At 50.6% G+C, this 144,179-nt stretch overlaps 31 pseudogenes; all 31 read right to left on the bottom strand.

Annotated features, from left to right (window-relative positions):
- Positions 1–22,204: 22,204 nt before the first annotated feature.
- On the bottom strand, positions 22,205–22,417 carry LOC126423666 (U2 spliceosomal RNA; annotated as a pseudogene).
- A 3,270-nt stretch (positions 22,418–25,687) lies between these two features.
- On the bottom strand, positions 25,688–25,900 carry LOC126421273 (U2 spliceosomal RNA; annotated as a pseudogene).
- A 3,265-nt stretch (positions 25,901–29,165) lies between these two features.
- On the bottom strand, positions 29,166–29,377 carry LOC126422912 (U2 spliceosomal RNA; annotated as a pseudogene).
- Positions 29,378–39,060: 9,683 nt separating this feature from the next.
- Positions 39,061–39,272, bottom strand: LOC126421595 (U2 spliceosomal RNA; annotated as a pseudogene).
- Positions 39,273–42,550: 3,278 nt separating this feature from the next.
- On the bottom strand, positions 42,551–42,762 carry LOC126421661 (U2 spliceosomal RNA; annotated as a pseudogene).
- A 3,274-nt stretch (positions 42,763–46,036) lies between these two features.
- On the bottom strand, positions 46,037–46,248 carry LOC126421584 (U2 spliceosomal RNA; annotated as a pseudogene).
- A 3,274-nt stretch (positions 46,249–49,522) lies between these two features.
- Positions 49,523–49,734, bottom strand: LOC126421573 (U2 spliceosomal RNA; annotated as a pseudogene).
- A 3,276-nt stretch (positions 49,735–53,010) lies between these two features.
- LOC126421650 (U2 spliceosomal RNA) lies at positions 53,011–53,222 on the bottom strand (annotated as a pseudogene).
- A 3,273-nt stretch (positions 53,223–56,495) lies between these two features.
- LOC126421783 (U2 spliceosomal RNA) lies at positions 56,496–56,707 on the bottom strand (annotated as a pseudogene).
- Positions 56,708–59,979: 3,272 nt separating this feature from the next.
- Positions 59,980–60,191, bottom strand: LOC126422934 (U2 spliceosomal RNA; annotated as a pseudogene).
- A 3,266-nt stretch (positions 60,192–63,457) lies between these two features.
- LOC126423522 (U2 spliceosomal RNA) lies at positions 63,458–63,669 on the bottom strand (annotated as a pseudogene).
- A 3,274-nt stretch (positions 63,670–66,943) lies between these two features.
- On the bottom strand, positions 66,944–67,155 carry LOC126423511 (U2 spliceosomal RNA; annotated as a pseudogene).
- Positions 67,156–70,434: 3,279 nt separating this feature from the next.
- Positions 70,435–70,646, bottom strand: LOC126421639 (U2 spliceosomal RNA; annotated as a pseudogene).
- Positions 70,647–73,924: 3,278 nt separating this feature from the next.
- On the bottom strand, positions 73,925–74,136 carry LOC126421562 (U2 spliceosomal RNA; annotated as a pseudogene).
- A 3,270-nt stretch (positions 74,137–77,406) lies between these two features.
- On the bottom strand, positions 77,407–77,618 carry LOC126421617 (U2 spliceosomal RNA; annotated as a pseudogene).
- Positions 77,619–80,889: 3,271 nt separating this feature from the next.
- LOC126421606 (U2 spliceosomal RNA) lies at positions 80,890–81,101 on the bottom strand (annotated as a pseudogene).
- A 3,266-nt stretch (positions 81,102–84,367) lies between these two features.
- On the bottom strand, positions 84,368–84,579 carry LOC126422901 (U2 spliceosomal RNA; annotated as a pseudogene).
- Positions 84,580–87,843: 3,264 nt separating this feature from the next.
- LOC126422923 (U2 spliceosomal RNA) lies at positions 87,844–88,055 on the bottom strand (annotated as a pseudogene).
- Positions 88,056–91,332: 3,277 nt separating this feature from the next.
- On the bottom strand, positions 91,333–91,545 carry LOC126422713 (U2 spliceosomal RNA; annotated as a pseudogene).
- A 9,078-nt stretch (positions 91,546–100,623) lies between these two features.
- Positions 100,624–100,836, bottom strand: LOC126421883 (U2 spliceosomal RNA; annotated as a pseudogene).
- Positions 100,837–104,093: 3,257 nt separating this feature from the next.
- LOC126422702 (U2 spliceosomal RNA) lies at positions 104,094–104,306 on the bottom strand (annotated as a pseudogene).
- A 3,274-nt stretch (positions 104,307–107,580) lies between these two features.
- Positions 107,581–107,793, bottom strand: LOC126422690 (U2 spliceosomal RNA; annotated as a pseudogene).
- A 3,268-nt stretch (positions 107,794–111,061) lies between these two features.
- Positions 111,062–111,277, bottom strand: LOC126423733 (U2 spliceosomal RNA; annotated as a pseudogene).
- Positions 111,278–114,564: 3,287 nt separating this feature from the next.
- LOC126422679 (U2 spliceosomal RNA) lies at positions 114,565–114,777 on the bottom strand (annotated as a pseudogene).
- Positions 114,778–118,043: 3,266 nt separating this feature from the next.
- Positions 118,044–118,256, bottom strand: LOC126421905 (U2 spliceosomal RNA; annotated as a pseudogene).
- Positions 118,257–121,528: 3,272 nt separating this feature from the next.
- On the bottom strand, positions 121,529–121,741 carry LOC126422668 (U2 spliceosomal RNA; annotated as a pseudogene).
- Positions 121,742–125,016: 3,275 nt separating this feature from the next.
- LOC126421772 (U2 spliceosomal RNA) lies at positions 125,017–125,229 on the bottom strand (annotated as a pseudogene).
- Positions 125,230–128,503: 3,274 nt separating this feature from the next.
- LOC126423113 (U2 spliceosomal RNA) lies at positions 128,504–128,716 on the bottom strand (annotated as a pseudogene).
- Positions 128,717–136,922: 8,206 nt separating this feature from the next.
- On the bottom strand, positions 136,923–137,135 carry LOC126422746 (U2 spliceosomal RNA; annotated as a pseudogene).
- A 3,270-nt stretch (positions 137,136–140,405) lies between these two features.
- LOC126422657 (U2 spliceosomal RNA) lies at positions 140,406–140,618 on the bottom strand (annotated as a pseudogene).
- A 3,281-nt stretch (positions 140,619–143,899) lies between these two features.
- Positions 143,900–144,112, bottom strand: LOC126422646 (U2 spliceosomal RNA; annotated as a pseudogene).
- Between the last annotated feature and the right edge of the window lie 67 nt (positions 144,113–144,179).

Raw genomic sequence — 144,179 nt, 5'->3', positions numbered from 1 at the left:
AAACCCTGGAGCCCAGAGAGAAGCTCTTTGACGCGGACCGCTATTGTACAACCAGACCGCGGCCGACGTTCGGGCATACGGACGACCGACCGCGGGAACAGGAGGCGATAGTTTGGATGCCCGGGCGAGCTTAGTACATGGGCAGCATAAGCGGCCAGCAAACGTTGGCGTCGGAACCGCAGTGGAGGTACACCTGCCTCCACTAGTACGCTGTCCACAGGGCTGGTGCGGAAAGCACCAGTGGCAAGGCGTATCCCGCTGTGGAGAATCGGGTCCAGCACCCGTAACGCAGATGGGGATGCTGAGCCATAAGCCAGGCTCCCATAATCCAGACGGGACTGGATTAACGCCTGGTAGAGCCGCAACAGTGTAGAGCGGTCGGCGCCCCAGCGGGTGTTGCTCAAGCATCTCAGAGCGTTTAGATGCCGCCAACACGTCTGTTTAAGCTGCCGGATATGAGGCAGCCAAGTCAACCGGGCATCGAAAACCACCCCCAAAAACCTGTGGGTCTCCACCACAGCAAGGAGTTCGTCGGCAAGATAAAGCCGCGGCTCAGGATGGACTGTTCGGCGCCGGCAGAAATGCAGAACGCAGGTCTTGGCTGCCGAAAACTGAAACCCATGCGCTACAGCCCAAGACTGCGCCTTACGGATAGCGCCCTGTAGCTGACGTTCAACAGCTGCAATGCCAGTAGAGCTGTAATAAAGGCAGAAGTCGTCAGCATACAGGGAAGCGGAGACCGAATGTCCCACGGCCGCAGCAAGCCCGTTAATGGCTATTAAAAACAGACAGACACTTAAAACAGAGCCCTGTGGCACACCGTTCTCCTGGGCGTGGGAGGAACTATACGAGGCCGCGACTTGCACGCGGAAGGTACGACACGACAGAAAATTGCGGATAAAAATCGGCAGAGGACCCCGAAGACCCCATCCATGGAGCGTAGAAAGAATGTGATGACGCCACGTCGTATCGTACGCCTTCCGCATGTCGAAAAAGACAGCGACCAGGTGCTGACGGCGGGAAAAGGCAGTACGGATGGCCGACTCCAGGCTCACCAGATTGTCGGCGGCGGAGCGGCCTTTACGGAACCCACCCTGAGATGGAGCCAGAAGGCCCCTAGACTCCAGTACCCAATTCAAGCGCCGGCTCACCATCCGTTCAAGCAACTTGCAAAGAACGTTGGTGAGGCTAATGGGACGGTAGCTGTCCACCTCCAGAGGGTTCTTTCCAGGCTTCAAAACGGGGATGACAATGCCTTCCCGCCATTGCGACGGAAACTCCCCCTCGACCCAAAGACGGTTGTAAAGATCGAGAAGGCGCCGCTGGCAGTCCACTGAAAGGTGTTTCAGCATCTGACAGTGGATGCCATCTGGCCCAGGAGCGGTATCAGGGCAAGCAGCTAGGGCACTGCGAAATTCCCACTCACTGAATGGAGCATTGTAAGATTCCGGGTGGTTGCTGCGAAACGAAAGGCTTCGACGTTCCAGCCGCTCTTTAATGGAGCGGAAGGCCTGGGGGTAATTCGCAGAAGCGGAACTCATAGCAAAATGCTCTGCTAAGCGATTTGCAATGAAGTGGGAGTCGGTACAAACGGCTCCATTCAGTGAGAGCGCAGGGACACTGGCAGGGGTCCGATAGCCGTAGACGCGTCGAATCTTGGCCCAGACCTGCGAGGGAGTAACATGGAGGTGGTGGTGGTGGTCGTTGGATGGTTAAGGGGGACTAAACAGCGAAGGTCATCAGTCCCCCATTCCAAAATCAGGCGAGCCGGAAATCTACGGAGCAGATAAAAACCAAAGGGGAGGAGACGTCCCCCCAGGCGCTAAAAGAACACAAATGCAGCAACGAACACGACAGACAAGAACAGGACAGAGGAACACCAGACAGAAAGAAACAGAAGAAAGGAAGAGGGCCGGAGACTGGTTGACTGACCACGAGATCAAAAAAGGGAAAGAGCCAACCATCTCACGGCCTACCAGAACAGCAACAGACACGAGGACAAAAGACACAGAAAGGGAAAGGCGCAGGACCTCCCTAAATCGAACCATAAAAAGGACTACCACGGATAAAATTTAAAACGTCATCAGCCATGGAGGCATCGTCAGATAAAACCAAAGCCAAAGTGCCCGGGAGATTAAAAGATTGCCGGAGTGTGCGCAGTCGAGGACACTCCAGCAAAATGTGGCCGACCGTCAGCCGGGACCCACACTGACACAAGGGGGGATCCTCCTGACGCAAGAGATGGCCGTGCGTCAGGTACGTATGGCCGATGCGCAGCCGACACAGGACTACCGAGTCCCTGCGAGAAGCCCGCAGGGAGGAACGCCACACATCGGTCGTCTCCTTGACAGCCCGCAGTTTATTCGGGGCTGTCATGCCACGCCACTCAGCAGCCCACATCCCAAGCACCTTACGGCGCAACACCAGCTGCTGGTCGCGAGCCGTAAGGCCGATCTCCAAAGCTGGGGCGTCTATCGCCCCTTTGGCCAGCCTGTCTACACGTTCGTTCCCTGGGATGCCAACATGACCGGGCGTCCAAACCAGGACCACGGAACCACCAGAACGGGCAATGGCGGAAACAGCCTCCTGAATGGAGGACACCAGAGGAGAGGAGGGATAGCAGCGGTCGATGGCCTGAAGGCTGCTCAGGGAGTCACTGCAGATGACAACGGACCTACCTGAGCAGAAACGCATGTGCTCAAGAGCGCGCAAGATGGCCACCAGCTCTGCAGTAAAAATACTGCAGCCAGCCGGCAAGGAGCGTTGCTCAACATGGGCAGCGTGAGCAAAAGCGTAGGCAGTGCGACCATCAACCAGGGAACCATCAGTGTAGACAGTCTCACAGTCCGAAAATGAGGCGAGGAGAGCAAGAAAACGGCGACGGAGGGCCACAGGCGGAACCGAGTCCTTGGGTCCCTGTGCCAAGTCCAGACGGACGGACGGCCGGGACAAACACCAGGGAGGCGTAGGTGTATGGACCCGGAAGGGAGGCAGAAGAGGGAATGACCCCAGTTCTGACAGCAGGGACTGGACACGGACAGCGATGGAAAGCCCAGACCTAGGGCGCCGTTCGGGCAGATGGAGGACCATAGCAGGGAAAAGCAGGCGACGATTGGGATGATCTGGCGAGCAATGAACGTGGATAGCATAGTCGACAAGCAGACGATGGCGGCGAATCCGCAGTGGGGGAACCCCGGCCTCCACCAGTAGACTATCCACGGGGCTGGTGCGAAAAGCGCCAGTGGCAAGCCTAACCCCACAGTGGTGTATGGGGTCTAACAACTTCAACACTGAGGGGGACGCAGACCCATAGGCCAGGCTCCCATAATCAAGCCGGGACTGCACAAGGGCTCTGTACAACCGCAGCAGCGTGCGGCGATCTGCACCCCAAGACGTGTGGCTAAGGCAGCGGAGGGCGTTGAGGTGCCGCCAGCATTTTTGCTTCAGCTGAGTAACATGAGGAACCCATGTGAGCCGGGCATCAAACACGAGTCCCAAGAAGCGGCAAGTGTCCACCACGTCAAGCAGGTGGCCGTCGAGGTAAAGTGCAGGATGAGGGTGGACCGTCCGACGCCTGCAGAAGTGCATTACTCGAGTCTTGGCAGCAGAGAACTGAAAGCCATGAGTCAGTGCCCATGATGCTGCCTTGCGAACGGCGACTTGCAGCCTGCGTTCGGCGACTCCCGTAGTCGTGGAGCTAAATGAGATGCAGAAGTCGTCGGCATACAAAGAAGGAGACACCGACGACCCCACTGCTGCTGCCAGACCATTAATGGCCACTAAAAATAAGGAGACGCTCAACACCGAGCCCTGCGGGACCCCATTTTCCTGTAGATAAGAGGAACTAGAGGTGGCACCGACTTGCACCCGGAAAGAGCGGCGCAATAAAAAGTTTTGAAGAAAAGCTGGGAGCCGACCACGAAGACCCCACCCATGCAACGTGGCGAGGATGTGATGCCTCCATGTGGTGTCATACGCCTTCCGCAGATCGAAAAATACAGCAACAAGATGCTGACGTCGGGCAAAAGCCGTACGGACAGCAGATTCCAGCCGCACCAAATTGTCCACTGCAGACCGGCCCCGACGGAAGCCACCCTGGGATGGAGCGAGGAGACCGCGCGACTCAAGGACCCAACACAAACGCCGCCCCACCATACGTTCGAGCAATTTGCACAAAACGTTGGTGAGGGTAATGGGACGATAGCTGTCCACCGCCAGTGGGTCCGCACCGGGTTTCAAGATGGGGACAATAACGCCCTCCCGCCATTGCGACGGGAACACGCCTTCGCTCCAAATGCGATTAAATATCGCGAGAATGTGTCTCTGGCAGTCCCTGGAGAGATGCTTCAGCATCTGCGCGTGGATGCAGTCTGGGCCTGGTGCTGTATCAGGGCAATCGGCGAGGGCGGCGAGGAATTCCCTCTCGCTGAAAGGTGCATTGTATGTGTCAGAACGACGCGTGCGGAATGAGAACTGCGTCCGCTCGGCTCGCTCCTTTAGAGAGCGAAAGGCGGGGGGATAGGATGCAGTCGCAGAGCTCTGAGCAAAGTGCGCGGCTAGCCGTTCAGCAATGGCGGCAGCGTCCGTGCAGACAGCGCCGTCCAAGGAGAGCCCAGGGACACCCATAGGGGTCTGGGAGCCATAAATCCGCCGGATCCGGGACCACACGTGCGAGGACGAGACACGGGAGCCCAGGGAGGAGACGTACCTCTCCCAGCACTCCTGCTTACGCCGTGCAATAAGACGACGGGCGAAGGCACGGAGCCTCTTAAAGGCGATGAGGGTCTCCAGAGACGGGTGCCGCCTATGACGCTGGAGAGCCCGCCTACGGTCGCGAATAGCCTCAGCAATCTCCGGCGACCACCAGGGGACAGCCTTCCGCCGAGGGGACCCACAGGAATGGGGAATGGCAGATTCGGCGGCAGTAACGATGCCGGTGGTGACCGATTGAACCACCGCATCAATGTCATCGGTAGAGAGAGGCTCAAAAGCGGCAGTGGAGGAGAACAAGTCCCAGTCAGCCTTATTCATAGCCCATCTGCTAGGGCGCCCAGAAGAGTGGCGCTGTGGTAGCGACAAAAAGATCGGAAAATGGTCACTACCACACAGGTCGTCATGCACACTCCATTGGACAGACGGTAAGAGGCTATGGCTACAGATTGAAAGGTCAATGGCGGAGTAGGTGCCATGCGCCACACTGAAGTGTGTGAAGGCACCATCATTTAACAGCGAGAGATCGAGCTGCGACAATAAATGCTCAACGATGGCGCCTCGACCTGTTGCCACTGACCCACCCCACAGAGGGTTATGAGCGTTGAAGTCGCCCAATAGCAAGAAAGGTGGCGGCAATTGGGCGACCAGTGCAGCCAGGACAAGCTGCGAGACATCACCATCCGGTGGAATGTAAAGACTGCAGACGGTAACAGCCTGTGGCGTCCACACGCGTACAGCGACAGCCTCTAAAGGCGTCTGGAGAGGGACAGACTCGCTGTGCAGAGTGTGAAGGACATATATGCAGACGCCACCAGACACCCTTTCATAAGCTGCTCGGTTCTTATAACAACCCCGATAGCCACGGAGGGCGGGGGTTCGCATTGCTGGAAACCAAGTTTCCTGGAGAGCAATGCAGAAGAAAGGGTGAAGGCTGATAAGTTGGCGGAGCTCAGCGAGATGGTGGAAGAAACCGCTGCAGTTCCACTGGAGGATGGTATTGTCCATGGCTGAGAAAGGCGTGACGGGACGGGAAGGCAGATTACGCCGCTGGGTCACCTGCTGCCTCCGATTGAGCACCCGTGCTAGTGTTATCCATGGCGTCTGAGGGACCGGCGAGTTCTAGGTCCTCAGCGGACGCCAGGATCTCCACCTCGTGTGTGTGTGTGTGTGTTTGAGGCTTACGGGCGCTAAACAGCGAGGTCATCAGCGCCCAAACGCATAAAAACAAGAACACATGCAGTGAAGGGACTAAGACGAACAGCGAAAAAGGGGAACAGCGGAAAGACGCAGTTCCAAATCCTCACGTACAGAGGCAAAACAAGAGGAGAAGGAGTGCACTAAAAAAGGAAAGGAAACACAAGGAAGGGAGGACAGAAACCGAAGGGAAACAAGGAGGTATTCGTGACTGGCGGACCTCTTACCTAAAATCTGGGTGAGCCAGTCATCCAGCAGCACATTAAAACCCTCTCCCTAAAATCCGTGGCAACAAATTGGACAGGACACAAAACCGTAAAACCTTCACCACAGACGATGCGTCGTCTTTCAAAATAGAGGGCAAATCCGGTGGCAAAGAAACCACCGCCCTCTGGTCAGAGAACAAAAGACAATCAAGTAAAATGTGGCGGACAGTAATCTGGACGCCACAAGCACTGCAGATTGGGGGATCCTCCCGCCGGAGTAGAAAACCATGTGTGAAGGGACTGTGCCCGATGCGGAGGCGAGTGAGGAGAACCTCATCCCGCCTGCATGACTGGGAGGAAGTACGCCATGGCCGTATGGTGGCCTTCACCAGACGCAGCTTATTTTCACCGACTGCCAGCCACTCCTCTTCCCACTGACGCATAATTCGAAAACGCAGGAGGGAGGTAACAGCATGGAGGGGGACGGCACATTCAACAACGTCAGGGAGGAAACATGCATCTTTGGCAGCCACATCCGCCAGTTCGTTTCCCCTAATACCCACGTGCCCCGGCACCCAGCAGAAGGAAACCTCCTTCCCCTGCCGCTGCAGGTGGAGTAGGGCATCATGGATGTTCTGGACGACCGTATCCGCTGGGTACAAGTGTTGTACGGTCTGAAGGGCACTCAGGGAGTCAGAACAGATGAGGAACTTACGACTGGGGACACATCTCATCTGCTCCAATGCCCGCATGATCGCAAACAATTCGGCATCAAAGATGGTAAACGCCGCAGGAAGCCGTAACTTGACGAGTCGATCAGGGAAAACAACAGCACAACCAACAGAGTCCCCCTGTTTAGAGCCATCCGTAAATACTGGTACATGGTCGGGATGCTGGTTTAAAATATCAGAAAATAAGGCGGTAAAAACAAACGCAGGAGTGCAGCTCCTCCGGTACTCCGACAAGTCTAAAACGACGCTGGGCCTCTGGAGCAACCAGGGAGGCAGGCGAGTAAAACCTTGTCGTTGGGGGGCCACACGCTCCACACCAAGAGACTCAAGCAAATGCTTGGCACGAATCCCAAACGGTCTCGTTGCCCTGGGACGACTGGAAAAGAGACGTTCCATAGGCGGTCGGGCAACGGTAGGGTACGCAGGGGAGGTAGGACAGGCAAGGAATTGACACACCCGTCGCACCATGAGGAGTTTCCGCCGGATGGCGAGCGGCGGTTCCCCTGCCTCAGCACACAGGCTGGGGATGGGACTAGTACGGAAGGCACCAGTGGCCAGCCTGATACCCTCATGGTGTACTGCGTCAAGAATCTTCAGATACGAAGGCCTTGCTGACCCATACACGGTGCAACCATAGTCAAGTCGCGATCGGACGAAAGCCCTATAAAACTGCAGCAGACGCGCCCGATCTGCTCCCCAGGACCGATGGCTGAGACACTTCAAAATATTCAGTGCCTTCAGGGCCCGCACCTTGAGGTCTTTAAGGTGAGGCAACCACGACAACTTTGAATCAAAAGTGAGGCCCAGGAACCGCACAGTGTCGCTAAAAGGAAGAATGGTGTCCCTCAGACGCAATTCAGGGGAGGTAAAAGCACGTCGAGAACGATTAAAATGAACACACACACATTTGTCGGCAGAAAAGGTAAAACCCGTCTTCGCAGTCCATGCCTCTAATCGCTGTATCGTAAGCTGCAACTGTCGACTAGCAGTGACAAGACTGGAGGAAGAACAGAAAACAGCAAAATCGTCCACAAACAAGGAGCATTGGGCAGGACTCCGGATAGTGGACGTGATACTGTTAATGGCGACGGCAAAGAGGGTGACACTTAAAACGCTTCCCTGAGGAACACCATTCTCCTGCACATACAAATCAGATAGCACATTACCAACCCTATAGCGAAAGAGGCGGTGGGAAAGAAAGGACCGAATGAAGATGGGGAGACGGCCACGAAAGCCCCACTCATGGAGTTGATTGAGGATATGGCGGCGCCAAGTAGTGTCATACGCCTTATGAATGTCAAAGAATACACCTAGACAATGCTGGTTACGCAGGAAGGCCTGCTGGATGGCCGCCTCAAGCAGGGTCAAGTTGTCTATAGTAGAACGCCATCTCCGAAAGCCACACTGAGAGGGGCTAAGGAGCTGCCTGGTCTCGAGCAGCCAAACCAGGCGACGATTGACCATGCGTTCCAACGTCTTCCCGACACAGCTCGTCAAGGCGATACTTCGATAACTACTGGGATGCGTTCGGTCCTTCCCTGGTTTGAGGAGGGGTATCAAAATCGCTTCCCTCCACGAGTCAGGGTACGTGCCGGATAACCATATCATATTAAAACAATTCAGGAGAACTTCCTTGGAAGGCAGTAACAAGTGCCGCAGCATGCTATACCGGATTTGATCATGACCAGGCGCAGTATCATGAGCCACAGACAGCGCCGAATCCAGTTCCCACATTGTGAAGGGGCAGTTGTAGGGTTCAGAATTAGGAGACCGGAAGTCCAAGTGACCCCTCTCGATGGCAGTGCGGTAGCGGCAGAAATCTGGATCACAGTTAATAGTGGCGGTAGATTCCGCAAAATGCATGGCCAGTGTCTGGGCAATGTCTCTCGGCGCCGTGAGGAGACTTCCCTGATGCAGCAAGGCCGTGACGGGTAGCTGGCCGAGTTTCCCGGAAATCCTCCTGATGGCTTCCCATACTTTCGTAGAACTAGTGGAGCGGGAGATGGAGTTCAAGAACGATTGCCATGACCGTCGTTTGCTCTCTTTAATCACGCGTCGCGCTTTAGCCCTTGCCACCCGAAAGGTTGCAAGATTGTCAGCCGTGGGACGGCACTTGAAGCGGCGCAGAGCGGCACGGCGGGCTCGGATGGCTGAGCGGCACTCAGGGGTCCACCAAGGGACAGGACGCCTCTTGGGATGACCGGATGACCGTGGGATTGACAATTCAGCAGCATGGGAGATCACAGCTGTAACATGGTCTACCCATTCGTGGACGCTGTCACGGTGTTCCAAAACGGCCAGGTGGCTAAAAAGTGTCCAGTCAGCCCTGCAGAGGTGCCACCGGGGCGGTACCGGAAATGCCATAGCCTCATCCAGGAGGCGAATCCAAAGGGGGAAGTGGTCACTAGAATGGAGGTCAGCATCAACCTCCCATAGAGCAGAATCCGCTAGTGCTGGAGAGCAAAAGGAAAGGTCAATAGCTGACGACGACCCAGAAGCAGTACAGAAATTAGTGGCGGCACCAGAGTTGAGGATGCACAGTTCTTCAGACACCATGAGGCGTTCCAGAATGCGACCCCTGGGGCAAGTAGTCGACGAGCCCCATAAGACATTATAAGCATTGAAGTCCCCCAGAAGAAGAAAGGGGCGGGGAAGTTGGCCAATAAGGTCTGAGAGAGCCTCAGAGTCTATCGCATCCTGAGGAGGTAAGTAAAGTGAACAGACTGTGAGCCTCCGACCCACAAGAAGGTCAACTGCAACTGCTTGCAAGTCTGTAACGAGAGGGAGCTCAGATGAGGGGTGCATGTCACGGACAAAAACCGCAACACCACCCTTTGCCCTTTCCCCCGTCAGATCATCTTTCCGATAGACGGTATAGCCCCGTAAAGAAGGATCATCAGTGGCCCGAAAATGTGTCTCTTGGAGACATAAGCACAAAGGGAACTCACGTACAAGGAGTTGTAGTTCGGCCACATGCGTCCTGAACCCATTCAGGTTCCACTGTAAGATGGGAGCCAGTGATCAGGGTGGCTGAACTTTCACCCTGCCTCTGTGTTTTGGAGGAGAGCCCGTACTGGCCGGAGATTTATTCCTGGGGCGAGAAGAGCGCCCCCGGTCGACATCAATGTCCATCAGCTCCGATGACGACCCACGGGAGATGTCAGACAGTACGATGGTCTCGTCATCGGACCGACCCTGATCAGTCTCCGCAGGTGGCAAAATCTTCACCTTCGGCGTCTTGGTCTTAGGGGGCTTAGAATGCAGAGCCGTGTCAGCAGTTGGAGCTTTACTCGCCGGGGCAGAAGGCGCCATAGGGGAAGAGGCAGGAAGTACCCCAATGTCAGCAACCACGGCCTTGTCCGACGTTGCGGGGAGAGCTGCAGGTTGCAAAACAACCGCAGCAGCACATGTGCACTGGCAAACGCAGGTATTAGTGCTAACACTAGCAACCTCCGTTTGCGTAGCAACAGTGGCCATTGGTACCGGTTTTTTCAGAACGGAAGCGAAAGATGTAGTAAACACAGGAGGTTGCATGGCTTTAAAGAGCTTCTTGGCCTCACCATAGGGTATGCGCTTAGATGTTTTAATCTCCTGTATCTTCCGTTCGTCGAGATAGATGGGGCAGACCAGGCTCCAGACAGGGTGACTCCCAGAGCAATTCACGCACTTCACAGGCGACGAACAATCAGCTCCTTCATGGGCAGGCTGACCACATTTACCGCAAGTGGCTATCCCATTGCACCCCAATGTAGTATGCCCAAAGCGCTGACATTTAAAGCAGCGCATTGGGTTGGGGAAATATGGCCGGACTGGCAAACGTAAGAACCCCGCTTTTACATGCTCTGGAAGTCGCGGGCAACTGAACGTGAGAATAAACGAGTCGGATTTTACTAGGTCCCCATCGACTCGCCTCATAATATTCTGCACATCAACAATACCTTCGGCAGCCCACTCAGATTTCAACTCGTCTGTGGAGATATCCATCAAGTCCCTACATGTCACAACACCCTTACTATAGTTGAGTGTGGAGTGGAGCTCGGTCTCAATAGCGTACTCTCCGAGACAGGGTGCTTTCCGAAGAGAAGCGACTTGACGGGAACTAGAAGTCTCAACTAAGAGAGTACCATTGCGCAGTCGCTTAACAGATTTCAGTGTACTTGCAATTCCTTCAAGACCCTTGTGGATGTAAAAGGGAGAAACCCTCTCAAAGCTACCCTCCTTTCGTTTAATAATCAAAAACACATTCTGATTATCAGCATGTGCTCTGTTACAACAGTCTGATAAATCTCTAGCAGCACCAGGAGCTGGAGGACTCGAAGTCGCTTTTTCGAAGGGGTGTGTTTGCCTACCAGCGGCCCATCCAATCCACTGGTAGGGGGAAATGTAGAAGTCTAAGGGTCCAATGCGGTCCCACGAGCAGCTAGGGAACTAAAGGTCCGCTCAGACAGAGCCCCGCGTGCCTGAGTAAGCCGTATACAACTGGGGTGTGGCAGGTGCCCCAGAGGTTGCCCGCTTGCGACTGTTCCACCTCAACAGCCATGCATCTCATAGGCGCGGAGCACACCGGAAGATTGAGGGGTTTTTTATAGAGGTTTGTTCCATCCTCGCGATCCGGGCGGCCAAGCCAAGATCCCCATTCCCTGAGACACACAACATTCCACCGCCACGCCGCACGGTGGTCGCTGAAGTGTACTCAGAGCTTACGGTGACGGGGGACAGGTGGCGCTTACCAGTCCCCAGCTCAGGAACCCCGGGGTCGCCAAGCCCGTACCCAGCAAATGAATGCTGAGCCCCTGGGGGCCTCCACCTCGTCCTCAGACGCAGAGCTGTAAGGTGGCGGTGGGGTGGCTGCCACCGCGAGTTCCTTGGGCTTAGAGCTCTTCTTCTTTGATTTCTCACGCTGCTCCTTGGGTTGAACTGGCTGGGAGGGCTTCACCGATTCAGTCTCCGGGACTGAGGAGGATCGTGAAGCCTGTCGACCAGCTGATTGCGGGCACTTACGCCACTGGCGGTCGTCAGCCTTCCCACTGGTGGAAACCTGGGAAGGGAGGGACCCGAGGGACCCCTTGCGAGCGTGAGAAGCCGAAGAAGTTGGACACTTCTCCGGCTTAGAAGCAGGGACGGACGTCCCTGATGGGGGGGGATGGTGTTGCCCCCGAGGTAGGTGGCGCAGGAGCAACCCGGTGGGTAGAGCCCCCCACTGGCAAGGGGGCAGGAGGAGTCTTACTGGTTATCGAGCTGGCTGGAAGTCGTGAAACTGATGGGGCGAGCACAGGTGTTGTAGCGGCGGCGTAGGATGACGTCATTCGCACGGGATGTAATCGGTCGTATTTCCGCTTGGCCTCAGTATAAGTCAGTCGGTCCAGGGTCTTATATTCCATGATTTTGCGTTCTTTCTGGAAGATTCTGCAGTCTGGCGAGCAAGGTGAATGGTGTTCCCCGCAGTTGACACAGATGGGAGGCGGGGCACATGGAGTATCGGGATGAGACGAGCGTCCGCAATCTCGACATGTGAGGCTGGAAGTGCAGCGGGAAGACATATGGCCAAACTTCCAGCACTTGAAGCACCGCATCGGGGGAGGAATATAGGGCCTGACGTCACATCGGTAGACCATCACCTTGACCTTTTCCGGTAACGTATCACCCTCGAAGGCCAAGATGAAGGCACCGGTAGCTATCTGATTTTCCTTCGGACCCCGATGAACGCGCCGGACGAAATGTACACCTCTGCGCTCTAAGTTGGCGCGCAGCTCGTCATCAGACTGCAAAAGAAGGTCCTTATGGTAAATAACTCCCTGGACCATATTTAAACTCTTATGCGGTGTGATCGTAACAGCAACATCCCCCAACTTGTCACAAGCAAGTAACCGTCGTGACTGGGCAGAGGATGCCGTTTGGATCAGGACCGATCCAGAGCGCATTTTTGACAAGCCCTCCACCTCCCCAAACTTGTCCTCTAAATGCTCGACGAAGAACTGAGGCTTTGTTGAGAGAAAAGACTCCCCATCAGCTCTCGTACAAACTAAGAATCGGGGCGAATAAGTGCTACTGCCATCCTGAGATTTACGTTCCTCCCACGGCGTGGCCAGAGAGGGGAACGTTTTCGGATTGTACTTTTCAGCATTAAATTGAGCCCGAGAACGCTTAGAGACTGCTGGCGGCTGGCCGCCAGCGAGAGATGATGTACCACGCTTCATTACGGGTCATCCGCCCTGATGCCACCTACTGCGACCAAGGGCCCTCCCCACGGGCGCCACCCAGCCACAGCAAAGACCACCTGGCAGGATGGCCATTGCCGGGAGTCCTGATGCCCCAGGGAGATGGGCATCTACTCCTTGGCATACGTGGGGAGTGAACGGCGCAGGCATCAGTAGAGCGATCCCTGTGTTGTCAGGGGGCTACAACCAAGAGGGTACATGGCGACCCCACCACAACGGACTGGCTACCGTGCTGAATCTTAGGTGCAAAAATGGCCAAGGTCGTCGTCACAGTTAAAAGAAACACTGCAGAGTGCAGCGTGGTAATCGCCCAAGAGATCGAAAACGAGCGGGACACCATTGCAACGACGCGAAAGATGGCTATAGGGCTAATTGCACGAAGGATACAGTGCACCATGTAAGGTGCCCTTCCCCAATTGGCTCGCTCTTCGGAATAATTTAGATAGATGGAGGTCAAACCCGAGAGGGGACCATCACATAAGGCCGAAACGTTTGAGACTCCTTTTAGTCGCGGTGGTGGTGGTGGTTGTTGGATGTTTAAGGGGGACTAAACAGCGAAGGTCATCAGTCCCCCATTCCAAAATCAGGCGAGCCGGAAATCGACGAAGCAGATAAAAACCAAAGGGGGAGGAGACGTCCCCCCAGGCGCTAAAAGCACACAAATCCAGCAACAAACACTACAGACAAGAACAGGACATAGGAACACCAGACAGAAAGAAACAGAAAGAAACAGAAGAAAGGAAGATGGCCGGAGACTGGTTGACTGACCACGAGATCAAAAATGGGAAAGAGTCAACCAGCTCACGGCACACCAGAACAGCAACAGACACAAGGACAATAGACACAGAAAGGGAAAGGCGCAGGACCTCCCTAAATCGAACCATAAAACGGACTACCACGGATAAAATTTAAAACGGTATCAGCCATGGAGGCATCGTCGGATAAAACCAAAGCCAAAGTGCCCGGGAGATTAAAAGATTGCCGGAGTGTGCGCAGTCGAGGACACTCCAGCAAAATGTGGCCGACCGTCAGCCGGGACCCACACCGACACAAGGGGGGATCCTCCTGACGCAACAGATGGCCGTGCGTCAGGTAGGTATGGCCGATGCGCAGCCGACATAGGACTACCGAGTCCCTGCGAGAAGCCCGCAGGGAGGAACGCCACACATCGGTCGTCCCCTTGACAGCCCGTAGTTTTTCCGGGCTGTCATGCCACGCCACTCAGCAGCCCACATGGTTGGTTGGTTGGTTGTTGGATGTTTAAGGGGGACTAAACAGCGAAGGTCATCAGTCCCCCATTCCAAAATCAGGCGAGCCGAAAATCTACAAGCAGATAAAAACCAAAGGGGGGAGGAGACGTCCCCCCAGGCGCCAAAAGCACACAAATTCAGCAACAAACACTACAGACAAGAACAGGACAGAGGAACACCAGACAGAAAGAAACAGAAGAAAGGAAGATGGCCGGAGACTGGTTGACTGACCACGAGATCAAAAAATGGGAAAGAGGCAACCATCTCACGGCACACCAGAACAGCAACAGACACAAGGACAATAGACACAGAAAGGGAAAGGCGCAGGACCTCCCTAAATCGAACCATAAAACGGACTACCACGGATAAAATTTAAAACAGTATCAGCCATGGAGGCATCGTCGGATAAAACCAAAGCCAAAGTGCCCGGGAGATTAAAAGATTGCCGGAGTGTGCGCAGTCGAGGACACTCCAGCAAAATGTGGCCGACCGTCAGCCGGGACCCACACTGACACAAGGGGGGATCCTCCTGACGTAACAGATGGCCGTGCGTCAGGTAGGAATGGCCGATGCGCAGCCGACACAGGACTACCGAGTCCCTGCGAGAAGCCCGCAGGGAGGAACGCCACACATCGGTCGTCCCCTTGACAGCCCGTAGTTTATTCGGGGCTGTCATGCCACGCCACTCAGCAGCCCACATCCCAAGTACCTTACGGCGCAACACCAGCTGCTGGTCGCGAGCCGTAAGGCCGATCTCCAAAGCTGGGGCGTCTATCGCCCCTTTGGCCAACCTGTCAACACGTTCGTTCCCCGGGATGCCAACGTGACCTGGCGTCCAAACAAAAACCACCGAACGACCAGAGTGGGTAATGGTGGAAACAGACTCCCGAATAGAGGACACCAGAGGAGAAGAGGGATAGCAGCGGTCGATGGCCTGGAGGCTGCTCAGGGAGTCACTGCAGATGACGACGGACGCATCTGAGCAGGAACGCATATGCTCAAGAGCTCGCAAGATGGCCACCAGCTCTGCAGTAAAAATACTGCTGCCAGCCGGCAAGGAGCGTTGCTCAACATGGGCAGCGTGAGCAAAAGCGTAGGCAGTGCGACCATCAACCAGGGAACCATCCGTGTAGACAGGCTCACAGCCCGGAAATGAGTCGAGGAGCGCAAGAAAACGGCGACGGAGGGCCACAGGCGGAACCGAGTCCTTGGGTCCCTGTGCCAAGTCCAGACAGATGGACGGCCGGGACAAACACCAGGGAGGCGTAGGTGCATGGACCCGGAAGGGAGGCGGAAGAGGGAATGAACCCAAGTCCGACAGCAGGGACTGAACTCGGACAGCGACGGAAAGCCCAGACCGAGGTCGCCGTTCGGGCAGATGGAGGACCATGGCAGGGAAAAGCAGCCGACGATTGGGATGGCCTGGCGAGCAATGCACGTGGACAGCATAGTCGGCGAGCAGTCGATGGCGGCGAAACCGCAGCGGGGGAACCCCGGCCTCCACCAGTAAACTATCCACGGGGCTCGTACGAAAAGCGCCAGTTGCAAGCCGGACCCCACAGTGGTGTATGGGGTCTAACAACTTCAACACTGAGGGTGACGCAGACCCATAGGCCAGGCTCCCATAATCAAGCCGGGACTGCACAAGGGCTCTGTACAATTGCAGTAGCGTGCAGCGATCTGCACCCCAAGACGTGTGGCTAAGGCAGCGGAGGGCGTTGAGGTGCCGCCAGCATTTTTGCTTCAGCTGAGTAACATGAGGAACCCATGTGAGCCGGGCATCAAACACGAGTCCCAAGAAGCGGCAAGTGTCCACCACGTCAAGCAGGTGGCCGTCGAGGTAAAGTTCAGGATGAGGGTGGACCGTCCGACGCCTGCAGAAGTGCATAACCCGAGTCTTGGCAGCAGAGAACTGAAAACCATGAGCCAGAGCCCATGATGCTGCCTTGCGAACGGCGACTTGCAACCTGCGTTCGGCGACTCCCGTAGTCGTGGAGCTAAATGAGATGCAGAAGTCGTCGGCATACAAAGAAGGAGACACCGACGACCCCACTGCTGCAGCCAGACCATTAATGGCCACTAGAAATAACGAGACGCTCAACACCGAGCCCTGCGGGACCCCATTTTCCTGTATATAAGAGGAACTAGAGGTGGCACCGACTTGCACCCGGAAAGAGCGGCGCAATAAAAAGCTTTGGAGAAAAGCCGGGAGCCGACCACGAAGACCCCACCCATGCAACGTGGCGAGGATGTGATGCCTCCATGTGGTGTCATACGCCTTCCGCAGATCGAAAAATACAGCAACAAGGTGCTGACGTCGGGCAAAAGCCGTACGGACAGCAGATTCCAGCCGCACCAAATTGTCCACTGCAGACCGGCCCCGACGGAAGCCACCCTGGGACGGAGCGAGGAGACCGCGCGACTCAAGGACCCAACACAAACGCCGCCCCACCATACGTTCGAGCAATTTGCACAAAACGTTGGTGAGGGTAATGGGACGATAGCTGTCCACCGCCAGTGGGTCCGCACCGGGCTTCACGATGGGGACAATAAGACCCTCTCGCCATTGCGACGGGAACACGCCCTCGCTCCAAATGCGGTTAAAGATGGTGAGGATGTGTCTCTGGCAGTCCCTGGAGAGATGCTTCAGCATCTGCGCGTGGATGCAGTCCGGTCCTGGTGCTGTATCAGGGCAATCGGCGAGGGCAGCGAGGAGTTCCCTCTCGCTGAAAGGAGCATTGTATGTTTCATAATGACGCGTGTGGAATGAGAACGGCGTCCGCTCGGCTCGCTCCTTTAGAGCGCGAAAGGCGGGGGGATAGGATGCAGTCGCAGAGCTCTGAGCAAAGTGCGCGGCGAGGCGTTCAGCAATGGCGGCAGCGTCCGTGCAGACAGCGTCGTCCAAGGAGAGCCCAGGGACACCCACAGGGGTCTGGGAGCCATAAATCCGCCGGATCCGGGACCACACGTGCGAGGACGAGACACGGGAGCCCAGGGAGGAGACGTACCTCTCCCAGCACTCCTGCTTACGCCGTGCAATAAGTCGACGGGCGAAGGCACGGAGCCTCTTAAAGGCGATGAGGGTCTCCAGAGACGGGTGCCGCCTATGACGCTGGAGAGCCCGCCTACGGTCGCGAATAGCCTCAGCAATCTCCGGCGACCACCAGGGGACAGCCTTCCGCCGAGGGAGGCCAGAGGAACGGGGGATGGTAGCCTCGGCCGCTGAAATGATGGACGTGGTTAAAACACAGACCACCTCGTCAATGTCACCCTGTGGGGGAGACGCAATGGTGACAGCGGAAGTAAAAGCTGGCCAGTCAGCCCTGTGGAGAGCCCAGCGGGGCAAGCGCCCAGAAGAATGACACTGTGGCAGTGACAAATAGATGGGAAAATGGTCACTACCACACAGGTCAGGATGCACCCTCCAGTGGAGGGATGGGACAAGTCCAGGGCTGCAAATAGAGAGATCGATGGCCGAGAACGAGCCGTGGGCCACACTGAAATGCGTGGGAGCACCGGTGTTCAAGAGGCTAAGGTCGAGCTGAGCCAACACATGCTCCACGGCCCGACCACGATCATCGGAGACAGTCCCACCCCATAGAGGGTTGTGGGCATTGAAATCGCCCAGCAGCAAAAAAGGTGGCGGCAGTTGTGCTATCAGAGCAGCCAGGACATGCTGCGCGACAGTACCATCAGGTGGAAGGTAAATACTGCAGACGGTAATGGCCTGGGGCGTCCACACCCGAACAGCGACAGCCTCTAAAGCTGTTTGTAGAGGCACAAACTCGCTGTGAAGAGAGTTCAGGACATAAATACAGACGCCACCAGACACCCTTTCGTAAGTTGCCCGGTTCTTAAAATAACCCCGATAGCCACGGAGGGCGGGGGTTCGCATTGCTGGAAACCAAGTTTCCTGCAGAGCAATGCAAAGGAAAGGATGACGGCTGATAAGGTGGCGGAGCTCAGCTAGATGGTGGAAGAAACCGCTGCAGTTCCACTGGAGGATGTTATTAGCCATGGATGGGAAAGGCGTGAAGGGACTGGGGAGGCAGACTACGCCTCCGGGGCCCCTGCTGCTACAGAGTCACCACCTGGAAAACAGCCATCTACTGCATCCGAGGGACTGGCGAGATCCATGTCCTCAGCGGACGCCAGAACCTCCACCTCATCCTCAGACGCAGAGCTTGTAGGAAGCGGTGGAATGGGTGCCACCGCAATGTCGGTAGCCTTGGGGAGTTTCTTCTTCTGCTGCTTCTCGCGCCGTGCCTTTGGTGGCGCAGGCTGGGAGGGCGCAACTGGGTCGGTCTCAGGGACAGACGATGACCGTGTGTCCCGACGACCAGGGACTGGCGGTTGTTTGAGCCACTTGCGGCCGTCGGCTTTGGAACCGGTCGGAGCGTGCGAAGGAAGGTCCCCAAGGGACCCCTTCCTTACGAGAGGAGCCGAAGAAGTCTTACGCTTCTCCGGCTGGGAAGGGGGGACTGATGTCCCCGATGGTTGGGGGGGTGTTGCTCCCGAAGTAGATGGAGCAGGAGCAACAGGAGGTTTAGTGCCCCCCACCATCAAGGGGGCAGGTGTGGGACTTCGACTCTGGGAGCTGACTGGTGCGGATGGAATTGTAGAAGGAGTGACAGTTGCGGCATATGAAGCTGTCATGCGCACCGGATGAAGTCGATCATATTTTCGCTTCGCCTCAGTGTACGTCAGGCGGTCGAGAGTCTTTATTTCCATGATCTTCCGCTCCTTCTGCAGAATCGGACAGTCTGGCGAGCAAGGCGGATGGTGCGCACCACAGTTCACACAGATTGGAGGCGGCGCACAGGGATGATCTGGATGGGAAGGTCGACCGCAATCGCGACAGACGAGGTCGGACGCACAGCGGGAAGACATGTGGCCGAACTTCCAACACTTGAAGCATCGCATCGGGGGAGGGATATACGGCTTGACATCACAACGGTACACCATCACCTTGACCTTCTCAGGTAACGTGTCACCCTCGAAGGCCAAGATGAAGGCACCGGTGGCAACTTGACGATCCCTCGGACCCCGGTGGACGCGCCGGACGAAATGGACACCTCGGCGCTCCAAGTTGGCGCGCAGCTCGTCGTCGGACTGTAAAAGCAGATCCCTGTGAAAGATAATGCCCTGGACCATGTTCAGACTCTTATGGGGCGTGATAGTGACAGAGACATCCCCCAGCTTAGTACAAGCGAGCAAGGCCCGCGACTGGGCGGAGGATGCCGTTTTTATCAACACCGATCCGGACCGCATCTTGGACAAGCCCTCCACCTCCCCAAACTTGTCCTCTAAATGCTCGACAAAGAACTGAGGCTTCACGGACATAAAAGATTCCCCGTCAGATCTGGTACAGACGAGATATCGGGGCGAGTATCTTTCGCTCTCATTCATAGCCCTTCGTTCCTCCCATGGTGTGGCCAGGGAGGGGAACGATTTGGGGTCATACACGTTAGCCTTGAATTGAGCTTTGGAACGCTTAGAGACTGCTGACGGCTGGCCGCCAGCAAGAGAAGATGTACCACGCTTCATTGCGGGTCATCCGCCCTGATGCCACCTACTCCGACCAAGGGCCCTCCCCACGGGCGCCACCCAGCCACAGCAAAGGCCACCTGGCAGGATGGCCATTGCCGGGAGTCCTGATACCCCAGGGAGATGGGCATCTACTCCTTGGCATACGTGGGGAGTGAACGGCGCAGGCATCAGTAGAGCGATCCCTGTGTTGTCAGGGGGCTACAACCAAGAGGGTACATGGCGACCCCACCACAACGGACTGGCTACCGTGCTGGATCTTAGGTGCAAAAATGGCCAAGGTCGTCGTCACAGTTAAAAGAAACACTGCAGAGTGCAGCGTGGAAATCGCCCAAGAGATCGAAAACGAGCGGGACACCATTGCAACGACGAGAAAGACGGCTATAGGTCTAATTGCACGAAGGATACAGTGCACCATGTAAGGTGCCCTTCCCCAATTGGCTCGCTCTTCGGAAGAATTTAGATAGATGGAGGTCAAACCCGAGAGGGGACCAACACATAAGGCCGAAACGTTTGAGACTCCTTTTAGTCGCCTCTTACGACAGGCAGGACTACCGCGGGCCTATTCTTACCCCCGAACCCGCAGGGGGGCTTTTAGTCGCCTCTTACGACAGGCAGGACTACCGCGGGCCTATTCTTACCCCCGAACCCGCAGGGGGGAATCCGCCTGCACGTGAGTGTTAACATGCGCTGCGGACAGGCAGTCACCTCAAGACCCAAGATACGTTGATCCCCTACAATCCGGAACCATGGGCGCTCGATGGTCAATGATCGTGGTCCTAGTGGCATTAGCACCATTTTGTTGGATTTTAAAATGGCACCGGATGCTCGTTCATAAACGTGGAGCACTCGGCGAACTGAATCGATGTCCCTGGAGTTTGCTACAAACACACCTACACCATCCGCGTATGCCGCACTGCGGAAGGTGACGCCTGGGAAAGGAACACCATCGACCATCCGTCCGATGTCACGCAGCACGGGGTCCAAAGCGATAAAATACACTGACAAGGGACACCCTTGTCGAACTGATCATCTGATGGGAATTGGTCGTGATCTGCAGCCGTTCACAATGATTGTGGAATTTGCTCCATCCAAAAAGTGCCGGATGACTCTTATGAAGTGCTCCCCGAAACCCATCCGCGACATAACGGCCAGCAGGTAAGGATGGGACACCCTATCGAAGGCACCGGCGAAATCTAGGGATCAATTGCAGCCGGGGTTCGAGCGTCGGCGGTGGGTGAGTAAGACAGCATCACGGTATATAGAAGCAGCGGTGAAGGTGGTTCGATTCGAAACGCCAGATGATTGAGTGGGACAAAGTACCTTATTCATTACCTGTTTAAGACGTGAAGCCACACTTCGTGCCACCAACTTATAAACAGTGTTAAGAACGGTGATGGGACGTATGTCTCTAGCCCGACAGTCGCCTGTGACCTTTGGATTAAGGGCAATACGTACAGCTAGAAAATCGGCGGGTAGCTCGCAACCAGCAAAAATCTCCTCGCACATTTTGCAGAAGTGGTCTCCTAACAGGCCGGAAAACCTAGCACTTTAATTAGTGCTGGAATGGCACAATCGAAGGGCGGTATCCTTGCGGAGTACCGCCAGAGATGAAAAACCGCAGTGTCAGGGCCTAAATGCTTGCAGCATGTACGCTCCACATGTGGGGGTCACACACGGTGGTGCGGGCCGATATGGCAACAGGCGACCGTCGAAAACATCGCAAAAGCAAGTGCCGGAGGGAACGACAAAATACGAGAGCACTCGTCAACAGCCCAGTACCACCCTCCATGTCGACGAGTAAACTGCGACTCCTATTTGAACGCCGCTAGCTGCCAGGCCAGTGGAGAAGCCGTGAGGCCGCCCCACAGCAGCGCTAGGCCGGCACGAGCTATACTGGCGCGAGCTACACCTAGCCGAGTGCTTACATCGTCCACCGCCTACTGCATATGTGTGTGTGCGTGTGTACCACGTATTCTGCGTGCGTGCGGCGGCGACGACGACGACGACGACGACGACGTTCGCGAGGAGCTAAGGTTATAACTCCAAAAAATATTATTAAAATTATCTGCGATAGGACCATAAGAGACGCTAACGAGGCATCCGAAGGCACTGTCCTGTGCCACCATAAATTACCAGCCTAGCGTAATGCGGCTGCAAGTGCGGTCCGGCTAACCGCAGAAAAAAAAAAGAATTCTTAAGATAATCTTAAATTAATTAAAAGAAATCGTGGTGTGTAAGCAACTAACTACTGGGCACATCAACAACTACGACAAGTTTTGCTACCAGCGGAATATCTGATCACTGCAGAATGTTAACCCATTTCAGGCTGTGTTTTAATTAATTTTAGGTGGGCCGATACCGACGGTACTGCATAGCCGGGCCAACCTGCGACAGAGGTGGAGCAAGCCCCTAGCACTCCATCATAAGCCAAAAATGAGTTTAATATTCTGGTCGTGCAATGCAGGACGTATCAGATATTAAGCTGATAAGAACAGATACTACACTTTTTTTCCCTCCTACCTCCCCTATAGCCCTACCTTTTCCTCTCCAAAAATGCCGCCATCCTCTAGTGTCGACGCAGCACGTAAAGCAGGGTGTTGTTAGCAGCAAGACTTATTGCCATAAACCGAAAATAAAAGCGGAGGCATACTCTGCTGTGCCTCAGGGGGCGACGACACACTCCTCAGAAACACACTTCCCTCTGCAGGTGTGAGGCAAGTGATGATGTTAAATCTAAATAGAAAGAAATAAATAAGGACAGAAATGAAGGCAATAAAAAAAAACAGCGACGGTAGCACACTCAAACGAAACTGGCGAGATAATCCCATAGCCCATAGAATTAACGAAGTAATAATCCTCTAAGATAGATTATGTGTTTTCCAATTTTCCAATAATTTTTCATACAACGTTCACACAATTTCCATGTTACCAATTTCCATATTATCAGTATCATAGAACAGTCTACTCTAGTGATGCCCAGAAGGCCAATATCAAACCTGGGGTATGGTTAAGTCAAGAGTAGTTTGAAAGTCCGAGTGACAAAGATCCAGTACACTCAGGCAATTCTTATACGAGGTGCCTTACTCGGCCTGGAACACCTTTTGATAACCATGAACCATTGCAACTTTAAGAAATCTTGCAAAAGTAATGGTATATTTCCGGTCACATTCCGCCTGGCGATGCTGGCTCCAAAGGTAGTCCATGAAAGAGACAGCATCGGTGAGGCAAAGGTCATAGATCGTGAAAATGGTGTGGCCCAAGAGCCACACCACTGCGTTATGTCGTTTTCGGGGGTTGGTCTGAATATCAGGGGTAAGGAACCAGTCGATTGGCACATAGTCCAGTGTAGTCCCACCGATCAGCGTTAATAGCAGACGTGCAAGGTCCCACACTTCTGTGACGTGAGGGCATAAGAGACGATGCTCTCTGGTGTCTACGTCACCACATCGGCCGCAAGCAGCCGAGGGCCATAGGCGGATGGCCGCCAAGCGATGATTAGTTGGTATTAAATTGTTTACAACGCGATACCATAGCGCTGAAACTTCTGTGGGGAGGGCTGGGTGGTTGATATTAGCCCAAGCTTGGTGCCAGATGACCGACGGTCGTCTGTCCTCCAATTTATGTGGTGTGGGCTGGCTCTCGAAGCGCCTAGTAAAGGCGCTTCGATGTGCGTGCCTTGTCAGTGGCCACTGTTAGGACGTAACTTTGATTGAGGTAATAGACCTTGACTGCCGTCATCCGGAATGTAATATGTGTCAGACATACTGGTTCACGCGCCGATTGTGGGCGATAACGGTCGAAAAGCACCGCTGTTGTCCCACCTGGGTCAATCTCACGCAAAGTGGCGATACGGTGAATCAGGATTGACACACATTTGCGGGGAAAGTCAATGAGTCCAAGGCCACCATCGACCTTGGGCAGTGTACAAGTCTGTGCATCAACTTTGAATAGTGCATGCCGCCACAACAGGCAATATACTGTTTGTGAGATGGCTCTGCTGGTTTGTTTCGGTAGCGTAAGGAGTTGTGCTACATACCATGCCCGTTATAGGATGTAAGTATTAATCAGTTGGATTCGTTGATGGAGGTCGAGTCGTCTATCAGTGTGACTCACGCAAAGTCCTCTGATGCGCGTGAGAATCCGCCTGCACGTGAGTGTTAACATGCGCTGTGGACAGGCAGTCACCTCAAGACCCAAGATACGTTGTTCCCCTACAATCCGGAACCATGGGCGCTCGATGGTCAATAATCGTGGTCCTAGTGGGATTAGCACCATTTTGTTGGATTTTAAAATGGCACCGGATGCTCGTTTATAAACGTGGAGGACTCGGCGAACTGAATCGATGTCCCTGGCGTTTGCTACAAACACACCTACACCATCCGCGTATGCCGCACTGCGGAAGGTGACGCCTGGGAAAGGAACACCATCGACCATCCGTCCGATGTCACGCAGCACGGGGTCCAAAGCGATAAAATTCACTGACAAGGGACACCCTTGTCGAACTGATCGTCTGATGGGAATTGGTCGTGATCTGCAGCCGTTCACAATGATTGTGGAATTTGCTCCACCCAAGAAGTGCCGGATGACTTTTATGAAGTGCTCCCCGAAACCCATCCGCGACATAACGGCCAGCAGGTAAGGATGCAACACCCTATCGAAGGCACCGGCGAAATCTAGGGATCAATTGCAGCCGGGGTTCGAGCGTCGGCGGTGGGTGAGTAAGACAGCATCACGGTATATAGAAGCAGCGGTGAAGGTGGTTCGATTCGAAACGCCACATGATTGAGTGGGACAAAGTACCTTATTCATTACCTGTTTAAGACGTGAAGCCACACTTCGTGCCACCAACTTATAAACAGTGTTAAGAACGGTGATGGGACGTATGTCTCTAGCCCGACAGTCGCCTGTGACCTTTGGATTAAGGGCAATACGTACAGCTAGAAAATCGGCGGGTAGCTCGCAACCAGCAAAAATCTCCTCGCACATTTTGCAGAAGCGGTCTCCTAACAGGCCGGAAAACCTAGCACTTCAATTAGTGCTGGAATGGCACAATCGAAGGGCGGTATCCTTGCGGAGTACCGCCAGAGATGAAAAACCGCAGTGTCAGGGCCTAAATGCTTGCAGCATGTACGCTCCACATGTGGGAGTCACAGATGGTGGTGCGGGCCGATATGGCAACAGGCGACCGTCGAAAACATCGCAAAAGCAAGTGCCGGAGGGAACGACAAAATACGAGAGCACTCGTCAACAGCCCAGTACCACCCTCCATGTCGAGGAGTAAACTGCGACTTCCATTTGAACGCCGCTAGCTGCCAGGCCAGTGGAGAAGCCGTGAGGCCGCCCCACAGCAGCGCCAGGCCGGCGCGAGCTATACTGGCGCGAGCTACACCTAGCCGAGTGCTTACATCGTCCACCGCCTACTGCATATGTGTGTGTGCGTGTGTACCACGTATTCTGCGTGCGTGCGGTGGCGACGACGACGACAACGATCGCGACGAGCTAAGCTTATAACTCCAAAAAATATTATTAAAATTATCTGCGATAGGACCATAAGAGACGCTAACGAGGCATCCGAAGGCACTGTCCTGTGCCACCATAAATTACCAGCCTAGCGTAATGCGGCTGCAAGTGCGGTCCGGCTAACCGCAAAAAAAAAAAAAAAAAAAAAAAAAATTTCTTAAGATAATCTTAAATTAATTAAAAGAAATCGTGGTGTGTAAGCAACTAACTACTGGGCACATCAACAACTACGACAAGTTTTGCTACCAGCGGAATATCTGATCACTGCAGAATGTTAACCCATTTCAGGCTGTGTTTTAATTAATATTAGGTGGGCCGATCCCGACGGTACTGCAATGCCGGGCCAACCCGCGACAGAGGTGGAGCAAGCCCCTAGCACTCCGTCATAAGCCAAAAATGAGTTTAATATTCTGGTCGTGCAATGCAGGACGTATCAGATATTAAACTGATAAGAACAGATACTACACTTTTTTTCCCTCCTACCTCCCCTATAGCCCTACCTTTTCCTCTCCAAAAATGCCGCCATCCTCTAGTGTCGACGCAGCACGTAAAGCAGGGTGTTGTTAGCAGCAAGACTTATCGCCATAAACCGAAAATAAAAGCGGAGGCATACTCTGCTATGCCTCAGGGGGCGACGACACACTCCTCAGAAACACACTTCCCTCTGAAGGTGTGAGGCAAGTGATGATGTTAAAAACTAAATAGAAATAAATAAATAAAGACAGAAATGAAGGCAATAAAAAAAAACAGCGACGGTAGCACACTCAAACGAAACTGGCGAGATAATCCCATAGCCCATAGAATTAACGAAGTAATAATCCTCTAAGATAGATTATGTGTTTTCCAATTTTCCAATAATTTTTCATACAACGTTCACACAATTTCCATGTTACCAATTTCCATATTATCAGTATCATAGAACAGTCTACTCTAGTGATGCCCAGAAGGCCAATATCAAACCTGGGGTATGGTTAAGTCAAGAGTAGTTTGAAAGTCCGAGTGACAAAGATCCAGGGGTACACTCAGGCAATTCTTATACGAGGTGCCTTACTCGGCCTGGAACACCTTTTGATAAACATGAACCATTGCAACTTTAAGAAATCTTGCAAAAGTAATGGTATATTTCCGGTCACATTCCGCCTGGCGATGCTGGCTCCAAAGGTAGTCCATGAAAGAGACAGCATCGGTGAGGCAAAGGTCATAGATCGTGAAAATGGTGTGGCCCAAGAGCCACACCACTGCGTTATGTCGTTTTCGGGGGTTGGTCTGAATATCAGGGGTAAGGAACCAGTCGATTGGCACATAGTCCAGTGTAGTCCCACCGATCAGCGTTAATAGCAGACGTGCAAGGTCCCACACTTCTGTGACGTGAGGGCATAAGAGACGATGCTCTCTGGTGTCTACGTCACCACATCGGCCGCAAGCAGCCGAGGGCCATAGGCGGATGGCCGCCAAGCGATGATTAGTTGGTATTAAATTGTTTACAACGCGATACCATAGCGCTGAAACTTCTGTGGGGAGGGCTGGGTGGTTGATATTAGCCCAAGCTTGGTGCCAGATGACCGACGGTCGTCTGTCCTCCAATTTATGTGGTGTGGGCTGGCTCTCGAAGCGCCTAGTAAAGGCGCTTCGATGTGCGTGCCTTGTCAGTGGCCACTGTTAGGACGTAACTTTGATTGAGGTAATAGACCTTGACTGCCGTCATCCGGAATGTAATATGTGTCAGACATACTGGTTCACGCGCCGATTGTGGGCGATAACGGTCGAAAAGCACCGCTGTTGTCCCACCTGGGTCAATCTCACGCAAAGTGGCGATACGGTGAATCAGGATTGCCACACATTTGCGGGGAAAGTCAATGAGTCCAAGGCCACCATCGACCTTGGGCAGTGTACAAGTCTGTGCATCAACTTTGAATAGTGCATGCCGCCACAACAGGCAATATACTGTTTGTGAGATGGCTCTGCTGGTTTGTTTCGGTAGCGTAAGGAGTTGTGCTACATACCATGCCCGTTATAGGATGTAAGTATTAATCAGTTGGATTCGTTGATGGAGGTCGAGTCGTCTATCAGTGTGACTCACGCAAAGTCCTCTGATGCGCGTGAGAATCCGCCTGCACGTGAGTGTTAACATGCGCTGTGGACAGGCAGTCACCTCAAGACCCAAGATACGTTGTTCCCCTACAATCCGGAACCATGGGCGCTCGATGGTCAATAATCGTGGTCCTAGTGGGATTAGCACCATTTTGTTGGATTTTAAAATGGCACCGGATGCTCGTTTATAAACGTGGAGGACTCGGCGAACTGAATCGATGTCCCTGGCGTTTGCTACAAACACACCTACACCATCCGCGTATGCCGCACTGCGGAAGGTGACGCCTGGGAAAGGAACACCATCGACCATCCGTCCGATGTCACGCAGCACGGGGTCCAAAGCGATAAAATTCACTGACAAGGGACACCCTTGTCGAACTGATCGTCTGATGGGAATTGGTCGTGATCTGCAGCCGTTCACAATGATTGTGGAATTTGCTCCACCCAAGAAGTGCCGGATGACTTTTATGAAGTGCTCCCCGAAACCCATCCGCGACATAACGGCCAGCAGGTAAGGATGCAACACCCTATCGAAGGCACCGGCGAAATCTAGGGATCAATTGCAGCCGGGGTTCGAGCGTCGGCGGTGGGTGAGTAAGACAGCATCACGGTATATAGAAGCAGCGGTGAAGGTGGTTCGATTCGAAACGCCACATGATTGAGTGGGACAAAGTACCTTATTCATTACCTGTTTAAGACGTGAAGCCACACTTCGTGCCACCAACTTATAAACAGTGTTAAGAACGGTGATGGGACGTATGTCTCTAGCCCGACAGTCGCCTGTGACCTTTGGATTAAGGGCAATACGTACAGCTAGAAAATCGGCGGGTAGCTCGCAACCAGCAAAAATCTCCTCGCACATTTTGCAGAAGCGGTCTCCTAACAGGCCGGAAAACCTAGCACTTCAATCAGTGCTGGAATGGCACAATCGAAGGGCGGTATCCTTGCGGAGTACCGCCAGAGATGAAAAACCGCAGTGTCAGGGCCTAAATGCTTGCAGCATGTACGCTCCACATGTGGGAGTCACACATGGTGGTGCGGGCCGATATGGCAACAGGCGACCGTCGAAAACATCGCAAAAGCAAGTGCCGGAGGGAACGACAAAATACGAGAGCACTCGTCAACAGCCCAGTACCACCCTCCATGTCGAGGAGTAAACTGCGACTTCCATTTGAACGCCGCTAGCTGCCAGGCCAGTGGAGAAGCCGTGAGGCCGCCCCACAGCAGCGCCAGGCCGGCGCGAGCTATACTGGCGCGAGCTACACCTAGCCGAGTGCTTACATCGTCCACCGCCTACTGCATATGTGTGTGTGCGTGTGTACCACGTATTCTGCGTGCGTGCGGTGGCGACGACGACGACAACGATCGCGACGAGCTAAGCTTATAACTCCAAAAAATATTATTAAAATTATCTGCGATAGGACCATAAGAGACGCTAACGAGGCATCCGAAGGCACTGTCCTGTGCCACCATAAATTACCAGCCTAGCGTAATGCGGCTGCAAGTGCGGTCCGGTTAACCGCAAAAAAAAAAAAAAAAATTACTTAAGATAATCTTAAATTAATTAAAAGAAATCGTGGTGTGTAAGCAACTAACTACTGGGCACATCAACAACTACGACAAGTTTTGCTACCAGCGGAATATCTGATCACTGCAGAATGTTAACCCATTTCAGGCTGTGTTTTAATTAATATTAGGTGGGCCGATCCCGACGGTACTGCAATGCCGGGCCAACCCGCGACAGAGGTGGAGCAAGCCCCTAGCACTCCGTCATAAGCCAAAAATGAGTTTAATATTCTGGTCGTGCAATGCAGGACGTATCAGATAATAAGCTGATAAGAACAGATACTACACTTTTTACCCTCCTACCTCCCCTATAGCCCTACCTTTTCCTCTCCAAAAATGCCGCCATCCTCTAGTGTCGACGCAGCACGTAAAGCAGGGTGTTGTTAGCAGCAAGACTTATTGCCATAAACCGAAAATAAAAGCGGAGGCATACTCTGCTATGCCTCAGGGGGCGACGACACACTCCTCAGAAACACACTTCCCTCTGCAGGTGTGAGGCAAGTGATGATGTTAAAAACTAAATAGAAAGAAATAAATAAAGACAGAAATGAACGCAAAAAAAAAAACAGCGACGGTAGCATACTCAAACGAAACTGGCGAGATAATCCTATAGCCCATAGAATTAACGAAGTAATAATCCTCTAAGATAGATTATGTGTTTTCCAATTTTCCAATAATTTTTCATACAACGTTCACACAATTTCCATGTTACCAATTTCCATGTTATCAGTATCATAGAACAGTCTACTCTAGTGATGCCCAGAAGGCCAATATCAAACCTGGGGTATGGTTAAGTCAAGAGTAGTTTGAAAGTCCGAGTGACAAAGATCCAGGGGTACACTCAGGCAATTCTTATACGAGGTGCCTTACTCAGCCTGGAACACCTTTTGATAACCATGAACCATTGCAACTTTAAGAAATCTTGCAAAAGTAATGGTATATTTCCGGTCACATTCCGCCAGGCGATGCTGGCTCCAAAGGTAGTCCATGAAAGAGACAGCATCGGTGAGGCAAAGGTCATAGATCGTGAAAATGGTGTGGCCCAAGAGCCACACCACTGCGTTATGTCGTTTTCGGGGGTTGATCTGAATACCAAGGGTAAGGAACCAGTCGATTGGCACATAGTCCAGTGTAGTCCCACCGATCAGCGCTAATAGCACACGTGCAAGGTCCCACACTTCTGTGACGTGAGGGCATAAGAGACGATGCTCTCTGGTGTCTACGTCACCACATCGGCCGCAAGCAGCCGAGGGCCATAGGCGGATGGCCGCCAAGCGATGATTAGTGGGTATTAAATTGTTTACAACGCGATACCATAGCGCTGAAACTTCTGTGGGAAGGGCTGGGTGGGTGATATTAGCCCAAGCTTGGTGCCAGATGACCGACGGTCGCCTGTCCTCCAATTTATGTGGTGTGGGCTGGCTCTCGAAGCGCCTAGTAAAGGCGCTTCGATGTGCGTGCCTTGTCGGTGGCCACTGTTAGGACGTAACTTTGATTGAGGTAATAGACCTTGACTGCCGTCATCCGGAATGTAATATGTGTCAAACATACTGGTTCACGCGCCGATTGTGGGCGATAACGGTCGAAAAGCACCGCTGTTGTCCCACCTGGATCAATCTCACGCAAAGTGGCGATACGGTGAATCAGGATTGCCGCACATATGCGGGGAAAGTCAATGAGTCCAAGGCCACCATCGACCTTTGGCAGTGTACAAGTCTGTGCATCAACGATGAATAGTGCATGCCGCCACAACAGGCAATATACTGTTTGTGAGATGGCTCTGCTGGTTTGTTTCGGTAGCGTAAGGAGTTGTGCTACATACCATGCCCGTTATAGGATGTAAGTATTAATCAGTTGGATTCGTTGATGGAGGTTGAGTCGTCGATCAGTGTGACTCACGCAAAGTCCTCTGATGCGCGTGAGAATCCGCCTGCACGTGAGTGTTAACATGCGCTGCGGACAGGCAGTCACCTCAAGACCCAAGATACGCTGTTCCCCTACAATCCGGAACCATGGGCGCTCGATGGTCAATGATCGTGGTCCTAGTGGTGGTGGTGGTGGTTGTTGGATGTTTAAGGGGGACTAAACCGCGAAGGTCATCAGTCCCCCATTCCAAAATCAGGCGAGCCGAAAATCTACAAAGCAGATAAAAACCAAAGGGGGAGGAGACGTCCCCCCAGGCGCTAAAAGAACACAAATGCAGCAACGAACACAACAGACAAAAACAGAACAGAGGAACACCAGACAGAAAGAAACAGAAGAAAGGAAGAGGGCCGGAGACTGGTTGACTGACCACGAGATCAAAAAAGGGAAAGAGTCAACCATCTCACGGCCTACCAGAACAGCAACAGACACGAGGACAAAAGACACAGAAAGGGAAAGGCGCTGGACCTCCCTAAATCGAACCATAAAAAGGACTACCACGGATAAAATTTAAAACGTCATCAGCCATGGAGGCATCGTCAGATAAAACCAAAGCCAAAGTGCCCGAGAGATTAAAAGATTGCCGGAGTGTGCGCAGTCGAGGACACTCCAGCAAAATGTGGCCGACCGTCAGCCGGGACCCACACTGACACAAGGGGGGATCCTCCCGACGCAAGAGATGGCCGTGCGTCACGTACGTATGGCCGATGCGCAGCCGACACAGGACTACCGAGTCCCTGCGAGAAGCCCGCAGGGAGGAACGCCACACATCGGTCGTCTCCTTGACAGCCCGCAGTTTCTTCGGGGCTGTCATGCCACGCCACTCAGCAGCCCACATCCCAAGTACCTTACGGCGCAACACCAGCTGCTGGTCGCGAGCCGTAAGGCCGATCTCCAAAGCTGGGGCGTCTATCGCCCCTTTGGCCAGCCTGTCTACACGTTCGTTCCCTGGGATGCCAACATGACCGGGCGTCCAAACCAGGACCACTGAACCACCAGAACGGGCAATGGCGGAAACAGCCTCCTGAATGGAGGACACCAGAGGAGAGGAGGGATAGCAGCGGTCGATGGCCTGAAGGCTGCTCAGGGAGTCACTGCAGATGACAACGGACCGACCTGAGCAGAAACGCATGTGCTCAAGAGCGCGCAAGATGGCCACCAGCTCTGCAGTAAAAATACTGCAGCCAGCCGGCAAGGAGCGTTGCTCAATATGGTCAGAGTGAGCAAAGGCGTAGGCAGTGCGACCATCAACCAGGGAACCATCAGTGTAGACAGGCTCACAGCCCGGTAATGATTCGAGGAGCGCAAGAAAACGGCGACGGAGGGCCACAGGCGGAACCGAGTCCTTAGGGCCCTGTGCCAAATCCAGACGGACAGACGGCCGGGACAAACACCAGGGAGGCGTAGGTGTATGGACCCGGAAGGGAGGCAGAAGAGGGAATGACCCCAGTTCTGACAGCAGGGACTGGACACGGACAGCTACGGAAAGCCCAGACCTAGGTCGCCGTTCAGGCAGATGGAGGACCATGGCAGGGAAAAGCAGGCGACGATTGGGATGGCCTGGCGAGCAATGCACGTGAACAGCATAGTCGGCGAGCAGACGATGGCGGCGAATCCGCAGCGGGGGAACCCCGGCCTCCACCAGTAGACTATCCACAGGGCTCGTACGAAAAGCGCCAGTTGCAAGCCGGACCCCACAGTGGTGTATGGGGTCTAACAACTGCAACACTGAGGGTGATGCAGACCCATAGGCCAGGCTCCCATAATCAAGCCGGGACTGCACAAGGGCTCTGTACAATTGCAGTAGCGTGCAGCGATCTGCACCCCAAGACGTGTGGCTAAGGCAGCGGAGGGCGTTGAGGTGCCGCCAGCATTTTTGCTTCAGCTAAGTAACATGAGGAACCCATGTGAGCCGGGCATCAAACACGAGTCCCAAGAAGCGGCAAGTGTCCACCACTTCAAGCAGGTGGCCGTCGAGGTAAAGGTCAGGATGAGGGTGGACCGTCCGACGCCTGCAGAAGTGCATAACCCGAGTCTTGGCAGCAGAGAACTGAAAACCATGAGCCAGAGCCCATGATGCTGCCTTGCGAACGGCGACTTGCAACCTGCGTTCGGCGACGCCCGTAGTCGTGGAGCTAAATGAGATGCAGAAGTCGTCGGCATACAAAGAAGGAGACACCGACGACCCCACTGCTGCAGCCAGACCATTAATGGCCACTAGAAATAACGAGACGCTCAACACCGAGCCTTGCGGGACCCCATTTTCCTGTATATAAGAGGAACTAGAGGTGGCACCGACTTGCACCCGGAAAGAGCGGCGCAATAAAAAGCTTTGAAGAAAAGCCGGGAGCCGACCACGAAGACCCCACCCATGCAACGTGGCGAGGATGTGATGCCTCCATGTGGTGTCATACGCCTTCCGCAGATCGAAAAATACAGCAACAAGGTGCTGACGTCGGGCAAAAGCCGTACGGACAGCAGACTCCAGCCGCACCAAATTGTCCACTGCAGACCGGCCCCGACGGAAGCCACCCTGGGATGGAGCGAGGAGACCGCGCAACTCAAGGACCCAACACAAACGCCGCCCCACCATACGTTCGAGCAATTTGCACAAAACGTTGGTGAGGGTAATGGGACGATAGCTGTCCACCGCCAGTGGGTCCGCACCGGGCTTCACGATGGGGACAATAAGACCCTCTCGCCATTGCGACGGGAACACGCCCTCGCTCCAAATGCGGTTAAAGATGGTGAGGATGTGTCTCTGGCAGTCCCTGGAGAGATGCTTCAGCATCTGCGCATGGATGCGGTCCGGTCCTGGTGCTGTATCAGGGCAATCGGCGAGGGCAGCGAGGAGTTCCCTCTCGCTGAAAGGAGCATTGTATGTTTCATAATGACGCGTGTGGAATGAGAACGGCGTCCGCTCGGCTCGCTCCTTTAGAGAGCGAAAGGCGGGGGGATAGGATGCAGTCGCAGAGCTCTGAGCAAAGTGCGCGGCTAGCCGTTCAGCAATGGCGGCAGCGTCCGTGCAGACAGCGCCATCCAAGGAGAGCCCAGGGACACCCACAGGGGTCTGGGAGCCATAAATCCGCCGGATACAGGACCACACGTGCGAGGACGAGACACGGGAGCCTAGGGAGGAGACGTACCTCTCCCAGCACTCCTGCTTACGCCGTGCAATAAGTCGACGGGCGAAGGCACGGAGCCTCTTAAAGGCGATGAGGGTCTCCAGAGACGGGTGCCGCCTATGACGCTGGAGAGCCCGCCTACGGTCGCGAATAGCCTCAGCAATCTCCGGCGACCACCAGGGGACAGCCTTCCGCCGAGGGAGGCCAGAGGAACGGGGGATGGTAGCCTCGGCCGCTGAAATGATGGACGTGGTTAAAACACAGACCACCTCGTCAATGTCACCCTGTGGGGGAGACGCAATGGTGACAGCGGAAGTAAAAGCTGGCCAGTCAGCCCTGTGGAAAGCCCAGCGGGGCAAGCGCCCAGAAGAATGACACTGTGGCAGTGACAAATAGATGGGAAAATGGTCACTACCACACAGGTCAGGATGCACCCTCCAGTGGAGGGATGGGACAAGTCCAGGGCTGCAAATAGAGAGATCGATGGCCGAGAACGAGCCATGGGCCACACTGAAATGCGTGGGAGCACCGGTGTTTAAGAGGCTAAGGTCGAGCTGAGCCAACACATGCTCCACGGCCCGACCACGATCATCGGAGACAGTCCCACCCCATAGAGGGTTGTGGGCATTGAAATCGCCCAGCAGCAAAAAAGGTGGCGGCAGTTGTGCTATCAGAGCAGCCAGGACATGCTGCGCGACAGTACCATCAGGTGGAAGGTAAATACTGCAGACGGTAATGGCCTGGGGCGTCCACACCCGAACAGCGACAGCCTCTAAAGCTGTTTGCAGAGGCACAAACTCGCTGTGAAGAGAGTTCAGGACATAGATGCAGACGCCACCAGACACCCGTGCATAAGCTGCCCGGTTCTTAAAATAACCCCGATAGCCACGGAGGGCAGGGGTTCGCATTGCTGGAAACCAAGTTTCCTGCAGAGCAATGCAAAGGAAAGGATGACGGCTCAGAAGGTGGCGGAGCTCAGCTAGATGGTGGAAGAAACCGCTGCAGTTCCACTGGAGGATGTTATTAGCCATGGATGGGAAAGGCGTGAAGGGACTGGGGAGGCAGATTACGCCTCCGGGGCCCCTGCTGCTACGGAGTCACCACCTGGACAACAGCCATCTACTGCATCCGAGGGACTGGAGAGATCCATGTCCTCAGCGGACGCCAGAATCTCCACCTCATCCTCAGACGCAGAGCTTGTAGGAAGCGGTGGAATGGGTGCCACCGCAATGTCGGTAGCCTTGGGGAGTTTCTTCTTTTGCTGCTTCGCGCGCTGTGCCTTTGGTGGCGCAGGCTGGGAGGGCGCAACTGGGTCGGTCTCAGGGACAGACGACGACCGGGTGTCCCTACGACCAGGGACCGGCGGTTGTTTAAGCCACTTGCGGCTGTCGGCCTTTGTACCGGACGAAACTTGGGAAGGGAGGTCCCCAAGGGACCCCTTCCTTACGAGAGTAGCCGAAGAAGTCTTACGCTTCTCCGGCTGGGAAGGGGGGACTGGTGTCCCCGATGGTTGGGGGGGTGTTGCTCCTGAAGTAGATGGAGCAGGAGCAACAGGAGGTTTAGTGCCCCCCACCATCAAGGGGGCAGGTGTGGGACTGCGACTCTGAGAGCTGACCAGAGCGGATGGAGGTGGAGAAGGAGTGACAGTGGCGGCATAAGAAACTGGCATGCGCACCGGATGAAGCCGATCATATTTCCGCTTCGCCTCAGTGTACGTCAGGCGGTCGATAGTCTTTATTTCCATGATCTTCCGCTCCTTCTGCAGGATCGGACAGTCTGGCGAGCAAGGCGGATGGTGCGCACCACAGTTCACACAGATTGGAGGCGGCGCAGAGGGATGATCAGGATGGGAAGGTCGACCGCAATCGCGACAGACGAGGTCGGAAGCACAGCGGGAAGACATGTGGCCGAACTTCCAACACTTGAAGCACCGCATCGGGGGAGGGATATACGGCTTGACATCACAACGGTACACCATCACCTTGACCTTCTCAGGTAACGTGTCACCCTCGAAGGCCAAGATGAAGGCACCGGTGGCAACTTGACGATCCCTCGGACCCCGGTGGACGCGGCGGACGAAATGGACACCTCGGCGCTCCAAGTTGGCGCGCAGCTCGTCGTCGGACTGTAAAAGCAGATCCCTGTGAAAGATAATGCCCTGGACCATGTTCAGACTTTTATGGGGCGTGATAGTGACGGAGACATCCCCCAGCTTAGTACAAGCGAGCAAGGCCCGCGACTGGGCGGAGGATGCCGTTTTTATCAACACCGATCCGGACCGCATCTTGGACAAGCCCTCCACCTCCCCAAACTTGTCCTCTAAATGCTCTACAAAGAACTGAGGCTTCACGGATATAAAGGATTCCCCATCAGCTCTGGTACAGACAAGATATCTGGGCGAATACGTCTCAGTGTCACGCAATGCCTGTCGTTCCTCCCATGGTGTGGCGAGGGAGGGGAACGATTTGGTTTCATAAACGTTACCTTTAAAATGGGCTCTCGAACGCTTAGAGACTGCTGACGGCTGGCCGCCAGCGACAGATGATGTACCACGCTTCATTGCGGGTCATCCGCCCTGATGCCACCTACTCCGACCAAGGGCCCTCCCCACGGGCGCCACCCAGCCACAGCAAAGGCCACCTGGCAGGATGGCCATTGCCGGGAGTCCTTATGCCCCAGGGAGATGGGCATCTACTCCTTGGCATACGTGGGGAGTGAACGGCGCAGGCATCAGTAGAGCGATCCCTGTGTTGTCAGGGGGCTACAACCAAGAGGGTACATGGCGACCCCACCACAACGGACTGGCTACCGTGCTGGATCTTAGGTGCAAAAATGGCCAAGGTCGTCGTCACAGTTAAAAGAAACACTGCAGAGTGCAGCGTGGTAATCGCCCAAGAGATCGAAAACGAGCGGGACACCATTGCAACGACGAGAAAGACGGCTATAGGTCTAAATGCACGAAGGATACAGTGCACCATGTAAGGTGCCCTTCCCCAATTGGCTCGCTCTTCGGAATAATTTAGATAGATGGAGGTCAAACCCGAGAGGGGACCATCACATAAGGCCGAAACGTTTGAGACTCCTTTTAGTCGCCTCTTACGACAGGCAGGAATACCGCGGGCCTATTCTAACCCCCGAACCCGCAGGGGGTGGTCCTAGTGGGATTAGCACCATTTTGTTGGATTTTTACATGGCACCGGATGCTCGTTCATAAACGTGGAGGACTCGGCGAACTGAATCGATGTCCCTGGCGTTTGCTACAAACACACCTACACCATCCGCGTATGCCGCACTGCGGAAGGTGACGCCTGGGAAAGGAACACCATCGACCATCCGTCCGATGTCACGCAGCACGGGGTCCAAAGCGATAAAATACACTGACAAGGGACACCCTTGTCGAACTGATCGTCTGATGGGAATTGGTCGTGATCTGCAGCCGTTCACAATGGTTGTGGAATTTGCTCCATCCAAGAAGTGCCGGATGACTCTTATGAAGTGCTCCCCGAAACCCATGCGCGACATAACGGCCAGCAGGTAAGGATGGGAGACCCTATCGAAGGCACCGGCGAAATCTAGGGATCAATTGCAGCCGGGGTTCGAGCGTCGGCGGTGGGTGAGTAAGACAGCATCACGGTATATAGAAGCAGCGGTGAAGGTGGTTCGATTCGAAACGCCACATGATTGAGTGGGACAAAGTACCTTATTCATCACCTGTTTAAGACGTGAAGCCACACTTCGTGCCACCAACTTATAAACAGTGTTAAGAACGGTGATGGGACGTACGCCTCTAGCCCGACAGTCGCCTGTGACCTTTGGATTAAGGGCAATACGTGCAGCTAGAAAATCGGCGGGTAGCTCGCAACCAGCAAAAATCTCCTCGCACATTTTGCAGAAGCGGTCTCCTAACAGGCCGGAAAACCTAGCACTTCAATTAGTGCTGGAATGGCACAATCGAAGGGCGGTATCCTTGCGGAGTACCGCCAGAGATGAAAAACCGCAGTGTCAGGGCCTAAATGCTTGCAGCATGTACGCTCCACATGTGGGGGTCACACACGGTGGTGCGGGCCGATATGGCAACAGGCGACCGTCGAAAACATCGCAAAAGCAAGTGCCGGAGGGAACGACAAAATACGAGAGCACTCGTCAACAGCCCAGTACCACCCTCCATGTCGAGGAGTAAACTGCGACTCCCATTTGAACGCCGCTAGCTGCCAGGCCAGTGGAGAAGCCGTGAGGCCGCCCCACAGCAGCGCCAGGCCGGCGCGAGCTATACTGGCGCGAGCTACACCTAGCCGAGTGCTTACATCGTCCACCGCCTACTGCATATGTGTGTGTGCGTGTGTACCACGTACTCTGCGTGCGTGCGGCGGCGACGACGACGACATTCGCGAGGAGCTAAGGTTATAACTCCAAAAAATATTATTAAAATTATCTGCGATAGGACCATAAGAGACGCTAACGAGGCATCCGAAGGCACTTTTTTTTTTTTTTTTTAAATGGACTTGTAGTCCGGGGTGATAAGTTACAATACAGCATCACCGGTCTATTGCGGTCTAACTGTGTCGGTGAGGCAGTAAATTTCCACAGGGCAGTGACTGCATCACTGCAATTCACTTTGGAGGTGTGGCGGTGGGACTTGTAGTCCCATACCACCCTCTGACGGTGATAGTACTACATGAGTCAGGCAGAAAAACTTTGCCTAACATGGGCGGGTGAAGGTGTGGCGACTGTCCTGTGCCACCATAAATTACCAGCCTAGCGTAATGCGGCTGCAAGTGCGGTCCGGCTAACCGCAAAAAAAAAAAAAAAAAAAAAAAAAAATTTCTTAAGATAATCTTAAATTAATTAAAAGAAATCGTGGTGTGTAAGCAACTAACTACTGGGCACATCAACAACTACGACAAGTTTTGCTACCAGCGGAATATCTGATCACTGCAGAATGTTAACCCATTTCAGGCTGTGTTTTAATTAATATTAGGTGGGCCGATCCCGACGGTACTGCAATGCCGGGCCAACCCGCGACAGAGGTGGAGCAAGCCCCTAGCACTCCGTCATAAGCCAAAAATGAGTTTAATATTCTGGTCGTGCAATGCAGGACGTATCAGATATTAAGCTGATAAGAACAGATACTACACTTTTTACCCTCCTACCTCCCCTATAGCCCTACCTTTTCCTCTCCAAAAATGCCGCCATCCTCTAGTGTCGACGCAGCACGTAAAGCAGGGTGTTGTTAGCAGCAAGACTTATTGCCATAAACCGAAAATAAAAGCGGAGGCATACTCTGCTATGCCTCAGGGGGCGACGACACACTCCTCAGAAACACACTTCCCTCTGCAGGTGTGAGGCAAGTGATGATGTTAAAAACTAAATAGAAAGAAATAAATAAAGACAGAAATGAACGCAAAAAAAAAAACAGCGACGGTAGCATACTCAAACGAAACTGGCGAGATAATCCTATAGCCCATAGAATTAACGAAGTAATAATCCTCTAAGATAGATTATGTGTTTTCCAATTTTCCAATAATTTTTCATACAACGTTCACACAATTTCCATGTTACCAATTTCCATGCTATCAGTATCATAGAACAGTCTACTCTAGTGATGCCCAGAAGGCCAATATCAAACCTGGGGTATGGTTAAGTCAAGAGTAGTTTGAAAGTCCGAGTGACAAAGATCCAGGGGTACACTCAGGCAATTCTTATACGAGGTGCCCTACTCAGCCTGGAACACCTTTTGATAACCATGAACCATTGCAACTTTAAGAAATCTTGCAAAAGTAATGGTATATTTCCGGTCACATTCCGCCAGGCGATGCTGGCTCCAAAGGTAGTCCATGAAAGAGACAGCATCGGTGAGGCAAAGGGCATAGATCGTGAAAATGGTGTGGCCCAAGAGCCACACCACTGCGTTATGTCGTTTTCGGGGGTTGATCTGAATACCAGGGGTAAGGAACCAGTCGATTGGCACATAGTCCAGTGTAGTCCCACCGATCAGCGCTAATAGCACACGTGCAAGGTCCCACACTTCTGTGACGTGAGGGCATAAGAGACGATGCTCTCTGGTGTCTACGTCACCACATCGGCCGCAAGCAGCCGAGGGCCATAGGCGGATGGCCGCCAAGCGATGATTAGTGGGTATTAAATTGTTTACAACGCGATACCATAGCGCTGAAACTTCTGTGGGAAGGGCTGGGTGGGTGATATTAGCCCAAGCTTGGTGCCAGATGACCGACGGTCGCCTGTCCTCCAATTTATGTGGTGTGGGCTGGCTCTCGAAGCGCCTAGTAAAGGCGCTTCGATGTGCGTGCCTTGTCGGTGGCCACTGTTAGGACGTAACTTTGATTGAGGTAATAGACCTTGACTGCCGTCATCCGGAATGTAATATGTGTCAAACATACTGGTTCACGCGCCGATTGTGGGCGATAACGGTCGAAAAGCACCGCTGTTGTCCCACCTGGATCAATCTCACGCAAAGTGGCGATACGGTGAATCAGGATTGCCGCACATATGCGGGGAAAGTCAATGAGTCCAAGGCCACCATCGACCTTTGGCAGTGTACAAGTCTGTGCATCAACGATGAATAGTGCATGCCGCCACAACAGGCAATATACTGTTTGTGAGATGGCTCTGCTGGTTTGTTTCGGTAGCGTAAGGAGTTGTGCTACATACCATGCCCGTTATAGGATGTAAGTATTAATCAGTTGGATTCGTTGATGGAGGTTGAGTCGTCGATCAGTGTGACTCACGCAAAGTCCTCTGATGCGCGTGAGAATCCGCCTGCACGTGAGTGTTAACATGCGCTGCGGACAGGCAGTCACCTCAAGACCCAAGATACGCTGTTCCCCTACAATCCGGAACCATGGGCGCTCGATGGTCAATGATCGTGGTCCTAGTGGGATTAGCACCATTTTGTTGGATTTTTACATGGCACCGGATGCTCGTTCATAAACGTGGAGGACTCGGCGAACTGAATCGATGTCCCTGGCGTTTGCTACAAACACACCTACACCATCCGCGTATGCCGCACTGCGGAAGGTGACGCCTGGGAAAGGAACACCATCGACCATCCGTCCGATGTCACGCAGCACGGGGTCCAAAGCGATAAAATACACTGACAAGGGACACCCTTGTCGAACTGATCGTCTGATGGGAATTGGTCGTGATCTGCAGCCGTTCACAATGGTTGTGGAATTTGCTCCATCCAAGAAGTGCCGGATGACTCTTATGAAGTGCTCCCCGAAACCCATGCGCGACATAACGGCCAGCAGGTAAGGATGGGAGACCCTATCGAAGGCACCGGCGAAATCTAGGGATCAATTGCAGCCGGGGTTCGAGCGTCGGCGGTGGGTGAGTAAGACAGCATCACGGTATATAGAAGCAGCGGTGAAGGTGGTTCGATTCGAAACGCCACATGATTGAGTGGGACAAAGTACCTTATTCATCACCTGTTTAAGACGTGAAGCCACACTTCGTGCCACCAACTTATAAACAGTGTTAAGAACGGTGATGGGACGTACGCCTCTAGCCCGACAGTCGCCTTTGACCTTTGGATTAAGGGCAATACGTGCAGCTAGAAAATCGGCGGGTAGCTCGCAACCAGCAAAAATCTCCTCGCACATTTTGCAGAAGCGGTCTCCTAACAGGCCGGAAAACCTAGCACTTCAATTAGTGCTGGAATGGCACAATCGAAGGGCGGTATCCTTGCGGAGTACCGCCAGAGATGAAAAACCGCAGTGTCAGGGCCTAAATGCTTGCAGCATGTACCCTCCACATGTGGGGGTCACACACGGTGGTGCGGGCCGATATGGCAACAGGCGACCGTCGAAAACATCGCAAAAGCAAGTGCCGGAGGGAACGACAAAATACGAGAGCACTCGTCAACAGCCCAGTACCACCCTCCATGTCGAGGAGTAAACTGCGACTCCCATTTGAACGCCGCTAGCTGCCAGGCCAGTGGAGAAGCCGTGAGGCCGCCCCACAGCAGCGCCAGGCCGGCGCGAGCTATACTGGCGCGAGCTACACCTAGCCGAGTGCTTACATCGTCCACCGCCTACTGCATATGTGTGTGTGCGTGTGTACCACGTACTCTGCGTGCGTGCGGCGGCGACGACGACGACGACGTTCGCGAGGAGCTAAGGTTATAACTCCAAAAAATATTATTAAAATTATCTGCGATAGGACCATAAGAGACGCTAACGAGGCATCCGAAGGCACTGTCCTGTGCCACCATAAATTACCAGCCTAGCGTAATGCGGCTGCAAGTGCGGTCCGGCTAACCGCAAAAAAAAAAAAAAAAAAAAAAAAAAAAAAATTTCTTAAGATAATCTTAAATTAATTAAAAGAAATCGTGGTGTGTAAGCAACTAACTACTGGGCACATCAACAACTACGACAAGTTTTGCTACCAGCGGAATATCTGATCACTGCAGAATGTTAACCCATTTCAGGCTGTGTTTTAATTAATATTAGGTGGGCCGATCCCGACGGTACTGCAATGCCGGGCCAACCCGCGACAGAGGTGGAGCAAGCCCCTAGCACTCCGTCATAAGCCAAAAATGAGTTTAATATTCTGGTCGTGCAATGCAGGACGTATCAGATATTAAGCTGATAAGAACAGATACTACACTTTTTACCCTCCTACCTCCCCTATAGCCCTACCTTTTCCTCTCCAAAAATGCCGCCATCCTCTAGTGTCGACGCAGCACGTAAAGCAGGGTGTTGTTAGCAGCAAGACTTATTGCCATAAACCGAAAATAAAAGCGGAGGCATACTCTGCTATGCCTCAGGGGGCGACGACACACTCCTCAGAAACACACTTCCCTCTGCAGGTGTGAGGCAAGTGATGATGTTAAAAACTAAATAGAAAGAAATAAATAAAGACAGAAATGAACGCAAAAAAAAAACAGCGACGGTAGCATACTCAAACGAAACTGGCGAGATAATCCTATAGCCCATAGAATTAACGAAGTAATAATCCTCTAAGATAGATTATGTGTTTTCCAATTTTCCAATAATTTTTCATACAACGTTCACACAATTTCCATGTTACCAATTTCCATGCTATCAGTATCATAGAACAGTCTACTCTAGTGATGCCCAGAAGGCCAATATCAAACCTGGGGTATGGTTAAGTCAAGAGTAGTTTGAAAGTCCGAGTGACAAAGATCCAGGGGTACACTCAGGCAATTCTTATACGAGGTGCCTTACTCAGCCTGGAACACCTTTTGATAACCATGAACCATTGCAACTTTAAGAAATCTTGCAAAAGTAATGGTATATTTCCGGTCACATTCCGCCAGGCGATGCTGGCTCCAAAGGTAGTCCATGAAAGAGACAGCATCGGTGAGGCAAAGGTCATAGATCGTGAAAATGGTGTGGCCCAAGAGCCACACCACTGCGTTATGTCGTTTTCGGGGGTTGATCTGAATACCAGGGGTAAGGAACCAGTCGATTGGCACATAGTCCAGTGTAGTCCCACCGATCAGCGCTAATAGCACACGTGCAAGGTCCCACACTTCTGTGACGTGAGGGCATAAGAGACGATGCTCTCTGGTGTCTACGTCACCACATCGGCCGCAAGCAGCCGAGGGCCATAGGCGGATGGCCGCCAAGCGATGATTAGTGGGTATTAAATTGTTTACAACGCGATACCATAGCGCTGAAACTTCTGTGGGAAGGGCTGGGTGGGTGATATTAGCCCAAGCTTGGTGCCAGATGACCGACGGTCGCCTGTCCTCCAATTTATGTGGTGTGGGCTGGCTCTCGAAGCGCCTAGTAAAGGCGCTTCGATGTGCGTGCCTTGTCGGTGGCCACTGTTAGGACGTAACTTTGATTGAGGTAATAGACCTTGACTGCCGTCATCCGGAATGTAATATGTGTCAAACATACTGGTTCACGCGCCGATTGTGGGCGATAACGGTCGAAAAGCACCGCTGTTGTCCCACCTGGATCAATCTCACGCAAAGTGGCGATACGGTGAATCAGGATTGCCGCACATATGCGGGGAAAGTCAATGAGTCCAAGGCCACCATCGACCTTTGGCAGTGTACAAGTCTGTGCATCAACGATGAATAGTGCATGCCGCCACAACAGGCAATATACTGTTTGTGAGATGGCTCTGCTGGTTTGTTTCGGTAGCGTAAGGAGTTGTGCTACATACCATGCCCGTTATAGGATGTAAGTATTAATCAGTTGGATTCGTTGATGGAGGTTGAGTCGTCGATCAGTGTGACTCACGCAAAGTCCTCTGATGCGCGTGAGAATCCGCCTGCACGTGAGTGTTAACATGCGCTGCGGACAGGCAGTCACCTCAAGACCCAAGATACGCTGTTCCCCTACAATCCGGAACCATGGGCGCTCGATGGTCAATGATCGTGGTCCTAGTGGGATTAGCACCATTTTGTTGGATTTTTACATGGCACCGGATGCTCGTTCATAAACGTGGAGGACTCGGCGAACTGAATCGATGTCCCTGGCGTTTGCTACAAACACACCTACACCATCCGCGTATGCCGCACTGCGGAAGGTGACGCCTGGGAAAGGAACACCATCGACCATCCGTCCGATGTCACGCAGCACGGGGTCCAAAGCGATAAAATACACTGACAAGGGACACCCTTGTCGAACTGATCGTCTGATGGGAATTGGTCGTGATCTGCAGCCGTTCACAATGGTTGTGGAATTTGCTCCATCCAAGAAGTGCCGGATGACTCTTATGAAGTGCTCCCCGAAACCCATGCGCGACATAACGGCCAGCAGGTAAGGATGGGAGACCCTATCGAAGGCACCGGCGAAATCTAGGGATCAATTGCAGCCGGGGTTCGAGCGTCGGCGGTGGGTGAGTAAGACAGCATCACGGTATATAGAAGCAGCGGTGAAGGTGGTTCGATTCGAAACGCCACATGATTGAGTGGGACAAAGTACCTTATTCATCACCTGTTTAAGACGTGAAGCCACACTTCGTGCCACCAACTTATAAACAGTGTTAAGAACGGTGATGGGACGTACGCCTCTAGCCCGACAGTCGCCTTTGACCTTTGGATTAAGGGCAATACGTGCAGCTAGAAAATCGGCGGGTAGCTCGCAACCAGCAAAAATCTCCTCGCACATTTTGCAGAAGCGGTCTCCTAACAGGCCGGAAAACCTAGCACTTCAATTAGTGCTGGAATGGCACAATCGAAGGGCGGTATCCTTGCGGAGTACCGCCAGAGATGAAAAACCGCAGTGTCAGGGCCTAAATGCTTGCAGCATGTACGCTCCACATGTGGGGGTCACACACGGTGGTGCGGGCCGATATGGCAACAGGCGACCGTCGAAAACATCGCAAAAGCAAGTGCCGGAGGGAACGACAAAATACGAGAGCACTCGTCAACAGCCCAGTACCACCCTCCATGTCGAGGAGTAAACTGCGACTCCCATTTGAACGCCGCTAGCTGCCAGGCCAGTGGAGAAGCCGTGAGGCCGCCCCACAGCAGCGCCAGGCCGGCGCGAGCTATACTGGCGCGAGCTACACCTAGCCGAGTGCTTACATCGTCCACCGCCTACTGCATATGTGTGTGTGCGTGTGTACCACGTACTCTGCGTGCGTGCGGCGGCGACGACGACGACGACGTTCGCGAGGAGCTAAGGTTATAACTCCAAAAAATATTATTAAAATTATCTGCGATAGGACCATAAGAGACGCTAACGAGGCATCCGAAGGCACTGTCCTGTGCCACCATAAATTACCAGCCTAGCGTAATGCGGCTGCAAGTGCGGTCCGGCTAACCGCAAAAAAAAAAAAAAAAAAAAAAAAAAAAATTCTTAAGATAATCTTAAATTAATTAAAAGAAATCGTGGTGTGTAAGCAACTAACTACTGGGCACATCAACAACTACGACAAGTTTTGCTACCAGCGGAATATCTGATCACTGCAGAATGTTAACCCATTTCAGGCTGTGTTTTAATTAATATTAGGTGGGCCGATCCCGACGGTACTGCAATGCCGGGCCAACCCGCGACAGAGGTGGAGCAAGCCCCTAGCACTCCGTCATAAGCCAAAAATGAGTTTAATATTCTGGTCGTGCAATGCAGGACGTATCAGATATTAAGCTGATAAGAACAGATACTACACTTTTTACCCTCCTACCTCCCCTATAGCCCTACCTTTTCCTCTCCAAAAATGCCGCCATCCTCTAGTGTCGACGCAGCACGTAAAGCAGGGTGTTGTTAGCAGCAAGACTTATTGCCATAAACCGAAAATAAAAGCGGAGGCATACTCTGCTATGCCTCAGGGGGCGACGACACACTCCTCAGAAACACACTTCCCTCTGCAGGTGTGAGGCAAGTGATGATGTTAAAAACTAAATAGAAAGAAATAAATAAAGACAGAAATGAACGCAAAAAAAAAACAGCGACGGTAGCATACTCAAACGAAACTGGCGAGATAATCCTATAGCCCATAGAATTAACGAAGTAATAATCCTCTAAGATAGATCATGTGTTTTCCAATTTTCCAATAATTTTTCATACAACGTTCACACAATTTCCATGTTACCAATTTCCATGTTATCAGTATCATAGAACAGTCTACTCTAGTGATGCCCAGAAGGCCAATATCAAACCTGGGGTATGGTTAAGTCAAGAGTAGTTTGAAAGTCCGAGTGACAAAGATCCAGGGGTACACTCAGGCAATTCTTATACGAGGTGCCTTACTCAGCCTGGAACACCTTTTGATAACCATGAACCATTGCAACTTTAAGAAATCTTGCAAAAGTAATGGTATATTTCCGGTCACATTCCGCCAGGCGATGCTGGCTCCAAAGGTAGTCCATGAAAGAGACAGCATCGGTGAGGCAAAGGTCATAGATCGTGAAAATGGTGTGGCCCAAGAGCCACACCACTGCGTTATGTCGTTTTCGGGGGTTGATCTGAATACCAGGGGTAAGGAACCAGTCGATTGGCACATAGTCCAGTGTAGTCCCACCGATCAGCGCTAATAGCACACGTGCAAGGTCCCACACTTCTGTGACGTGAGGGCATAAGAGACGATGCTCTCTGGTGTCTACGTCACCACATCGGCCGCAAGCAGCCGAGGGCCATAGGCGGATGGCCGCCAAGCGATGATTAGTGGGTATTAAATTGTTTACAACGCGATACCATAGCGCTGAAACTTCTGTGGGAAGGGCTGGGTGGGTGATATTAGCCCAAGCTTGGTGCCAGATGACCGACGGTCGCCTGTCCTCCAATTTATGTGGTGTGGGCTGGCTCTCGAAGCGCCTAGTAAAGGCGCTTCGATGTGCGTGCCTTGTCGGTGGCCACTGTTAGGACGTAACTTTGATTGAGGTAATAGACCTTGACTGCCGTCATCCGGAATGTAATATGTGTCAAACATACTGGTTCACGCGCCGATTGTGGGCGATAACGGTCGAAAAGCACCGCTGTTGTCCCACCTGGATCAATCTCACGCAAAGTGGCGATACGGTGAATCAGGATTGCCGCACATATGCGGGGAAAGTCAATGAGTCCAAGGCCACCATCGACCTTTGGCAGTGTACAAGTCTGTGCATCAACGATGAATAGTGCATGCCGCCACAACAGGCAATATACTGTTTGTGAGATGGCTCTGCTGGTTTGTTTCGGTAGCGTAAGGAGTTGTGCTACATACCATGCCCGTTATAGGATGTAAGTATTAATCAGTTGGATTCGTTGATGGAGGTTGAGTCGTCGATCAGTGTGACTCACGCAAAGTCCTCTGATGCGCGTGAGAATCCGCCTGCACGTGAGTGTTAACATGCGCTGCGGACAGGCAGTCACCTCAAGACCCAAGATACGCTGTTCCCCTACAATCCGGAACCATGGGCGCTCGATGGTCAATGATCGTGGTCCTAGTGGGATTAGCACCATTTTGTTGGATTTTTACATGGCACCGGATGCTCGTTCATAAACGTGGAGGACTCGGCGAACTGAATCGATGTCCCTGGCGTTTGCTACAAACACACCTACACCATCCGCGTATGCCGCACTGCGGAAGGTGACGCCTGGGAAAGGAACACCATCGACCATCCGTCCGATGTCACGCAGCACGGGGTCCAAAGCGATAAAATACACTGACAAGGGACACCCTTGTCGAACTGATCGTCTGATGGGAATTGGTCGTGATCTGCAGCCGTTCACAATGGTTGTGGAATTTGCTCCATCCAAGAAGTGCCGGATGACTCTTATGAAGTGCTCCCCGAAACCCATGCGCGACATAACGGCCAGCAGGTAAGGATGGGAGACCCTATCGAAGGCACCGGCGAAATCTAGGGATCAATTGCAGCCGGGGTTCGAGCGTCGGCGGTGGGTGAGTAAGACAGCATCACGGTATATAGAAGCAGCGGTGAAGGTGGTTCGATTCGAAACGCCACATGATTGAGTGGGACAAAGTACCTTATTCATCACCTGTTTAAGACGTGAAGCCACACTTCGTGCCACCAACTTATAAACAGTGTTAAGAACGGTGATGGGACGTACGCCTCTAGCCCGACAGTCGCCTTTGACCTTTGGATTAAGGGCAATACGTGCAGCTAGAAAATCGGCGGGTAGCTCGCAACCAGCAAAAATCTCCTCGCACATTTTGCAGAAGCGGTCTCCTAACAGGCCGGAAAACCTAGCACTTCAATTAGTGCTGGAATGGCACAATCGAAGGGCGGTATCCTTGCGGAGTACCGCCAGAGATGAAAAACCGCAGTGTCAGGGCCTAAATGCTTGCAGCATGTACGCTCCACATGTGGGGGTCACACACGGTGGTGCGGGCCGATATGGCAACAGGCGACCGTCGAAAACATCGCAAAAGCAAGTGCCGGAGGGAACGACAAAATACGAGAGCACTCGTCAACAGCCCAGTACCACCCTCCATGTCGAGGAGTAAACTGCGACTCCCATTTGAACGCCGCTAGCTGCCAGGCCAGTGGAGAAGCCGTGAGGCCGCCCCACAGCAGCGCCAGGCCGGCGCGAGCTATACTGGCGCGAGCTACACCTAGCCGAGTGCTTACATCGTCCACCGCCTACTGCATATGTGTGTGTGCGTGTGTACCACGTACTCTGCGTGCGTGCGGCGGCGACGACGACGACGACGTTCGCGAGGAGCTAAGGTTATAACTCCAAAAAATATTATTAAAATTATCTGCGATAGGACCATAAGAGACGCTAACGAGGCATCCGAAGGCACTGTCCTGTGCCACCATAAATTACCAGCCTAGCGTAATGCGGCTGCAAGTGCGGTCCGGCTAACCGCAAAAAAAAAAAAAAAAAAAAAAAAAAAAATTCTTAAGATAATCTTAAATTAATTAAAAGAAATCGTGGTGTGTAAGCAACTAACTACTGGGCACATCAACAACTACGACAAGTTTTGCTACCAGCGGAATATCTGATCACTGCAGAATGTTAACCCATTTCAGGCTGTGTTTTAATTAATATTAGGTGGGCCGATCCCGACGGTACTGCAATGCCGGGCCAACCCGCGACAGAGGTGGAGCAAGCCCCTAGCACTCCGTCATAAGCCAAAAATGAGTTTAATATTCTGGTCGTGCAATGCAGGACGTATCAGATATTAAGCTGATAAGAACAGATACTACACTTTTTACCCTCCTACCTCCCCTATAGCCCTACCTTTTCCTCTCCAAAAATGCCGCCATCCTCTAGTGTCGACGCAGCACGTAAAGCAGGGTGTTGTTAGCAGCAAGACTTATTGCCATAAACCGAAAATAAAAGCGGAGGCATACTCTGCTATGCCTCAGGGGGCGACGACACACTCCTCAGAAACACACTTCCCTCTGCAGGTGTGAGGCAAGTGATGATGTTAAAAACTAAATAGAAAGAAATAAATAAAGACAGAAATGAACGCAAAAAAAAAACAGCGACGGTAGCATACTCAAACGAAACTGGCGAGATAATCCTATAGCCCATAGAATTAACGAAGTAATAATCCTCTAAGATAGATCATGTGTTTTCCAATTTTCCAATAATTTTTCATACAACGTTCACACAATTTCCATGTTACCAATTTCCATGTTATCAGTATCATAGAACAGTCTACTCTAGTGATGCCCAGAAGGCCAATATCAAACCTGGGGTATGGTTAAGTCAAGAGTAGTTTGAAAGTCCGAGTGACAAAGATCCAGGGGTACACTCAGGCAATTCTTATACGAGGTGCCTTACTCAGCCTGGAACACCTTTTGATAACCATGAACCATTGCAACTTTAAGAAATCTTGCAAAAGTAATGGTATATTTCCGGTCACATTCCGCCAGGCGATGCTGGCTCCAAAGGTAGTCCATGAAAGAGACAGCATCGGTGAGGCAAAGGTCATAGATCGTGAAAATGGTGTGGCCCAAGAGCCACACCACTGCGTTATGTCGTTTTCGGGGGTTGATCTGAATACCAGGGGTAAGGAACCAGTCGATTGGCACATAGTCCAGTGTAGTCCCACCGATCAGCGCTAATAGCACACGTGCAAGGTCCCACACTTCTGTGACGTGAGGGCATAAGAGACGATGCTCTCTGGTGTCTACGTCACCACATCGGCCGCAAGCAGCCGAGGGCCATAGGCGGATGGCCGCCAAGCGATGATTAGTGGGTATTAAATTGTTTACAACGCGATACCATAGCGCTGAAACTTCTGTGGGAAGGGCTGGGTGGGTGATATTAGCCCAAGCTTGGTGCCAGATGACCGACGGTCGCCTGTCCTCCAATTTATGTGGTGTGGGCTGGCTCTCGAAGCGCCTAGTAAAGGCGCTTCGATGTGCGTGCCTTGTCGGTGGCCACTGTTAGGACGTAACTTTGATTGAGGTAATAGACCTTGACTGCCGTCATCCGGAATGTAATATGTGTCAAACATACTGGTTCACGCGCCGATTGTGGGCGATAACGGTCGAAAAGCACCGCTGTTGTCCCACCTGGATCAATCTCACGCAAAGTGGCGATACGGTGAATCAGGATTGCCGCACATATGCGGGGAAAGTCAATGAGTCCAAGGCCACCATCGACCTTTGGCAGTGTACAAGTCTGTGCATCAACGATGAATAGTGCATGCCGCCACAACAGGCAATATACTGTTTGTGAGATGGCTCTGCTGGTTTGTTTCGGTAGCGTAAGGAGTTGTGCTACATACCATGCCCGTTATAGGATGTAAGTATTAATCAGTTGGATTCGTTGATGGAGGTTGAGTCGTCGATCAGTGTGACTCACGCAAAGTCCTCTGATGCGCGTGAGAATCCGCCTGCACGTGAGTGTTAACATGCGCTGCGGACAGGCAGTCACCTCAAGACCCAAGATACGCTGTTCCCCTACAATCCGGAACCATGGGCGCTCGATGGTCAATGATCGTGGTCCTAGTGGGATTAGCACCATTTTGTTGGATTTTTACATGGCACCGGATGCTCGTTCATAAACGTGGAGGACTCGGCGAACTGAATCGATGTCCCTGGCGTTTGCTACAAACACACCTACACCATCCGCGTATGCCGCACTGCGGAAGGTGACGCCTGGGAAAGGAACACCATCGACCATCCGTCCGATGTCACGCAGCACGGGGTCCAAAGCGATAAAATACACTGACAAGGGACACCCTTGTCGAACTGATCGTCTGATGGGAATTGGTCGTGATCTGCAGCCGTTCACAATGGTTGTGGAATTTGCTCCATCCAAGAAGTGCCGGATGACTCTTATGAAGTGCTCCCCGAAACCCATGCGCGACATAACGGCCAGCAGGTAAGGATGGGAGACCCTATCGAAGGCACCGGCGAAATCTAGGGATCAATTGCAGCCGGGGTTCGAGCGTCGGCGGTGGGTGAGTAAGACAGCATCACGGTATATAGAAGCAGCGGTGAAGGTGGTTCGATTCGAAACGCCACATGATTGAGTGGGACAAAGTACCTTATTCATCACCTGTTTAAGACGTGAAGCCACACTTCGTGCCACCAACTTATAAACAGTGTTAAGAACGGTGATGGGACGTACGCCTCTAGCCCGACAGTCGCCTTTGACCTTTGGATTAAGGGCAATACGTGCAGCTAGAAAATCGGCGGGTAGCTCGCAACCAGCAAAAATCTCCTCGCACATTTTGCAGAAGCGGTCTCCTAACAGGCCGGAAAACCTAGCACTTCAATTAGTGCTGGAATGGCACAATCGAAGGGCGGTATCCTTGCGGAGTACCGCCAGAGATGAAAAACCGCAGTGTCAGGGCCTAAATGCTTGCAGCATGTACGCTCCACATGTGGGGGTCACACACGGTGGTGCGGGCCGATATGGCAACAGGCGACCGTCGAAAACATCGCAAAAGCAAGTGCCGGAGGGAACGACAAAATACGAGAGCACTCGTCAACAGCCCAGTACCACCCTCCATGTCGAGGAGTAAACTGCGACTCCCATTTGAACGCCGCTAGCTGCCAGGCCAGTGGAGAAGCCGTGAGGCCGCCCCACAGCAGCGCCAGGCCGGCGCGAGCTATACTGGCGCGAGCTACACCTAGCCGAGTGCTTACATCGTCCACCGCCTACTGCATATGTGTGTGTGCGTGTGTACCACGTACTCTGCGTGCGTGCGGCGGCGACGACGACGACGACGTTCGCGAGGAGCTAAGGTTATAACTCCAAAAAATATTATTAAAATTATCTGCGATAGGACCATAAGAGACGCTAACGAGGCATCCGAAGGCACTGTCCTGTGCCACCATAAATTACCAGCCTAGCGTAATGCGGCTGCAAGTGCGGTCCGGCTAACCGCAAAAAAAAAAAAAAAAAAAAAAAAAAAAAATTTCTTAAGATAATCTTAAATTAATTAAAAGAAATCGTGGTGTGTAAGCAACTAACTACTGGGCACATCAACAACTACGACAAGTTTTGCTACCAGCGGAATATCTGATCACTGCAGAATGTTAACCCATTTCAGGCTGTGTTTTAATTAATATTAGGTGGGCCGATCCCGACGGTACTGCAATGCCGGGCCAACCCGCGACAGAGGTGGAGCAAGCCCCTAGCACTCCGTCATAAGCCAAAAATGAGTTTAATATTCTGGTCGTGCAATGCAGGACGTATCAGATATTAAGCTGATAAGAACAGATACTACACTTTTTACCCTCCTACCTCCCCTATAGCCCTACCTTTTCCTCTCCAAAAATGCCGCCATCCTCTAGTGTCGACGCAGCACGTAAAGCAGGGTGTTGTTAGCAGCAAGACTTATTGCCATAAACCGAAAATAAAAGCGGAGGCATACTCTGCTATGCCTCAGGGGGCGACGACACACTCCTCAGAAACACACTTCCCTCTGCAGGTGTGAGGCAAGTGATGATGTTAAAAACTAAATAGAAAGAAATAAATAAAGACAGAAATGAACGCAAAAAAAAACAGCGACGGTAGCATACTCAAACGAAACTGGCGAGATAATCCTATAGCCCATAGAATTAACGAAGTAATAATCCTCTAAGATAGATTATGTGTTTTCCAATTTTCCAATAATTTTTCATACAACGTTCACACAATTTCCATGTTACCAATTTCCATGCTATCAGTATCATAGAACAGTCTACTCTAGTGATGCCCAGAAGGCCAATATCAAACCTGGGGTATGGTTAAGTCAAGAGTAGTTTGAAAGTCCGAGTGACAAAGATCCAGGGGTACACTCAGGCAATTCTTATACGAGGTGCCTTACTCAGCCTGGAACACCTTTTGATAACCATGAACCATTGCAACTTTAAGAAATCTTGCAAAAGTAATGGTATATTTCCGGTCACATTCCGCCAGGCGATGCTGGCTCCAAAGGTAGTCCATGAAAGAGACAGCATCGGTGAGGCAAAGGTCATAGATCGTGAAAATGGTGTGGCCCAAGAGCCACACCACTGCGTTATGTCGTTTTCGGGGGTTGATCTGAATACCAGGGGTAAGGAACCAGTCGATTGGCACATAGTCCAGTGTAGTCCCACCGATCAGCGCTAATAGCACACGTGCAAGGTCCCACACTTCTGTGACGTGAGGGCATAAGAGACGATGCTCTCTGGTGTCTACGTCACCACATCGGCCGCAAGCAGCCGAGGGCCATAGGCGGATGGCCGCCAAGCGATGATTAGTGGGTATTAAATTGTTTACAACGCGATACCATAGCGCTGAAACTTCTGTGGGAAGGGCTGGGTGGGTGATATTAGCCCAAGCTTGGTGCCAGATGACCGACGGTCGCCTGTCCTCCAATTTATGTGGTGTGGGCTGGCTCTCGAAGCGCCTAGTAAAGGCGCTTCGATGTGCGTGCCTTGTCGGTGGCCACTGTTAGGACGTAACTTTGATTGAGGTAATAGACCTTGACTGCCGTCATCCGGAATGTAATATGTGTCAAACATACTGGTTCACGCGCCGATTGTGGGCGATAACGGTCGAAAAGCACCGCTGTTGTCCCACCTGGATCAATCTCACGCAAAGTGGCGATACGGTGAATCAGGATTGCCGCACATATGCGGGGAAAGTCAATGAGTCCAAGGCCACCATCGACCTTTGGCAGTGTACAAGTCTGTGCATCAACGATGAATAGTGCATGCCGCCACAACAGGCAATATACTGTTTGTGAGATGGCTCTGCTGGTTTGTTTCGGTAGCGTAAGGAGTTGTGCTACATACCATGCCCGTTATAGGATGTAAGTATTAATCAGTTGGATTCGTTGATGGAGGTTGAGTCGTCGATCAGTGTGACTCACGCAAAGTCCTCTGATGCGCGTGAGAATCCGCCTGCACGTGAGTGTTAACATGCGCTGCGGACAGGCAGTCACCTCAAGACCCAAGATACGCTGTTCCCCTACAATCCGGAACCATGGGCGCTCGATGGTCAATGATCGTGGTCCTAGTGGGATTAGCACCATTTTGTTGGATTTTTACATGGCACCGGATGCTCGTTCATAAACGTGGAGGACTCGGCGAACTGAATCGATGTCCCTGGCGTTTGCTACAAACACACCTACACCATCCGCGTATGCCGCACTGCGGAAGGTGACGCCTGGGAAAGGAACACCATCGACCATCCGTCCGATGTCACGCAGCACGGGGTCCAAAGCGATAAAATACACTGACAAGGGACACCCTTGTCGAACTGATCGTCTGATGGGAATTGGTCGTGATCTGCAGCCGTTCACAATGGTTGTGGAATTTGCTCCATCCAAGAAGTGCCGGATGACTCTTATGAAGTGCTCCCCGAAACCCATGCGCGACATAACGGCCAGCAGGTAAGGATGGGAGACCCTATCGAAGGCACCGGCGAAATCTAGGGATCAATTGCAGCCGGGGTTCGAGCGTCGGCGGTGGGTGAGTAAGACAGCATCACGGTATATAGAAGCAGCGGTGAAGGTGGTTCGATTCGAAACGCCACATGATTGAGTGGGACAAAGTACCTTATTCATCACCTGTTTAAGACGTGAAGCCACACTTCGTGCCACCAACTTATAAACAGTGTTAAGAACGGTGATGGGACGTACGCCTCTAGCCCGACAGTCGCCTTTGACCTTTGGATTAAGGGCAATACGTGCAGCTAGAAAATCGGCGGATAGCTCGCAACCAGCAAAAATCTCCTCGCACATTTTGCAGAAGCGGTCTCCTAACAGGCCGGAAAACCTAGCACTTCAATTAGTGCTGGAATGGCACAATCGAAGGGCGGTATCCTTGCGGAGTACCGCCAGAGATGAAAAACCGCAGTGTCAGGGCCTAAATGCTTGCAGCATGTACGCTCCACATGTGGGGGTCACACACGGTGGTGCGGGCCGATATGGCAACAGGCGACCGTCGAAAACATCGCAAAAGCAAGTGCCGGAGGGAACGACAAAATACGAGAGCACTCGTCAACAGCCCAGTACCACCCTCCATGTCGAGGAGTAAACTGCGACTCCCATTTGAACGCCGCTAGCTGCCAGGCCAGTGGAGAAGCCGTGAGGCCGCCCCACAGCAGCGCCAGGCCGGCGCGAGCTATACTGGCGCGAGCTACACCTAGCCGAGTGCTTACATCGTCCACCGCCTACTGCATATGTGTGTGTGCGTGTGTACCACGTACTCTGCGTGCGTGCGGCGGCGACGACGACGACGACGTTCGCGAGGAGCTAAGGTTATAACTCCAAAAAATATTATTAAAATTATCTGCGATAGGACCATAAGAGACGCTAACGAGGCATCCGAAGGCACTGTCCTGTGCCACCATAAATTACCAGCCTAGCGTAATGCGGCTGCAAGTGCGGTCCGGCTAACCGCAAAAAAAAAAAAAAAAAAAAAAAAAAAAATTCTTAAGATAATCTTAAATTAATTAAAAGAAATCGTGGTGTGTAAGCAACTAACTACTGGGCACATCAACAACTACGACAAGTTTTGCTACCAGCGGAATATCTGATCACTGCAGAATGTTAACCCATTTCAGGCTGTGTTTTAATTAATATTAGGTGGGCCGATCCCGACGGTACTGCAATGCCGGGCCAACCCGCGACAGAGGTGGAGCAAGCCCCTAGCACTCCGTCATAAGCAAAAAATGAGTTTAATATTCTGGTCGTGCAATGCAGGACGTATCAGATATTAAGCTGATAAGAACAGATACTACACTTTTTACCCTCCTACCTCCCCTATAGCCCTACCTTTTCCTCTCCAAAAATGCCGCCATCCTCTAGTGTCGACGCAGCACGTAAAGCAGGGTGTTGTTAGCAGCAAGACTTATTGCCATAAACCGAAAATAAAAGCGGAGGCATACTCTGCTATGCCTCAGGGGGCGACGACACACTCCTCAGAAACACACTTCCCTCTGCAGGTGTGAGGCAAGTGATGATGTTAAAAACTAAATAGAAAGAAATAAATAAAGACAGAAATGAACGCAAAAAAAAAACAGCGACGGTAGCATACTCAAACGAAACTGGCGAGATAATCCTATAGCCCATAGAATTAACGAAGTAATAATCCTCTAAGATAGATCATGTGTTTTCCAATTTTCCAATAATTTTTCATACAACGTTCACACAATTTCCATGTTACCAATTTCCATGTTATCAGTATCATAGAACAGTCTACTCTAGTGATGCCCAGAAGGCCAATATCAAACCTGGGGTATGGTTAAGTCAAGAGTAGTTTGAAAGTCCGAGTGACAAAGATCCAGGGGTACACTCAGGCAATTCTTATACGAGGTGCCTTACTCAGCCTGGAACACCTTTTGATAACCATGAACCATTGCAACTTTAAGAAATCTTGCAAAAGTAATGGTATATTTCCGGTCACATTCCGCCAGGCGATGCTGGCTCCAAAGGTAGTCCATGAAAGAGACAGCATCGGTGAGGCAAAGGTCATAGATCGTGAAAATGGTGTGGCCCAAGAGCCACACCACTGCGTTATGTCGTTTTCGGGGGTTGATCTGAATACCAGGGGTAAGGAACCAGTCGATTGGCACATAGTCCAGTGTAGTCCCACCGATCAGCGCTAATAGCACACGTGCAAGGTCCCACACTTCTGTGACGTGAGGGCATAAGAGACGATGCTCTCTGGTGTCTACGTCACCACATCGGCCGCAAGCAGCCGAGGGCCATAGGCGGATGGCCGCCAAGCGATGATTAGTGGGTATTAAATTGTTTACAACGCGATACCATAGCGCTGAAACTTCTGTGGGAAGGGCTGGGTGGGTGATATTAGCCCAAGCTTGGTGCCAGATGACCGACGGTCGCCTGTCCTCCAATTTATGTGGTGTGGGCTGGCTCTCGAAGCGCCTAGTAAAGGCGCTTCGATGTGCGTGCCTTGTCGGTGGCCACTGTTAGGACGTAACTTTGATTGAGGTAATAGACCTTGACTGCCGTCATCCGGAATGTAATATGTGTCAAACATACTGGTTCACGCGCCGATTGTGGGCGATAACGGTCGAAAAGCACCGCTGTTGTCCCACCTGGATCAATCTCACGCAAAGTGGCGATACGGTGAATCAGGATTGCCGCACATATGCGGGGAAAGTCAATGAGTCCAAGGCCACCATCGACCTTTGGCAGTGTACAAGTCTGTGCATCAACGATGAATAGTGCATGCCGCCACAACAGGCAATATACTGTTTGTGAGATGGCTCTGCTGGTTTGTTTCGGTAGCGTAAGGAGTTGTGCTACATACCATGCCCGTTATAGGATGTAAGTATTAATCAGTTGGATTCGTTGATGGAGGTTGAGTCGTCGATCAGTGTGACTCACGCAAAGTCCTCTGATGCGCGTGAGAATCCGCCTGCACGTGAGTGTTAACATGCGCTGCGGACAGGCAGTCACCTCAAGACCCAAGATACGCTGTTCCCCTACAATCCGGAACCATGGGCGCTCGATGGTCAATGATCGTGGTCCTAGTGGGATTAGCACCATTTTGTTGGATTTTTACATGGCACCGGATGCTCGTTCATAAACGTGGAGGACTCGGCGAACTGAATCGATGTCCCTGGCGTTTGCTACAAACACACCTACACCATCCGCGTATGCCGCACTGCGGAAGGTGACGCCTGGGAAAGGAACACCATCGACCATCCGTCCGATGTCACGCAGCACGGGGTCCAAAGCGATAAAATACACTGACAAGGGACACCCTTGTCGAACTGATCGTCTGATGGGAATTGGTCGTGATCTGCAGCCGTTCACAATGGTTGTGGAATTTGCTCCATCCAAGAAGTGCCGGATGACTCTTATGAAGTGCTCCCCGAAACCCATGCGCGACATAACGGCCAGCAGGTAAGGATGGGAGACCCTATCGAAGGCACCGGCGAAATCTAGGGATCAATTGCAGCCGGGGTTCGAGCGTCGGCGGTGGGTGAGTAAGACAGCATCACGGTATATAGAAGCAGCGGTGAAGGTGGTTCGATTCGAAACGCCACATGATTGAGTGGGACAAAGTACCTTATTCATCACCTGTTTAAGACGTGAAGCCACACTTCGTGCCACCAACTTATAAACAGTGTTAAGAACGGTGATGGGACGTACGCCTCTAGCCCGACAGTCGCCTGTGACCTTTGGATTAAGGGCAATACGTGCAGCTAGAAAATCGGCGGGTAGCTCGCAACCAGCAAAAATCTCCTCGCACATTTTGCAGAAGCGGTCTCCTAACAGGCCGGAAAACCTAGCACTTCAATTAGTGCTGGAATGGCACAATCGAAGGGCGGTATCCTTGCGGAGTACCGCCAGAGATGAAAAACCGCAGTGTCAGGGCCTAAATGCTTGCAGCATGTACGCTCCACATGTGGGGGTCACACACGGTGGTGCGGGCCGATATGGCAACAGGCGACCGTCGAAAACATCGCAAAAGCAAGTGCCGGAGGGAACGACAAAATACGAGAGCACTCGTCAACAGCCCAGTACCACCCTCCATGTCGAGGAGTAAACTGCGACTCCCATTTGAACGCCGCTAGCTGCCAGGCCAGTGGAGAAGCCGTGAGGCCGCCCCACAGCAGCGCCAGGCCGGCGCGAGCTATACTGGCGCGAGCTACACCTAGCCGAGTGCTTACATCGTCCACCGCCTACTGCATATGTGTGTGTGCGTGTGTACCACGTACTCTGCGTGCGTGCGGCGGCGACGACGACGACATTCGCGAGGAGCTAAGGTTATAACTCCAAAAAATATTATTAAAATTATCTGCGATAGGACCATAAGAGACGCTAACGAGGCATCCGAAGGCACTGTCCTGTGCCACCATAAATTACCAGCCTAGCGTAATGCGGCTGCAAGTGCGGTCCGGCTAACCGCAAAAAAAAAAAAAAAAAAAAAAAAAAAAATTTCTTAAGATAATCTTAAATTAATTAAAAGAAATCGTGGTGTGTAAGCAACTAACTACTGGGCACATCAACAACTACGACAAGTTTTGCTACCAGCGGAATATCTGATCACTGCAGAATGTTAACCCATTTCAGGCTGTGTTTTAATTAATATTAGGTGGGCCGATCCCGACGGTACTGCAATGCCGGGCCAACCCGCGACAGAGGTGGAGCAAGCCCCTAGCACTCCGTCATAAGCCAAAAATGAGTTTAATATTCTGGTCGTGCAATGCAGGACGTATCAGATAATAAGCTGATAAGAACAGATACTACACTTTTTACCCTCCTACCTCCCCTATAGCCCTACCTTTTCCTCTCCAAAAATGCCGCCATCCTCTAGTGTCGACGCAGCACGTAAAGCAGGGTGTTGTTAGCAGCAAGACTTATTGCCATAAACCGAAAATAAAAGCGGAGGCATACTCTGCTATGCCTCAGGGGGCGACGACACACTCCTCAGAAACACACTTCCCTCTGCAGGTGTGAGGCAAGTGATGATGTTAAAAACTAAATAGAAAGAAATAAATAAAGACAGAAATGAACGCAAAAAAAAACAGCGACGGTAGCATACTCAAACGAAACTGGCGAGATAATCCTATAGCCCATAGAATTAACGAAGTAATAATCCTCTAAGATAGATTATGTGTTTTCCAATTTTCCAATAATTTTTCATACAACGTTCACACAATTTCCATGTTACCAATTTCCATGTTATCAGTATCATAGAACAGTCTACTCTAGTGATGCCCAGAAGGCCAATATCAAACCTGGGGTATGGTTAAGTCAAGAGTAGTTTGAAAGTCCGAGTGACAAAGATCCAGGGGTACACTCAGGCAATTCTTATACGAGGTGCCTTACTCAGCCTGGAACACCTTTTGATAACCATGAACCATTGCAACTTTAAGAAATCTTGCAAAAGTAATGGTATATTTCCGGTCACATTCCGCCAGGCGATGCTGGCTCCAAAGGTAGTCCATGAAAGAGACAGCATCGGTGAGGCAAAGGTCATAGATCGTGAAAATGGTGTGGCCCAAGAGCCACACCACTGCGTTATGTCGTTTTCGGGGGTTGATCTGAATACCAGGGGTAAGGAACCAGTCGATTGGCACATAGTCCAGTGTAGTCCCACCGATCAGCGCTAATAGCACACGTGCAAGGTCCCACACTTCTGTGACGTGAGGGCATAAGAGACGATGCCCTCTGGTGTCTACGTCACCACATCGGCCGCAAGCAGCCGAGGGCCATAGGCGGATGGCAGCCAAGCGATGATTAGTGGGTATTAAATTGTTTACAACGCGATACCATAGCGCTGAAACTTCTGTGGGAAGGGCTGGGTGGGTGATATTAGCCCAAGCTTGGTGCCAGATGACCGACGGTCGCCTGTCCTCCAATTTATGTGGTGTGGGCTGGCTCTCGAAGCGCCTAGTAAAGGCGCTTCGATGTGCGTGCCTTGTCGGTGGCCACTGTTAGGACGTAACTTTGATTGAGGTAATAGACCTTGACTGCCGTCATCCGGAATGTAATATGTGTCAAACATACTGGTTCACGCGCCGATTGTGGGCGATAACGGTCGAAAAGCACCGCTGTTGTCCCACCTGGATCAATCTCACGCAAAGTGGCGATACGGTGAATCAGGATTGCCGCACATATGCGGGGAAAGTCAATGAGTCCAAGGCCACCATCGACCTTTGGCAGTGTACAAGTCTGTGCATCAACGATGAATAGTGCATGCCGCCACAACAGGCAATATACTGTTTGTGAGATGGCTCTGCTGGTTTGTTTCGGTAGCGTAAGGAGTTGTGCTACATACCATGCCCGTTATAGGATGTAAGTATTAATCAGTTGGATTCGTTGATGGAAGTTGAGTCGTCGATCAGTGTGACTCACGCAAAGTCCTCTGATGCGCGTGAGAATCCGCCTGCACGTGAGTGTTAACATGCGCTGCGGACAGGCAGTCACCTCAAGACCCAAGATACGCTGTTCCCCTACAATCCGGAACCATGGGCGCTCGATGGTCAATGATCGTGGTCCTAGTGGGATTAGCACCATTTTGTTGGATTTTTACATGGCACCGGATGCTCGTTCATAAACGTGGAGGACTCGGCGAACTGAATCGATGTCCCTGGCGTTTGCTACAAACACACCTACACCATCCGCGTATGCCGCACTGCGGAAGGTGACGCCTGGGAAAGGAACACCATCGACCATCCGTCCGATGTCACGCAGCACGGGGTCCAAAGCGATAAAATACACTGACAAGGGACACCCTTGTCGAACTGATCGTCTGATGGGAATTGGTCGTGATCTGCAGCCGTTCACAATGGTTGTGGAATTTGCTCCATCCAAGAAGTGCCGGATGACTCTTATGAAGTGCTCCCCGAAACCCATGCGCGACATAACGGCCAGCAGGTAAGGATGGGAGACCCTATCGAAGGCACCGGCGAAATCTAGGGATCAATTGCAGCCGGGGTTCGAGCGTCGGCGGTGGGTGAGTAAGACAGCATCACGGTATATAGAAGCAGCGGTGAAGGTGGTTCGATTCGAAACGCCACATGATTGAGTGGGACAAAGTACCTTATTCATCACCTGTTTAAGACGTGAAGCCACACTTCGTGCCACCAACTTATAAACAGTGTTAAGAACGGTGATGGGACGTACGCCTCTAGCCCGACAGTCGCCTGTGACCTTTGGATTAAGGGCAATACGTGCAGCTAGAAAATCGGCGGGTAGCTCGCAACCAGCAAAAATCTCCTCGCACATTTTGCAGAAGCGGTCTCCTAACAGGCCGGAAAACCTAGCACTTCAATTAGTGCTGGAATGGCACAATCGAAGGGCGGTATCCTTGCGGAGTACCGCCAGAGATGAAAAACCGCAGTGTCAGGGCCTAAATGCTTGCAGCATGTACGCTCCACATGTGGGGGTCACACACGGTGGTGCGGGCCGATATGGCAACAGGCGACCGTCGAAAACATCGCAAAAGCAAGTGCCGGAGGGAACGACAAAATACGAGAGCACTCGTCAACAGCCCAGTACCACCCTCCATGTCGAGGAGTAAACTGCGACTCCCATTTGAACGCCGCTAGCTGCCAGGCCAGTGGAGAAGCCGTGAGGCCGCCCCACAGCAGCGCCAGGCCGGCGCGAGCTATACTGGCGCGAGCTACACCTAGCCGAGTGCTTACATCGTCCACCGCCTACTGCATATGTGTGTGTGCGTGTGTACCACGTACTCTGCGTGCGTGCGGCGGCGACGACGACGACATTCGCGAGGAGCTAAGGTTATAACTCCAAAAAATATTATTAAAATTATCTGCGATAGGACCATAAGAGACGCTAACGAGGCATCCGAAGGCACTGTCCTGTGCCACCATAAATTACCAGCCTAGCGTAATGCGGCTGCAAGTGCGGTCCGGCTAACCGCAAAAAAAAAAAAAAAAAAAAAAAATTTCTTAAGATAATCTTAAATTAATTAAAAGAAATCGTGGTGTGTAAGCAACTAACTACTGGGCACATCAACAACTACGACAAGTTTTGCTACCAGCGGAATATCTGATCACTGCAGAATGTTAACCCATTTCAGGCTGTGTTTTAATTAATATTAGGTGGGCCGATCCCGACGGTACTGCAATGCCGGGCCAACCCGCGACAGAGGTGGAGCAAGCCCCTAGCACTCCGTCATAAGCCAAAAATGAGTTTAATATTCTGGTCGTGCAATGCAGGACGTATCTGATATTAAGCTGATAAGAACAGATACTACACTTTTTACCCTCCTACCTCCCCTATAGCCCTACCTTTTCCTCTCCAAAAATGCCGCCATCCTCTAGTGTCGACGCAGCACGTAAAGCAGGGTGTTGTTAGCAGCAAGACTTATTGCCATAAACCGAAAATAAAAGCGGAGGCATACTCTGCTATGCCTCAGGGGGCGACGACACACTCCTCAGAAACACACTTCCCTCTGCAGGTGTGAGGCAAGTGATGATGTTAAAAACTAAATAGAAAGAAATAAATAAAGACAGAAATGAACGCAAAAAAAACAGCGACGGTAGCATACTCAAACGAAACTGGCGAGATAATCCTATAGCCCATAGAATTAACGAAGTAATAATCCTCTAAGATAGATTATGTGTTTTCCAATTTTCCAATAATTTTTCATACAACGTTCACACAATTTCCATGTTACCAATTTCCATGTTATCAGTATCATAGAACAGTCTACTCTAGTGATGCCCAGAAGGCCAATATCAAACCTGGGGTATGGTTAAGTCAAGAGTAGTTTGAAAGTCCGAGTGACAAAGATCCAGGGGTACACTCAGGCAATTCTTATACGAGGTGCCTTACTCAGCCTGGAACACCTTTTGATAACCATGAACCATTGCAACTTTAAGAAATCTTGCAAAAGTAATGGTATATTTCCGGTCACATTCCGCCAGGCGATGCTGGCTCCAAAGGTAGTCCATGAAAGAGACAGCATCGGTGAGGCAAAGGTCATAGATCGTGAAAATGGTGTGGCCCAAGAGCCACACCACTGCGTTATGTCGTTTTCGGGGGTTGATCTGAATACCAGGGGTAAGGAACCAGTCGATTGGCACATAGTCCAGTGTAGTCCCACCGATCAGCGCTAATAGCACACGTGCAAGGTCCCACACTTCTGTGACGTGAGGGCATAAGAGACGATGCTCTCTGGTGTCTACGTCACCACATCGGCCGCAAGCAGCCTTGGGCCATAGGCGGATGGCCGCCAAGCGATGATTAGTGGGTATTAAATTGTTTACAACGCGATACCATAGCGCTGAAACTTCTGTGGGAAGGGCTGGGTGGGTGATATTAGCCCAAGCTTGGTGCCAGATGACCGACGGTCGCCTGTCCTCCAATTTATGTGGTGTGGGCTGGCTCTCGAAGCGCCTAGTAAAGGCGCTTCGATGTGCGTGCCTTGTCGGTGGCCACTGTTAGGACGTAACTTTGATTGAGGTAATAGACCTTGACTGCCGTCATCCGGAATGTAATATGTGTCAAACATACTGGTTCACGCGCCGATTGTGGGCGATAACGGTCGAAAAGCACCGCTGTTGTCCCACCTGGATCAATCTCACGCAAAGTGGCGATACGGTGAATCAGGATTGCCGCACATATGCGGGGAAAGTCAATGAGTCCAAGGCCACCATCGACCTTTGGCAGTGTACAAGTCTGTGCATCAACGATGAATAGTGCATGCCGCCACAACAGGCAATATACTGTTTGTGAGATGGCTCTGCTGGTTTGTTTCGGTAGCGTAAGGAGTTGTGCTACATACCATGCCCGTTATAGGATGTAAGTATTAATCAGTTGGATTCGTTGATGGAGGTTGAGTCGTCGATCAGTGTGACTCACGCAAAGTCCTCTGATGCGCGTGAGAATCCGCCTGCACGTGAGTGTTAACATGCGCTGCGGACAGGCAGTCACCTCAAGACCCAAGATACGCTGTTCCCCTACAATCCGGAACCATGGGCGCTCGATGGTCAATGATCGTGGTCCTAGTGGGATTAGCACCATTTTGTTGGATTTTTACATGGCACCGGATGCTCGTTCATAAACGTGGAGGACTCGGCGAACTGAATCGATGTCCCTGGCGTTTGCTACAAACACACCTACACCATCCGCGTATGCCGCACTGCGGAAGGTGACGCCTGGGAAAGGAACACCATCGACCATCCGTCCGATGTCACGCAGCACGGGGTCCAAAGCGATAAAATACACTGACAAGGGACACCCTTGTCGAACTGATCGTCTGATGGGAATTGGTCGTGATCTGCAGCCGTTCACAATGGTTGTGGAATTTGCTCCATCCAAGAAGTGCCGGATGACTCTTATGAAGTGCTCCCCGAAACCCATGCGCGACATAACGGCCAGCAGGTAAGGATGGGAGACCCTATCGAAGGCACCGGCGAAATCTAGGGATCAATTGCAGCCGGGGTTCGAGCGTCGGCGGTGGGTGAGTAAGACAGCATCACGGTATATAGAAGCAGCGGTGAAGGTGGTTCGATTCGAAACGCCACATGATTGAGTGGGACGAAGTACCTTATTCATCACCTGTTTAAGACGTGAAGCCACACTTCGTGCCACCAACTTATAAACAGTGTTAAGAACGGTGATGGGACGTACGCCTCTAGCCCGACAGTCGCCTGTGACCTTTGGATTAAGGGCAATACGTGCAGCTAGAAAATCGGCGGGTAGCTCGCAACCAGCAAAAATCTCCTCGCACATTTTGCAGAAGCGGTCTCCTAACAGGCCGGAAAACCTAGCACTTCAATTAGTGCTGGAATGGCACAATCGAAGGGCGGTATCCTTGCGGAGTACCGCCAGAGATGAAAAACCGCAGTGTCAGGGCCTAAATGCTTGCAGCATGTACGCTCCACATGTGGGGGTCACACACGGTGGTGCGGGCCGATATGGCAACAGGCGACCGTCGAAAACATCGCAAAAGCAAGTGCCGGAGGGAACGACAAAATACGAGAGCACTCGTCAACAGCCCAGTACCACCCTCCATGTCGAGGAGTAAACTGCGACTCCCATTTGAACGCCGCTAGCTGCCAGGCCAGTGGAGAAGCCGTGAGGCCGCCCCACAGCAGCGCCAGGCCGGCGCGAGCTATACTGGCGCGAGCTACACCTAGCCGAGTGCTTACATCGTCCACCGCCTACTGCATATGTGTGTGTGCGTGTGTACCACGTACTCTGCGTGCGTGCGGCGGCGACGACGACGACGACGACGACGTTCGCGAGGAGCTAAGGTTATAACTCCAAAAAATATTATTAAAATTATCTGCGATAGGACCATAAGAGACGCTAACGAGGCATCCGAAGGCACTGTCCTGTGCCACCATAAATTACCAGCCTAGCGTAATGCGGCTGCAAGTGCGGTCCGGCTAACCGCAAAAAAAAAAAAAAAAAAAAAAAATTTCTTAAGATAATCTTAAATTAATTAAAAGAAATCGTGGTGTGTAAGCAACTAACTACTGGGCACATCAACAACTACGACAAGTTTTGCTACCAGCGGAATATCTGATCACTGCAGAATGTTAACCCATTTCAGGCTGTGTTTTAATTAATATTAGGTGGGCCGATCCCGACGGTACTGCAATGCCGGGCCAACCCGCGACAGAGGTGGAGCAAGCCCCTAGCACTCCGTCATAAGCCAAAAATGAGTTTAATATTCTGGTCGTGCAATGCAGGACGTATCTGATATTAAGCTGATAAGAACAGATACTACACTTTTTACCCTCCTACCTCCCCTATAGCCCTACCTTTTCCTCTCCAAAAATGCCGCCATCCTCTAGTGTCGACGCAGCACGTAAAGCAGGGTGTTGTTAGCAGCAAGACTTATTGCCATAAACCGAAAATAAAAGCGGAGGCATACTCTGCTATGCCTCAGGGGGCGACGACACACTCCTCAGAAACACACTTCCCTCTGCAGGTGTGAGGCAAGTGATGATGTTAAAAACTAAATAGAAAGAAATAAATAAAGACAGAAATGAACGCAAAAAAAACAGCGACGGTAGCATACTCAAACGAAACTGGCGAGATAATCCTATAGCCCATAGAATTAACGAAGTAATAATCCTCTAAGATAGATTATGTGTTTTCCAATTTTCCAATAATTTTTCATACAACGTTCACACAATTTCCATGTTACCAATTTCCATGTTATCAGTATCATAGAACAGTCTACTCTAGTGATGCCCAGAAGGCCAATATCAAACCTGGGGTATGGTTAAGTCAAGAGTAGTTTGAAAGTCCGAGTGACAAAGATCCAGGGGTACACTCAGGCAATTCTTATACGAGGTGCCTTACTCAGCCTGGAACACCTTTTGATAACCATGAACCATTGCAACTTTAAGAAATCTTGCAAAAGTAATGGTATATTTCCGGTCACATTCCGCCAGGCGATGCTGGCTCCAAAGGTAGTCCATGAAAGAGACAGCATCGGTGAGGCAAAGGTCATAGATCGTGAAAATGGTGTGGCCCAAGAGCCACACCACTGCGTTATGTCGTTTTCGGGGGTTGATCTGAATACCAGGGGTAAGGAACCAGTCGATTGGCACATAGTCCAGTGTAGTCCCACCGATCAGCGCTAATAGCACACGTGCAAGGTCCCACACTTCTGTGACGTGAGGGCATAAGAGACGATGCTCTCTGGTGTCTACGTCACCACATCGGCCGCAAGCAGCCTTGGGCCATAGGCGGATGGCCGCCAAGCGATGATTAGTGGGTATTAAATTGTTTACAACGCGATACCATAGCGCTGAAACTTCTGTGGGAAGGGCTGGGTGGGTGATATTAGCCCAAGCTTGGTGCCAGATGACCGACGGTCGCCTGTCCTCCAATTTATGTGGTGTGGGCTGGCTCTCGAAGCGCCTAGTAAAGGCGCTTCGATGTGCGTGCCTTGTCGGTGGCCACTGTTAGGACGTAACTTTGATTGAGGTAATAGACCTTGACTGCCGTCATCCGGAATGTAATATGTGTCAAACATACTGGTTCACGCGCCGATTGTGGGCGATAACGGTCGAAAAGCACCGCTGTTGTCCCACCTGGATCAATCTCACGCAAAGTGGCGATACGGTGAATCAGGATTGCCGCACATATGCGGGGAAAGTCAATGAGTCCAAGGCCACCATCGACCTTTGGCAGTGTACAAGTCTGTGCATCAACGATGAATAGTGCATGCCGCCACAACAGGCAATATACTGTTTGTGAGATGGCTCTGCTGGTTTGTTTCGGTAGCGTAAGGAGTTGTGCTACATACCATGCCCGTTATAGGATGTAAGTATTAATCAGTTGGATTCGTTGATGGAGGTTGAGTCGTCGATCAGTGTGACTCACGCAAAGTCCTCTGATGCGCGTGAGAATCCGCCTGCACGTGAGTGTTAACATGCGCTGCGGACAGGCAGTCACCTCAAGACCCAAGATACGCTGTTCCCCTACAATCCGGAACCATGGGCGCTCGATGGTCAATGATCGTGGTCCTAGTGGGATTAGCACCATTTTGTTGGATTTTTACATGGCACCGGATGCTCGTTCATAAACGTGGAGGACTCGGCGAACTGAATCGATGTCCCTGGCGTTTGCTACAAACACACCTACACCATCCGCGTATGCCGCACTGCGGAAGGTGACGCCTGGGAAAGGAACACCATCGACCATCCGTCCGATGTCACGCAGCACGGGGTCCAAAGCGATAAAATACACTGACAAGGGACACCCTTGTCGAACTGATCGTCTGATGGGAATTGGTCGTGATCTGCAGCCGTTCACAATGGTTGTGGAATTTGCTCCATCCAAGAAGTGCCGGATGACTCTTATGAAGTGCTCCCCGAAACCCATGCGCGACATAACGGCCAGCAGGTAAGGATGGGAGACCCTATCGAAGGCACCGGCGAAATCTAGGGATCAATTGCAGCCGGGGTTCGAGCGTCGGCGGTGGGTGAGTAAGACAGCATCACGGTATATAGAAGCAGCGGTGAAGGTGGTTCGATTCGAAACGCCACATGATTGAGTGGGACGAAGTACCTTATTCATCACCTGTTTAAGACGTGAAGCCACACTTCGTGCCACCAACTTATAAACAGTGTTAAGAACGGTGATGGGACGTACGCCTCTAGCCCGACAGTCGCCTGTGACCTTTGGATTAAGGGCAATACGTGCAGCTAGAAAATCGGCGGGTAGCTCGCAACCAGCAAAAATCTCCTCGCACATTTTGCAGAAGCGGTCTCCTAACAGGCCGGAAAACCTAGCACTTCAATTAGTGCTGGAATGGCACAATCGAAGGGCGGTATCCTTGCGGAGTACCGCCAGAGATGAAAAACCGCAGTGTCAGGGCCTAAATGCTTGCAGCATGTACGCTCCACATGTGGGGGTCACACACGGTGGTGCGGGCCGATATGGCAACAGGCGACCGTCGAAAACATCGCAAAAGCAAGTGCCGGAGGGAACGACAAAATACGAGAGCACTCGTCAACAGCCCAGTACCACCCTCCATGTCGAGGAGTAAACTGCGACTCCCATTTGAACGCCGCTAGCTGCCAGGCCAGTGGAGAAGCCGTGAGGCCGCCCCACAGCAGCGCCAGGCCGGCGCGAGCTATACTGGCGCGAGCTACACCTAGCCGAGTGCTTACATCGTCCACCGCCTACTGCATATGTGTGTGTGCGTGTGTACCACGTACTCTGCGTGCGTGCGGCGTCGACGACGACGACGACGACGTTCGCGAGGAGCTAAGGTTATAACTCCAAAAAATATTATTAAAATTATCTGCGATAGGACCATAAGAGACGCTAACGAGGCATCCGAAGGCACTGTCCTGTGCCACCATAAATTACCAGCCTAGCGTAATGCGGCTGCAAGTGCGGTCCGGCTAACCGCAAAAAAAAAAAAAAAAAAAAAAAAAAAAAAAATTTCTTAAGATAATCTTAAATTAATTAAAAGAAATCGTGGTGTGTAAGCAACTAACTACTGGGCACATCAACAACTACGACAAGTTTTGCTACCAGCGGAATATCTGATCACTGCAGAATGTTAACCCATTTCAGGCTGTGTTTTAATTACTATTAGGTGGGCCGATCCCGACGGTACTGCAATGCCGGGCCAACCCGCGACAGAGGTGGAGCAAGCCCCTAGCACTCCGTCATAAGCCAAAAATGAGTTTAATATTCTGGTCGTGCAATGCAGGACGTATCAGATATTAAGCTGATAAGAACAGATACTACACTTTTTACCCTCCTACCTCCCCTATAGCCCTACCTTTTCCTCTCCAAAAATGCCGCCATCCTCTAGTGTCGACGCAGCACGTAAAGCAGGGTGTTGTTAGCAGCAAGACTTATTGCCATAAACCGAAAATAAAAGCGGAGGCATACTCTGCTATGCCTCAGGGGGCGACGACACACTCCTCAGAAACACACTTCCCTCTGCAGGTGTGAGGCAAGTGATGATGTTAAAAACTAAATAGAAAGAAATAAATAAAGACAGAAATGAACGCAAAAAAAAACAGCGACGGTAGCATACTCAAACGAAACTGGCGAGATAATCCTATAGCCCATAGAATTAACGAAGTAATAATCCTCTAAGATAGATTATGTGTTTTCCAATTTTCCAATAATTTTTCATACAACGTTCACACAATTTCCATGTTACCAATTTCCATGTTATCAGTATCATAGAACAGTCTACTCTAGTGATGCCCAGAAGGCCAATATCAAACCTGGGGTATGGTTAAGTCAAGAGTAGTTTGAAAGTCCGAGTGACAAAGATCCAGGGGTACACTCAGGCAATTCTTATACGAGGTGCCTTACTCAGCCTGGAACACCTTTTGATAACCATGAACCATTGCAACTTTAAGAAATCTTGCAAAAGTAATGGTATATTTCCGGTCACATTCCGCCAGGCGATGCTGGCTCCAAAGGTAGTCCATTAAAGAGACAGCATCGGTGAGGCAAAGGTCATAGATCGTGAAAATGGTGTGGCCCAAGAGCCACACCACTGCGTTATGTCGTTTTCGGGGGTTGATCTGAATACCAGGGGTAAGGAACCAGTCGATTGGCACATAGTCCAGTGTAGTCCCACCGATCAGCGCTAATAGCACACGTGCAAGGTCCCACACTTCTGTGACGTGAGGGCATAAGAGACGATGCTCTCTGGTGTCTACGTCACCACATAGGCCGCAAGCAGCCGAGGGCCATAGGCGGATGGCCGCCAAGCGATGATTAGTGGGTATTAAATTGTTTACAACGCGATACCATAGCGCTGAAACTTCTGTGGGAAGGGCTGGGTGGGTGATATTAGCCCAAGCTTGGTGCCAGATGACCGACGGTCGCCTGTCCTCCAATTTATGTGGTGTGGGCTGGCTCTCGAAGCGCCTAGTAAAGGCGCTTCGATGTGCGTGCCTTGTCGGTGGCCACTGTTAGGACGTAACTTTGATTGAGGTAATAGACCTTGACTGCCGTCATCCGGAATGTAATATGTGTCAAACATACTGGTTCACGCGCCGATTGTGGGCGATAACGGTCGAAAAGCACCGCTGTTGTCCCACCTGGATCAATCTCACGCAAAGTGGCGATACGGTGAATCAGGATTGCCGCACATATGCGGGGAAAGTCAATGAGTCCAAGGCCACCATCGACCTTTGGCAGTGTACAAGTCTGTGCATCAACGATGAATAGTGCATGCCGCCACAACAGGCAATATACTGTTTGTGAGATGGCTCTGCTGGTTTGTTTCGGTAGCGTAAGGAGTTGTGCTACATACCATGCCCGTTATAGGATGTAAGTATTAATCAGTTGGATTCGTTGATGGAGGTTGAGTCGTCGATCAGTGTGACTCACGCAAAGTCCTCTGATGCGCGTGAGAATCCGCCTGCACGTGAGTGTTAACATGCGCTGCGGACAGGCAGTCACCTCAAGACCCAAGATACGCTGTTCCCCTACAATCCGGAACCATGGGCGCTCGATGGTCAATGATCGTGGTCCTAGTGGGATTAGCACCATTTTGTTGGATTTTTACATGGCACCGGATGCTCGTTCATAAACGTGGAGGACTCGGCGAACTGAATCGATGTCCCTGGCGTTTGCTACAAACACACCTACACCATCCGCGTATGCCGCACTGCGGAAGGTGACGCCTGGGAAAGGAACACCATCGACCATCCGTCCGATGTCACGCAGCACGGGGTCCAAAGCGATAAAATACACTGACAAGGGACACCCTTGTCGAACTGATCGTCTGATGGGAATTGGTCGTGATCTGCAGCCGTTCACAATGGTTGTGGAATTTGCTCCATCCAAGAAGTGCCGGATGACTCTTATGAAGTGCTCCCCGAAACCCATGCGCGACATAACGGCCAGCAGGTAAGGATGGGAGACCCTATCGAAGGCACCGGCGAAATCTAGGGATCAATTGCAGCCGGGGTTCGAGCGTCGGCGGTGGGTGAGTAAGACAGCATCACGGTATATAGAAGCAGCGGTGAAGGTGGTTCGATTCGAAACGCCACATGATTGAGTGGGACGAAGTACCTTATTCATCACCTGTTTAAGACGTGAAGCCACACTTCGTGCCACCAACTTATAAACAGTGTTAAGAACGGTGATGGGACGTACGCCTCTAGCCCGACAGTCGCCTGTGACCTTTGGATTAAGGGCAATACGTGCAGCTAGAAAATCGGCGGGTAGCTCGCAACCAGCAAAAATCTCCTCGCACATTTTGCAGAAGCGGTCTCCTAACAGGCCGGAAAACCTAGCACTTCAATTAGTGCTGGAATGGCACAATCGAAGGGCGGTATCCTTGCGGAGTACCGCCAGAGATGAAAAACCGCAGTGTCAGGGCCTAAATGCTTGCAGCATGTACGCTCCACATGTGGGGGTCACACACGGTGGTGCGGGCCGATATGGCAACAGGCGACCGTCGAAAACATCGCAAAAGCAAGTGCCGGAGGGAACGACAAAATACGAGAGCACTCGTCAACAGCCCAGTACCACCCTCCATGTCGAGGAGTAAACTGCGACTCCCATTTGAACGCCGCTAGCTGCCAGGCCAGTGGAGAAGCCGTGAGGCCGCCCCACAGCAGCGCCAGGCCGGCGCGAGCTATACTGGCGCGAGCTACACCTAGCCGAGTGCTTACATCGTCCACCGCCTACTGCATATGTGTGTGTGCGTGTGTACCACGTACTCTGCGTGCGTGCGGCGTCGACGACGACGACGACGACGTTCGCGAGGAGCTAAGGTTATAACTCCAAAAAATATTATTAAAATTATCTGCGATAGGACCATAAGAGACGCTAACGAGGCATCCGAAGGCACTGTCCTGTGCCACCATAAATTACCAGCCTAGCGTAATGCGGCTGCAAGTGCGGTCCGGCTAACCGCAAAAAAAAAAAAAAAAAAAAAAAAAAAAAATTTCTTAAGATAATCTTAAATTAATTAAAAGAAATCGTGGTGTGTAAGCAACTAACTACTGGGCACATCAACAACTACGACAAGTTTTGCTACCAGCGGAATATCTGATCACTGCAGAATGTTAACCCATTTCAGGCTGTGTTTTAATTACTATTAGGTGGGCCGATCCCGACGGTACTGCAATGCCGGGCCAACCCGCGACAGAGGTGGAGCAAGCCCCTAGCACTCCGTCATAAGCCAAAAATGAGTTTAATATTCTGGTCGTGCAATGCAGGACGTATCAGATATTAAGCTGATAAGAACAGATACTACACTTTTTACCCTCCTACCTCCCCTATAGCCCTACCTTTTCCTCTCCAAAAATGCCGCCATCCTCTAGTGTCGACGCAGCACGTAAAGCAGGGTGTTGTTAGCAGCAAGACTTATTGCCATAAACCGAAAATAAAAGCGGAGGCATACTCTGCTATGCCTCAGGGGGCGACGACACACTCCTCAGAAACACACTTCCCTCTGCAGGTGTGAGGCAAGTGATGATGTTAAAAACTAAATAGAAAGAAATAAATAAAGACAGAAATGAACGCAAAAAAAAACAGCGACGGTAGCATACTCAAACGAAACTGGCGAGATAATCCTATAGCCCATAGAATTAACGAAGTAATAATCCTCTAAGATAGATTATGTGTTTTCCAATTTTCCAATAATTTTTCATACAACGTTCACACAATTTCCATGTTACCAATTTCCATGTTATCAGTATCATAGAACAGTCTACTCTAGTGATGCCCAGAAGGCCAATATCAAACCTGGGGTATGGTTAAGTCAAGAGTAGTTTGAAAGTCCGAGTGACAAAGATCCAGGGGTACACTCAGGCAATTCTTATACGAGGTGCCTTACTCAGCCTGGAACACCTTTTGATAACCATGAACCATTGCAACTTTAAGAAATCTTGCAAAAGTAATGGTATATTTCCGGTCACATTCCGCCAGGCGATGCTGGCTCCAAAGGTAGTCCATGAAAGAGACAGCATCGGTGAGGCAAAGGTCATAGATCGTGAAAATGGTGTGGCCCAAGAGCCACACCACTGCGTTATGTCGTTTTCGGGGGTTGATCTGAATACCAGGGGTAAGGAACCAGTCGATTGGCACATAGTCCAGTGTAGTCCCACCGATCAGCGCTAATAGCACACGTGCAAGGTCCCACACTTCTGTGACGTGAGGGCATAAGAGACGATGCTCTCTGGTGTCTACGTCACCACATAGGCCGCAAGCAGCCGAGGGCCATAGGCGGATGGCCGCCAAGCGATGATTAGTGGGTATTAAATTGTTTACAACGCGATACCATAGCGCTGAAACTTCTGTGGGAAGGGCTGGGTGGGTGATATTAGCCCAAGCTTGGTGCCAGATGACCGACGGTCGCCTGTCCTCCAATTTATGTGGTGTGGGCTGGCTCTCGAAGCGCCTAGTAAAGGCGCTTCGATGTGCGTGCCTTGTCGGTGGCCACTGTTAGGACGTAACTTTGATTGAGGTAATAGACCTTGACTGCCGTCATCCGGAATGTAATATGTGTCAAACATACTGGTTCACGCGCCGATTGTGGGCGATAACGGTCGAAAAGCACCGCTGTTGTCCCACCTGGATCAATCTCACGCAAAGTGGCGATACGGTGAATCAGGATTGCCGCACATATGCGGGGAAAGTCAATGAGTCCAAGGCCACCATCGACCTTTGGCAGTGTACAAGTCTGTGCATCAACGATGAATAGTGCATGCCGCCACAACAGGCAATATACTGTTTGTGAGATGGCTCTGCTGGTTTGTTTCGGTAGCGTAAGGAGTTGTGCTACATACCATGCCCGTTATAGGATGTAAGTATTAATCAGTTGGATTCGTTGATGGAGGTTGAGTCGTCGATCAGTGTGACTCACGCAAAGTCCTCTGATGCGCGTGAGAATCCGCCTGCACGTGAGTGTTAACATGCGCTGCGGACAGGCAGTCACCTCAAGACCCAAGATACGCTGTTCCCCTACAATCCGGAACCATGGGCGCTCGATGGTCAATGATCGTGGTCCTAGTGGGATTAGCACCATTTTGTTGGATTTTTACATGGCACCGGATGCTCGTTCATAAACGTGGAGGACTCGGCGAACTGAATCGATGTCCCTGGCGTTTGCTACAAACACACCTACACCATCCGCGTATGCCGCACTGCGGAAGGTGACGCCTGGGAAAGGAACACCATCGACCATCCGTCCGATGTCACGCAGCACGGGGTCCAAAGCGATAAAATACACTGACAAGGGACACCCTTGTCGAACTGATCGTCTGATGGGAATTGGTCGTGATCTGCAGCCGCTCACAATGGTTGTGGAATTTGCTCCATCCAAGAAGTGCCGGATGACTCTTATGAAGTGCTCCCCGAAACCCATGCGCGACATAACGGCCAGCAGGTAAGGATGGGAGACCCTATCGAAGGCACCGGCGAAATCTAGGGATCAATTGCAGCCGGGGTTCGAGCGTCGGCGGTGGGTGAGTAAGACAGCATCACGGTATATAGAAGCAGCGGTGAAGGTGGTTCGATTCGAAACGCCACATGATTGAGTGGGACAAAGTACCTTATTCATCACCTGTTTAAGACGTGAAGCCACACTTCGTGCCACCAACTTATAAACAGTGTTAAGAACGGTGATGGGACGTACGCCTCTAGCCCGACAGTCGCCTGTGACCTTTGGATTAAGGGCAATACGTGCAGCTAGAAAATCGGCGGGTAGCTCGCAACCAGCAAAAATCTCCTCGCACATTTTGCAGAAGCGGTCTCCTAACAGGCCGGAAAACCTAGCACTTCAATTAGTGCTGGAATGGCACAATCGAAGGGCGGTATCCTTGCGGAGTACCGCCAGAGATGAAAAACCGCAGTGTCAGGGCCTAAATGCTTGCAGCATGTACGCTCCACATGTGGGGGTCACACACGGTGGTGCGGGCCGATATGGCAACAGGCGACCGTCGAAAACATCGCAAAAGCAAGTGCCGGAGGGAACGACAAAATACGAGAGCACTCGTCAACAGCCCAGTACCACCCTCCATGTCGAGGAGTAAACTGCGACTCCCATTTGAACGCCGCTAGCTGCCAGGCCAGTGGAGAAGCCGTGAGGCCGCCCCACAGCAGCGCCAGGCCGGCGCGAGCTATACTGGCGCGAGCTACACCTAGCCGAGTGCTTACATCGTCCACCGCCTACTGCATATGTGTGTGTGCGTGTGTACCACGTACTCTGCGTGCGTGCGGCGGCGACGACGACGACGACGACGACGTTCGCGAGGAGCTAAGGTTATAACTCCAAAAAATATTATTAAAATTATCTGCGATAGGACCATAAGAGACGCTAACGAGGCATCCGAAGGCACTGTCCTGTGCCACCATAAATTACCAGCCTAGCGTAATGCGGCTGCAAGTGCGGTCCGGCTAACCGCAAAAAAAAAAAAAAAAAAATTTCTTAAGATAATCTTAAATTAATTAAAAGAAATCGTGGTGTGTAAGCAACTAACTACTGGGCACATCAACAACTACGACAAGTTTTGCTACCAGCGGAATATCTGATCACTGCAGAATGTTAACCCATTTCAGGCTGTGTTTTAATTAATATTAGGTGGGCCGATCCCGACGGTACTGCAATGCCGGGCCAACCCGCGACAGAGGTGGAGCAAGCCCCTAGCACTCCGTCATAAGCCAAAAATGAGTTTAATATTCTGGTCGTGCAATGCAGGACGTATCAGATATTAAGCTGATAAGAACAGATACTACACTTTTTACCCTCCTACCTCCCCTATAGCCCTACCTTTTCCTCTCCAAAAATGCCGCCATCCTCTAGTGTCGACGCAGCACGTAAAGCAGGGTGTTGTTAGCAGCAAGACTTATTGCCATAAACCGAAAATAAAAGCGGAGGCATACTCTGCTATGCCTCAGGGGGCGACGACACACTCCTCAGAAACACACTTCCCTCTGCAGGTGTGAGGCAAGTGATGATGTTAAAAACTAAATAGAAAGAAATAAATAAAGACAGAAATGAACGCAAAAAAAAACAGCGACGGTAGCATACTCAAACGAAACTGGCGAGATAATCCTATAGCCCATAGAATTAACGAAGTAATAATCCTCTAAGATAGATTATGTGTTTTCCAATTTTCCAATAATTTTTCATACAACGTTCACACAATTTCCATGTTACCAATTTCCATGTTATCAGTATCATAGAACAGTCTACTCTAGTGATGCCCAGAAGGCCAATATCAAACCTGGGGTATGGTTAAGTCAAGAGTAGTTTGAAAGTCCGAGTGACAAAGATCCAGGGGTACACTCAGGCAATTCTTATACGAGGTGCCTTACTCAGCCTGGAACACCTTTTGATAACCATGAACCATTGCAACTTTAAGAAATCTTGCAAAAGTAATGGTATATTTCCGGTCACATTCCGCCAGGCGATGCTGGCTCCAAAGGTAGTCCATGAAAGAGACAGCATCGGTGAGGCAAAGGTCATAGATCGTGAAAATGGTGTGGCCCAAGAGCCACACCACTGCGTTATGTCGTTTTCGGGGGTTGATCTGAATACCAGGGGTAAGGAACCAGTCGATTGGCACATAGTCCAGTGTAGTCCCACCGATCAGCGCTAATAGCACACGTGCAAGGTCCCACACTTCTGTGACGTGAGGGCATAAGAGACGATGCTCTCTGGTGTCTACGTCACCACATCGGCCGCAAGCAGCCGAGGGCCATAGGCGGATGGCCGCCAAGCGATGATTAGTGGGTATTAAATTGTTTACAACGCGATACCATAGCGCTGAAACTTCTGTGGGAAGGGCTGGGTGGGTGATATTAGCCCAAGCTTGGTGCCAGATGACCGACGGTCGCCTGTCCTCCAATTTATGTGGTGTGGGCTGGCTCTCGAAGCGCCTAGTAAAGGCGCTTCGATGTGCGTGCCTTGTCGGTGGCCACTGTTAGGACGTAACTTTGATTGAGGTAATAGACCTTGACTGCCGTCATCCGGAATGTAATATGTGTCAAACATACTGGTTCACGCGCCGATTGTGGGCGATAACGGTCGAAAAGCACCGCTGTTGTCCCACCTGGATCAATCTCACGCAAAGTGGCGATACGGTGAATCAGGATTGCCGCACATATGCGGGGAAAGTCAATGAGTCCAAGGCCACCATCGACCTTTGGCAGTGTACAAGTCTGTGCATCAACGATGAATAGTGCATGCCGCCACAACAGGCAATATACTGTTTGTGAGATGGCTCTGCTGGTTTGTTTCGGTAGCGTAAGGAGTTGTGCTACATACCATGCCCGTTATAGGATGTAAGTATTAATCAGTTGGATTCGTTGATGGAGGTTGAGTCGTCGATCAGTGTGACTCACGCAAAGTCCTCTGATGCGCGTGAGAATCCGCCTGCACGTGAGTGTTAACATGCGCTGCGGACAGGCAGTCACCTCAAGACCCAAGATACGCTGTTCCCCTACAATCCGGAACCATGGGCGCTCGATGGTCAATGATCGTGGTCCTAGTGGGATTAGCACCATTTTGTTGGATTTTTACATGGCACCGGATGCTCGTTCATAAACGTGGAGGACTCGGCGAACTGAATCGATGTCCCTGGCGTTTGCTACAAACACACCTACACCATCCGCGTATGCCGCACTGCGGAAGGTGACGCCTGGGAAAGGAACACCATCGACCATCCGTCCGATGTCACGCAGCACGGGGTCCAAAGCGATAAAATACACTGACAAGGGACACCCTTGTCGAACTGATCGTCTGATGGGAATTGGTCGTGATCTGCAGCCGTTCACAATGGTTGTGGAATTTGCTCCATCCAAGAAGTGCCGGATGACTCTTATGAAGTGCTCCCCGAAACCCATGCGCGACGTAACGGCCAGCAGGTAAGGATGGGAGACCCTATCGAAGGCACCGGCGAAATCTAGGGATCAATTGCAGCCGGGGTTCGAGCGTCGGCGGTGGGTGAGTAAGACAGCATCACGGTATATAGAAGCAGCGGTGAAGGTGGTTCGATTCGAAACGCCACATGATTGAGTGGGACAAAGTACCTTATTCATCACCTGTTTAAGACGTGAAGCCACACTTCGTGCCACCAACTTATAAACAGTGTTAAGAACGGTGATGGGACGTACGCCTCTAGCCCGACAGTCGCCTGTGACCTTTGGATTAAGGGCAATACGTGCAGCTAGAAAATCGGCGGGTAGCTCGCAACCAGCAAAAATCTCCTCGCACATTTTGCAGAAGCGGTCTCCTAACAGGCCGGAAAACCTAGCACTTCAATTAGTGCTGGAATGGCACAATCGAAGGGCGGTATCCTTGCGGAGTACCGCCAGAGATGAAAAACCGCAGTGTCAGGGCCTAAATGCTTGCAGCATGTACGCTCCACATGTGGGGGTCACACACGGTGGTGCGGGCCGATATGGCAACAGGCGACCGTCGAAAACATCGCAAAAGCAAGTGCCGGAGGAAACGACAAATTACGAGAGCACTCGTCAACAGCCCAGTACCACCCTCCATGTCGAGGAGTAAACTGCGACTCCCATTTGAACGCCGCTAGCTGCCAGGCCAGTGGAGAAGCCGTGAGGCCGCCCCACAGCAGCGCCAGGCCGGCGCGAGCTATACTGGCGCGAGCTACACCTAGCCGAGTGCTTACATCGTCCACCGCCTACTGCATATGTGTGTGTGCGTGTGTACCACGTATTCTGCGTGCGTGCGGCGGCGACGGCGACGACATTCGCGAGGAGCTAAGGTTATAACTCCAAAAAATATTATTAAAATTATCTGCGATAGGACCATAAGAGACGCTAACGAGGCATCCGAAGGCACTGTCCTGTGCCACCATAAATTACCAGCCTAGCGTTATGCGGCTGCAAGTGCGGTCCGGCAAACCGCAAAAAAAAAAAAAAAAAAAAAAAAAAAAAATTCTTAAGATAATCTTAAATTAATTAAAAGAAATCGTGGTGTGTAAGCAACTAACTACTGGGCACATCAACAACTACGACAAGTTTTGCTACCAGCGGAATATCTGATCACTGCAGAATGTTAACCCATTTCAGGCTGTGTTTTAATTAATATTAGGTGGGCCGATCCCGACGGTACTGCAATGCCGGGCCAACCCGCGACAGAGGTGGAGCAAGCCCCTAGCACTCCGTCATAAGCCAAAAATGAGTTTAATATTCTGGTCGTGCAATGCAGGACGTATCAGATATTAAGCTGATAAGAACAGATACTACACTTTTTACCCTCCTACCTCCCCTATAGCCCTACCTTTTCCTCTCCAAAAATGCCGCCATCCTCTAGTGTCGACGCAGCACGTAAAGCAGGGTGTTGTTAGCAGCAAGACTTATTGCCATAAGCCGAAAATAAAAGCGGAGGCATACTCTGCTATGCCTCAGGGGGCGACGACACACTCCTCAGAAACACACTTCCCTCTGCAGGTGTGAGGCAAGTGATGATGTTAAAAACTAAATAGAAAGAAATAAATAAAGACAGAAATGAACGCAAAAAAAAACAGCGACGGTAGCATACTCAAACGAAACTGGCGAGATAATCCCATAGCCCATAGAATTAACGAAGTAATAATCCTCTAAGATAGATTATGTGTTTTCCAATTTTCCAATAATTTTTCATACAACGTTCACACAATTTCCATGTTACCAATTTCCATGTTATCAGTATCATAGAACAGTCTACTCTAGTGATGCCCAGAAGGCCAATATCAAACCTGGGGTATGGTTAAGTCAAGAGTAGTTTGAAAGTCCGAGTGACAAAGATCCAGGGGTACACTCAGGCAATTCTTATACGAGGTGCCTTACTCAGCCTGGAACACCTTTTGATAACCATGAACCATTGCAACTTTAAGAAATCTTGCAAAAGTAATGGCATATTTCCGGTCACATTCCGCCAGGCGATGCCGGCTCCAAAGGTAGTCCATGAAAGAGACAGCATCGGTGAGGCAAAGGTCATAGATCGTGAAAATGGTGTGGCCCAAGAGCCACACCACTGCGTTATGTCGTTTTCGGGGGTTGATCTGAATACCAGGGGTAAGGAACCAGTCGATTGGCACATAGTCCAGTGTAGTCCCACCGATCAGCGCTAGTAGCACACGTGCAAGGTCCCACACTTCTGTGACGTGAGGGCATAAGAGACGATGCTCTCTGGTGTCTACGTCACCACATCGGCCGCAAGCAGCCGAGGGCCATAGGCGGATGGCCGCCAAGCGATGATTAGTGGGTATTAAATTGTTTACAACGCGATACCATAGCGCTGAAACTTCTGTGGGAAGGGCTGGGTGGGTGATATTAGCCCAAGCTTGGTGCCAGATGACCGACGGTCGCCTGTCCTCCAATTTATGTGGTGTGGGCTGGCTCTCGAAGCGCCTAGTAAAGGCGCTTCGATGTGCGTGCCTTGTCGGTGGCCACTGTTAGGACGTAACTTTGATTGAGGTAATAGACCTTGACTGCCGTCATCCGGAATGTAATATGTGTCAAACATACTGGTTCACGCGCCGATTGTGGGCGATAACGGTCGAAAAGCACCGCTGTTGTCCCACCTGGATCAATCTCACGCAAAGTGGCGATACGGTGAATCAGGATTGCCGCACATATGCGGGGAAAGTCAATGAGTCCAAGGCCACCATCGACCTTTGGCAGTGTACAAGTCTGTGCATCAACGATGAATAGTGCATGCCGCCACAACAGGCAATATACTGTTTGTGAGATGGCTCTGCTGGTTTGTTTCGGTAGCGTAAGGAGTTGTGCTACATACCATGCCCGTTATAGGATGTAAGTATTAATCAGTTGGATTCGTTGATGGAGGTTGAGTCGTCGATCAGTGTGACTCACGCAAAGTCCTCTGATGCGCGTGAGAATCCGCCTGCACGTGAGTGTTAACATGCGCTGCGGACAGGCAGTCACCTCAAGACCCAAGATACGCTGTTCCCCTACAATCCGGAACCATGGGCGCTCGATGGTCAATGATCGTGGTCCTAGTGGGATTAGCACCATTTTGATGGATTTTTACATGGCACCGGATGCTCGTTCATAAACGTGGAGGACTCGGCGAACTGAATCGATGTCCCTGGCGTTTGCTACAAACACACCTACACCATCCGCGTATGCCGCACTGCGGAAGGTGACGCCTGGGAAAGGAACACCATCGACCATCCGTCCGATGTCACGCAGCACGGGGTCCAAAGCGATAAAATACACTGACAAGGGACACCCTTGTCGAACTGATCGTCTGATGGGAATTGGTCGTGATCTGCAGCCGTTCACAATGGTTGTGGAATTTGCTCCATCCAAGAAGTGCCGGATGACTCTTATGAAGTGCTCCCCGAAACCCATGCGCGACGTAACGGCCAGCAGGTAAGGATGGGAGACCCTATCGAAGGCACCGGCGAAATCTAGGGATCAATTGCAGCCGGGGTTCGAGCGTCGGCGGTGGGTGAGTAAGACAGCATCACGGTATATAGAAGCAGCGGTGAAGGTGGTTCGATTCGAAACGCCACATGATTGAGTGGGACAAAGTACCTTATTCATCACCTGTTTAAGACGTGAAGCCACACTTCGTGCCACCAACTTATAAACAGTGTTAAGAACGGTGATGGGACGTACGCCTCTAGCCCGACAGTCGCCTGTGACCTTTGGATTAAGGGCAATACGTGCAGCTAGAAAATCGGCGGGTAGCTCGCAACCAGCAAAAATCTCCTCGCACATTTTGCAGAAGCGGTCTCCTAACAGGCCGGAAAACCTAGCACTTCAATTAGTGCTGGAATGGCACAATCGAAGGGCGGTATCCTTGCGGAGTACCGCCAGAGATGAAAAACCGCAGTGTCAGGGCCTAAATGCTTGCAGCATGTACGCTCCACATGTGGGGGTCACACACGGTGGTGCGGGCCGATATGGCAACAGGCGACCGTCGAAAACATCGCAAAAGCAAGTGCCGGAGGGAACGACAAAATACGAGAGCACTCGTCAACAGCCCAGTACCACCCTCCATGTCGAGGAGTAAACTGCGACTCCCATTTGAACGCCGCTAGCTGCCAGGCCAGTGGAGAAGCCGTGAGGCCGCCCCACAGCAGCGCCAGGCCGGCGCGAGCTATACTGGCGCGAGCTACACCTAGCCGAGTGCTTACATCGTCCACCGCCTACTGCATATGTGTGTGTGCGTGTGTACCACGTATTCTGCGTGCGTGCGGCGGCGACGACGACGACATTCGCGAGGAGCTAAGGTTATAACTCCAAAAAATATTATTAAAATTATCTGCGATAGGACCATAAGAGACGCTAACGAGGCATCCGAAGGCACTGTCCTGTGCCACCATAAATTACCAGCCTAGCGTTATGCGGCTGCAAGTGCGGTCCGGCTAACCGCAAAAAAAAAAAAAAAAAAAAAAAAATTCTTAAGATAATCTTAAATTAATTAAAAGAAATCGTGGTGTGTAAGCAACTAACTACTGGGCACATCAACAACTACGACAAGTTTTGCTACCAGCGGAATATCTGATCACTGCAGAATGTTAACCCATTTCAGGCTGTGTTTTAATTAATATTAGGTGGGCCGATCCCGACGGTACTGCAATGCCGGGCCAACCCGCGACAGAGGTGGAGCAAGCCCCTAGCACTCCGTCATAAGCCAAAAATGAGTTTAATATTCTGGTCGTGCAATGCAGGACGTATCAGATAATAAGCTGATAAGAACAGATACTACACTTTTTACCCTCCTACCTCCCCTATAGCCCTACCTTTTCCTCTCCAAAAATGCCGCCATCCTCTAGTGTCGACGCAGCACGTAAAGCAGGGTGTTGTTAGCAGCAAGACTTATTGCCATAAACCGAAAATAAAAGCGGAGGCATACTCTGCTATGCCTCAGGGGGCGACGACACACTCCTCAGAAACACACTTCCCTCTGCAGGTGTGAGGCAAGTGATGATGTTAAAAACTAAATAGAAAGAAATAAATAAAGACAGAAATGAACGCAAAAAAAACAGCGACGGTAGCATACTCAAACGAAACTGGCGAGATAATCCTATAGCCCATAGAATTAACGAAGTAATAATCCTCTAAGATAGATTATGTGTTTTCCAATTTTCCAATAATTTTTCATACAACGTTCACACAATTTCCATGTTACCAATTTCCATGTTATCAGTATCATAGAACAGTCTACTCTAGTGATGCCCAGAAGGCCAATATCAAACCTGGGGTATGGTTAAGTCAAGAGTAGTTTGAAAGTCCGAGTGACAAAGATCCAGGGGTACACTCAGGCAATTCTTATACGAGGTGCCTTACTCAGCCTGGAACACCTTTTGATAACCATGAACCATTGCAACTTTAAGAAATCTTGCAAAAGTAATGGTATATTTCCGGTCACATTCCGCCAGGCGATGCTGGCTCCAAAGGTAGTCCATGAAAGAGACAGCATCGGTGAGGCAAAGGTCATCGATCGTGAAAATGGTGTGGCCCAAGAGCCACACCACTGCGTTATGTCGTTTTCGGGGGTTGATCTGAATACCAGGGGTAAGGAACCAGTCGATTGGCACATAGTCCAGTGTAGTCCCACCGATCAGCGCTAATAGCACACGTGCAAGGTCCCACACTTCTGTGACGTGAGGGCATAAGAGACGATGCCCTCTGGTGTCTACGTCACCACATCGGCCGCAAGCAGCCGAGGGCCATAGGCGGATGGCCGCCAAGCGATGATTAGTGGGTATTAAATTGTTTACAACGCGATACCATAGCGCTGAAACTTCTGTGGGAAGGGCTGGGTGGGTGATATTAGCCCAAGCTTGGTGCCAGATGACCGACGGTCGCCTGTCCTCCAATTTATGTGGTGTGGGCTGGCTCTCGAAGCGCCTAGTAAAGGCGCTTCGATGTGCGTGCCTTGTCGGTGGCCACTGTAAGGACGTAACTTTGATTGAGGTAATAGACCTTGACTGCCGTCATCCGGAATGTAATATGTGTCAAACATACTGGTTCACGCGCCGATTGTGGGCGATAACGGTCGAAAAGCACCGCTGTTGTCCCACCTGGATCAATCTCACGCAAAGTGGCGATACGGTGAATCAGGATTGCCGCACATATGCGGGGAAAGTCAATGAGTCCAAGGCCACCATCGACCTTTGGCAGTGTACAAGTCTGTGCATCAACGATGAATAGTGCATGCCGCCACAACAGGCAATATACTGTTTGTGAGATGGCTCTGCTGGTTTGTTTCGGTAGCGTAAGGAGTTGTGCTACATACCATGCCCGTTATAGGATGTAAGTATTAATCAGTTGGATTCGTTGATGGAGGTTGAGTCGTCGATCAGTGTGACTCACGCAAAGTCCTCTGATGCGCGTGAGAATCCGCCTGCACGTGAGTGTAAACATGCGCTGCGGACAGGCAGTCACCTCAAGACCCAAGATACGCTGTTCCCCTACAATCCGGAACCATGGGCGCTCGATGGTCAATGATCGTGGTCCTAGTGGGATTAGCACCATTTTGTTGGATTTTTACATGGCACCGGATGCTCGTTCATAAACGTGGAGGACTCGGCGAACTGAATCGATGTCCCTGGCGTTTGCTACAAACACACCTACACCATCCGCGTATGCCGCACTGCGGAAGGTGACGCCTGGGAAAGGAACACCATCGACCATCCGTCCGATGTCACGCAGCACGGGGTCCAAAGCGATAAAATACACTGACAAGGGACACCCTTGTCGAACTGATCGTCTGATGGGAATTGGTCGTGATCTGCAGCCGTTCACAATGGTTGTGGAATTTGCTCCATCCAAGAAGTGCCGGATGACTCTTATGAAGTGCTCCCCGAAACCCATGCGCGACGTAACGGCCAGCAGGTAAGGATGGGAGACCCTATCGAAGGCACCGGCGAAATCTAGGGATCAATTGCAGCCGGGGTTCGAGCGTCGGCGGTGGGTGAGTAAGACAGCATCACGGTATATAGAAGCAGCGGTGAAGGTGGTTCGATTCGAAACGCCACATGATTGAGTGGGACAAAGTACCTTATTCATCACCTGTTTAAGACGTGAAGCCACACTTCGTGCCACCAACTTATAAACAGTGTTAAGAACGGTGATGGGACGTACGCCTCTAGCCCGACAGTCGCCTGTGACCTTTGGATTAAGGGCAATACGTGCAGCTAGAAAATCGGCGGGTAGCTCGCAACCAGCAAAAATCTCCTCGCACATTTTGCAGAAGCGGTCTCCTAACAGGCCGGAAAACCTAGCACTTCAATTAGTGCTGGAATGGCACAATCGAAGGGCGGTATCCTTGCGGAGTACCGCCAGAGATGAAAAACCGCAGTGTCAGGGCCTAAATGCTTGCAGCATGTACGCTCCACATGTGGGGGTCACACACGGTGGTGCGGGCCGATATGGCAACAGGCGACCGTCGAAAACATCGCAAAAGCAAGTGCCGGAGGGAACGACAAAATACGAGAGCACTCGTCAACAGCCCAGTACCACCCTCCATGTCGAGGAGTAAACTGCGACTCCCATTTGAACGCCGCTAGCTGCCAGGCCAGTGGAGAAGCCGTGAGGCCGCCCCACAGCAGCGCCAGGCCGGCGCGAGCTATACTGGCGCGAGCTACACCTAGCCGAGTGCTTACATCGTCCACCGCCTACTGCATATGTGTGTGTGCGTGTGTACCACGTATTCTGCGTGCGTGCGGCGGCGACGACGACGACATTCGCGAGGAGCTAAGGTTATAACTCCAAAAAATATTATTAAAATTATCTGCGATAGGACCATAAGAGACGCTAACGAGGCATCCGAAGGCACTGTCCTGTGCCACCATAAATTACCAGCCTAGCGTTATGCGGCTGCAAGTGCGGTCCGGCTAACCGCAAAAAAAAAAAAAAAAAAAAAAAATTCTTAAGATAATCTTAAATTAATTAAAAGAAATCGTGGTGTGTAAGCAACTAACTACTGGGCACATCAACAACTACGACAAGTTTTGCTACCAGCGGAATATCTGATCACTGCAGAATGTTAACCCATTTCAGGCTGTGTTTTAATTAATATTAGGTGGGCCGATCCCGACGGTACTGCAATGCCGGGCCAACCCGCGACAGAGGTGGAGCAAGCCCCTAGCACTCCGTCATAAGCCAAAAATGAGTTTAATATTCTGGTCGTGCAATGCAGGACGTATCAGATAATAAGCTGATAAGAACAGATACTACACTTTTTACCCTCCTACCTCCCCTATAGCCCTACCTTTTCCTCTCCAAAAATGCCGCCATCCTCTAGTGTCGACGCAGCACGTAAAGCAGGGTGTTGTTAGCAGCAAGACTTATTGCCATAAACCGAAAATAAAAGCGGAGGCATACTCTGCTATGCCTCAGGGGGCGACGACACACTCCTCAGAAACACACTTCCCTCTGCAGGTGTGAGGCAAGTGATGATGTTAAAAACTAAATAGAAAGAAATAAATAAAGACAGAAATGAACGCAAAAAAAACAGCGACGGTAGCATACTCAAACGAAACTGGCGAGATAATCCTATAGCCCATAGAATTAACGAAGTAATAATCCTCTAAGATAGATTATGTGTTTTCCAATTTTCCAATAATTTTTCATACAACGTTCACACAATTTCCATGTTACCAATTTCCATGTTATCAGTATCATAGAACAGTCTACTCTAGTGATGCCCAGAAGGCCAATATCAAACCTGGGGTATGGTTAAGTCAAGAGTAGTTTGAAAGTCCGAGTGACAAAGATCCAGGGGTACACTCAGGCAATTCTTATACGAGGTGCCTTACTCAGCCTGGAACACCTTTTGATAACCATGAACCATTGCAACTTTAAGAAATCTTGCAAAAGTAATGGTATATTTCCGGTCACATTCCGCCAGGCGATGCTGGCTCCAAAGGTAGTCCATGAAAGAGACAGCATCGGTGAGGCAAAGGTCATAGATCGTGAAAATGGTGTGGCCCAAGAGCCACACCACTGCGTTATGTCGTTTTCGGGGGTTGATCTGAATACCAGGGGTAAGGAACCAGTCGATTGGCACATAGTCCAGTGTAGTCCCACCGATCAGCGCTAATAGCACACGTGCAAGGTCCCACACTTCTGTGACGTGAGGGCATAAGAGACGATGCCCTCTGGTGTCTACGTCACCACATCGGCCGCAAGCAGCCGAGGGCCATAGGCGGATGGCAGCCAAGCGATGATTAGTGGGTATTAAATTGTTTACAACGCGATACCATAGCGCTGAAACTTCTGTGGGAAGGGCTGGGTGGGTGATATTAGCCCAAGCTTGGTGCCAGATGACCGACGGTCGCCTGTCCTCCAATTTATGTGGTGTGGGCTGGCTCTCGAAGCGCCTAGTAAAGGCGCTTCGATGTGCGTGCCTTGTCGGTGGCCACTGTTAGGACGTAACTTTGATTGAGGTAATAGACCTTTGAGGTAATAGACCTTGACTGCCGTCATCCGGAATGTAATATGTGTCAAACATACTGGTTCACGCGCCGATTGTGGGCGATAACGGTCGAAAAGCACCGCTGTTGTCCCACCTGGGTCAATCTCACGCAAAGTGGCGATACGGTGAATCAGGATTGCCGCACATTTGCGGGGAAAGTCAATGAGTCCAAGGCCACCATCGACCTTTGGCAGTGTACAAGTCTGTGCATCAACTTTGAATAGTGCATGCCGCCACAACAGGCAATATACTGTTTGTGAGATGGCTCTGCTGGTTTGTTTCGGTAGCGTAAGGAGTTGTGCTACATACCATGCCCGTTATAGGATGTAAGTATTAATCAGTTGGATTCAATGATGGAGGTCGAGTCGTCGATCAGTGTGACTCACGCAAAGTCCTCTGATGCGCGTGAGAATCCGCCTGCACGTGAGTGTTAAGATGCGCTGCGGACAGGCAGTCACCTCAAGACCCAAGATACGTTGTTCCCCTACAATCCGGAACCATGGGCGCTCGATGGTCAATGATCGTGGTCCTAGTGGGATTAGCACCATTTTGTTGACTTTTAACATGGCACCGGATGCTCGTTCATAAACGTGGAGGACTCGGCGAACTGAATCGATGTCCCTGGCGTTTGCTACAAACACACCTACACCATCTGCGTATGCCGCACTGCGGAAGGTGACGCCTGGGAAAGGAACACCATCGACCATTCGTCCGATGTCACGCAGCACGGGGTCCAAAGCGATAAAATACACTGACAAGGGACACCCTTGTCGAACTGATCGTCTGATGGGAATTGGTCGTGATCTGCAGCCGTTCACAATGATTGTGGAATTTGCTCCATCCAAGAAGTGCCGGATGACTCTTATGAAGTGCTCCCCGAAACCCATCCGCGACATAACGGCCAGCAGGTAAGGATGGGAGACCCTATCGAAGGCACCGGCGAAATCTAGGGATCAATTGCAGCCGGGGTTCGAGCGTCGGCGGTGGGTGAGTAAGACAGCATCACGGTATATAGAAGCAGCGGTGAAGGTGGTTCGATTCGAAACGCCACATGATTGAGTGGGACAAAGTACCTTATTCATTACCTGTTTAAGACGTGAAGCCACACTTCGTGCCACCAACTTATAAACAGTGTTAAGAACGGTGATGGGACGTACGTCTCTAGCCCGACAGTCGACTGTGACCTTTGGATTAAGGGCAATACGTACAGCTAGAAAATCGGCGGGTAGCTCGCAACCAGCAAAAATCTCCTCGCACATTTTGCAGGAGCGGTCTCCTAACAGGCCGGAAAATCTAGCACTTCAATTAGTGCTGGAATGGCACAATCGAAGGGCGGTATCCTTGCGGAGTACCGCCAGAGATGAAAAACCGCAGTGTCAGGGCCTAAATGCTTGCAGCATGTACGCTCCACATGTGGGAGTCACACATGGTGGTGCGGGCCGATATGGCAACAGGCGACCGTCGAAAACATCGCAAAGGCAAGTGCCGGAGGGAACGACAAAATACGAGAGCACTCGTCAACAGCCCAGTACCACCCTCCATGTCGAGGAGTAAACTGCGACTCCCATTTGAACGCCGCTAGCTGCCAGGCCAGTGGAGAAGCCGTGAGGCCGCCCCACAGCAGCGCCAGGCCGGCGCGAGCTATACTGGCGCGAGCTACACCTAGCCGAGTGCTTACATCGTCCACCGCCTACTGCATATGTGTGTGTGCGTGTGTACCACGTATTCTGCGTGCGTGCGGCGGCGACGACGACGACGACGACGTTCGCGAGGAGCTAAGGTTATAACTCCAAAAAATATTATTAAAATTATCTGCGATAGGACCACAAGAGACGCTAACGAGGCATCCGAAGGCACTGTCCTGTGCCACCATAAATTACCAGCCTAGCGTAATGCGGCTGCAAGTGCGGTCTGGCTAACACCAAAAAAAAAAAAAATTTCTTAAAATAATTTTAAATTAATTAAAAGAAATCGTGGTGTGTAAGCAACTAACTACTGGGCACATCAACAACTACGACAAGTTTTGCTACCAGCGGAATATCTGATCACTGCAGAATGTTAACCCATTTCAGGCTGTGTTTTAATTAATTTTAGGTGGGCCGATCCCGACGGTACTGCAATGCCGGGCCAACCCGCGACAGAGGTGGAGCAAGCCCCTAGCACTCCGTCATAAGCCAAAAATGAGTTTAATATTCTGGTCGTGCAATGCAGGACGTATCAGATATTAAGCTGATAAGAGCAGATACTACACTTTTTTTCCCTCCTACCTCCCCTATAGCCCTACCTTTTCCTCTCCAAAAATGCCGCCATCCTCTAGTGTCGACGCAGCACGTAAAGCAGGGTGTTGTTAGCAGCAAGACTTATTGCCATAAACCGAAAATAAAAGCGGAGGCATACTCTGCTATGCCTCAGGGGGCGACGACACACTCCTCAGAAACACACTTCCCTCTGCAGGTGTGAGGCAAGTGATGATGTTAAAAACTAAATAGAAAGAAATAAATAAAGACAGAAATGAAGGCAAAAAAAAAAAAAAAACAGCGACGGTAGCACACTCAAACGAAACTGGCGAGATAATCCCATAGCCCATAGAATTAACGAAGTAATAATCCCCTAAGATAGATTATGTGTTTTCCAATTTTCCAATAATTTTTCATACAACGTTCACACAATTTCCATGTTACCAATTTCCATATTATCAGTATCATAGAGCAGTCTACTCTAGTGATGCCCAGAAGGCCAATATCAAACCTGGGGTATGGTTAAGTCAAGAGTAGTTTGAAAGTCCGAGTGACAAAGATCCAGGGGTACACTCAGGCAATTCTTATACGAGGTGCCTTACTCAGCCTGGACCACCTTTTGATAACCATGAACCATTGCAACTTTAAGAAATCTTGCAAAAGTAATGGTATATTTCCGGTCACATTCCGCCAGGCGATGCTGGCTCCAAAGGTAGTCCATGAAAGAGACAGCATCGGTGAGGCAAAGGTCATAGATCGTGAAAATGGTGTGGCCCAAGAGCCACACCACTGCGTTATGTCGTTTTCGGGGGTTGGTCTGAATATCAGGCGTAAGGAACCAGTCGATTGGCACATTGTCCAGTGTAGTCCCACCGATCAGCGCTAATAGCACACGTGCAAGGTCCCACACTTCTGTGACGTGAGGGCATAAGAGACGATGCTCTCTGGTGTCTACGTCACCACATCGGCCGCAAGCAGCCGAGGGCCATAGGCGGATGGCCGCCAAGCGATGATTAGTGGGTATTAAGTTGTTTACAACGCGATACCATAGCGCTGAAACTTCTGTGGGGAGGGCTGGGTGGTTGATATTAGCCCAAGCTTGGTGCCAGATGACCGATGGTCGTCTGTCCTCCAATTTATGTGGTGTGGGCTGGCTCTCGAAGCGCCTAGTAAAGGCGCTTTGATGTGCGTGCCTTGTCGGTGGCCACTGTTAGGACGTAACTTTGATTGAGGTAATAGACCTTGACTGCCGTCATCCGGAATGTAATATGTGTCAAACATACTGGTTCACGCGCCGATTGTGGGCGATAACGGTCGAAAAGCACCGCTGTTGTCCCACCTGGGTCAATCTCACGCAAAGTGGCGATACGGTGAATCAGGATTGCCGCACATTTGCGGGGAAAGTCAATGAGTCCAAGGCCACCATCGACCTTTGGCAGTGTACAAGTCTGTGCATCAACTTTGAATAGTGCATGCCGCCACAACAGGCAATATACTGTTTGTGAGATGGCTCTGCTGGTTTGTTTCGGTAGCGTAAGGAGTTGTGCTACATACCATGCCCGTTATAGGATGTAAGTATTAATCAGTTGGATTCAATGATGGAGGTCGAGTCGTCGATCAGTGTGACTCACGCAAAGTCCTCTGATGCGCGTGAGAATCCGCCTGCACGTGAGTGTTAAGATGCGCTGCGGACAGGCAGTCACCTCAAGACCCAAGATACGTTGTTCCCCTACAATCCGGAACCATGGGCGCTCGATGGTCAATGATCGTGGTCCTAGTGGGATTAGCACCATTTTGTTGACTTTTAACATGGCACCGGATGCTCGTTCATAAACGTGGAGGACTCGGCGAACTGAATCGATGTCCCTGGCGTTTGCTACAAACACACCTACACCATCTGCGTATGCCGCACTGCGGAAGGTGACGCCTGGGAAAGGAACACCATCGACCATTCGTCCGATGTCACGCAGCACGGGGTCCAAAGCGATAAAATACACTGACAAGGGACACCCTTGTCGAACTGATCGTCTGATGGGAATTGGTCGTGATCTGCAGCCGTTCACAATGATTGTGGAATTTGCTCCATCCAAGAAGTGCCGGATGACTCTTATGAAGTGCTCCCCGAAACCCATCCGCGACATAACGGCCAGCAGGTAAGGATGGGAGACCCTATCGAAGGCACCGGCGAAATCTAGGGATCAATTGCAGCCGGGGTTCGAGCGTCGGCGGTGGGTGAGTAAGACAGCATCACGGTATATAGAAGCAGCGGTGAAGGTGGTTCGATTCGAAACGCCACATGATTGAGTGGGACAAAGTACCTTATTCATTACCTGTTTAAGACGTGAAGCCACACTTCGTGCCACCAACTTATAAACAGTGTTAAGAACGGTGATGGGACGTACGTCTCTAGCCCGACAGTCGACTGTGACCTTTGGATTAAGGGCAATACGTACAGCTAGAAAATCGGCGGGTAGCTCGCAACCAGCAAAAATCTCCTCGCACATTTTGCAGGAGCGGTCTCCTAACAGGCCGGAAAATCTAGCACTTCAATTAGTGCTGGAATGGCACAATCGAAGGGCGGTATCCTTGCGGAGTACCGCCAGAGATGAAAAACCGCAGTGTCAGGGCCTAAATGCTTGCAGCATGTACGCTCCACATGTGGGAGTCACACATGGTGGTGCGGGCCGATATGGCAACAGGCGACCGTCGAAAACATCGCAAAGGCAAGTGCCGGAGGGAACGACAAAATACGAGAGCACTCGTCAACAGCCCAGTACCACCCTCCATGTCGAGGAGTAAACTGCGACTCCCATTTGAACGCCGCTAGCTGCCAGGCCAGTGGAGAAGCCGTGAGGCCGCCCCACAGCAGCGCCAGGCCGGCGCGAGCTATACTGGCGCGAGCTACACCTAGCCGAGTGCTTACATCGTCCACCGCCTACTGCATATGTGTGTGTGCGTGTGTACCACGTATTCTGCGTGCGTGCGGCGGCGACGACGACGACGACGACGTTCGCGAGGAGCTAAGGTTATAACTCCAAAAAATATTATTAAAATTATCTGCGATAGGACCATAAGAGACGCTAACGAGGCATCCGAAGGCACTGTCCTGTGCCACCATAAATTACCAGCCTAGCGTAATGCGGCTGCAAGTGCGGTCTGGCTAACACCAAAAAAAAAAAAATTTCTTAAGATAATTTTAAATTAATTAAAAGAAATCGTGGTAGTAGTAGTAGTAGTAGAGGTGTTTGTGGGCGCACGACAGCAAGGTCTTCAGCGCCCGTGCAGCATCATAGTGAGACGGGTGTCAAGAAAAAAGAAAACCTCAGAACAGGGACATAAAACGGAACAGAGAACACGGGGAACAATCATCGAAAAAATGGGCTCACCCACACTGAAGTGTGGGATGATGCAGGGCGTCAGCAGTAAAACGTGGACAATACAGGAAGAAAATGGTAGAGAGAGCTAAAACATTGGAGCAGATGGAAGTGGCTGGCTGACCACAAGGAAAAAAGGGAGGAGTCAGCCACTCTGCAACACACTAAAACCTCCAGCCTAAAAGTTTAGGCCAGAGTCCAGACACATCACAAAACTTAAAAACCCTTGCCACACACGTCTCATCGTCAGCTAAAATACAAGGGAGATCCCCAACAACCTGTGCTTCTGCCCTTGCATCACGGTATAAAATACAGTCGATTAAAATGTGCCGGACAGAGATGTGCACACCACAAGTGGCACAAAACGGAGGATCCTCCCGCCGTAATAAATAGCTATGCGTCACAGGACAGTGCCCAATCCGCAGACGTGTGAGGGCCACCTCTTCCCGCCTGAGCAACCGACAGGAGGAACGCTACGGCCGAGTGGTTGACTTTACCGACCGCAGTTTATTGGCCGACACCGCCAGCCATTCGGCCTCCCACAACTCCATGCACTTCCTATGGAGTGCAGCGATGACTGACTGCCAGGGGATAGGACACTGGACCACATCCTGCTCTCTGCAGGCCTCCTTGGCAGCCCGATCAGCCTGTTCATTGCCCCATATGCCGACATGACCAGGCACCCAGCAGAAGGATACCTCTTTACCCCGCTGCTGGAGCAAGTACAGTTGGTCATGTATCAACTGGACCATCTCCTCAGTCGGGTATAGGCTCTGCAGCGATTGTAAGGCACTAAGAGAATCGGAGCAGAGAAGAAATCGATCGCCCCGAACACGATGCATCTGCTCCAGTGCCTTCAGGATCGCGTGGAGCTCCGCTGCGAAAACGGTATATTCAGCAGGGAGGCGAATCCGGGTGACACGATCAGGGAACACCACAGAACAGCCTAGGGAAGTCTCCTGTTTCGAGCCATCAGTATAAACGACAGTGAAACCGTGATGCACGTCTAAAATGTTAAAAAACAGAGATTGGAACGTAAAATCTGGTGTGCCATCTTTCTTAAAACGAGTCAAATCTAAAATAAATTTGGGACGCCGGAGGAGCCAAGGTGGAGATCTGCTCCAACCGCGACGTAAAACACGAAGACCAGCCACAGACATCGCAGCGAGGCAATCCTGTGCGCGAATCCCATAGGGCTGCGTCGCACGTTGCCGGTTATGAAATAACCGTGCCAGAGGAGGCTTAGCAACGGTATGGTATGCAGGTGTGTACGGTGTGGACAAAGTTTTATACGCCTGGCGTACCGTAAGTAGCCGTCGTCGCATATGAAGTGGCGGTTCACCAGCCTCTGCACAGAGGCTTGGTATGGGGCTAGTTCGGAATGCCCCAGTGGCCAACCGCAGCCCTTCATGGTGGACAACGTCCAAAATCTTTAAGTACGAAGGCCTCGCAGACCCATACACCGTGCACCCATAATCGAGCCGAGATCGCACAAACGCCCTGTAAAACTGGAGCAGACAAGTCCTGTCAGCTCCCCATGTACTGTGGCTAAGACATTTTAAAATGCTTAAAGCCTGAAGCGACCGTCGTTTCAGGTCTTTAAGATGAGGTAACCACGTGAGCCTCGAGTCAAAAATGAGACCCAGAAATCTCACCGTGTCTTTAAAAGAAAGAATAGTGTCCCTCAAGCGCAACTCAGGAAAGGGTAAAATCGAACGAGAACGGTTAAAAAGAACACATACAGACTTCTCGGTGGAAAACTTAAATCCACTCTTCAGCGCCCAGTCATCCAAACGCCTAATCGTAAGTTGCAACTGACGAGGTGTCGTTGCAAGGCTTGAAGAAGAGCAGAACAAAGAGAAATCATCCACAAACAAAGAACACTGGACAGGACTTTTCACCATGGACGTAATGCTATTAATAGCGATGGCAAACAGAGTCACACTTAAAACGCTACCCTGAGGGACACCGTTCTCTTGCTCAAAGCGATCAGACAGGACGTCACCAACTCGGTATCTAAAATATCGTGGCGAGAGGAAAGACTGAATAAAAAGAGGAAGACAACCACGAAAACCCCATTCGTGAAGCTGCTCCAGGATGAGACGCCGCCAAGTGGTATCGTAGGCCTTCTCGATGTCGAAAAATACACCTATAAGGTGATGACGGCGTAGGAAAGCTTGTTGGATAGCCGCCTCCAGGAGGGCAAGGTTATCGAAGGTGGAACGAAACCTTCTGAACCCACACTGAAAGCGACTAAGTAGTTGCCGGGATTCTAACATCCAGACAAGGCGGCGGTTGACCATCCGCTCCAAGGTCTTCCCTATGCAACTAGTGAGGGCAATACTACGGTAGCTACTTGGGCTCGAGCGGTCTTTCCCAGGTTTTAAAAAAGGGATTAAAACTGCCTCACGCCACGCGTCAGGAAAGTGACCCGACGCCCAAATGGCATTAAAAAGTGCGAGGAGGATTTCTTTGTTGCGCATTGTGAGGTGCCATAGCATACTGTAATGGATCCTGTCGTGACCAGGGGAAGTGTCACGAGCTCCAGACAATGCAGAATCCAGCTCCCACATAGAAAAAGGGCAGTTGTAAACTTCATGAGAGGTGGGCTGGAAGTTCAGACTACACCTCTCAGCAACCGCTCTATGGCGCTGGAAACCGGGATCCTGACTGGTTGTGGCAGTAACTGTCGCAAAATAGGCTGCCATAGTCTGGGCAATGTCCCGCGGATCTGTGTGGAGAGTGCCGTTATTCAGTACAGCAGCTATGGGGCACCTCCCTCCTCTGCCAGAAATTCTCCTAATGGTCTCCCACACAATGGAACTCTTGGTGGAACGATTAACGGTGTTCAGGAACTTTTGCCACGACCCCTTCTTGCTCTCACGAATAATGCGGCGACATCTCGCCCTCGCCACCCGAAAGGCAGCAACATTCTCAGCAGTCGGCCGACACTTGAACCGCCGCAGAGCCGCACGCCTGGTCCTGATTGCAGAGCGGCATTCGTCACTCCACCAAGGCACAGGTGGCCTTTTCCGGTGACCTGTGGACTGTGGAATGGATGCCGCAGCGGCATGGAGGACCGTTTTGGTAATATGATCCACCCACACCTCAACATTCGCACAGTGTTCGAATTGGGCCAACTGGCTATAAAGTGTCCAGTCAGCTCCACTGAGCACCCATCGTGGTGGTCTCCTGTCGGGGCCCACGCCATCTGGCAGGTGAATCCAGATTGGGAAATGATCACTGCCGTGCAAGTCAGCGACCACTTCCCAGTGAGCACTAGCGGCAAGAGCTGGAGAGCAAAGCGAGAGATCAATGGCAGAGAACGACCCAGTCGCCATGCAGAAATGAGTACTCTGTCCTCCATTGAGCAAGTAGGCACAGGATGACAGGAGAAGCCTCTCAATTGCTCTACTCCTGGGGCAGGTAATTGCAGAGCCCCAAAGCACATTGTGGGCATTAAAATCACCACAAATAATGAATGGCTGGGGGAGCTGTGTAAGAAGGTCGGTGAGGGCCGCTTCATCAAGAGCATCATGTGGGGGCAAGTAAAGTGAACATACAGTCAATGGATGACGCACGTGCACGGACACAGCGACGGCCTGTAGAGTCGTCGTAAGTGAGAGAGGCGAGGAATGGTAGTCCGTCCTGACGAAAATACCTACGCCTCCTCTAGCTCTCTCTCCACGCAGGTCGTCCTTTTTGTGGAGTGTATAGCCTCGTATCTCAGGGGAGTATGATGGATGGAAATACGTCTCCTGGAGACAGAGACACAGTGGTCGACCCTGAGAAAGTAGACGAAGTTCCTCCACATGCGTCCTGAACCCTTGCAAGTTCCACTGGAGTATGGGAGCCATCTATGTTGGGGGTAGCACCTTCATCCTGTCTCTCCGACGGGGCGGGGAGACCGCAGCAGGTGGAGGGGCAGGCGTGGGACGAGATGATTGCCCCACACATACATCGTACTCCATCAACTCTGGGGAAGAGTCAGATGAAGCCTCGCGTAAAACAACATCCGCATGGTCAGATGGTTTACCACGGGATTTGACCCGCTGTTGCTGCTGCACAGTAGCTTTCTGTGGCTTGGTGGACTTTGGGGGAGCGGATGTGGGAGTGGTAAGTGGCGCACTGGGCTTGGGGACAACCTCAGCTGTTGGAGGCGCCAGGGGCTGGACCAAGTCCGCCACTGTACCTTTGTCTGCCGTTCGAGTAGGGGCTACTGGCTCTGGAACACTGGCTGCGTTGCAAGTGCACTGGCAGCTACAGGTGTTAGTGCCAACACTCACCACCTCAGTCTGCGTTGAGGCATCGACCTTTGGAGTAGGCTTCTGTACCAGGGATGCAAAAGATGTAGCAAATGTGGGAGGTTGCATCGACTTATAAATCTTCTTGGCCTCACCATAGGGGATACGCTTGGTTGTTTTGATTTCCTGGACCTTGCGTTCCTCTAAAAATATGCGGCAGTCCCTACTCCAAACAGGGTGGTTCCCAGAGCAAGTAATACATTTAGCCGGAGACGAGCAACCAACTCCTTCATGAGCAGCCTGCCACAGTTTCCACAAGTCGCTTCGCCTTTACAGCCTAAGGTGGTATGCCCAAAACGCTGGCATTTGAAACAGCGCATTGGGGCCGGGAAATAAGGCCTCACACTAAGGCGAAGGAAGCCAGCTTTAACATGTTCAGGAAGTGTTGTGCTACTGAAGGTCAGAATAAAGGAGTCGGATTTGACAAGAGTGCCATCAACCCTCTTCATGATGTGTTGGACATCAATGATACCTTCCGGAGCCCACTCACGTTGCAGTTCTTCCTTGGGAATATCAGCTAGATCCCGGCATGTCACAACACCTTTGCTATAGTTCAAGGTGCTGTGCAGTTCGGTGTCTATGGCATACTCTCCAAGGCATTTAGCAGATTGGAGGTTAGTTGCTTGCTGGGAAGTGGAAGTTTCCACTAGCAAGGTCCCATTACGTAAGCGCTTCACCGATTTTAAGGAGCCACAGAGTCCCTCCAATCCCTTTTGTATATAGAAGGGCGAAACCTTCTCGAAACTACCCTCCTTCCGTTTCACAATGAGAAACACATTCGGATTACCAGAATGCATTCTGTTACCTAAGACTGGACTTTTTAAAGAAGCGCCGGAGTCAGGGGGACTGACTGCACGGGCCCTCTTAAGAGACTGGGTGTTAGAACCTTCCAGCGGCCCACCCTTTCCGCTGGGAGTAGGAAAAGAGAATTTCGAAGGATCCATCTCGGTCCCACGAGCAGCTAGGGAACTAGAAGTCCACCTAGACAGAGCCCCGCGTGCCTAGGTAAGCCTTATACAACTGAGGTGCGGCAGGTTCCCCAGAGGTTGCCCGCTACCGACTGTTCCACCTCAACAGCCATGCATCTCATCAGCGCGCAGCACACCTTGAGATTGAGGGGTTTTTTATAGAGGTTTATTCCATCCTCGCGATCCGGGCGGTCAAGCCAAGATCCCCATTCCCTGAGACACACAACATTCCACCGCCGCGCCGCACGGTGGTCGTTGAAGTATGCTTAGAGGTTACGGTGACAGGGGACTGGCGGCGCTTACCAGTCCCCAGCTCAGGAACCCTGGGGTCGCCAAGCCCGTACCCAGCAAACGAATGCTGAGCCCCTGGGGGCAGAAATCGTGGTGTGTAAGCAACTAACTACTGGGCACATCAACAACTACGACAAGTTTTGCTACCAGCGGAATATCTGATCACTGCAGAATGTTAACCCATTTCAGGCTATGTTTTAATTAATTTTAGGTGGGCCGATCCCGACGGTACTGCAATGCCGGGCCAACCCGTGACAGAGGTGGAGCAAGCCCCTAGCACTCCGTCATAAGCCAAAAATGAGTTTAATATTCTGGTCGTGCAATGCAGGACGTATCAGATATTAAGCTGATAAGAGCAGATACTACACTTTTTTTCCCTCCTACCTCCCCTATAGCCCTACCTTTTCCTCTCCAAAAATGCCGCCATCCTCTAGTGTCGACGCAGCACGTAAAGCAGGGTGTTGTTAGCAGCAAGACTTATTGCCATAAACCGAAAATAAAAGCGGAGGCATACTCTGCTATGCCTCAGGGGGCGACGACACACTCCTCAGCAACACACTTCCCTCTGCAGGTGTGAGGCAAGTGATGATGTTAAAAACTAAATAGAAAGAAATAAATAAAGACAGAAATGAAGGCAAAAAAAAAAAACAGCGACGGTAGCACACTCAAACGAAACTGACGAGATAATCCCATAGCCCATAGAATTAACGAAGTAATAATCCCCTAAGATAGATTATGTGTTTTCCAATTTTCCAATAATTTTTCATACAACGTTCACACAATTTCCATGTTACCAATTTCCATATTATCAGTATCATAGAGCAGTCTACTCTAGTGATGCCCAGAAGGCTAATATCAAACCTGGGGTATGGTTAAGTCAAGAGTAGTTTGAAAGTCCGAGTGACAAAGATCCAGGGGTACACTCAGGCAATTCTTATACGAGGTGCCTTACTCAGCCTGGACCACCTTTTGATAACCATGAACCATTGCAACTTTAAGAAATCTTGCAAAAGTAATGGTATATTTCCGGTCACATTTCGCCAGGCGATGCTGGCTCCAAAGGAAGTCCATGAAAGAGACAGCATCGGTGAGGCAAAGGTCATAGATCGTGAAAATGGTGTGGCCCAAGAGCCACACCACTGCGTTATGTCGTTTTCGGGGGTTGGTCTGAATATCAGGCGTAAGGAACCAGTCGATTGGCACATAGTCCAGTGTAGTCCCACCGATCAGCGCTAATAGCACACGTGCAAGGTCCCACACTTCTGTGACGTGAGGGCATAAGAGACGATGCTCTCTGGTGTCTACGTCACCACATCGGCCGCAAGCAGCCGAGGGCCATAGGCGGATGGCCGCCAAGCGATGATTAGTGGGTATTAAATTGTTTACAACGCGATACCATAGCGCTGAAACTTCTGTGGGGAGGGCTGGGTGGTTGATATTAGCCCAAGCTTGGTGCCAGATGACCGATGGTCGTCTGTCCTCCAATTTATGTGGTGTGGGCTGGCTCTCGAAGCGCCTAGTAAAGGCGCTTTGATGTGCGTGCCTTGTCGGTGGCCACTGTTAGGACGTAACTTTGATTGAGGTAATAGACCTTGACTGCCGTCATCCGGAATGTAATATGTGTCAAACATGCTGGTTCACGCGCCGATTGTGGGCGATAACGGTCGAAAAGCACCGCTGTTGTCCCACCTGGGTCAATCTCACGCAAAGTGGCGATACGGTGAATCAGGATTGCCGCACATTTGCGGGGAAAGTCAATGAGTCCAAGGCCACCATCGACCTTTGGCAGTGTACAAGTCTGTGCATCAACTTTGAATAGTGCATGCCGCCACAACAGGCAATATACTGTTTGTGAGATGGCTCTGCTGGTTTGTTTCGGTAGCGTAAGGAGTTGTGTTACATACCATGCCCGTTATAGGATGTAAGTATTAATCAGTTGGATTCAATGATGGAGGTCGAGTCGTCGATCAGTGTGACTCACGCAAAGTCCTCTGATGCGCGTGAGAATCCGCCTGCACGTGAGTGTTAAGATGCGCTGCGGACAGGCAGTCACCTCAAGACCCAAGATACGTTGTTCCCCTACAATCCGGAACCATGGGCGCTCGATGTTCAATGATCGTGGTCCTAGTGGGATTAGCACCATTTTGTTGACTTTTAACATGGCACCGGATGCTCGTTCGTAAACGTGGAGGACTCGGCGAACTGAGTCGATGTCCCTGGCGTTTGCTACAAACACACCTACACCATCCGCGTATGCCGCACTGCGGAAGGTGACGCCTGGGAAAGGAACACCATCGACCATTCGTCCAATGTCACGCAGCACGGGGTCCAAAGCGATAAAATACACTGACAAGGGACACCCTTGTCGAACTGATCTTCTGATGGGAATTGGTCGTGATCTGCAGCCGTTCACAATGATTGTGGAATTTGCTCCATCCAAGAAGTGCCGGATGACTCTTATGAAGTGCTCCCCGAAACCCATCCGCGACATAACGGCCAGCAGGTAAGGATGGGAGACCCTATCGAAGGCACCGGCGAAATCTAGGGATCAATTGCAGCCGGGGTTCGAGCGTCGGCGGTGGGTGAGTAAGACAGCATCACGGTATATAGAAGCAGCGGTGAAGGTGGTTCGATTCGAAACGCCACATGATTGAGTGGGACAAAGTACCTTATTCATTACCTGTTTAAGACGTGAAGCCACACTTCGTGCCACCAACTTATAAACAGTGTTAAGAACGGTGATGGGACGTACGTCTCTAGCCCGACAGTCGACTGTGACCTTTGGATTAAGGGCAATACGTACAGCTAGAAAATCGGCGGGTAGCTCGCAACCAGCAAAATTCTCCTCGCACATTTTGCAGGAGCGGTCTCCTAACAGGCCGGAAAATCTAGCACTTCAATTAGTGCTGGAATGGCACAATCGAAGGGCGGTATCCTTGCGGAGTACCGCCAGAGATGAAAAAACGCAGTGTCAGGGCCTAAATGCTTGCAGCATGTACGCTCCACATGTGGGAGTCACACATGGTGGTGCGGGCCGATATGGCAACAGGCGACCGTCGAAAACATCGCAAAGGCAAGTGCCGGAGGGAACGACAAAATACGAGAGCACTCGTCAACAGCCCAGTACCACCCTCCATGTCGAGGAGTAAACTGCGACTCCCATTTGAACGCCGCTAGCTGCCAGGCCAGTGGAGAAGCCGTGAGGCCGCCCCACAGCAGCGCCAGGCCGGCGCGAGCTATACTGGCGCGAGCTACACCTAGCCGAGTGCTTACATCGTCCACCGCCTACTGCATATGTGTGTGTGCGTGTGTACCACGTATTCTGCGTGCGTGCGGCGGCGACGACGACGACGTTCGCGAGGAGCTAAGGTTATAACTCCAAAAAATATTATTAAAATTATCTGCGATAGGACCATAAGAGACGCTAACGAGGCATCCGAAGGCACTGTCCTGTGCCACCATAAATTACCAGCCTAGCGTAATGCGGCTGCAAGTGCGGTCTGGCTAACACCAAAAAAAAAAAATTTCTTAAGATAATTTTAAATTAATTAAAAGAAATCGTGGTGTGTAAGCAACTAACTACTGGGCACATCAACAACTACGACAAGTTTTGCTACCAGCGGAATATCTGATCACTGCAGAATGTTAACCCATTTCAGGCTGTGTTTTAATTAATTTTAGGTGGGCCGATCCCGACGGTACTGCAATGCCGGGCCAACCCGCGACAGAGGTGGAGCAAGCCCCTAGCACTCCGTCATAAGCCAAAAATGAGTTTAATATTCTGGTCGTGCAATGCAGGACGTATCAGATATTAAGCTGATAAGAGCAGATACTACACTTTTTTTCCCTCCTACCTCCCCTATAGCCCTACCTTTTCCTCTCCAAAAATGCCGCCATCCTCTAGTGTCGACGCAGCACGTAAAGCAGGGTGTTGTTAGCAGCAAGACTTATTGCCATAAACCGAAAATAAAAGCGGAGGCATACTCTGCTATGCCTCAGGGGGCGACGACACACTCCTCAGAAACACACTTCCCTCTGCAGGTGTGAGGCAAGTGATGATGTTAAAAACTAAATAGAAAGAAATAAATAAAGACAGAAATGAAGGCAAAAAAAAAAAAACAGCGACGGTAGCACACTCAAACGAAACTGGCGAGATAATCCCATAGCCCATAGAATTAACGAAGTAATAATCCCCTAAGATAGATTATGTGTTTTCCAATTTTCCAATAATTTTTCATACAACGTTCACACAATTTCCATGTTACCAATTTCCATATTATCAGTATCATAGAGCAGTCTACTCTAGTGATGCCCAGAAGGCCAATATCAAACCTGGGGTATGGTTAAGTCAAGAGTAGTTTGAAAGTCCGAGTGACAAAGATCCAGGGGTACACTCAGGCAATTCTTATACGAGGTGCCTTACTCAGCCTGGACCACCTTTTGATAACCATGAACCATTGCAACTTTAAGAAATCTTGCAAAAGTAATGGTATATTTCCGGTCACATTCCGCCAGGCGATGCTGGCTCCAAAGGTAGTCCATGAAAGAGACAGCATCGGTGAGGCAAAGGTCATAGATCGTGAAAATGGTGTGGCCCAAGAGCCACACCACTGCGTTATGTCGTTTTCGGGGGTTGGTCTGAATATCAGGCGTAAGGAACCAGTCGATTGGCACATAGTCCAGTGTAGTCCCACCGATCAGCGCTAATAGCACACGTGCAAGGTCCCACACTTCTGTGACGTGAGGGCATAAGAGACGATGATCTCTGGTGTCTACGTCACCACATCGGCCGCAAGCAGCCGAGGGCCATAGGCGGATGGCCGCCAAGCGATGATTAGTGGATATTAAATTGTTTACAACGCGATACCATAGCGCTGAAACTTCTGTGGGGAGGGCTGGGTGGTTGATATTAGCCCAAGCTTGGTGCCAGATGACCGATGGTCGTCTGTCCTCCAATTTATGTGGTGTGGGCTGGCTCTCGAAGCGCCTAATAAAGGCGCTTTGATGTGCGTGCCTTGTCGGTGGCCACTGTTAGGACGTAACTTTGATTGAGGTAATAGACCTTGACTGCCGTCATCCGGAATGTAATATGTGTCAAACATACTGGTTCACGCGCCGATTGTGGGCGATAACGGTCGAAAAGCACCGTTGTTGTCCCACCTGGGTCAATCTCACGCAAAGTGGCGATACGGTGAATCAGGATTGCCGCACATTTGCGGGGAAAGTCAATGAGTCCAAGGCCACCATCGACCTTTGGCAGTGTACAAGTCTGTGCATCAACTTTGAATAGTGCATGCCGCCACAACAGGCAATATACTGTTTGTGAGATGGCTCTGCTGGTTTGTTTCGGTAGCGTAAGGAGTTGTGCTACATACCATGCCCGTTATAGGATGTAAGTATTAATCAGTTGGATTCAATGATGGAGGTCGAGTCGTCGATCAGTGTGACTCACGCAAAGTCCTCTGATGCGCGTGAGAATCCGCCTGCACGTGAGTGTTAAGATGCGCTGCGGACAGGCAGTCACCTCAAGACCCAAGATACGTTGTTCCCCTACAATCCGGAACCATGAGCGCTCGATGGTCAATGATCGTGGTCCTAGTGGGATTAGCACCATTTTGTTGACTTTTAACATGGCACCGGATGCTCGTTCATAAACGTGGAGGACTCGGCGAACTGAATCGATGTCCCTGGCGTTTGCTACAAACACACCTACACCATCCGCGTATGCCGCACTGCGGAAGGTGACGCCTGGGAAAGGAACACCATCGACCATTCGTCCGATGTCACGCAGCACGGGGTCCAAAGCGATAAAATACACTGACAAGGGACACCCTTGTCGAACTGATCGTCTGATGGGAATTGGTCGTGATCTGCAGCCGTTCACAATGATTGTGGAATTTGCTCCATCCAAGAAGTGCCGGATGACTCTTATGAAGTGCTCCCCGAAACCCATCCGCGACATAACGGCCAGCAGGTAAGGATGGGAGACCCTATCGAAGGCACCGGCGAAATCTAGGGATCAATTGCAGCCGGGGTTCGAGCGTCGGCGGTGGGTGAGTAAGACAGCATCACGGTATATAGAAGCAGCGGTGAAGGAGGTTCGATTCGAAACGCCACATGATTGAGTGGGACAAAGTACCTTATTCATTACCTGTTTAAGACGTGAAGCCACACTTCGTGCCACCAACTTATAAACAGTGTTAAGAACGGTGATGGGACGTACGTCTCTAGCCCGACAGTCGACTGTGACCTTTGGATTAAGGGCAATACGTACAGCTAGAAAATCGGCGGGTAGCTCGCAACCAGCAAAAATCTCCTCGCACATTTTGCAGGAGCGGTCTCCTAACAGGCCGGAAAATCTAGCACTTCAATTAGTGCTGGAATGGCACAATCGAAGGGCGGTATCCTTGCGGAGTACCGCCAGAGATGAAAAACCGCAGTGTCAGGGCCTAAATGCTTGCAGCATGTACGCTCCACATGTGGGAGTCACACATGGTGGTGCGGGCCGATATGGCAACAGGCGACCGTCGAAAACATCGCAAAGGCAAGTGCCGGAGGGAACGACAAAATACGAGAGCACTCGTCAACAGCCCAGTACCACCCTCCATGTCGAGGAGTAAACTGCGACTCCCATTTGAACGCCGCTAGCTGCCAGGCCAGTGGAGAAGCCGTGAGGCCGCCCCACAGCAGCGCCAGGCCGGCGCGAGCTATACTGGCGCGAGCTACACCTAGCCGAGTGCTTACATCGTCCACCGCCTACTGCATATGTGTGTGTGCGTGTGTACCACGTATTCTGCGTGCGTGCGACGACGACGACGACGACGACGACGACGACGACGACGTTCGCGAGGAGCTAAGGTTATAACTCCAAAAAATATTATTAAAATTATCTGCGATAGGACCATAAGAGACGCTAACGAGGCATCCGAAGGCACTGTCCTGTGCCACCATAAATTACCAGCCTAGCGTAATGCGGCTGCAAGTGCGGTCTGGCTAACACCAAAAAAAAAATTTCTTAAGATAATTTTAAATTAATTAAAAGAAATCGTGGTGTGTAAGCAACTAACTACTGGGCACATCAACAACTACGACAAGTTTTGCTACCAGCGGAATATCTGATCACTGCAGAATGTTAACCCATTTCAGGCTGTGTTTTAATTAATTTTAGGTGGGCCGATCCCGACGGTACTGCAATGCCGGGCCAACCCGCGACAGAGGTGGAGCAAGCCCCTAGCACTCCGTCATAAGCCAAAAATGAGTTTAATATTCTGGTCGTGCAATGCAGGACGTATCAGATATTAAGCTGATAAGAGCAGATACTACACTTTTTTTCCCTCCTACCTCCCCTATAGCCCTACCTTTTCCTCTCCAAAAATGCCGCCATCCTCTAGTGTCGACGCAGCACGTAAAGCAGGGTGTTGTTAGCAGCAAGACTTATTGCCATAAACCGAAAATAAAAGCGGAGGCATACTCTGCCATGCCTCAGGGGGCGACGACACACTCCTCAGAAACACACTTCCCTCTGCAGGTGTGAGGCAAGTGATGATGTTAAAAACTAAATAGAAAGAAATAAATAAAGACAGAAATGAAGGCAAAAAAAAAAAAAAACAGCGACGGTAGCACACTCAAACGAAACTGGCGAGATAATCCCATAGCCCATAGAATTAACGAAGTAATAATCCCCTAAGATAGATTATGTGTTTTCCAATTTTCCAATAATTTTTCATACAACGTTCACACAATTTCCATGTTACCAATTTCCATATTATCAGTATCATAGAGCTGTCTACTCTAGTGATGCCCAGAAGGCCAATATCAAACCTGGGGTATGGTTAAGTCAAGAGGAGTTGAAAGTCCGAGTGACAAAGATCCAGGGGTACACTCAGGCAATTCTTATACGAGGTGCCTTACTCAGCCTGGACCACCTTTTGATAACCATGAACCATTGCAACTTTAAGAAATCTTGCAAAAGTAATGGTATATTTCCGGTCACATTCCGCCTGGCGATGCTGGCTCCAAAGGTAGTCCATGAAAGAGACAGCATCGGTGAGGCAAAGGTCATAGATCGTGAAAATGGTGTGGCCCAAGAGCCACACCACTGCGTTATGTCGTTTTCGGGGGTTGGTCTGAATATCAGGCGTAAGGAACCAGTCGATTGGCACATAGTCCAGTGTAGTTCCACCGATCAGCGCTAATAGCACACGTGCAAGGTCCCACACTTCTGTGACGTGAGGGCATAAGAGACGATGCTCTCTGGTGTCTACGTCACCACATCGGCCGCAAGCAGCCGAGGGCCATAGGCGGATGGCCGCCAAGCGATGATTAGTGGGTATTAAATTGTTTACAACGCGATACCATAGCGCTGAAACTTCTGTGGGGAGGGCTGGGTGGTTGATATTAGCCCAAGCTTGGTGCCAGATGACCGATGGTCGTCTGTCCTCCAATTTATGTGGTGTGGGCTGGCTCTCGAAGCGCCTAGTAAAGGCGCTTTGATGTGCGTGCCTTGTCGGTGGCCACTGTTAGGACGTAACTTTGATTGAGGTAATAGACCTTGACTGCCGTCATCCGGAATGTAATATGTGTCAAACATACTGGTTCACGCGCCGATTGTGGGCGATAACGGTCGAAAAGCACCGCTGTTGTCCCACCTGGGTCAATCTCACGCAAAGTGGCGATACGGTGAATCAGGATTGCCGCACATTTGCGGGGAAAGTCAATGGGTCCAAGGCCACCATCGACCTTTGGCAGTGTACAAGTCTGTGCATCAACTTTGAATAGTGCATGCCGCCACAACAGGCAATATACTGTTTGTGAGATGGCTCTGCTGGTTTGTTTCGGTAGCGTAAGGAGTTGTGCTACATACCATGCCCGTTATAGGATGTAAGTATTAATCAGTTGGATTCAATGATGGAGGTCGAGTCGTCGATCAGTGTGACGCACGCAAAGTCCTCTGATGCGCGTGAGAATCCGCCTGCACGTGAGTGTTAAGATGCGCTGCGGACAGGCAGTCACCTCAAGACCCAAGATACGTTGTTCCCCTACAATGCGGAACCATGGGCGCTCGATGGTCAATGATCGTGGTCCTAGTGGGATTAGCACCATTTTGTTGACTTTTAACATGGCACCGGATGCTCGTTCATAAACGTGGAGGACTCGGCGAACTGAATCGATGTCCCTGGCGGTTGCTACAAACACACCTACACCATCCGCGTATGCCGCACTGCGGAAGGTGACGCCTGGGAAAGGAACACCATCGACCATTCGTCCGATGTCACGCAGCACGGGGTCCAAAGCGATAAAATACACTGACAAGGGACACCCTTGTCGAACTGATCGTCTGATGGGAATTGGTCGTGATCTGCAGCCCATCACAATGATTGTGGAATTTGCTCCATCCAAGAAGTGCCGGATGACTCTTATGAAGTGCTCCCCGAAACCCATCCGCGACATAACGGCCAGCAGGTAAGGATGGGAGACCCTATCGAAGGCACCGGCGAAATCTAGGGATCAATTGCAGCCGGGGTTCGAGCGTCGGCGGTCGGTGAGTAAGACAGCATCACGGTATATAGAAGCAGCGGTGAAGGTGGTTCGATTCGAAACGCCACATGATTGAGTGGGACAAAGTACCTTATTCATTACCTGTTTAAGACGTGAAGCCACACTTCGTGCCACCAACTTATAAACAGTGTTAAGAACGGTGATGGGACGTACGTCTCTAGCCCGACAGTCGACTGTGACCTTTGGATTAAGGGCAATACGTACAGCTAGAAAATCGGCGGGTAGCTCGCAACCAGCAAAAATCTCCTCGCACATTTTGCAGGAGCGGTCTCCTAACAGGCCGGAAAATCTAGCACTTCAATTAGTGCTGGAATGGCACAATCGAAGGGCGGTATCCTTGCGGAGTACCGCCAGAGATGAAAAACCGCAGTGTCAGGGCCTAAATGCTTGCAGCATGTACGCTCCACATGTGGGAGTCACACATGGTGGTGCGGGCCGATATGGCAACAGGCGACCGTCGAAAACATCGCAAAGGCAAGTGCCGGAGGGAACGACAAAATACGAGAGCACTCGTCAACAGCCCAGTACCACCCTCCATGTCGAGGAGTAAACTGCGACTCCCATTTGAACGCCGCTAGCTGCCAGGCCAGTGGAGAAGCCGTGAGGCCGCCCCACAGCAGCGCCAGGCCGGCGCGAGCTATACTGGCGCGAGCTACACCTAGCCGAGTGCTTACATCGTCCACCGCCTACTGCATATGTGTGTGTGCGTGTGTACCACGTATTCTGCGTGCGTGCGGCGGCGACGACGACGACGACGACGTTCGCTAGGAGCTAAGGTTATAACTCCAAAAAATATTATTAAAATTATCTGCGATAGGACCATAAGAGACGCTAACGAGGCATCCGAAGGCACTGTCCTGTGCCACCATAAATTACCAGCCTAGCGTAATGCGGCTGCAACTGCGGTCTGGCTAACACAAAAAAAAAAAAAAAATTTCTTAAGATAATTTTAAATTAATTAAAAGAAATCGTGGTGTGTAAGCAACTAACTACTGGGCACATCAACAACTACGACAAGTTTTGCTACCAGCGGAATATCTGATCACTGCAGAATGTTAACCCATTTCAGGCTGTGTTTTAATTAATTTTAGGTGGGCCGATCCCGACGGTACTGCAATGCCGGGCCAACCCGCGACAGAGGTGGAGCAAGATCCCCCTAGCACTCCGTCATAAGCCAAAAATGAGTTTAATATTCTGGTCGTGCAATGCAGGACGTATCAGATATTAAGCTGATAAGAGCAGATACTACACTTTTTTTCCCTCCTACCTCCCCTATAGCCCTACCTTTTCCTCTCCAAAAATGCCGCCATCCTCTAGTGTCGACGCAGCACGTAAAGCAGGGTGTTGTTAGCAGCAAGACTTATTGCCATAAACCGAAAATAAAAGCGGAGGCATACTCTGCTATGCCTCAGGGGGCGACGACACACTCCTCAGAAACACACTTCCCTCTGCAGGTGTGAGGCAAGTGATGATGTTAAAAACTAAATAGAAAGAAATAAATAAAGACAGAAATGAAGGCAAAAAAAAAAAAACAGCGACGGTAGCACACTCAAACGAAACTGGCGAGATAATCCCATAGCCCATAGAATTAACGAAGTAATAATCCCCTAAGATAGATTATGTGTTTTCCAATTTTCCAATAATTTTTCATACAACGTTCACACAATTTCCATGTTACCAATTTCCATATTATCAGTATCATAGAGCAGTCTACTCTAGTGATGCCCAGAAGGCCAATATCAAACCTGGGGTATGGTTAAGTTAAGAGTAGTTTGAAAGTCCGAGTGACAAAGATCCAGGGGTACACTCAGGCAATTCTTATACGAGGTGCCTTACTCAGCCTGGACCACCTTTTGATAACCATGAACCATTGCAACTTTAAGAAATCTTGCAAAAGTAATGGTATATTTCCGGTCACATTCCGCCAGGCGATGCTGGCTCCAAAGGTAGTCCATGAAAGAGACAGCATCGGTGAGGCAAAGGTCATAGATCGTGAAAATGGTGTGGCCCAAGAGCCACACCACTGCGTTATGTCGTTTTCGGGGGTTGGTCTGAATATCAGGCGTAAGGAACCAGTCGATTGGCACATAGTCCAGTGTAGTCCCACCGATCAGCGCTAATAGCACACGTGCAAGGTCCCACACTTCTGTGACGTGAGGGCATAAGAGACGATGCTCTCTGGTGTCTACGTCACCACATCGGCTGCAAGCAGCCGAGGGCCATAGGCGGATGGCCGCCAAGCGATGATTAGTGGGTATTAAATTGTTTACAACGCGATACCATAGCGCTGAAACTTCTGTGGGGAGGGCTGGGTGGTTGATATTAGCCCAAGCTTGGTGCCAGATGACCGATGGTCGTCTGTCCTCCAATTTATGTGGAGTGGGCTGGCTCTCGAAGCGCCTAGTAAAGGCGCTTTGATGTGCGTGCCTTGTCGGTGGCCACTGTTAGGACGTAACTTTGATTGAGGTAATAGACCTTGACTGCCGTCATCCGGAATGTAATATGTGTCAAACATACTGGTTCACGCGCCGATTGTGGGCGATAACGGTCGAAAAGCACCGCTGTTGTCCCACCTGGGTCAATCTCACGCAAAGTGGCGATACGGTGAATCAGGATTGCCGCACATTTGCGGGGAAAGTCAATGAGTCCAAGGCCACCATCGACCTTTGGCAGTGTACAAGTCTGTGCATCAACTTTGAATAGTGCATGCCGCCACAACAGGCAATATACTGTTTGTGAGATGGCTCTGCTGATTTGTTTCGGTAGCGTAAGGAGTTGTGCTACATACCATGCCCGTTATAGGATGTAAGTATTAATCAGTTGGATTCAATGATGGAGGTCGAGTCGTCGATCAGTGTGACTCACGCAAAGTCCTCTGATGCGCGTGAGAATCCGCCTGCACGTGAGTGTTAAGATGCGCTGCGGACAGGCAGTCACCTCAAGACCCAAGATACGTTGTTCCCCTACAATCCGGAACCATGGGCGCTCGATGGTCAATGATCGTGGTCCTAGTGGGATTAGCACCATTTTGTTGACTTTTAACATGGCACCGGATGCTCGTTCATAAACGTGGAGGACTCGGCGAACTGAATCGATGTCCCTGGCGTTTGCTACAAACACACCTACACCATCCGCGTATGCCGCACTGCGGAAGGTGACGCCTGGGAAAGGAACACCATCGACCATTCGTCCGATGTCACGCAGCACGGGGTCCAAAGCGATAAAATACACTGACAAGGGACACCCTTGTCGAACTGATCGTCTGATGGGAATTGGTCGTGATCTGCAGCCGTTCACAATGATTGTGGAATTTGCTCCATCCAAGAAGTGCCGGATGACTCTTATGAAGTGCTCCCCGAAACCCATCCGCGACATAACGGCCAGCAGGTAAGGATGGGAGACCCTATCGAAGGCACCGGCGAAATCTAGGGATCAATTGCAGCCGGGGTTCGAGCGTCGGCGGTGGGTGAGTAAGACAGCATCACGGTATATAGAAGCAGCGGTGAAGGTGGTTCGATTCGAAACGCCACATGATTGAGTGGGACAAAGTACCTTATTCATTACCTGTTTAAGACGTGAAGCCACACTTCGTGCCACCAACTTATAAACAGTGTTAAGAACGGTGATGGGACGTACGTCTCTAGCCCGACAGTCGACTGTGACCTTTGGATTAAGGGCAATACGTACAGCTAGAAAATCGGCTGGTGGCTCGCAACCAGCAAAAATCTCCTCGCACATTTTGCAGGAGCGGTCTCCTAACAGGCCGGAAAATCTAGCACTTCAATTAGTGCTGGAATGGCACAATCGAAGGGCGGTATCCTTGCGGAGTACCGCCAGAGATGAAAAACCGCAGTGTCAGGGCCTAAATGCTTGCAGCATGTACGCACCACATGTGGGAGTCACACATGGTGGTGCGGGCCGATATGGCAACAGGCGACCGTCGAAAACATCGCAAAGGCAAGTGCCGGAGGGAACGACAAAATACGAGAGCACTCGTCAACAGCCCAGTACCACCCTCCATGTCGAGGAGTAAACTGCGACTCCCATTTGAACGCCGCTAGCTGCCAGGCCAGTGGAGAAGCCGTGAGGCCGCCCCACAGCAGCGCCAGGCCGGCGCGAGCTATACTGGCGCGAGCTACACCTAGCCGAGTGCTTACATCGTCCACCGCCTACTGCATATGTGTGTGTGCGTGTGTACCACGTATTCTGCGTGCGTCCGGCGGCTACGACGACGACGACGACGACGACGACGACGACGACGACGACGTTCGCGAGGAGCTAAGGTTATAACTCCAAAAAATATTATTAAAATTATCTGCGATAGGACCATAAGAGACGCTAACGAGGCATCCGAAGGCACTGTCCTGTGCCACCATAAATTACCAGCCTAGCGTAATGCGGCTGCAAGTGCGGTCTGGCTAACACCAAAAAAAAAAATTTCTTAAGATAATTTTAAATTAATTAAAAGAAATCGTGGTATGTAAGCAACTAACTACTGGGCACATCAACAACTACGACAAGTTTTGCTACCTGCGGAATATCTGATCACTGCAGAATGTTAACCCATTTCAGGCTGTGTTTTAATTAATTTTAGGTGGGCCGATCCCGACGGTACTGCAATGCCGGGCCAACCCGCGACAGAGGTGGAGCAAGCCCCTAGCACTCCGTCATAAGCCAAAAATGAGTTTAATATTCTGGTCGTGCAATGCAGGACGTATCAGATATTAAGCTGATAAGAGCAGATACTACACTTTTTTTCCCTCCTACCTCCCCTATAGCCCTACCTTTTCCTCTCCAAAAATGCCGCCATCCTCTAGTGTCGACGCAGCACGTAAAGCAGGGTGTTGTTAGCAGCAAGACTTATTGCCATAAACCGAAAATAAAAGCGGAGGCATACTCTGCTATGCCTCAGGGGGCGACGACACACTCCTCAGAAACACACTTCCCTCTGCAGGTGTGAGGCAAGTGATGATGTTAAAAACTAAATAGAAAGAAATAAATAAAGACAGAAATGAAGGCAAAAAAAAAAAAACAGCGACGGTAGCACACTCAAACGAAACTGGCGAGATAATCCCATAGCCCATAGAATTAACGAAGTAATAATCCCCTAAGATAGATTATGTGTTTTCCAATTTTCCAATAATTTTTCATACAACGTTCACACAATTTCCATGTTACCAATTTCCATATTATCAGTATCATAGAGCAGTCTACTCTAGTGATGCCCAGAAGGCCAATATCAAACCTGGGGTATGGTTAAGTCAAGAGTAGTTTGAAAGTCCGAGTGACAAAGATCCAGGGGTACACTCAGGCAATTCTTATACGAGGTGCCTTACTCAGCCTGGACCACCTTTTGATAACCATGAACCATTGCAACTTTAAGAAATCTTGCAAAAGTAATGGTATATTTCCGGTCACATTCCGCCAGGCGATGCTGGCTCCAAAGGTAGTCCATGAAAGAGACAGCATCGGTGAGGCAAAGGTCATAGATCGTGAAAATGGTGTGGCCCAAGAGCCACACCACTGCGTTATGTCGTTTTCGGGGGTTGGTCTGAATATCAGGCGTAAGGAACCAGTCGATTGGCACATTGTCCAGTGTAGTCCCACCGATCAGCGCTAATAGCACACGTGCAAGGTCCCACACTTCTGTGACGTGAGGGCATAAGAGACGATGCTCTCTGGTGTCTACGTCACCACATCGGCCGCAAGCAGCCGAGGGCCATAGGCGGATGGCCGCCAAGCGATGATTAGTGGGTATTAAATTGTTTACAACGCGATACCATAGCGCTGAAACTTTTGTGGGGAGGGCTGGGTGGTTGATATTAGCCCAAGCTTGGTGCCAGATGACCGATGGTCGTCTGTCCTCCAATTTATGTGGTGTGGGCTGGCTCTTGAAGCGCCTAGTAAAGGCGCTTTGATGTGCGTGCCTTGTCGGTGGCCACTGTTAGGACGTAACTTTGATTGAGGTAATAGACCTTGACTGCCGTCATCCGGAATGTAATATGTGTCAAACATACTGGTTCACGCGCCGATTGTGGGCGATAACGGTCGAAAAGCACCGCTGTTGTCCCACCTGGGTCAATCTCACGCAAAGTGGCGATACGGTGAATCAGGATTGCCGCACATTTGCGGGGAAAGTCAATGAGTCCAAGGCCACCATCGACCTTTGGCAGTGTACAAGTCTGTGCATCAACTTTGAATAGTGCATGCCGCCACAACAGGCAATATACTGTTTGTGAGATGGCTCTGCTGGTTTGTTTCGGTAGCGTAAGGAGTTGTGCTACATACCATGCCCGTTATAGGATGTAAGTATTAATCAGTTGGATTCAATGATGGAGGTCGAGTCGTCGATCAGTGTGACTCACGCAAAGTCCTCTGATGCGCGTGAGAATCCGCCTGCACGTGAGTGTTAAGATGCGCTGCGGACAGGCAGTCACCTCAAGACCCAAGATACGTTGTTCCCCTACAATCCGGAACCATGGGCGCTCGATGGTCAATGATCGTGGTCCTAGTGGGATTAGCACCATTTTGTTGACTTTTAACATGGCACCGGATGCTCGTTCATAAACGTGGAGGACTCGGCGAACTGAATCGATGTCCCTGGCGTTTGCTACAAACACACCTACACCATCCGCGTATGCCGCACAGCGGAAGGTGACGCCTGGGAAAGGAACACCATCGACCATTCGTCCGATGTCACGCAGCACGGGGTCCAAAGCGATAAAATACACTGACAAGGGACACCCTTGACGAACTGATCGCCTGATGGGAATTGGTCGTGATCTGCAGCCGTTCACAATGATTGTGGAATTTGCTCCATCCAAGAAGTGCCGGATGACTCTTATGAAGTGCTCCCCGAAACCCATCCGCGACATAACGGCCAGCAGGTAAGGATGGGAGACCCTATCGAAGGCACCGGCGAAATCTAGGGATCAATTGCAGCCGGGGTTCGAGCGTCGGCGGTGGGTGAGTAAGACAGCATCACGGTATATAGAAGCAGCGGTGAAGGTGGTTCGATTCGAAACGCCACATGATTGAGTGGGACAAAGTACCTTATTCATTACCTGTTTAAGACGTGAAGCCACACTTCGTGCCACCAACTTATAAACAGTGTTAAGAACGGTGATGGGACGTACGTCTCTAGCCCGACAGTCGACTGTGACCTTTGGATTAAGGGCAATACGTACAGCTAGAAAATCGGCTGGTAGCTCGCAACCAGCAAAAATCTCCTCGCACATTTTGCAGGAGCGGTCTCCTAACAGGCCGGAAAATCTAGCACTTCAATTAGTGCTGGAATGGCACAATCGAAGGGCGGTATCCTTGCGGAGTACCGCCAGAGATGAAAAACCGCAGTGTCAGGGCCTAAATGCTTGCAGCATGTACGCTCCACATGTGGGAGTCACACATGGTGGTGCGGGCCGATATGGCAACAGGCGACCGTCGAAAACATCGCAAAGGCAAGTGCCGGAGGGAACGACAAAATACGAGAGCACTCGTCAACAGCCCAGTACCACCCTCCATGTCGAGGAGTAAACTGCGACTCCCATTTGAACGCCGCTAGCTGCCAGGCCAGTGGAGAAGCCGTGAGGCCGCCCAACAGCAGCGCCAGGCCGGCGCGAGCTATACTGGCGCGAGCTACACCTAGCCGAGTGCTTACATCGTCCACCGCCTACTGCATATGTGTGTGTGCGTGTGTACCACGTATTCTGCGTGCGTGCGGCGGCGACGACGACGACGACGACGACGTTCGCGAAGAGCTAAGGTTATAACTCCAAAAAATATTATTAAAATTATCTGCGATAGGACCATAAGAGACGCTAACGAGGCATCCGAAGGCACTGTCCTGTGCCACCATAAATTACCAGCCTAGCGTAATGCGGCTGCAAGTGCGGTCTGGCTAACACCAAAAAAAAAAATTTCTTAAGATAATTTTAAATTAATTAAAAGAAATCGTGGTGTGTAAGCAACTAACTACTGGGCACATCAACAACTACGACAAGTTTTGCTACCAGCGGAATATCTGATCACTGCAGAATGTTAACCCATTTCAGGCTGTGTTTTAATTAATTTTAGGTGGGCCGATCCCGACGGTACTGCAATGCCGGGCCAACCCGCGACAGAGGTGGAGCAAGCCCCTAGCACTCCGTCATGAGCCAAAAATGAGTTTAATATTCTGGTCGTGCAATGCAGGACATATCAGATATTAAGCTGATAAGAGCAGATACTACACTTTTTTTCCCTCCTACCTCCCCTATAGCCCTACCTTTTCCTCTCCAAAAATGCCGCCATCCTCTAGTGTCGACGCAGCACGTAAAGCAGGGTGTTGTTAGCAGCAAGACTTATTGCCATAAACCGAAAATAAAAGCGGAGGCATACTCTGCTATGCCTCAGGGGACGACGACACACTCCTCAGAAACACACTTCCCTCTGCAGGTGTGAGGCAAGTGATGATGTTAAAAACTAAATAGAAAGAAATAAATAAAGACAGAAATGAAGGCAAAAAAAAAAAAAACAGCGACGGTAGTACACTCAAACGAAAGTGGCGAGATAATCCCATAGCCCACAGAATTAACGAAGTAATAATCCCCTAAGATAGATATGTGTTTTCCAATTTTCCAATAATTTTTCATACAACGTTCACACAATTTCCATGTTACCAATTTCCATATTATCAGTATCATAGAGCAGTCTACTCTAGTGATGCCCAGAAGGCCAATATCAAACCTGGGGTATGGTTAAGTCAAGAGTAGTTTGAAAGTCCGAGTGACAAAGATCCAGGGGTACACTCAGGCAATTCTTATACGAGGTGCCTTACTCAGCCTGGACCACCTTTTGATAACCATGAACCATTGCAACTTTAAGAAATCTTGCAAAAGTAATGGTATATTTCCGGTCACATTCCGCCAGGCGATGCTGGCTCCAAAGGTAGTCCACGAAAGAGACAGCATCGGTGAGGCAAAGGTCATAGATCGTGAAAATGGTGTGGCCCAAGAGCCACACCACTGCGTTATGTCGTTTTCGGGGGTTGGTCTGAATATCAGGCGTAAGGAACCAGTCGATTGGCACATAGTCCAGTGTAGTCCCACCGATCAGCGCTAATAGCACACGTGCAAGGTCCCACACTTCTGTGACGTGAGGGCATAAGAGACGATGCTCTCTGGTGTCTACGTCACCACATCGGCCGCAAGCAGCCGAGGGCCATAGGCGGATGGCCGCCAAGCGATGATTAGTGGGTATTAAATTGTTTACAACGCGATACCATAGCGCTGAAACCTCTGTGGGGAGGGCTGGGTGGTTGATATTAACCCAAGCTTGGTGCCAGATGACCGATGGTCGTCTGTCCTCCAATTTATGTGGTGTGGGCTGGCTCTCGAAGTGCCTAGTAAAGGCGCTTTGATGTGCGTGCCTTGTCGGTGGCCACTGTTAGGACGTAACTTTGATTGAGGTAATAGACCTTGACTGCCGTCATCCGGAATGTAATATGTGTCAAACATACTGGTTCACGCGCCGATTGTGGGCGATAACGGTCGAAAAGCACCGCTGTTGTCCCACCTGGGACAATCTCACGCAAAGTGGCGATACGGTGAATCAGGATTGCCGCACATTTGCGGGGAAAGTCAATGAGTCCAAGGCCACCATCGACCTTTGGCAGTGTACAAGTCTGTGCATCAACTTTGAATAGTGCATGCCGCCACAACAGGCAATATACTGTTTGTGAGATGGCTCTGCTGGTTTGTTTCGGTAGCGTAAGGAGTTGTGCTACATACCATGCCCGTTATAGGATGTAAGTATTAATCAGTTGGATTCAATGATGGAGGTCGAGTTGTCGATCAGTGTGACTCACGCAAAGTCCTCTGATGCGCGTGAGAATCCGCCTGCACGTGAGTGTTAAGATGCGCTGCGGACAGGCAGTCACCTCAAGACCCAAGATACGTTGTTCCCCTACAATCCGGAACCATGGGCGCTCGATGGTCAATGATCGTGGTCCTAGTGGGATTAGCACCATTTTGTTGACTTTTAACATGGCACCGGATGCTCGTTCGTAAACGTGGAGGACTCGGCGAACTGAATCGATGTCCCTGGCGTTTGCTACAAACACACCTACACCATCCGCGTATGCCGCACTGCGGAAGGTGACGCCTGGGAAAGAAACACCATCGACCATTCGTCCGATGTCACGCAGCACGGGGTCCAAAGCGATAAAATACACTGACAAGGGACACCCTTGTCGAACTGATCGTCTGATGGGAATTGGTCGTGATCTGCAGCCGTTCACAATGATTGTGGAATTTGCTCCATCCAAGAAGTGCCAGATGACTCTTATGAAGTGCTCCCCGAAACCCATCCGCGACATAACGGCCAGCAGGTAAGGATGGGAGACCCTATCGAAGGCACCGGCGAAATCTAGGGATCAATTGCAGCTGGGGTTCGAGCGTCGGCGGTGGGTGAGTAAGACAGCATCACGGTATATAGAAGCAGCGGTGAAGGTGGTTCGATTCGAAACGCCACATGATTGAGTGGGACAAAGTACCTTATTCATTACCTGTTTAAGACGTGAAGCCACACTTCGTGCCACCAACTTAGAAACAGTGTTAAGAACGGTGATGGGACGTACGTCTCTAGCCCGACAGTCGACTGTGACCTTTGGATTAAGGGCAATACGTACAGCTAGAAAATCGGCGGGTAGCTCGCAAAAAGCAAAAATCTCCTCGCACATTTTGCAGGAGCGGTCTCCTAACAGGCCGGAAAATCTAGCACTTCAATTAGTGCTGGAATGGCACAATCGAAGGGCGGTATCCTTGCGGAGTACCGCCAGAGATGAAAAACCGCAGTGTCAGGGCCTAAATGCTTGCAGCATGTACGCTCCACATGTGGGAGTCACACATGGTGGTGCGGGCCGATATGGCAACAGGCGACCGTCGAAAACATCGCAAAGGCAAGTGCCGGAGGGAACGACAAAATACGAGAGCACTCGTCAACAGCCCAGTACCACCCTCCATGTCGAGGAGTAAACTGCGACTCCCATTTGAACACCGCTAGCTGCCAGGCCAGTGGAGAAGCCGTGAGGCCGCCCCACAGCAGCGCCAGGCCGGCGCGAGCTATACTGGCGCGAGCTACACCTAGCCGAGTGCTTAAATCGTCCACCGCCTACTGCATATGTGTGTGTGCGTGTGTACCACGTATTCTGCGTGCGTGCGGCGGCGACGACGACGACGACGACGACGACGTTCGCGAGGAGCTAAGGTTATAACTCCAAAAAATATTATTAAAATTATCTGCGATAGGACCATAAGAGACGCTAACGAGGCATCCGAAGGCACTGTCCTGTGCCACCATAAATTACCAGCCTAGCGTAATGCGGCTGCAAGTGCGGTCTGGCTAACACAAAAAAAAAAAAAAATTCTTAAGATAATTTTAAATTAATTAAAAGAAATCGTGGTGTGTAAGCAACTAACTACTGGGCACATCAACAACTACGACAAGTTTTGCTTCCAGGCGGAATATCTGATCACTGCAGAATGTTAACCCATTTCAGGCTGTGTTTTAATTAATTTTAGGTGGGCCGATCCCGACGGTACTGCAATGCCGGGCCAACCCGCGACAGAGGTGGAGCAAGCCCCTAGCACTCCGTCATAAGCCAAAAATGAGTTTAATATTCTGGTCGTGCAATGCAGGACGTATCAGATATTAAGCTGATAAGAGCAGATACTACACTTTTTTTCCCTCCTACCTCCCCTATAGCCCTACCTTTTCCTCTCCAAAAATGCCGCCATCCTCTAGTGTCGACGCAGCACGTAAAGCAGGGTGTTGTTAGCAGCAAGACTTATTGCCATAAACCGAAAATAAAAGCGGAGGCATACTCTGCTATGCCTCAGGGGGCGACGACACACTCCTCAGAAACACACTTCCCTCTGCAGGTGTGAGGCAAGTGATGATGTTAAAAACTAAATAGAAAGAAATAAATAAAGACAGAAATGAAGGCAAAAAAAAAAACAACAGCGACGGTAGCACACTCAAACGAAACTGGCGAGATAATCCCATAGCCCATAGAATTAACGAAGTAATAATCCCCTAAGATAGATTATGTGTTTTCCAATTTTCCAATAATTTTTCATACAACGTTCACACAATTTCCATGTTACCAATTTCCATATTATCAGTATCATAGAGCAGTCTACTCTAGTGATGCCCAGAAGGCCAATATCAAACCTGGGGTATGGTTAAGTCAAGAGTAGTTTGAAAGTCCGAGTGACAAAGATCCAGGGGTACACTCAGGCAATTCTTATACGAGGTGCCTTACTCAGCCTGGACCACCTTTTGATAACCATGAACCATTGCAACTTTAAGAAATCTTGCAAAAGTAATGGTATATTTCCGGTCACATTCCGCCAGGCGATGCTGGCTCCAAAGGTAGTCCATGAAAGAGACAGCATCGGTGAGGCAAAGGTCATAGATCGTGAAAATGGTGTGGCCCAAGAGCCACACCACTGCGTTATGTCGTTTTCGGGGGTTGGTCTGAATATCAGGCGTAAGGAACCAGTCGATTGGCACATAGTCCAGTGTAGTCCCACCGATCAGCGCTAATAGCACACGTGCAAGGTCCCACACTTCTGTGACGTGAGGGCATAAGATACGATGCTCTCTGGTGTCTACGTCACCACATCGGCCGCAAGCAGCCGAGGGCCATAGGCGGATGGCCGCCAAGCGATGATTAGTGGGTACTAAATTGTTTACAACGCGATACCATAGCGCTGAAACTTCTGTGGGGGGGGCTGGGTGGTTGATATTAGCCCAAGCTTGGTGCCAGACGACCGATGGTCGTCTGTCCTCCAATTTATGTGGTGTGGGCTGGCTCTCGAAGCGCCTAGTAAAGGCGCTTTGATGTGCGTGCCTTGTCGGTGGCCACTGTTAGGACGTAACTTTGATTGAGGTAATAGACCTTGACTGCCGTCATCCGGAATGTAATATGTGTCAAACATACTGGTTCACGCGCCGATTGTGGGCGATAACGGTCGAAAAGCACCGCTGTTGTCCCACCTGGGTCAATCTCACGCAAAGTGGCGATACGGTGAATCAGGATTGCCGCACATTTGCGGGGAAAGTCAATGAGTCCGAGGCCACTATCGACCTTTGGCAGTGTACAAGTCTGTGCATCAATTTTGAATAGTGCATGCCGCCACAACAGGCAATATACTGTTTGTGAGATGGCTCTGCTGGTTTGTTTCGGTAGCGTAAGGAGTTGTGCTACATACCATGCCCGTTATAGGATGTAAGTATTAATCAGTTGGATTCAATGATGGAGGTCGAGTCGTCGATCAGTGAGACTCACGCAAAGTCCTCTGATGCGCGTGAGAATCCGCCTGCACGTGAGTGTTAAGATGCGCTGCGGACAGGCAGTCACCTCAAGACCCAAGATACGTTGTTCCCCTACAATCCGGAACCATGGGCGCTCGATGGTCAATGATCGTGGTCCTAGTGGGATTAGCACCATTTTGTTGACTTTTAACATGGCACCGGGTGCTCGTTCATAAACGTGGAGGACTCGGCGAACTGAATCGATGTCCCTGGCGTTTGCTACAAACACACCTACACCATCCGCGTATGCCGCACTGCGGAAGGTGACGCCTGGGAAAGGAACACCATCGACCATTCGTCCGATGTCACGCAGCACGGGGTCCAAAGCGATAAAATACACTGACAAGGGACACCCTTGTCGAACTGATCGTCTGATGGGAATTGGTCGTGATCTGCAGCCGTTCACAATGATTGTGGAATTTGCTCCATCCAAGAAGTGCCGGATGACTCTTATGAAGTGCTCCCCGAAACCCATCCGCGACATAACGGCCACCAGGTAAGGATGGGAGACCCTATCGAAGGCACCGGCGAAATCTAGGGATCAATTGCAGCCGGGGTTCGAGCGTCGGCGGTGGGTGAGTAAGACAGCATCACGGTGTATAGAAGCAGTGGTGAAGGTGGTTCGATTCGAAACGCCAAATGATTGAGTGGGACAAAGTACCTTATTCATTACCTGTTTAAGACGTGAAGCCACACTTCGTGCCACCAACTTATAAACAGTGTTAAGAACGGTGATGGGATGTACGTCTCTAGCCCGACAGTCGACTGTGACCTTTGGATTAAGGGCAATACGTACAGCTAGAAAATCGGCTGGTAGCACGCAACCAGCAAAAATCTCCTCGCACATTTTGCAGGAGCAGTCTCCTAACAGGCCGGAAAATCTAGCACTTCAATTAGTGCTGGAATGGCACAATCGAAGGGCGGTATCCTTGCGGAGTACCGCCAGAGATGAAAAACCGCAGTGTCAGGGCCTAAATGCTTGCAGCATGTACGCTCCACATGTGGGAGTCACACATGGTGGTGCGGGCCGATATGGCAACAGGCGACCGTCGAAAACATCGCAAAGGCAAGTGCCGGAGGGAACGACAAAATACGAGAGCACTCGTCAACAGCCCAGTACCACCCTCCATGTCGAGGAGTAAACTGCGACTCCCATTTGAACGCCGCTAGCTGCCAGGCCAGTGGAGAAGCCGTGAGGCCGCCCAACAGCAGCGCCAGGCCGGCGCGAGCTATACTGGCGCGAGCTACACCTAGCCGAGTGCTTACATCGTCCACCGCCTACTGCATATGTGTGTGTGCGTGTGTACCACGTATTCTGCGTGCGTGCGGCGGCGACGACGACGACGACGACGACGACGACGTTCGCGAGGAGCTAAGGTTATAACTCCAAAAAATATTATTAAAATTATCTGCGATAGGACCATAAGAGACGCTAACGAGGCATCCGAAGGCACTGTCCTGTGCCACCATAAATTACCAGCCTAGCGTAATGCGGCTGCAAGTGCGGTCTGGCTAACACCAAAAAAAAAAAAATTTCTTAAGATAATTTTAAATTAATTAAAAGAAATCGTGGTGTGTAAGCAACTAACTACTGCGCACATCAACAACTACGACAAGTTTTGCTACCAGCGGAATATCTGATCACTGCAGAATGTTAACCCATTTCAGGCTGTGTTTTAATTAATTTTAGGTGGGCCGATCCCGGCGGTACTGCAATGCCGGGCCAACCCGCGACAGAGGTGGAGCAAGCCCCTAGCACTCCGTCATAAGCCAAAAATGAGTTTAATATTCTGGTCGTGCAATGCAGGACGTATCAGATATTAAGCTGATAAGAGCAGATACTACACTTTTTTTCCCTCCTACCTCCCCTATAGCCCTACCTTTTCCTCTCCAAAAATGCCGCCATCCTCTAGTGTCGACGCAGCACGTAAAGCAGGGTGTTGTTAGCAGCAAGACTTATTGCCATAAACCGAAAATAAAAGCGGAGGCATACTCTGCTATGCCTCAGGGGGCGACGACACACTCCTCAGAAACACACTTCCCTCTGCAGGTGTGAGGCAAGTGATGATGTTAAAACTAAATAGAAAGAAATAAATAAAGGCAGAAATGAAGGCAAAAAAAAAACAGCGACGGTAGCACACTCAAACGAAACTGGCGAGATAATCCCATAGCCCATAGAATTAACGAAGTAATAATCCCCTAAGATAGATTATGTGTTTTCCAATTTTCCAATAATTTTTCATACAACGTTCACACAATTTCCATGTTACCAATTTCCATATTATCAGTATCATAGAGCAGTCTACTCTAGTGATGCCCAGAAGGCCAATATCAAACCTGGGGTATGGTTAAGTCAAGAGTAGTTTGAAAGTCCGAGTGACAAAGATCCAGGGGTACACTCAGGCAATTCTTATACGAGGTGCCTTACTCAGCCTGGACCACCTTTTGATAACCATGAACCATTGCAACTTTAAGAAATCTTGCAAAAGTAATGGTATATTTCCGGTCACATTCCGCCAGGCGATGCTGGCTCCAAAGGTAGTCCATGAAAGAGACAGCATCGGTGAGGCAAAGGTCATAGATCGTGAAAATGGTGTGGCCCAAGAGCCACACCACTGCGTTATGTCGTTTTCGGGGGTTGGTCTGAATATCAGGCGTAAGGAACCAGTCGATTGGCACATAGTCCAGTGTAGTCCCACCGATCAGCGCTAATAGCACACGTGCAGGGTCCCACACTTCTGTGACGTGAGGGCATAAGAGACGATGCTCTCTGGTGTCTACGTCACCACATCGGCCGCAAGCAGCCGAGGGCCATAGGCGGATGGCCGCCAAGCGATGATTAGTGGGTATTAAATTGTTTACAACGCGATACCATAGCGCTGAAACTTCTGTGGGGAGGGCTGGGTGGTTGATATTAGCCCAAGCTTGGTGCCAGATGACCGATGGTCGTCTGTCCTCCAATTTATGTGGTGTGGGCTGGCTCTCGAAGCGCCTAGTAAAGGCGCTTTGATGTGCGTGCCTTGTCGGTGGCCACTGTTAGGACGTAACTTTGATTGAGGTAATAGACCTTGACTGCCGTCATCCGGAATGTAATATGTGTCAAACATACTGGTTCACGCGCCGATTGTGGGCGATAACGGTCGAAAAGCACCGCTGTTGTCCCACCTGGGTCAATCTCACGCAAAGTGGCGATACGGTGAATCAGGATTGCCGCACATTTGCGGGGAAAGTCAATGAGTCCAAGGCCACCATCGACCTTTGGCAGTGTACAAGTCTGTGCATCAACTTTGAATAGTGCATGCCGCCACAACAGGCAATATACTGTTTGTGAGATGGCTCTGCTGGTTTGTTTCGGTAGCGTAAGGAGTTGTGCTACATACCATGCCCGTTATAGGATGTAAGTATTAATCAGTTGGATTCAATGATGGAGGTCGAGTCGTCGATCAGTGTGACTCACGCAAAGTCCTCTGATGCGCGTGAGAATCCGCCTGCACGTGAGTGTTAAGATGCGCTGCGGACAGGCAGTCACCTCAAGACCCAAGATACGTTGTTCCCCTACAATCCGGAACCATGGGCGCTCGATGGTCAATGATCGTGGTCCTAGTGGGATTAGCACCATTTTGTTGACTTTTAACATGGCACCGGATGCTCGTTCATAAACGTGGAGGACTCGGCGAACTGAATCGATGTCCCTGGCGTTTGCTACAAACACACCTACACCATCCGCGTATGCCGCACTGCGGAAGGTGACGCCTGGGAAAGGAACACCATCGACCATTCGTCCGATGTCACGCAGCACGGGGTCCAAAGCGATAAAATACACTGACAAGGGACACCCTTGTCGAACTGATCGTCTGATGGGAATTGGTCGTGATCTGCAGCCGTTCACAATGATTGTGGAATTTGCTCCATCCAAGAAGTGCCGGATGACTCTTATGAAGTGCTCCCCGAAACCCATCCACGACATAACGGCCAGCAGGTAAGGATGGGAGACCCTATCGAAGGCACCGGCGAAATCTAGGGATCAATTGCAGCCGGGGTTCGAGCGTCGGCGGTGGGTGAGTAAGACAGCATCACGGTATATAGAAGCAGCGGTGAAGGTGGTTCGATTCGAAACGCCACATGATTGAGTGGGACAAAGTACCTTATTCATTACCTGTTTAAGACGTGAAGCCACACTTCGTGCCACCAACTTATAAACAGTGTTAAGAACGGTGATGGGACATACGTCTCTAGCCCGACAGTCGACTGTGACCTTTGGATTAAGGGCAATACGTACAGCTAGAAAATCGGCGGGTAGCTCGCAACCAGCAAAAATCTCCTCGCACATTTTGCAGGAGCGGTCTCCTAACAGGCCGGAAAATCTAGCACTTCAATTAGTGCTGGAATGGCACAATCGAAGGGCGGTATCCTTGCGGAGTACCGCCAGAGATGAAACACCGCAGTGTCAGGGCCTAAATGCTTGCAGCATGTACGCTCCACATGTGGGAGTCACACATGGTGGTGCGGGCCGATATGGCAACAGGCGACCGTCGAAAACATCGCAAAGGCAAGTGCCGGAGGGAACGACAAAATACGAGAGCACTCGTCAACAGCCCAGTACCACCCTCCATGTCGAGGAGTAAACTGCGACTCCCATTTGAACGTCGCTAGCTGCCAGGCCAGTGGAGAAGCAGTGAGGCCGCCCCACAGCAGCGCCAGGCCGGCGCGAGCTATACTGGCGCGAGCTACACCTAGCCGAGTGCTTACATCGTCCACCGCCTACTGCATATGTGTGTGTGCGTGTGTACCACGTATTCTGCGTGCGTGCGACGACGACGACGACGACGACGACGACGACGACGACGACGTTCGCGAGGAGCTAAGGTTATAACTCCAAAAAATATTATTAAAATTATCTGCGATAGGACCATAAGAGACGCTAACGAGGCATCCGAAGGCACTGTCCTGTGCCACCATAAATTACCAGCCTAGCGTAATGCGGCTGCAAGTGCGGTCTGGCTAACACCAAAAAAAAAAATTTCTTAAGATAATTTTAAATTAATTAAAAGAAATCGTGGTGTGTAAGCAACTAACTACTGGGGACATCAACAACTACGACAAGTTTTGCTACCAGCGGAATATCTGATCACTGCAGAATGTTAACCCATTTCAGGCTGTGTTTTAATTAATTTTAGGTGGGCCGATCCCGGCGGTACTGCAATGCCGGGCCAACCCGCGACAGAGGTGGAGCAAGCCCCTAGCACTCCGTCATAAGCCAAAAATGAGTTTAATATTCTGGTCGTGCAATGCAGGACGTATCAGATATTAAGCTGATGAGAGCAGATACTACACTTTTTTTCCCTCCTACCTCCCCTATAGCCCTACCTTTTCCTCTCCAAAAATGCCGCCATCCTCTAGTGTCGACGCAGCACGTAAAGCAGGGTGTTGTTAGCAGCAAGACTTCTTGCCATAAACCGAAAATAAAAGCGGAGGCATACTCTGCTATGCCTCAGGGGGCGATGACACACTCCTCAGAAACACACTTCCCTCTGCAGGTGTGAGGCAAGTGATGATGTTAAAAACTAAATAGAAAGAAATAAATAAAGACAGAAATGAAGGCAAAAAAAAAACAGCGACGGTAGCACACTCAAACGAAACTGGCGAGATAATCCCATAGCCCATAGAATTAACGAAGTAATAATCCCCTAAGATAGATTATGTGTTTTCCAATTTTCCAATAATTTTTCATACAACGTTCACACAGTTTCCATGTTACCAATTTCCATATTATCAGTATCATAGAGCAGTCTACTCTAGTGATGCCCAGAAGGCCAATATCAAACCTGGGGTATTTATTTATTTATTTATTTATTTAACCTGACCAGATTAGGGCCATCAGGCCCTCTCTTACATCGGACCAGTGTTTCACACATGCAGCATTTCACACATCAGAGTTACATCATGAACATAGTTTAAATGAGAAAATTAGCTTACTCTAGTGACAATATGAATAAAGAGTAGTGACTAAGACCTAATAAAGTAAATGCGGAAGTATTTTTACAACAGTTGCTATACATACATATTATGATAAAAGCAATAATAATAACAGTAAAACAAAAAATCAAATAATAATGATGAATATGACTAAGACCTAATAAAGTAAATGCTGGCAGTATTTTTACATCAGGTGCTATACATACAGATTATGGTGAAAGCAATAATAATAACAGTAAAAAAAAATCAAATAATAATGACAAACATGAGAAAGAGTGGCAATAATAATGAAGGTTTGTGCAGATGTACATTAATATATTGGTGTGTAAAGTAAATGTTTACTAGTATAGCGAGTTTTGGGTAAGGGAGCTTTAAGGAGGGGGAGAGAGGGAAGTAATGAGGTGAAGTGCACTCATGTACAGAGGAAGGTATTACTGTTGCTTAAGTAGATACGTCATTAACTGTTTTTTGAAGCCGGTCATGTTTTTAAGTTCTCTAACATAACGAGGGAGGTTATTCCAGAGTCGGGTTCCCGCTACTGTAAAGGACTTGGAGAAGGTGACTGAGCGATGCAGTGGAACGGAGAGGATTTTATTATGATGGGAACGTGTGTTTCTGTCATGTTGTTCCGACATGAGTGTTAGGGAAGAGGAGAGATATGAGGGACAGTGTACATTTATAAGGCAGTAGATGAGACAGAGTGTATGGAAATCTCTGCGTTTGTCTACACGCAGCCAGGACAATTTTGCATATGCTGGTGAAATGTGATCAAAAAGTCGAACGTCACAGATATATCGGACGCAGGCATTCGTGACCAGTTCTAGACGTCGGGAATTTTCCTGAGAGAGGCCTTGTAGGATAATATCGCTGTAGTCAATGATTGGGAGTATAAGCGTTTGTACTAATTTCTTTTTCAGATCGAAAGGGAACAGTTTTTTATATTTTTGTAGGACATGAAGGGATGCTGATGCTTTTTTGCACACTGCAGTTACGTGCTCTGTCCAATTTAGATTTTCATCAATTATTACTCCCAAACTCTTTGCTGATGGCGAGAAGTTAATATTTGTTCCATTTAGGATAAGAGGTGGTACGGATTCCCGATGTTTTGGGCTAATGAGCTTAGAGTGACCAACAAGTACCGCTTGGGTTTTAGATGGGTTTAGTTTTAGACCTATGTCCTGTGCCCAGTTTGACAGCGCATCGAGGTCAGTATTGAAATTTTCAATAGCTTTCTTGAGATTGCTTGGTTTCGCACTTAGATACAACTGAAGGTCATCAGCATACATATGGTATTTGCAATAGGTCAGGACCGATGACACATCATTGACATAAAGAGAGAAGAGTATAGGACCTAATACTGAGCCTTGGGGAACGCCTGACACTACCTGCCGCCATTGTGATTTTATATCCCCAGACAGGACGCGTTGCTGACGAGACATCATGTATGAGCGAAACCATTGCATTGCGCTTTGTGAGAAATTTAGACCGCTAAGTTTGGCTAGTAAGATGTCGAAGTCGACAGTATCAAATGCTTTGCTGAAATCTAAGAAGCAAATAATAGTCGCTTCTTGTCTGTCCATGGCAAGTTTCAGGTCATCTGTCACCTTTATCAGAGCGGATGTTGTGCTTCGATGTTTACGGAAACCTGATTGGTATTCGTCTAGTAGGTTGTTAGTAGTTAGGTAGTTGGTGAGCTGGTCATGAACTATATATTCTAAGGCCTTTGATAGTGCAGGAAGAAGGCAGATGGGGCGGTAGTCAGAGGCTGCTGTGGCGATGTCCTTTTTAGGCAGTGGCTTAATTTGTCCCAGTTTCCAGGCCTCAGGGAAAACACTTGTGATTAATGAATCGTTGAAAATGTCTGTTATAGAGGGCAGTAGTTGGTCAATAATAAGTTTTACCATCTGGATAGTGATACCATCATGTCCAGTAGATGCTGATCTAATCCGCATTATGGCTTTCTTGACAGTACTGCAAGTGACGTGCTGTAGATAGAATTTTTCTTTGCTACAGTCGTTCATCCCAATGAAGTAATCAATGATTCTCTGTTTTTTTTGCGGATCAATTTTGGTTGCAGGTAATGTGAAGAATCGGTTTAGTTCTTCAGCTGGGACCATGGGATTTTCTGCAACTTTTATTATGCCTAAACCAAGACTACGGAGATTTTTCCACAGGATAGCTGGTCTACATCTATTGTCAGCTAATGTACGGGCATGTCTGAGCTTAGCGTTTCTCACCGCTTGACTGGCTTTGTTTCGTTTCTGCTTGTATACAGCGTGATTTTCAGGTGTAGGGTGTATCTTGTATGCTCGATGTGCAGCATCTCTGAGATTCATGAGCTGTTTTAGTTCATCAGTCAGCCAAGGTGCAGGTTGCCTTTTTACTTTTCTGGTCTTTATTGGAGCATATTTGTCATATAGCTGAGTAATTTTGTTAGTGAAATCGTGGAGTTTGTCGTTTATGTCCATGAGGGGAGTAGAGGTCATCCCCCAAACTATTTTTTGTGCCTCAGTTTCGAGTTCAGGCAAATTTATGCGTTTGAGGTCTCGGTATGTAGACAGTTTTTGTTTCTTTCTAGGGCATTCTAGTGAATACGTCATGGAAATGATGTCATGGGCAGACATGCCAGGCGCAGATATTTGAGAGGTGCGGATTATTCTGTTCGGAGATTTCGTTGCGAATATATCTATGAACGTGTGACTGGTAGTCGTGTGATGAGTAGGTGCCAGCTGAAGTAGCGTCATATTTGAGGAAGAAAGCATCCTCTTAAATTTCCCAGTGGTAGGACTATTGCACAGAAAGTTAATGTTAGTGTCACCAGCTATAATTACATGTTCATATGACGATTCGAGACTAGAGAGGGCAGTTTCGAAGCAGGCGAACCCACCTACTTTAGGAGGTTTGTAAAGGACACATATTAAGCACTTTCTGTTAAGTGATTTGATCTCTATGAACATATATTCCACTTGTTTATCTACATTGTTGTCGGATGTGTGTAGTACTGTAGGTGACAAATCAGAGCGTATGTACGCCCCTACTCCGCCCCCTCGTCTGTTGCATCTGTCGTGCCTGAGAAAGATATAGCCATCTAGGTTTACGGAAGTTGTAGGAATACTTGGTTTGAGCCAAGTTTCTGACAAAAGTATTACGTGTATATCAGCAGCTTGAAATATATATTTGAACTCGTCGAAGTGAGCTGGCAGAGACTGGACATTTGCATGTGCAATATGCAGCTTGGTGCGTTCGGGTGTTGATTGCCCGAGGAGGCTGCCGACCGATGTTTGCGGGTCGTGGTTGGCGGTGACAAGAGGGTCTGGCATGAGGAATGCGGAAAGCGTGTGAAGGAGAGGCGGGTGAGGGAGTGTCCTCCCAGTTCTGTGCAGTGAAAGCGGCCGGGAGGGGGTAGGTCCCCGGGGAGACAACGGGATCTGTGGCCAAGGTCAGCGAGGTCTGCAACGGTTATGGAAGTAGCAGTGGGCTGGCAGGGGAAGGAATTTCGCTAAATACAACGGGAGTAATCTGCACGTTATGACATAGTGTGATATTAATTGCACTTATGAGGATAACAACTAAAGTATGATGGTGGGTTGCTAATTAAGGATGGAAGTGAGACTACCTAATGCAATAATTAACAAAATTACATGAGAAAACAATTAAAAATGAAAATAGTTATGTGGAGAAACGAAGAGTTGATAATACAAATAATAACAAATATTACACGAGAAAAAATAATTAGAGATAAAAAAAATAGTTATTTAGAGAAACGAACAATTTGATGATACATTAGTTACGATATGGATGACAGTGTAAACAATATAAACATACAGGTTAGTGGCAGCAAGATTAGACATGATTTAGCTTCTAAAGCACAGGCTTTCGAGTTCATTAACACTGCAAATTGTTTTCTTTCCGTTTTCGGTCTTAACCATTATCCTGCCGTCATTAGTCCATACGTTATGTAGCCCAAATTTCGAAATCGCGCTCTTCAAAATGTTTAGTCTTTCAGAGGTCAGATCCTCGCGTACTGTCAGACCCGACTTCGCGAGATTCTTCTTTGCTCTGAAGATTTCAGATCTCTTCCTATACGACATAAATTTCACTATTATAGGCCTTGGTTTTGTAGAACCTGGCAACCTACGACCCACTCTATGACTTCTGTCAATGTCACTCAGAGTCACCTGCACGCCTAGCTTTTCTTGGACAAGGTTTATCACAAGCTCATCTGTGTTCTCTCTGCTGCTCTCTGGAATGCCGAACAGTCTGAGATTATTGCGTCTCTGATATTGTTCGAGCTCGTCCGTCTTCTCGATCAATTTCTGTTCGAGCAGTCGTGCTTTCTCCTCACTTGCTTTTAACGATGTGTCCAGTGCACGGATCTCGCTCGCATTCGCCTCCAGAGTTTTCTGTATTTTGTCCGTCACTGCTGCAGTGACAGCATCAGTGATGGTTTGAACAACGAGCCCGAGCGTCTCCTTAGCCTGCAGCGCGGCACTCACCTCAGCCTTCACGAGTGCGGCGATGTCAGCGATGGCGGGCGGAGCGGCCGCAGCTCCCGGTGTAGACTCCACCCCTGCGCTGTCGCCGGCCTGGCCGTTGGCTGCACTGCGCGTTGTTCGGCGATTTTCCATTTTTAGTACGATTCCGTGTAATTGGTGCTCAGTATGTGATGTAAAATACGACACTCGGCAGTAGATATACGGCTTTAGTATATGTAGACTAGCCTAACTGCTTAAAACACCTCCAGATTTCACGTAAACTTGCGAGCCAAGCTAACGCACGTCACTCACTCGCCGCCATGTTGCGGTTAAGTCAAGAGTAGTTTGAAAGTCCGAGTGACAAAGATCCAGGGGTACACTCAGGCAATTCTTATACGAGGTGCCTTACTCAGCCTGGACCACCTTTTGATAACCATGAACCATTGCAACTTTAAGAAATCTTGCAAAAGTAATGGTATATTTCCGGTCACATTCCGCCAGGCGATGCTGGCTCCAAAGGTAGTCCATGAAAGAGACAGCATCGGTGAGGCAAAGGTCATAGATCGTGAAAATGGTGTGGCCCAAGAGCCACACCACTGCGTTATGTCGTTTTCGGGGGTTGGTCTGAATATCAGGCGTAAGGAACCAGTCGATTGGCACATAGTCCAGTGTAGTCCCACCGATCAGCGCTAATAGCACACGTGCAAGGTCCCACACTTCTGTGACGTGAGGGCATAAGAGACGATGCTCTCTGGTGTCTACGTCACCACATCGGCCGCAAGCAGCCGAGGGCCATAGGCGGATGGCCGCCAAGCGATGATTAGTGGGTATTAAATTGTTTACCACGCGATACCATAGCGCTGAAACTTCTGTGGGGAGGGCTGGGTGGTTGATATTAGCCCAAGCTTGGTGCCAGATGACCGATGGTCGTCTGTCCTCCAATTTATGTGGTGTGGGCTGGCTCTCGAAGCGCCTAGTAAAGGCGCTTTGATGTGCGTGCCTTGTTGGTGGCCACTGTTAGGACGTAACTTTGATTGAGATAATAGACATTGACTGCCGTCATCCGGAATGTAATATGTGTCAAACATACTGGTTCACGCGCCGATTGTGGGCGATAACGGTCGAAAAGCACCGCTGTTGTCCCACCTGGGTCAATCTCACGCAAAGTGGCGATACGGTGAATCAGGATTGCCGCACATTTGCGGGGAAAGTCAATGAGTCCAAGGCCACCATCGACCTTTGGCAGTGTACAAGTCTGTGCATCAACTTTGAATAGTGCATGCCGCCACAACAGGCAATATACTGTTTGTGAGATGGCTCTGCTGGTTTGTTTCGGTAGCGTAAGGAGTTGTGCTACATACCATGCCCGTTATAGGATGTAAGTATTAATCAGTTGGATTCAATGATGGAGGTCGAGTCGTCGATCAGTGTGACTCACGCAAAGTCCTCTGATGCGCGTGAGAATCCGCCTGCACGTGAGTGTTAAGATGCGCTGCGGACAGGCAGTCACCTCAAGACCCAAGATACGTTGTTCCCCTACAATCCGGAACCATGGGCGCTCGATGGTCAATGATCGTGGTCCTAGTGGGATTAGCACCATTTTGTTGACTTTTAACATGGCACCGGATGCTCGTTCATAAACGTGGAGGACTCGGCGAACTGAATCGATGTCCCTGGCGTTTGCTACAAACACACCTACACCATCCGCGTATGCCGCACTGCGGAAGGTGACGCCTGGGAAAGGAACACCATCGACCATTCGTCCGATGTCACGCAGCACGGGGTCCAAAGCGATAAAATACACTGACAAAGGACACCCTTGTCGAACTGATCGTCTGATGGGAATTGGTCGTGATCTGCAGCCGTTCACAATGATTGTGGAATTTGCTCCATCCAAGAAGTGCCGGATGACTCTTATGAAGTGCTCCCCGAAACCCATCCGCGACATAACGGCCAGCAGGTAAGGATGGGAGACCCTATCGAAGGCACCGGCGAAATCTAGGGATCAATTGCAGCCGGGGTTCGAGCGTCGGCGGTGGGTGAGTAAGACAGCATCACGGTATATAGAAGCAGCGGTGAAGGTGGTTCGATTCGAAACGCCACATGATTGAGTGGGACAAAGTACCTTATTCATTACCTGTTTAAGACGTGAAGCCACACTTCGTGCCACCAACATATAAACAGTGTTAAGAACGGTGATGGGACGTACGTCTCTAGCCCGACAGTCGACTGTGACCTTTGGATTAAGGGCAATACGTACAGCTAGAAAATCGGCGGGTAGCTCGCAACCAGCAAAAATCTCCTCGCACATTTTGCAGGAGCGGTCTCCTAACAGGCCGGAAAATCTAGCACTTCAATTAGTGCTGGAATGGCACAATCGAAGGGCGGTATCCTTGCGGAGTACCGCCAGAGATGATAAAACGCAGTGTCAGGGCCTAAATGCTTGCAGCATGTACGCTCCACATGTGGGAGTCACACATGGTGGTGCGGGCCGATATGGCAACAGGCGACCGTCGAAAACATCGCAAAGGCAAGTGCCGGAGGGAACGACAAAATACGAGAGCACTCGTCAACAGCCCAGTACCACCCTCCATGTCGAGGAGTAAACTGCGACTCCCATTTGAACGCCGCTAGCTGCCAGGCCAGTGGAGAAGCCGTGAGGCCGCCCCACAGCAGCGCCAGGCCGGCGCGAGCTATACTGGCGCGAGCTACACCTAGCCGAGTGCTTACATCGTCCACCGCCTACTGCATATGTGTGTGTGCGTGTGTACCACGTATTCTGCGTGCGTGCGGCGGCGACGACGACGACGACGACGTTCGCGAGGAGCTAAGGTTATAACTCCAAAAAATATTATTAAAATTATCTGCGATAGGACCATAAGAGACGCTAACGAGGCATCCGAAGGCACTGTCCTGTGCCACCATAAATTACCAGCCTAGCGTAATGCGGCTGCAAGTGCGGTCTGGCTAACACCAAAAAAAAAAAAATTTCTTAAGATAATTTTAAATTAATTAAAAGAAATCGTGGTGTGTAAGCAACTAACTACTGGGCACATCAACAACTACGACAAGTTTTGCTACCAGCGGAATATCTGATCACTGCAGAATGTTAACCCATTTCAGGCTGTGTTTTAATTAATTTTAGGTGGGCCGATCCCGGCGGTACTGCAATGCCGGGCCAACCCGCAACAGAGGTGGAGCAAGCCCCTAGCACTCCGTCATAAGCCAAAAATGAGTTTAATATTCTGGTCGTGCAATGCAGGACGTATCAGATATTAAGCTGATAAGAGCAGATACTACACTTTTTTTCCCTCCTACCTCCCCTATAGCCCTACCTTTTCCTCTCCAAAAATGCCGCCATCCTCTAGTGTCGACGCAGCACGTAAAGCAGGGTGTTGTTAGCAGCAAGACTTCTTGCCATAAACCGAAAATAAAAGCGGAGGCATACTCTGCTATGCCTCAGGGGCGACGACACACTCCTCAGAAACACACTTCCCTCTGCAGGTGTGAGGCAAGTGATGATGTTAAAAACTAAATAGAAAGAAATAAATAAAGACAGAAATGAAGGCAAAAAAAAAAAAAAAACAGCGACGGTAGCACACTCAAACGAAACTGGCGAGATAATCCCATAGCCCATAGAACTAACGAAGTAATAATCCCCTAAGATAGACTATGTGTTTTCCAATTTTCCAATAATTTTTCATACAACGTTCACACAATTTCCATGTTACCAATTTCCATATTATCAGTATCATAGAGCAGTCTACTCTAGTGATGCCCAGAAGGCCAATATCAAACCTGGGGTATGGTTAAGTCAAGAGTAGTTTGAAAGTCCGAGTGACAAAGATCCAGGGGTACACTCAGGCAATTCTTATACGAGGTGCCTTACTCAGCCTGGACCACCTTTTGATAACCATGAACCATTGCAACTTTAAGAAATCTTGCAAAAGTAATGGTATATTTCCGGTCACATTCCGCCAGGCGATGCTGGCTCCAAAGGTAGTCCATGAAAGAGACAGCATCGGTGAGGCAAAGGTCATAGATCGTGAAAATGGTGTGGCCCAAGAGCCACACCACTGCGTTATGTCGTTTTCGGGGGTTGGTCTGAATATCAGGCGTAAGGAACCAGTCGATTGGCACATAGTCCAGTGTAGTCCCACCGATCAGCGCTAATAGCACACGTGCAAGGTCCCACACTTCTGTGACGTGAGGGCATAAGAGACGATGCTCTCTGGTGTCTACGTCACCACATCGGCCGCAAGCAGCCGAGGGCAATAGGCGGATGGCCGCCAAGCGATGATTAGTGGGTATTAAATTGTTTACAACGCGATACCATAGCGCTGAAACTTCTGTGGGGAGGGCTGGGTGGTTGATATTAGCCCAAGCTTGGTGCCAGATGACCGATGGTCGTCTGTCCTCCAATTTGTGTGGTGTGGGCTGGCTCTCGAAGCGCCTAGTAAAGGCGCTTTGATGTGCGTGTCTTGTCGGTGGCCACTGTTAGGACGTAACTTTGATTGAGGTAATAGACCTTGACTGCCGTCATCCGGAATGTAATATGTGTCAAACATACTGGTTCACGCGCCGATTGTGGGCGATAACGGTCGAAAAGCACCGCTGTTGTCCCACCTGGGTCAATCTCACGCAAAGTGGCGATACGGTGAATCAGGATTGCCGCACATTTGCGGGGAAAGTCAATGAGTCCAAGGCCACCATCGACCTTTGGCAGTGTACAAGTCTGTGCATCAACTTTGAATAGTGCATGCCGCCACAACAGGCAATATACTGTTTGTGAGATGGCTCTGCTGGTTTGTTTCGGTAGCGTAAGGAGTTGTGCTACATACCATGCCCGTTATAGGATGTAAGTATTAATCAGTTGGATTCAATGATGGAGGTCGAGTCGTCGATCAGTGTGACTCACGCAAAGTCCTCTGATGCGCGTGAGAATCCGCCTGCACGTGAGTGTTAAGATGCGCTGCGGACAGGCAGTCACCTCAAGACCCAAGATACGTTGTTCCCCTACAATCCGGAACCATGGGCGCTCGATGGTCAATGATCGTGGTCCTAGTGGGATTAGCACCATTTTGTTGACTTTTAACATGGCACCGGATGCTCGTTCATAAACGTGGAGGACTCGGCGAACTGAATCGATGTCCCTGGCGTTTGCTACAAACACACCTACACCATCCGCGTATGCCGCACTGCGGAAGGTGACGCCTGGGAAAGGAACACCATCGACCATTCGTCCGATGTCACGCAGCACGGGGTCCAAAGCGATAAAATACACTGACAAGGGACACCCTTGTCGAACTGATCGTCTGATGGGAATTGGTCGTGATCTGCAGCCGTTCACAATGATTGTGGAATTTGCTCCATCCAAGAAGTGCCGGATGACTCTTATGAAGTGCTCCCCGAAACCCATCCGCGACATAACGGCCAGCAGGTAAGGATGGGAGACCCTATCGAAGGCACCGGCGAAATCTAGGGATCAATTGCAGCCGGGGTTCGAGCGTCGGCGGTGGGTGAGTAAGACAGCATCACGGTATATAGAAGCAGCGGTGAAGGTGGTTCGATTCGAAACGCCACATGATTGAGTGGGACAAAGTACCTTATTCATTACCTGTTTAAGACGTGAAGCCACACTTCGTGCCACCAACTTATAAACAGTGTTAAGAACGGTGATGGGACGTACGTCTCTAGCCCGACAGTCGACTGTGACCTTTGGATTAAGGGCAATACGTACAGCTAGAAAATCGGCGGGTAGCTCGCAACCAGCAAAAATCTCCTCGCACATTTTGCAGGAGCGGTCTCCTAACAGGCCGGAAAATCTAGCACTTCAATTAGTGCTGGAATGGCACAATCGAAGGGCGGTATCCTTGCGGAGTACCGCCAGAGATGAAAAACCGCAGTGTCAGGGCCTAAATGCTTGCAGCATGTACGCTCCACATGTGGGAGTCACACATGGTGGTGCGGGCTGATATGGCAACAGGCGACCGTCGAAAACATCGCAAAGGCAAGTGCCGGAGGGAACGACAAAATACGAGAGCACTCGTCAACAGCCCAGTACCACCCTCCATGTCGAGGAGTAAACTGCGACTCCCATTTGAACGCCGCTAGCTGCCAGGCCAGTGGAGAAGCCGTGAGGCCGCCCCACAGCAGCGCCAGGCCGGCGCGAGCTATACTGGCGCGAGCTACACCTAGCCGAGTGCTTACATCGTCCACCGCCTACTGCATATGTGTGTGTGCGTGTGTACCACGTATTCTGCGTGCGTGCGGCGGCGACGACGACGACGACGACGTTCGCGAGGAGCTAAGGTTATAACTCCAAAAAATATTATTAAAATTATCTGCGATAGGACCATAAGAGACGCTAACGAGGCATCCGAAGGCACTGTCCTGTGCCACCATAAATTACCAGCCTAGCGTAATGCGGCTGCAAGTGCGGTCTGGCTAACACCAAAAAAAAAAAAAAAATTTCTTAAGATAATTTTAAATTAATTAAAAGAAATCGTGGTGTGTAAGCAACTAACTACTGGGCACATCAACAACTACGACAAGTTTTGCTACCAGCGGAATATCTGATCACTGCAGAATGTTAACCCATTTCAGGCTGTGTTTTAATTAATTTTAGGTGGGCCGATCCCGACGGTACTGCAATGCCGGGCCAACCCGCGACAGAGGTGGAGCAAGCCCCTAGCACTCCGTCATAAGCCAAAAATGAGTTTAATATTCTGGTCGTGCAATGCAGGACGTATCAGATATTAAGCTGATAAGAGCAGATACTACACTTTTTTTCCCTCCTACCTCCCCTATAGCCCTACCTTTTCCTCTCCAAAAATGCCGCCATCCTCTAGTGTCGACGCAGCACGTAAAGCAGGGTGTTGTTAGCAGCAAGACTTATTGCCATAAACCGAAAATAAAAGCGGAGGCATACTCTGCTATGCCTCAGGGGGCGACGACACACTCCTCAGAAACACACTTCCCTCTGCAGGTGTGAGGTAAGTGATGATGTTAAAAACTAAATAGAAAGAAATAAATAAAGACAGAAATGAAGGCAAAAAAAAAAACAGCGACGGTAGCACACTCAAACGAAACTGGCGAGATAATCCCATAGCCCATAGAATTAACGAAGTAATAATCCCCTAAGATAGATTATGTGTTTTCCAATTTTCCAATAATTTTTCATACAACGTTCACACAATTTCCATGTTACCAATTTCCATATTATCAGTATCATAGAGCAGTCTACTCTAGTGATGCCCAGAAGGCCAATATCAAACCTGGGGTATGGTTAAGTCAAGAGTAGTTTGAAAGTCCGAGTGACAAAGATCCAGGGGTACACTCAGGCAATTCTTATACGAGGTGCCTTACTCAGCCTGGACCACCTTTTGATAACCATGAACCATTGCAACTTTAAGAAATCTTGCAAAAGTAATGGTATATTTCCGGTCACATTCCGCCAGGCGATGCTGGCTCCAAAGGTAGTCCATGAAAGAGACAGCATCGGTGAGGCAAAGGTCATAGATCGTGAAAATGGTGTGGCCCAAGAGCCACACCACTGCGTTATGTCGTTTTCGGGGGTTGGTCTGAATATCAGGCGTAAGGAACCAGTCGATTGGCACATAGTCCAGTGTAGTCCCACCGATCAGCGCTAATAGCACACGTGCAAGGTCCCACACTTCTGTGACGTGAGGGCATAAGAGACGATGCTCTCTGGTGTCTACGTCACCACATCGGCCGCAAGCAGCCGAGGGCCATAGGCGGATGGCCGCCAAGCGATGATTAGTGGGTATTAAATTGTTTACAACGCGATACCATAGCGCTGAAACTTCTGTGGGGAGGGCTGGGTGGTTGATATTAGCCCAAGCTTGGTGCCAGATGACCGATGGTCGTCTGTCCTCCAATTTATGTGGTGTGGGCTGGCTCTCGAAGCGCCTAGTAAAGGCGCTTTGATGTGCGTGCCTTGTCGGTGGCCACTGTTAGGACGTAACTTTGATTGAGGTAATAGACCTTGACTGCCGTCATCCGGAATGTAATATGTGTCAAACATACTGGTTCACGCGCCGATTGTGGGCGATAACGGTCGAAAAGCACCGCTGTTGTCCCACCTGGGTCAATCTCACGCAAAGTGGCGATACGGTGAATCAGGATTGCCGCACTTTTGCGGGGAAAGTCAATGAGTCCAAGGCCACCATCGACCTTTGGCAGTGTACAAGTCTGTGCATCAACTTTGAATAGTGCATGCCGCCACAACAGGCAATATACTGTTTGTGAGATGGCTCTGCTGGTTTGTTTCGGTAGCGTAAGGAGTTGTGCTACATACCATGCCCGTTATAGGATGTAAGTATTAATCAGTTGGATTCAATGATGGAGGTCGAGTCGTCGATCAGTGTGACTCACGCAAAGTCCTCTGATGCGCGTGAGAATCCGCCTGCACGTGAGTGTTAAGATGCGCTGCGGACAGGCAGTCACCTCAAGACCCAAGATACGTTGTTCCCCTACAATCCGGAACCATGGGCGCTCGATGGTCAATGATCGTGGTCCTAGTGGGATTAGCACCATTTTGTTGACTTTTAACATGGCACCGGATGCTCGTTCATAAACGTGGAGGACTCGGCGAACTGAATCGATGTCCCTGGCGTTTGCTACAAACACACCTACACCATCCGCGTATGCCGCACTGCGGAAGGTGACGCCTGGGAAAGGAACACCATCGACCATTCGTCCGATGTCACGCAGCACGGGGTCCAAAGCGATAAAATACACTGACAAGGGACACCCTTGTCGAACTGATCGTCTGATGGGAATTGGTCGTGATCTGCAGCCGTTCACAATGATTGTGGAATTTGCTCCATCCAAGAAGTGCCGGATGACTCTTATGAAGTGCTCCCCGAAACCCATCCGCGACATAACGGCCAGCAGGTAAGGATGGGAGACCCTATCGAAGGCACCGGCGAAATCTAGGGATCAATTGCAGCCGGGGTTCGAGCGTCGGCGGTGGGTGAGTAAGACAGCATCACGGTATATAGAAGCAGCGGTGAAGGTGGTTCGATTCGAAACGCCACATGATTGAGTGGGACAAAGTACCTTATTCATTACCTGTTTAAGACGTGAAGCCACACTTCGTGCCACCAACTTATAAACAGTGTTAAGAACGGTGATGGGACGTACGTCTCTAGCCCGACAGTCGACTGTGACCTTTGGATTAAGGGCAATACGTACAGCTAGAAAATCGGCGGGTAGCTCGCAACCAGCAAAAATCTCCTCGCACATTTTGCAGGAGCGGTCCCCTAACAGGCCGGAACATCTAGCACTTCAATTAGTGCTGGAATGGCACAATCGAAGGGCGGTATCCTTGCGGAGTACCGCCAGAGATGGAAAAACCGCAGTGTCAGGGCCTAAATGCTTGCAGCATGTACGCTCCACATGTGGGAGTCACACATGGTGGTGCGGGCCGATATGGCAACAGGCGACCGTCGAAAACATCGCAAAGGCAAGTGCCGGAGGGAACGACAAAATACGAGAGCACTCGTCAACAGCCCAGTACCACCCTCCATGTCGAGGAGTAAACTGCGACTCCCATTTGAACGCCGCTAGCTGCCAGGCCAGTGGAGAAGCCGTGAGGCCGCCCCACAGCAGCGCCAGGCCGGCGCGAGCTATACTGGCGCGAGCTACACCTAGCCGAGTGCTTACATCGTCCACCGCCTACTGCATATGTGTGTGTGCGTGTGTACCACGTATTCTGCGTGCGTGCGGCGGCGGCGGCGACGACGACGACGACGACGACGACGACGACGACGTTCGCGAGGAGCTAAGGTTATAACTCCAAAAAATATTATTAAAATTATCTGCGATAGGACCATAAGAGACGCTAACGAGGCATCCGAAGGCACTGTCCTGTGCCACCATAAATTACCAGCCTAGCGTAATGCGGCTGCAAGTGCGGTCTGGCTAACACCAAAAAAAAAATTCTTAAGATAATTTTAAATTAATTAAAAGAAATCGTGGTGTGTAAGCAACTAACTACTAGGCACATCAACAACTACGACAAGTTTTGCTACCAGCGGAATATCTGATCACTGCAGAATGTTAACCCATTTCAGGCTGTGTTTTAATTAATTTTAGGTGGGCCGATCCCGACGGTACTGCAATGCCGGGCCAACCCGCGACAGAGGTGGAGCAAGCCCCTAGCACTCCGTCATAAGCCAAAAATGAGTTTAATATTCTGGTCGTGCAATGCAGGACGTATCAGATATTAAGCTGATAAGAGCAGATACTACACTTTTTTTCCCTCCTACCTCCCCTATAGCCCTACCTTTTCCTCTCCAAAAATGCCGCCATCCTCTAGTGTCGACGCAGCACGTAAAGCAGGGTGTTGTTAGCAGCAAGACTTATTGCCA

The sequence above is a fragment of the Schistocerca serialis genome, chromosome 1 (assembly GCF_023864345.2).
Source record: "Schistocerca serialis cubense isolate TAMUIC-IGC-003099 chromosome 1, iqSchSeri2.2, whole genome shotgun sequence".
NCBI lineage: Eukaryota > Metazoa > Arthropoda > Insecta > Orthoptera > Acrididae > Schistocerca > Schistocerca serialis.
This window is presented reverse-complemented; position numbering and strand designations above follow the sequence as displayed.